Here is a 112,339-nt window from a genome sequence, read left to right as displayed (position 1 = left end):
ACTCTCCGGGCGGACGCTCTAACCACTACACCACGGAGGCGGTCAGTAGACTTGTGTACTATTACTTACTCAGTACAACGTACTTGAGCAGTGCCATTACATGACCAGTTGACTGGCATATCCACTACAATATGAAGACGCCCACCAGTAGCAAAGGCATTGCATAAACTGTTTCAAAGACAGTAGTCAAAACACAAAAAGTCGTATGTCCCCAGTTACAACATTTAATCATCATTAGGCACAATTCTCGTTTTACAAATACGTTTTAAATTCATCTTGTAAAGCAAACAAATGTTGCACAATTGCTAATAAAGGCATGTTCTCATTAAATGTAAAGATAATTATATTACAAATATATACAGGCATGTTCAAACTCCAAATAAGGAATTCTTCAGTAACCACATGACATTATCCAGTTTTTTTAGTCCATCTGGCGGAGTCTTCTTGAGTATCTGAGTGACTGTTGAGATACATTTTGACCTCTATTTATGTCCTTTGTTCTGAGTTCTTTGCCAGATGTGGCCTTGATCTTTCTGTCACCTTTGGTCTTCATCATACTATCTCCACAAGCAGACGGGGTGTTCCTGTTCTTCTGTGCAGGCTGGATCTTTGCCGGTACTCTGCTTTTGGTTTTTCCTGTATAGGGCCTTTGTGCCTTCTTCGGGTGGGCTGGAGGAGCGACGACTGGGAGACTGGCCTGTGCCTTCACTGGAGTTTGGCAGGTCAGAGATAGAGCCTGACGCCGGATGGATTTCAGCTGCTTGAGCTCTTGCTCCAGCTTCTTCTTCTGCTCTGCCTCCGCCTGTTTCTCATTCTCCCAGCTATTGGTGAGCTCCTCCAGCGTCTGTTTTAGTTCCTGCAGTTCGGCATGCTCCATTGTCAAACTGAGTTTGAAATTTAGATATTCTACTCTGAACTCGGCCCTCTCTTTTTCGGCTTTACGTCTCAGTTCCTGTTCACGTCGGAGCTCGCGGCTCTGTTGCTCATTCACCTGGCGCAGGTTCTCGTTTTCTTGGAGAAGATGATCAAGAAGGCTGTGGAGAAGACATAGAGTGTATCAAATTATCGTGGTTATAACTGAGTATATATTAACATCTCTCCTCAAAATGTCTTTCAAATGAATCCAAATGTAGATGTATACTTTTGCAATGTCTCCTAAGTATATTCTAAAAGTATATAGTCAAACACCTTTACAGCCGAGAACACATGGGGTACCAGATGTTTTTAGTTGTTCATATCACTGGAAAATATAGAGACGTCGTGTCATGGCTTCTGCTTACCTCTCTTCCATATCGCCTACTTGAGATTTCAAGTCCATGTATTGAGCTGAAAACAAAACACGAATCGTGTTAGTCATCTTAGAGTGAGTGAGTCAACTTGTACGTCACATCGTCAGTATTTCAGCCATGTCGTGACGACTAAACATCGGATTACAAGTCCCACATAGGCACGTAGACAAAGTGTACATTTAGCGTGTTGAGTGTTGAATACACATCCATTTACAAACAATAGTTATCAAATTAATTTGACTTGCAAAATCATTCCAATTTTCTTTTAACAGTGTCATTCGGAGTACACCTCAAATACTTGAAATGCAATAGAACCGTGACCTACCGAGTAAATGTTGGTGTAGTTCCGTGGATCTTGGGCTTGACATGTAAGACGTCTCGTTTTTCGCTTCGAGAATGGGAGAGAGAAGTTTGCGTTGCTTCAAACGACCTTCCGTGCACAAAGCCATCTGTTTGATAGATAAACATATTCTTGTTGAATTTCGGAATCATAAACAAAATACTTAAGTGATATCAGCGCTGTTCCCTTTCTACCAATTTATGAAAATATTCTTTTTAATCCATTAGAGGCGATGAACGAGGTTAAGGTATATTAAGCGAGGTGTTTTCATTTTGGAACTTCAAGATAAAACACCTGTAGTATTTTCAACACATTTGCTTACCTTATTAGCAAGTGATGAAGGTCACAGGTGTCAGTTATAAGCAATCCACAACAGTAACAGTCTGACAAGCAGCAAATGTACGTCTGAACACAAAGACAATGTGCCTAGAACTGAGGCTTGGACTAGGAACGTCGTCATGGAACCATTCTATGACGTCATATCTATTGTGACGTCACCAACACTGTTGGCTGACCATGGACATTGTAGCGATTCACGGTATACCTTACTACATGCATCCCCGTTTGAGCTGTCGCTCAATTAACCAAGACAGGGACGGGCGTGTGAAGTAATTTGTAATTTACACATTTTGAATATTGCACACTATATAAAAAAAATTCCTCGTAAAACATTGTTACTAATATTTTAGCTTGGGATATAACTACATTTGTAGCTTATGGTGCTCTCACTTCAGCAGTACATATTTACCACTCGATGACCAGCTGACTCTCTTCAGCAGTAGCTTTACATGATCAGCCAGAATCTATTATTTTCAGTCGCATATACACAGATGCAATATTCCAGAGAGATTTTGGAAAATACAACAAAAAGCGTACAATCGGTACTCCCACTTGAGCAGCACTACGTTTACCACTGCATGACCTTTAATCTCACGTCAGTAGTACATAGATGCATCAAAATATTGTTATTATAGCAGTAACGATAACTCCCTTCCAGAATGCATCTCCCAGTCATGCCAAATACCCAGGTATCGATTTCCCACATAGATACAGCGTGTCAAGTGCGTTTCTGATGTTAATCATGATGCTATTGCTGAATATTGCAAAAAACTACGCAATTCACTCACTCCAAACCTGTTACCAGGAGACAGAGACATGCTCTAACAGAGGGGTGGTGTAACAGATCAGTGAACCATGTCAACATCGGGTGTGTTACATGTGCTAGCATTACTGGCTAGCTCTGTTTCTATTGTAGGTGTTCGTCCACCTGAACCCCATACCCGTGAAGATCAGGGTTAAAATTGGTCTTCAGCAACCAATGCTTGTCGTAAGAGGCGATTAACGGGATCGGGTGGTCAGGCTCGCTGACTTGGTTGACACATATCATCGGTTCCCAATTGCGCACATCGATGCCCATGATGTTTGTCACTGGATTGTCTGGTCCAAGACTCGATTATTTACAGACCGCCGCCATATAGCTGGAATACTGCTGAGTGCGCCGTTAAACAATAACCAACCATCTGAACCCAGACGTGTTTGGAGAGACAATATTATGCTGTCTCACAAAGTCTGTTACAACACATGCAACATTATCCAAAACAACGTGAAGTAAAGCAAGTGTCGCTTCACATTTCCCGAGACACCTGTACCACAGACAAAACGCCTGGCACCTTAGCTTACTCAGCATTCTTGTTTGCAGCGTAACTCCGGACATATATATGTTGATATTCAGCAAACCGTGGCATGGCGTAAAAAGAGATTATTACACGTGTGTCTGTGAGATACCATTTAACTTTCAACGAATTGTTTCAAAACGTATCTAACAAGCGAGCAAATTTTATACGTTTTGAAACAACATGTTGTACGAAAAGATACATATTTTGTCATCGTATATTGGTACACTTATGCACAACACAATGTTCATGAATGAGTGACGTCACTTGGCTTACTAATAACGATTTATACCTTGAGTGTCCCTCCACGAAAAAGATTTCTGTCTCATTTGTGCAGTATCAAGGCGATAACGATAATGCAAACTAGATAAGATCAAGGAATGTTTATCAAACACTCTAACATAGCACCATATAGGACGTTACTTCACTCCAACGTATACAACTACATCAACATGTTCTTGAAAGTAAGTCCATGTGGTGAATATTTGGATACGTTTGTTGGTTTGCTTGTTTCTTTCTTGCTTGATGTTATTTGGTTTGTTGTTTAACGCCACACTCAGCAATATTCCAGCTTTATGACGGCGGTATATAAACAATCAAGTCTAAACCAGAAAATCCAGTGATCAAAATGAGCATCGATCTACACGATTGGGATACGATAAGGTCCAAGGTTTGTAATGGGTTGAACACCACAAGACCAAAGGTTCAAGGTTTGTAATGGGGTTGAACACCACCTAACCAGAGGTCCAAGGTTTGTAATAGGTTGAACACCACATGACCAGAGGTCCAAGTCTTGTATCAAGGTTGTACATCAAACTTGAAATAGGGTTATACACCACAAGTTTGAAAGCAAAAGGCTTGTAATGGAATTGGAAACCAAACGACTGATAGATAAAATATGAGGCTTGTATTGAGCATGCACACCAAAAGACTGAGGTCAAATATTTGGCTTGTACACCACAAGACCAAAGGTCTAAGGCTTGTACTAAGCTTGTACACCAAAAGCATGTATTGACTTTGTACACCAAAAGAGCAAAGATCAAAGTGTGTACTCAAACATTCAGCTTGTATACTGCTAAATTATTCAACGTTTGTGAAACCATAAAAAACAAGGGTTCTGATATTTTAACAATAAGAAGCACATTTATTTAGGAATGCTGATATTTACAAATGATTATAAACATATAAAACATACACTCTGATAGCACCAATACAGACATGTATTACAGTTGAACTGGACACTTCGTTAACCTATAGAGACAAGACACAGGCTATTCATACTAGACAACAAAACAAAGTTACAGACACGTCCAACTCAACTATATATAGTGCTTCAATACAAGCAGTCTTGTTCAAGTCTAACTCAGTCAGTCAGCACCTTATGTAACAAATACAAACGAACATTTAACAGCTGACTGTTGACTACTACAGTTCTGAATGTACTTGTCTATATGATTCCAAAGAAAAGTGTCTAACTGCAGATTATATGAAAAGTCATTTCTGTTTGAATCTTGCCAATATGTTGATTAGGCCAGACCAATTTTATTTCTTGTTTTATGTTTATTTCGTATTTTTTTCAAGAATAAGGAAAAAAATATAATCAATTTTCCCCGCTCAAAACATAAATCCTAATGTTATTATTGACCAATAATGTAAACATACAAGAAATGTTGCTTTTAGATTGTTTTTTGCCCCATAATATAAATAACATACTTTGAGTATTTAGAAGGAATATTACTTTTTGACTGGTGATTTTATTTTAAAAAATTCCCTCCTGCCCTTAGGTTTTCTGAGGACAAAAATCCGTAAAACAAGAAATAAAATTGGTCTGGCCTTATTGGGAGGATTTGAATGAATAATTTATTACCTTCAGAAACCTAATCATAATTCCCTCGCTGAATCGCTGAACTATAAAGAGTTGGAGGGTGTAATTTGTGACAATATACTTGTTCAGTTACTGGTACATCCACACCCATATCACACTACATGGTCATGCATACAGGTAAAGGTACTATCATCATTGGTAGTGCAGAAGACTACAACATTCCCCCATCCCACCAACTATAAGGTAAGGTAAGAAAATTAACATGTCAACAACCCACAACTCATGCAGGAATACTTCATCCCTACCGGACTTGGGAACATAGGATGTTGCTCGTAAATCACTGGTTTTTCCTGGCCTTGCAATCCCATGGTTCTTCACTGACCATTCATTCAGACATTATCATCAGAGCTCCTTGCTCTGTGTTGATTGATTCTGGACAAAGTGTGCCTTCATTGAGGACATCAGCATCCGAACCAGATGACACCACAATTTTGAGACAAAGCAAGATTCACTGTGAAAGTTGGTGATGGTCGGCTCCAACTGTTGGGCCAACCAATGTTACATGTATACCTGCATCAAGGCAAAGTGTAGGTTTGGGGAAGCAAGGATCGTGTTTTGAGGTGGTCTATCTGGTTCTGACTGTAACAGGCAGGAGTTACTTATTTAGATGATATCCTGCAATGTCAATCACATAATTGTATGTAATGTCTTTCCTCATCTGTCACAATGTTGAACATGACACTACCATGATGTGCCCAGACATCCTTGACCAGAGACATGATGCCCTGGCCATGCCCATCTATGATAATATACTCATGGAAACAAATAAAGGAACACATGAAAGTACACGTGTTCCTTTATTCTTTTCCAGGTTTCTTCACAATGTATGTATTGCTCTGCTGGTGAAATTTTGGCAATGAATAAAGGAACACTTGTACTTTCATGTGTTCCTTTATTCGTTTCCATGTGTATATCCACAGAACATTGCTTGCTTTGGAGCAGTCTCATAGACATATGGACTAGTCTGACTTTGATGGTTGTGACAGGTACCTTGATTCACTGAAACCTGGCTAGTATCAGTCAACAGGAACACATATGGACTTCATCTCTCTTAGGCCTATGCAATGATACATCATCTGGGGGACTGGATGTTGGCACAAGTAGTCTCCCTGGTTTAATTAATTCTTTTGTTTTTGAGTTTATACAGTTGGGCCACTAGAAAACTGATTATTTTGTTCACCAGATTTGTTTGCAACCTTGATTTGTTCTGCCAGATTCCTCCAATGGATGGCAAAGTCCTTCAGTCCTCATTCCATCCAGTTGGTGTATGCACCTCTGAGTCTGGATGGAGCTATGCTAGCCATGAATAAACATTCATAGCTGAAGGGTTTTTTCTTAACCTCTTGGAACTTGGTGAGGAGACTTTGCCTTAAAGTATCTATAAATGGCTTTTACAGCACATTCATGAATCTCTACTAAAAGAAAATGGTAGTAATGATTCTGACGTCATTATTTGACCAATACAGATTCACATACTAGATGTATGTAGCTAACGAACCAACATATAACAAATATATAGGTTACTGTATGTGAGCAGAACAATCACTGAACATATTTCTAAAATGTTAAAATACACCACATGACTTCACAGTTCCACAGGAACACTTGCACCTAGTATTTCAAACAACTTTTCAAAATGATTTCACGGATAAACCACTAGTCTGTTTGTAAACTGACATTTCAACTGAAAGAACAAGCTTGGGAGAACACATGCAAGCCTTGAGTTGTTGCTACCACAGACCCTTGGCCAGCTAATCAATGGCTGTGTTTTACTTAAGCAAACTTCCAAAAACACAAACTCTGCAAACAAGATAGCCACTGTTATCAGAATCACAAGTGTTGTCAGTTGTAACCAGCTGTTACTTTAAGATCATGTACATCGTGTACCCAACAATCACATTTCAAAATATACAATCTATCTTCCTAGACAAAAGAAGCAATATGTTAATGTCTAACAGTCATTAATGAATGTTTGGCAAGCACTAAATGGACATGAATCACATGAAATGATAAATCTATAAATATAGACTGTACATAAAATCTTTGGTAGATGTTGACTATAAACAATAAATGCATTCCCTTGGGGGAATTTGTAAGCACGAGAAACATGGCTCTCTTACGATCACACCCAGTAATTGTACACTGCATCCAGAACACGTTTCAAACATGGCCATTGTAACAGACTGTTCCCTGCGTACCCTACTAAGCATCACAAGTATAGGACTATGAGCTTATCTATCTTATTTCTTCTACTCCAGGTTTATGGAAGCTGGATATCTATCAACTACAGTCCGTTTGGCTCAAAAGCGGACCGATGAATTGCAAATTTTATCATTGTACAAAATTGCTACATAAATATAATTAGTACACATGTTTATCATTTACTAATACCCAACAGCTTTCTTATATTTGAAAATTTTCCGGACTCCACCCAAAAAGTTCTTTAAGAAACTATCATTAAAATTTTGACACAGTTCACTATTTGTTACGAGGGAGGAGTGCAGAGAAAGGGACAGCCAGGTGTGCGAGAAAGGAATGAGATGGCACAGCACAGGCTAATGAATCAATAGCTTGGTGGGCACTTGTGCACGTGCTTCTCTAACACCTGGCTGTCCCTTTCTCTGCACTCCTCCCTCGTAACAAATAGTGAACTGTGTCAAAATTTTAATGATAGTTTCTTAAGAACTTTTTTGGAGTCCGGAAAATTTTCAGATATAAGAAAGCTGTTGGGTATTAGTAAATGATAAACATGTGTACTATTTATATTTATGTGGCAATTTTGTACAATGAGAAAATTTGCAATTCATTGGTCCGTTTCTGACTCAAACGGACTGTATGTGTGACCACCAAATTTAACAAATTTAAGAAGCATGATATCACATGTTGCAACATTATAAATAATGTGTAATAATTTAAAATTTCGTTGCTTTGTGACAACCTGTTGACAAGTTTTTATTGAAATACAGAAGATGTTTTTATTTACCCATCATATATCCTAGCACATATAACGGAAAAGCAAGTTGCTTTTTCAAGACATGCCATGCATATAATTCTCAACAAACGCCTACATGTGATCACCGGTCTATCTCAGTCAAACTCTCCAGTTTCATTCAAATCAACAGGGGTGGATCCAGGATTTTGGAGAAAAGGGATGCACATTTTAAGACCTACCTGTCCAATAGAAGTGGATTGTAAACACACATGTGATATCTATGAACTCTGTTAGCGCTTTGAGCACACTTTGGTGTGGAGTTTAGCGCAATATAAGAATCCATATTATTAATGTTACATAAATCATGAGGTCCCTCCACCCCAAGCTCTGGATCCGACCCTGATCAGATTAGCTCCAGGCAAACTTAGTTCATCCAAAAGGATGTCAGCTTTCTAAAACGATTCGGTTTTACCACATCAGTTTAGATATTTCAATTTGGGTGAATGACAAAATCATATACATCATGCAGAGTATGTATGTACAGTATTCACAAGGACTTTGATATTGCCATGTTATTACACTAGTCTATGGTTCCGGTAGGAGTACACACCGCCAGTACACGTACCAGTGCTTGCATACATTCAGTCTCCATGCAGTAGTCTCTATCAAATAAGGAAACATCGGGACAATTCTACTTAATCTTGGACGAAGAGGTATTACTTGAGTCGTAAAATCTAACATTGCCATTATAATTAATCTTTTTCTGTTTGTTGAGAAACTGTAACAAAAAACTCCTAACTTTATTTTCTTGTTTCACAAGTTTTTATACCAAAATGCATAAATTAAAAACATGTTATGTGAAAACTAACATTGTTATAATAATTATTCTGCTTTTTCTGTTGGCTAAGAAGCTGTAACCTATAACTCAGAACCTTTTCCTTTCTTGTTTCACAAGTTTTTATACCAAAATGCATGAATTAAAACATGTTTTCAATGCTATTTCAAAATAGATTTATGAAAAAATATATAAAAAAACCTTTTTGAAAATGAGGTATTTAGAAATATGGTTACTTGTTACTTTTCTAATTCTTTGTCTAGCTTATCCATACAACAAGAAAATAATGGTCTGATCTTAACCGAAAAATCACAAAGTGCAATATGAAATCGTATTCCCTATTCAGTGTGTTGCTACAACATATGGAGTATTGTGCCCCAGACTGTCGTCCTATGGAGAAGTTGTTCTGGCAGGAGTTGGATCAGTGATCAACCGTTCACACTGCTCGACTGTGGTTCCTGTCTTCATGAGTGAGCAGACTTGCAGGAGGAACAGCAGATCTTGCGGTAGTAGGAGTATGTGCACAGTCGGGCTTGTAGGACCACGTGACAGCTGCGGTACTGGTCGCGACAAGTAGGGCCTGGAAACAGGTGTATGCATAAATTGCCGGTCTGGAAGCTGTTATCTGGCATATTGGGTGAACTCTGATACAAATTAACAATTTAATTTCTTACAGCTATTTGATATAAAATATAAGTTTAATATAAAAAAACAGCCATAATTTTGATGTGGTAATCTTTGGTGTTTTAGTACATTATGTTTTCAATGTACTGTATATTACCGTAGATAAGCCGATCTTATAGATAAGCCAAAGACCTAACGTAACCATTAAAAGCAGCATCAAAATGGTATGTTCCATACAGAAGCTAAACCACCAAAGTGATTATGAAGGTATGTTGTTATATGGGAACGATTGCTATGTTGTTATATGGGAACGATTGACAAAAGGGACCCAAAATGGAAAACGGACCCAAAACAGAAAAGTTCAAAGGATTGCAAAAAAGTCAAAAGTGCCGCAAACCCCTACAGATTTGGCAAGAAGAACCATTTGGACGTACTTGCTCTGGTAGCCTGGGGTAATCGGCAGTCTCTCATCTGACAGTTCTCTCTGGTCGCGGGTTTCTGGGAGCGGTCACATGACCTGGCCTTCCTCTGCTGTTGGTCAAGACACTTGACCTGCCGTGTCTTCATGCCCGTTCCACATGTCACAGAACACTGCCACAGAACACAGTTCACGAATTATATATACATTCTGTATAAACTGCAAAGCTCTGTGCAAAAATGGTGATTTACTGATGGGTGTAATCTGTGTGTCTGAACATCATACCTCACTCCATTGGTTGATCATACTTACATTTGCTGCATGTTTGCTCCACTATTTCATCATAACAGCTGCCTACATCACTTCAATGGTTGATCACAATTACTGTTTCCTTGCATAAACAGTTGATCATACTTTATCTGCTGCTTACCTCATAAATTTAGCAGATAACACCTATATTTGCTACTTATTTCACATATTTAGTTGATAACACCTATATTTGCTACTTATAGATCTCACATATTTAGTTGATAACACCTATATTTGCTACTTATAGATCTCACACATTTAGTAGATAACACCTATATTTGCTACTTACCTCACACATTTAGCAGAAAACACCTATATTTGCTACTTATCTCATACATTTAGTTGATAACACCTATATTTGCTACTTATCTCACACATTTAGCAGAAAACACCTATATTTGCTACTTATCTCATACATTTAGTTGATAACACCTATATTTGCTACTTATCTCACACATTTAGTAGATAACACCTATATTTGCTACTTATCTCATACATTTAGCAGATAACACCTATATTTGCTACTTATCTCACACATTTAGTTGATAACACCTATATTTGCTACTTATCTCACACATTTAGTAGATAACACCTATATTTGCTACTTATCTCACACATTTAGTAGATAACCCTATATTTGCTACTTATAAATCTCACACACTTAGTAGATAACACCTATATTTGCTGCTTATCTCAAACATTTAGTAGATAACCCCTATATTTGCTTTCTTATAGATCTCACACACTTAGTAGATAACCCCTATATTTGCTGCTTATCTCAAACATTTAGTAGATAACACCTATATTTGCTACTTACTTCACACATTTAGTAGATAACACCTATATTTGCTACATATCTTAAACATTTAGTAGATAACACCTATATTTGCTACTTACCTCACACATTTAGTAGATAACACCTATATTTGCTACATATCTCAAACATTTAGTAGATAACACCTATATTTGACACTTACCTCACACATTTAGTAGATAACATCTATAGTTGACACTTACCTCATCTCACTTTTGTAGATAACACCTACAGTATATTTGCTACATATCTCAAACATTTAGTATATAACACCTATATTTGACACTTACCTCACACACTTAGTAGATAACACCTATATTTGATACTTACCTCACACTTTTAGTAGATAACACCTATATTTGACACATGCCTCACACACTTAGTAGATAACACCCATATTTGCTACTTACTTCACACATTTAGTAGATAACACCTATATTTGCTTCTTAACTCACACATTTAGTAGATAACACCTTGTACAGCTTACCTCCTACAATTGACACACATATATGAGCCACCTACCTCGCTCCACTGGGACATGTACCACTCTGTTCCACAGGACTCGGTGCGACACTGCTCCTCTGCTACAGGCTTCTCCTCAGAGGCACAGTTCTCCTCCACAGTTATAGACATGGCGCTACCGACCACCTTCATGCACACAACATCACGTCGACGCTCTCCACGCCCACATTCAGCTGAACACTGCAGGTACAAAGTTATGTGGAACATTTACCAAGTGCCCAGAAAACAACATCAATAGTACACAGCACCATGCTGGGAGCAGTTACAGTTTATGGAACAACAAACATTCTTACATTCAGGTAAGCTACAGTGGCCGAGTGGGTTAGATGTGCTGACTTTGTGTGCTGGCGATTAGGGGCCAAACTCAAAGAATGTGGGTTTGATTCCCAGTTGGGACTCAACCTAACAAAATTACTAGAATCTGTAGTTAAGGCCAGACCAATTTTATTACTTGTTTTAAGGAACTGCCGTATTTTTTCAAGATTATTTTTTGCCCCATATACACTTCATAAATTACGAAAAGTAAAATACTTTTAGTTTTTAGAAGGAATATCAATTTGGTGATTTTTTGATTTTTTTTTTCCCTCCTGCCTTTATATTTTCTGAGGACAAAAATCTGTAAAACAAAAAATAAAATTTGTCTGGCCTAATGAAAAAGTTTAATCCCAAATATTTGTAACATTTGACCACTTTCTAAATGGCATTGAGCATTGAGTATTCCTACATTCCTACAATCAGTCAGTCATACTGCTAGACTACAGTAACTGACATGTAGCAGGACCATGTCTATCCTTGAGTATGTCATCATCATCATCATCATCATCATCATCATCATCATCATCATCATCATCATCATCATCATCATACATGTCCAGGACCTTCTGTAACAACTCCCCTTTGTGGATTCTGGTGTAGACTAGGTCCTTAGTTCCACGTGCTTGTCATATGACATAACTGGTGCTGCTTTGGTGAACGGGCAGATAATGTGTCATCACACACTTGCTATCACTTGCTATCACTTGCTATCAACCACTGGTTCATCTTGTCCAGACAGAAAATATATTGCTGACTGAAGCTCCATGAAAACTAACACTCTTTATTAAATATATATAATATCATTGCGAAATTGTACATCAGAAATTACCAGCTACAAAATGAATAATTACAACCAGCATCAGTGTCCCTTCATTTGACTGTAGTGGTTGAAGTGTTTGCTCGTCATGCTGAAGACCTGAGTTCAATTCCCTACATAGGTACAATATGTGAAGCCCATTTCAGGTGTCCCCTGCCATGATATTGCTGGAATATTGCTAAAAGCTGCATAAAATCCAACTAACTCACTCGTTCTGAGTGAATTCTTCACTCACTAGATGTGACAGTTTATCTAGTTTTGCCCACCTTTCCCCAGGGTCCACTGAACCACTTCCCTCCACAGGCTGACTGGCTCCGGCATGAGGTCCTGGTTTGAGGCTTCCTGAGGTCTTCACACACAGAGTCCTCCAGCTTCATACCGTTGGGGTTTCCACACATCACGTTCCTTGTCTTCACGCCTGACCCACAATCATTGGAACACTGCAATATCAAGTGTATACAGACTTACCCCTGAATCAAATAAAGGATGACAACCGGATGTTTTCTTCTTAAGGGAATGGTTGGGTTCACAATCTACACTGAACCCCCCCAAAACGTCACTCCCTTTTTGAAATTGGTAATCAGTTTAATTCAAACACATGTAAATTACATAATAGTTGTCGGAAAGATTTCAAAATTGACATGTTTGATAATCAATACTTAAAGAAGAATTTCAGACAATGGCAAGTAAAAATGACGACAGGCGGCGCGACAGTGTGATCCGAAAGTCAGTAACGTGTATTGCCTCGTTGAGCATTGACAACAGCGCCTGAGAGAGTTCAGCTGCAGTTGTTGGCCTTGGTCGCACATCATTGAGCCTCCTCTGAATCTCGTCCCACAAGTGTTCTATCGGGTTTAAGTCTGGACTGAGGGCAGGCCATTGAAGAGTTTGTATGCGGTGTTGACAGAGAAAGTCTCTAGTTGCTCTGGCAGTATGGGCACGCTCGTTGTCATGCTGGAAGACGTGGTTTCCATGACGACCAAAATGTGGCACGACGAAGGGTCTCAGCTCTTGATCAATGTAGCAGGCAGATGTTACACCATTTCTTCTACCAGGACCAATATTCTGGAACACCATAAGGCCTAGTTTGTGATTGAGAGCAATAGCACCCCACACCATTATGCTCGGACCTCCCCACGAGTCTCTTTCCAGGACACAATCATCTGCAAAACGCTCCCCGCGTCCTCGCCACACTCTCACTCTGCCATCAGCCGTCGAGACGCTTAATATCGGCTTCGTAGGGAGAAAACTACAGTTCGCCCACCCCGGTGACGCCAATTCCGATGATGTGTGGCCCACTGGAGACGAAAGCACGGCGATGTCGAACAGTGAGGATCGAACCCCCGTAAGGCCTGCGACATCTGACGTTTCTCTGCCTCAAATGCCTCCACACTGTGTCGGCGCTGATTGGTCTCTGGTGATTGCCAATGGTTATCTGTGCAGTTTCCGTAGCCCTAGCGAAACAATTTTGCAGGTGATGACGGACAATCTGCCGATTTTGCCTCAACGCTGTCACAGGCGGTCTTCCACTGCGAGGACGGTCGGATGTGCTTCCAGTGGCTTGGACTCATTGCTGCAGGCGGTATATTGTTCGAACATGAACAGAAAAATGATTTGCAACATGTCTTGCAGTCTGGCCAGCATTCAGTCTTCCTGACGCTTGGTCCCTCGATCTGTTCCCTTGATAATCGTGGCATGTCACTACTGTCGAACAGTGAATGATTCGGTGCATGTTCGGTGACTCTTCTTATAGGGATGACACCTCGGGGTGCACGTGCATTGTCATTTTCATGAAATACGCACAAAAACTTCGTCCCATCATTACTTGACGACATGTTTTTTGTATCAAATACAGCATCTGAAACCACATTTTCTTGAACATTGGCTACGAACCAGGTCTAGCTAAAATATAGTGAAAAATTAATTAACATTCAGATGAAACATATCTGGCAAAATTTTTGGTAGGGTGACGTTTCTTTTGCGGTTCAGTATATATACTTACAGTATCCTCAATCAAACACAGAGAGCAGGGCTTAATACTGACCCTTGTCTTTCAGAGTTACAAGAAAATATTACAAGATATAGAGTTGCTTCCCTTACACATGCCAGAATCTGAGGAGTTTCTCAGCACCATACCTGTGCTGTGCAATTTGTTTTTTTTCACTCCTTCACTCACTGACACATGAGGGGTTGTGGGGTAGCCTAGTGGTTAAAGCGTTTGTGCATCATGTCGAAGACCCGAGTTTGATTCCCAACATGGGTACAATGTGTGAAGCCCATTTCTGGTGTCCCCCACCATGGTATTGCTGGAATATTGCTAAAAGCGGCGTAAAACCAAACTCACTTGCTCACTCATGAACTGACCTGGTCTGACCACCTGGACGTCCACCACTGTTTCTGGCAGGTGCCCTGATTACACTTCTTGGCGGCAACTGGGGGTGTGTCCTCACAGAAGCGGTCAGGTATCTGGGTCGCCTGGTGGTCTACACATTTCACCTTCCTGCGCTGCTCCCCCACCCCACAGCTCACGGAACACTGGGGACAGGTGGGGCAACATGTCAAACAGGCACATGCAAAGTATCAGCCAGGAAATAAAGGTTCCTTCAAGGGTTAAAGTAAGACTAAAGTGTGCCTTTAAACAGGATTTACTTTTGGTCATAGAATGGTGTCTTTGAATTTAAATTATTTAAATTATAATTATCAATATAATCTTTTTTTACATGTTCAGGCATCTCGAGATAGGAAAATTACTGAAATATATCTAGTTGAAAGCAGAGATAATCTTTGTTGGCAGATTCATTGTCTACAACAGTTTATCACATCTTAATCATTTTTTAAAAGTTTTTGACAACCTCCTAGTAGTGTTTGGAATTGGTTGAAATCTCACAATTGATGATTGCTTCATTACCAACGAACAATCATCGAAAAAAATTGGTTAGCGTCATTTTTCAGATTTTCCTATCCAGGTTGTTATTGCAGATATGTATAACATGATGCAACTTGCTACTTTAAAGTGATGACTAATATATCATGAACATAAACTTCCTGGAGTCTTCAAGACATATTTAGTCATGCCTTTTCAGTTAGTGAAGTGAGTTTTCCAAGTTTTCAGGCCCTGACAACTTTAAAGATATGTTGCATCATCAAATGTTTCAAAGACTAAAACAGTAGTTCCATAATCATTTGTGTTCGATTATGAGAACATGTCATCGATTGCTTGGTCGTTTAGTCACTGCGACCAATCTTCGATTATTTCAATTAATCGGAACACCACTACTCCCTGATCACTAATGCTGATGCCATTCCCTGATGGTCTGAATCAAAGGCACAAAATACACCATAAATACAGTGGAACATAAGATATCATTTCACACATCAGCAATGTACTCTGAGAGAAGTGCAGCACTCCAAGGTTAATACAGACTCGTTCTTTGTAAGTAGTACAACCAGATCTTGGTAGGAATTCCTAGATTTTCATTAGTCTCAGGATCAAAATACAAATGGCAGAGTGTAACAACTGGATATTTCATTTGGCACCAACAATGTTAGCAGAACTTAGACTGTTGACACTAATATATATATCCAATAGTTTCCATGTTCATAGTTTGAGGTTAAGAGGTTGGACTACAGCATGTACATACCTTGCCCCACTTGCCGGTTCTCCACCTGGCACAGGGCCCCTTCTCACACTGCTGGGCCACCGCTGGCCTGCTGCCTGCGTCACACTTGCTGGCCGACACGCTCAGATGGGATGTGGGAGACATACGTTGTTTACACTCCACACGGCGGGTCTGTGTCCCTGAACCACAGGTTACACTACAGGCGCTCCACTCATCTGTCTCCCACCTACAACACATGACATAGTCCACTCATCTGTCTCCCACCTACAACACATGACATAGTCCACTCATCTGTCTCCCACCTACAACACATGACATAGTCCACTCATCTGTCTCCCACCTACAACACATGACATAGTCCACCTACAACACATGACATCTCATCTGTCTCCCACCTACAACACATGACATAGTCCACTCATCTGTCTCCCACCTACAACACATGACATAGTCCACTCATCTGTCTCCCACCTACAACACATGACATAGTCCACTCATCTGTCTCCCACCTACAACACATGACATAGTCCACTCATCTGTCTCCCACCTACAACACATGACATAGATCCATTCATCTGTCTCCCACCTATCTGTCTCCCTCCCACCTACAACACATGACATAGTCCACTCATCTGTCTCCCACCTACAACACATGACATAGTCCACTCATCTGTCTCCCACCTACAACACATGACACATGATATAGTCCACTTCATCTGTCCACTCATCCACCTACAACACATGACATAGTCCACTCATCTGTCTCCCACCTACAACACATGACATAGTCCACTCATCTGTCTCCCACCTACAACACATGACATAGTCCACTCATCTGTCTCCCACCTACAACACATGACATAGTCCACTCATCTGTCTCCCACCTACAACACATGACATAGTCCACTCATCTGTCTCCCACCTACAACACATGACATAGTCCATTCATATTTCTCCAAACAACAACAGCAATCTTGACCTGTGAAGATCCGGGTTAGAATTGATCTTCAGTAACCCATGATTGTCGTAACTACAACACATGAGAAACAACAACAGCAATCTTGACTTAAAGGGATCGGGTGGTCAGGCTCGCTGACTTGGTTACACATGTCATTGTATCCCAATTGAGTAGATCGATGGTCATGCTGTCGATCACTGGATTTGTCCGGTCCAGACCTCCACCATATAGCTGGAATATTGCTGAATGTGGCATAACACTAAAACTCACTCACTCACTCACTAAAAGCAATCTCCATGTTGAGTTGATGGTTCATGCCCCACACCGTGATTCAACAAACTAAGGAAGCCCTCATAAAATCTCCTGACTCACGCTGGTCCACAAGGGTTGGTGTTGCATGGTACACGCTGCTGCTGTGGCTTGATGGCGTTGTTGCAGTTGTCCTCCGTCACTATCACCTGAGTCTCAGAGCTCTTCAACACACAGACAATCTTGGTCTGCTGGTTACCTGAGGGTACATAACATATTTTGGCCTGAGTCACAGATGTAATTTAACAGACGCTCAGCTAGCTCTCAACAGTACTGGCTAGCTGCAACAACAATTACTAGCTGGCAAAGAAATGTGCTGTCACTGGGCCAATTTTGGTGTCATTGTTTTCCTATGATACACAACATTTTTTCCACACAAAACCAAATCTTTATGTTTAAATTCTTTAAACACAGGCCAGTTGTTAAAAAAAAAAAAGGACAATAAATAATAAGGCCGGTGAGAGAGAGGACTCTTTAACTTACTGGCATGTGATGTATAACACAAGACAGGTAGCCCTTTAGACACTTGTTCTCAATATGCTTGTGATGATCGATTTCACCCAAATCTCAGGGAATATTAATCATATTTGCTGTACTCAGCAGGTGCATGGTGTGGTACACACTGAAGGGACATGCTCTAAGCACATACAACATGATGGGCGCTATTACCCTGGATAACCCAAGCTGCTAACCCAACCCAGGTGCTAGAAGGTTAATAGTCAAATGACTTATCCCACCGGGTACCCATTTTCTGGTGGGTGAACACTCTTGCAAGCTGTTTTTGTGGGGTGGTATATATGCTTGTATGCTATACTGGAGGGTTATATGGTTTAGTATACCTTGTATGCTATACTGGAGGGTTATATGGTTTGGTATACCTTGTATGCTATACTGGAGGGTTATATGGTTTGGTATACCTTGTATGCTATACTGGAGGGTTATATGGTTTGGTATGCTATACTGGAGGGGTTATATGGTTTGGTATACCTTGTATGCTATACTGGAGGGTATATTGTATGGTACTTTTATATACCTTGGTAGTATATGGTTTGGTATACCTTGTATGCTATACTGGAGGGTTATATGGTTTGGTATACCTTGTATGCTATACTGGAGGGTTTATATGGTTTGGTATACCTATACTGGAGGGTTATACCTTGTATGCTATACTGGAGGGTTATATGGTTTGGTATACCTTGTATGCTATACTGGAGGGTTATATGGTTTGGTATACCTTGTATGCTATACTGGAGGTTATATGGTTTGGTATACCTTGTATGCTGTACTGGAGGGTTATATGGTTTGGTATACCTTGTATGCTGTACTGGAGGGTTATATGGTTTGGTATACCTTGTATGCTATACTGGAGGGTTATATGGTTTGGTATACCTTGTATGCTATACTGGAGGGTTATATGGTTTGGTATACCTTGTATGCTATACTGGAGGGTTATATGGTTATATGCTGAGTTTATGTATACCTTGTATGCTATACTGGAGGGAGTATATATGGTTTGGTATACCTTGTATGCTGTACTGGAGGGTTATATGGTTTGGTATACCTTGTATGCTGTACTGCTATACTGGAGCTGTACTGGTTATATGGTTTGGTATACTTGTATGCTGCTATACTGGAGGGTTATATGGTTTGGTATATCTTATGCTATACTGTTATGGTTTGGTATACCTTGTATGCTATACTGGAGGGTTATATGGTTTGGTATATCTTGTATGCTATACTCTAGGGGTATGTCACACCATATACTTGCAGGATTGTTATTTTAACAGCATACTTTCTTAATCAGTATGGCTACCAAACCATTTCTGAAACTTATTGATAGTTGACAGACAACACAAACACTTCCAGAATCATCATCAGAATCATTGTGCTTGCAAAATTGCATTTGACAGGCAATCCAGCTGGTTAGTGAAATTAATACCTTAGGAACTGTCATTTATTATGAGCAGGGGGAGTGGGAGTGGATCATATTTTACTGAATCACAAAATCAAATATAATATGATGCCTCACTATTTATTAGGTCCATAAAATTATTGGGATCTTAAAGGAAACAGGAATGCCTGTGAAATTATTAAGGACAAAACTAATTACTTCTGATTTTAAACAGTTCACAATATTAGATTTAACATGATATAATCACCCATGTGATACTCAAACACATCGACTGGGAGAAAAATGTGGCAAGGGAAACCAATAATATTTATATGTTCTAAGTATTCCAACTAAAAGGATCTTACTTGTAAAAACACACATTCATATTTCCATAAACTCAGAGACTTTTTAACAAAACCTCTAAAGGAAAGAAATAATGCCTTTTTTTGTAACCAAACCTCCTAGATGCCATCTCTATTCATTTATGAAATATTGAAATATATGACAACATATGTCTGATTGCATTTCACATACAGTTGGTGAGACTTGAATGAAACTCTGTCTCCTCTGTGTGCTGAGTGTCAGAGAAAAACTCATTCGATCACTTCCTTTCTTTATTTGCTGCCGGAAATCTACATTACTCAGCCGCCGTTGGAACCTGTTAATGCTAATCTAGACTTTTATCAGATTGCAACGTTAAAATACACTGGTCTCAAACCTTCCATTGTTAAGGCAGGAATCCACTGTGGAGTGAAAAATATGGGGTCTGCGAACTGATTTTAACTTGTTGAGAGTGTGTGGCATGTCAATCTTCAGCACTCTCTTACATGGCGAAGATACACAGTTCACTCATGTTTAACCGGATATACCCAATGATGCAAAACAATTATATATTGTTATAATGGAATCATTGAGAATATTCAAACAAATCACAAGGATGCATTTAGCCTACAGCTATTACTACTGCACCCAACAGGGCTAAAAGATATCCTGTTAGTTGCCTTATGACAAGTATGGTTTGTGTAACCTAGGGTAGGGGATCTAAACATCATTGGTTTGGTTGTTGTTTAACGCTGCACTCAGCAATATTCCAGCTATATGGTGGCAGTCTGTAAATAATCATGTCTGGACCAGACAATCCAGTGATCAACAGCATGAGCATCGATCTATGCAGTTGGGTTACGATGACATGTGTCAACCAAGTCAGCGAGCCTGACCACCTGAACCCGTTAGTTGGCTCTTAGGACAAGCATGGCTTGCTGAAGATCAATTCTAACCCGGATCTTCACGGGATATAAAAATGTCAAGATCACGACATAATGCATGTTCTAACTGCATAGATGAATATTTATAATGTCAATCATTTGATTGCATGGTCCAGATTACTTCATGATGGACACATGTCATACAGCAGGAATGTTGTTGAGTGTAGCATGTAAAAAGAAACAACATTATAAACAGAACCTGCTGGGATTCTTGGAAAATAGATCTTATGTATGAAATTCTTGTGAGAGCTAACTAAACCTGATATTACAATAGTTAATGTTGCTAGGTTACAGCTCATGCTATCGACCACATGCTTGGCCTGTTCTTTCTGAAAAGAAACAAACTGAATATAGCTTGAGTTTTCAAATATTCTATTTATCACCTTCAAATTTACAGGTAACACTATACAATTATACCTGAATACTTATATGCACTCTATCTATCTATTATTTGTTTTCACATGAACATATTTTGCTCATGAACCAGTATATGTTTTGCAGCACACCGATGTCATAAGGCAACAAGATATAAGTGGACACCCTGACAAGTATCAGTCTGAGTCCACATGTAAAATGGATTTTCATGGGTGCAGTAGATAATGTTACTCCTACACATAGGGAGATCTACAAGTCATATTCCTCAAAGCGATTGTAGCACTTTGACAATTGTTTCTGCTCCTGTAAGGAACCTGGCAGTTAGTATTCAATGGGGTATAGGATTTTATTCTAAGGAATGATATCTTTTTGGTCACTGCATATTAATGTCTCTGAAACGAGTGCCCAAAACTTATCATTTTCCCTATAAAAACAAATTTTCAGGTAAAACATGCCACAATATTTTGCCCAGTATTTTCATTACTTAAAGAAAATTCCATCCCCCTCTGCAAACAAACTATCAAATGATTGGTCCACAGGATGGCTAAGATCACTAAATTTGGAAAGGTGCACTACTGATATCTCACCTCCTCCGCATGTCGTGGAACAGTCCGTGAATCCAGATATTCTCCACATGTACTGACTATCGGAGCTGACCCTGTCCACAGCACCATGGTTCGGAACAGTCTGCTGTCCACTGTATCGAGTCCCGATCTCATTGTCCACACTTCTGGCTTGACCATCTCCTGGACCACGCACATACCTCCTGTCCGTCAGTGCCGCATTGAAATCAAGAGTGTCGTGGCCAGTGAAGCGGCCATTGCGGTCATATGGCGAAACATATCTTGGCCTTGGTGCCACTTGAATGGGAATTCCTGTTTGAGATGAAACTGTTTTTCTGTTTTGTTGCGTGTAACTTAATCCACGACCACCCAAAGTGTCGTACCCGTACCTACGAGGGGATGTGTCTCTTCGTGGACCAGGTTGATAGTTTCTCTGTGACCCTGACCTTGAACCTTGTTGAGCTGGGTATCTTCCATCACTTCCTCCAGCACGAAATTCTTCAGTGCGTCTGTAGTATTCCGATGAAGATGGCCCCTCTGATCTGCTGCTGTAACTCGGGTTATATTCTCCTTCGAAGTGGGGAGTTGAACGTGAACGGTGACGTCCTTGGCCCCGCCCTTGTGATCTGTGTCGATGCCGGTGATGGACTGTGTTTGGTGTTTGGGGAATGTATGTACCCTCAAAAGGTGTAAATGCAATGTAGTTTGGAAGCAGAAACTCATATGAAATGCCAGGGTTTTTGCTGTTGAACAACAACTGAAAAGGATCAAAGAAAAACATCAAAACACACATGCACCATAGAAACAAACAACAGGAAAAATATGAGTACAGAATTTCTAAAACAATTGTCAGTTTCTCAAATATGGATTAAAAAATGATTGATCTGAAAGCATGTATTGGCACAGGGTGCTAAATACGGCAAATATGGTGCATCTAATTATATGCTAAATAGATGCTAACAATCACTGTCGCCTATCTTCACATGGTGTTCTCAGGGCCAAGTGATAGCAATGTTTAAAGGTCTAGCCACATAATTACACAGATGGTCTTCATCACAGACACGTCAAAATTCTGGTTAGAATTGGTCTTCAGCAACCCATACTTGTCGTAAGAGGCAACAAACAGGGTTGAAAGGTCAGGCTCATTGTCTTGTTCACACATGTCATCATATCCTAATTGTTTAGATCGATGCTCGTGATGTTGATTACTGGATTGTGTAGAGCAGACTTGATTATTTACAGACCGCCGCCCTATAGACGGAATATTGCTGAGTGCAGCGTTAAACAACAACCAAACCAAACTTTCATCCCATATTTCCAAACTGCATCATGTCTTTTTATGTGGGTACAACATTGTACATAGGTAAAATATGTGAAGCCCATTTCTGGTGTCCCCCGCCATGATATTGTTGGAATATTGCAAAAAGAGGCATAAAACCATACTCACTCACTTTTTATGTGGACATGAAAATATATCTTTAGAACCTACAGACAATGATGCTTTTGATGAGTGCTGTGTGCAGAATGGTCAATTATTGAGGACAATTCACAAATTTTCAATCCAAACAGCAAATATCATTTATACCCCTGACAAGGATACAGCCAGTGACCACTAAACCTGTAAATCCAAATTCTAACCCTAAACCTTGACTATACCACTGCCAGTGTATGACTTGGCTAATTGCTAAAAGCAGTGTAAACTGTTCTTACGCACAGACAATTCCAATTACATACAGCTGTAGTATCTGTTTTCTACTTAAGGTATAAAAATGAGACCAGCAGCTTCCCCTTAATATAGACTTCTTCAACATCCGTTTGCACTCCTTCAGCTTAATTATAAATACACATAGTGTTTTTGCAATCTATTCCAATTAATCTATTTTTAGTAGAGACTCATGCTGGGCTCGCCCTATCATGGGGCACCTAATATCCTTACAGAGTGCAAGGAAAAACATTGTCACTTTTTAAAAGTTGTTTTCAAAAGGATCTGTGATAATGAGTCCAAAGAGAGGTTTCTGAGTTTGATTAAGTCAACAACAATCTAAACTAGTTGTTAAATGGGACTAAATGGGTCAGGTGGTCAGTTTCAGTGAATTGCCTGAGTGTTGCTGCCACCCCATTCCCCAGTGGTATGAGTCTTTGTACATAATATCAGTTGCCAGTTTGTGTTTTCAGGAGCATTATGTATTTGCCATTGTGATTTTTAACTGGAAGAATGCTGAGTGAAGCATTAGGTAAACATACAAATCTTAAACAATTTTTTTCTGAATTACTTTCCTGACGTCGTGTTCCATACAGCAGTTTACTGTGAAGTGCGGCGTGCCAGAAACCTATGACAGGGTTCGAGTCTTGGTCCACCCTCATTATGTTTCTAGGTTTGTCACCACCTTACCTGTGTGCTTGAGCATTTCACCACGGTGGTAAATATCTGCATCACTCACTCACTCATGATCACTCACTCACTTACACACTCACTCACTCACTCACCCACTCACTCACTCCCACTTACACCCCTCAATCACTCACTCACTCACCCATCCACCCACCCACTCAGTCACTCACTCACCCACTTACACACACTCACTCACCCACTCACTCCTCACCCACCCTCAAGCTCTCCCCACTCCCACTCTCTCACTCACCCACCCACCACCCCACTCACTCACTCACTCATCCACTCTCACCCACCCACTCTCACTCACCCATCCACTTATACCCACACACTCACTCACTCACTTTACACTCCTCACTCACTCACCCACCCACACTCACTCACCCACCCACTCTCTCACTCACCCAACACCCACCCACCCTCAATCACCCACCCAACTCCCACCCACTCACCCACTCCACCCACCCACCCACACTCAGTCACTCACTCACCCACCCACACACTCACTCACTTCACCCAATCACTCTTTCACTCACCAACTTACACACACTCACTCATTCACCCACTTATACACTCACTCACCCACCCACTCTCTCACTCACCCAACACCCACCCACTCACTCACTCACCCAACATCCACTCACTCACTCTGCTCACCCACCCACTCTTTCACTCACCCACTTACACACTCACTCACCCACCCACTCTCTCACTCACCCAACACCCACCCACCCACTCACTCCACCACCCACCACCCACTCACTCATCCTCACCCACTCTCCTCACCCACCACCCACCAACTCTCACTCACCAAACACCCACCCATCCACTCACTCACTCACCCAACACCCACTCACTCACTCACCCACTCACTCACTCACCCACCCACTCACCTGAACCACCACTGTTTCATTGAGCGACCCATCAGTAAAGATACACTGTCCAGGGCAGTGTGGCCCGCTCTGTTTAGCATATCGGAATATCGTCCCGGCACCGCCATACAGCCCTGTCGGCACAAGGGACCAGTAGCTGTTGAATATGCTCTTTGACCTTTTAGTTTTCACAGCTGAAATTAATGGAAAACATCACTTTATTGACAAAACATACATTTTCAAATTACAAAGCATGTCGACAGAATGAACAACTCAATTTCAAATAAGTTAAGAGGTTTGTGTGTTTACTTTTATGGGTTTTTAGTGTTTTGTGTGGTTTGGGAATTTTTAATAGCTTACTTTTTCTTTTATATCTCACTTGCTTTGATCATAAATCAACAGAATAAATATTTTCTAATCTGATTGACAACAAAAAGAACAAGTAAAAAAATCTGTTCAAAAACAAAACTAACCCAAGTCACACAGTCCTATCTGCAAATGTCAGCATTAAAGAATTTGTCAGTCTCCTACCTACAACCACCATCCCAACAATGCAATGTCCACGAGTCTCCCCAACATGTCTGCTATGAAACATACCTGCAATATCCACATTTATCACACCCTGACCCTCCAACAGTAATGAGCTGACATGTGGTAATTAATAAAGATAATAATTGCGACCACATGGAACTAAAAGCCTTCGAAGTGTTACGTAGCCTTGCAGCCAAACTATGTGTAGCCTTCTCATACTGCGCTTAAGGATGCACGCCAAGCCAACCAGTTTCCATTAATGTAATTGATATATGTTTACTATATGATCCCACTTGCAATACCATTCATCTTGTCCACTTTTTGTTCTGCATGAGGAATTGACTTCCTGACAATCTGACCATTGACACTATTTCAATAAAAGAGACTGTTACTGACATCTTTTTCTCATTCATTTTAGGGAATAATGAGACCTTTCCTCAAGACTCTTGTCTGTATACCTGCAAAAAAATGTTGCTGACTAATCAAAAATTGTATTTTCCTAGGTTGTCTAAGTCTTTCCACAGTAAATTTTAACAAACTGGAATATATTGTGAAATATATTCTCTATCATCTATCTAATATCTTCCATTTAATATGTAAGCTCTTGCAACTAAATTAACATCTTCCATTAATTTCTAGTATCTGTCTTCCATACTCTAGTGTCTAACCTTGTTTGTTTAGTACCTTTATTTTCTAGTCTAATATCCAGCATCTTGAATCTAGTTTTTAACCTCTTGTATCTGGCATTCAGCATCTAGCATTTTGTATGGAGTATCTAGTCAGCACAATTTAGCCTCTTGTATTTGATATCTAACGTTAGCAACTAGATGTTAGCCACTAATCAGTGGTGAGGAATATTGAACTCCCAGGAGCTGGAACACCTAGGTGGGCTGACAACATCCTCGAAACCTGGATGAACATAGGAAACAAGAACATACCCCCTGGGTCCAGGAACATGCTGAGTTTAGCAAAGAAGCATACTTTTTGTCATGTTCTGACATCTGTAACTTGGACAAAATTCCCTAAAGGACACACATTGTATTGATACATTTTTTTCAAATCAACAAATCAAATTGATATGCGTTTAACTTTGTGACCCTGTTATTTGATGTAAAGAGTTGCACATGCTGCAACAATCTATCAGAAGTTGTGCAACATCGTGAGACACGTCTTTGATGTGGATACAATGAACACATGCCGACGTGCTGTAGACATGGTCCTGAGGGATGCTGGGAGCTGCTCGTCTTGTTTCCTGGAGTCGACCCTTTACCATCATCTATTATGGGGAAACCTTTGATGGTGAACTACTCCCTTGCATGTAACAAAGACACGGAACAGGAAGTTTTCTTCTGCATGTGCAACTTTTTGTTTTGTCTTCAGCAGGGAAGTTCCAGGTCAAGAATCTGAAATACTTTACGAGGCAGTTTCATAGCAGCCCAGAAAAAGGATCTGGATAAGAAATCTGCATGTCCAGTGGTAATTCTTCATTGAAATATACAGGCAAGGTGTCAGGTTGCTCCAGGATCTAGTCAGGTTGCTGGGTTGAGTTTTCCACCAGGTTCTGGTCAGTGACCAGTGTGGCACAGGTGATCTCACCTTAGGCAAGTGAGATTGTTCAAAATTGCCTCTGTTCACCCAGCAGAAAATGGGTACCCAGTGGGATAAGTCATGTGACTATATCCCTCTAGCGCCTCACAGGCAGCTTGGGTTATCCGGGGTAATAATAAACTGTGAAACTCTGTTAGCGCTTTGAGCACACTCTATGTAATATTGTCTTAATTGACAGCTGCCTAGACAGTTCTATGCAATATTGTCTTGATACATACCTAAATAGTTCTATTCAATACTGTCTTGTCACCTACCTAGATACTTCTATTTGATATTGTGTTGACACCTACACAGAGAGTTCTATGTAAGATTGTCTTGACAGCTACCTAGACAGCTCTATGTAATATTGTCTTTTATCATCTAATGGAGGGTGTTCTCGGTGCAATAAAGCAATCTGATAAACTTGGTATCCAAATCTGATAACTATGCAAATTACGTCAATCCACAAACTACTTTCACAAAACTCCATACACGCCATGCGAATCCTAAAACGTTTAACATTTCATTGATGATGTCGTCGCGAGTTTACACTGTTTGTAAACAAACATGGCTGCCCCCATTCTCAAAATTGGTGATTCTGTAAGAATTGATGGAGTCGTTACTGCAGTAATTGACTTGAAACGGAGTATTTCATTCAAATTGAAGGTACGGATTATGAGGCACAACTGAAAGGCAATCGCCAAGAAAGGTACCAACCAAGGATTTCGATCTCTCGATCACAATACTGACGATGAATCGATTCCGTCAGGTATCAGAAACTGATATTGATGAGGTGATTACCTCGCAGTGAAAATAGAAACACTGCCAGGAAAACCCTGCCCAATTTTGTTGTTCTTTTTAGACAGAAAGATCTTATTTTAAGCATGAGTTATGTTTGCACTGTATTAGCGACTAGTCACAACCATATGCCGCCGTCATGAACGACCTTCACCTTGGTGTACCACTAAGTATTCTTACATGAATGCTCGATTCTCTTCATATAAATTCACGTACGATTTGCTTCTTTTTTGAGAGTGATTTTAAGAATGACATTATATGATAAAGAGATTATTAACCTTGTGTGCTTCCGTATCATAAACATCATATATTAGGAATAAAAATTATGTATTATGCTTGCCAAAGGCTCGCATAATAAATTTTTATTCCTAATATATGATATCAATGATACAGAAACACACGAGGTTAATAATCTCTATGTCACCTTCCTGAACAGTTCTATATAATATTGTCTTGACACCTACCTAGATAATCCTCTGTAATATTATCTTGGCTTATACCTAGATAGTTCAATGCAATATTGTCTTGATACCTACCTAGATAGTTTTATGCAATATTGTCTTGACACCTACCTAGACAGCCCTGTGTTATATTGTCTTGTCACCTACCTAGATAGTTCTATGTAATATTGTCTTGATACCTACCTAGATAGTTCTATGTAATATTGTCTTGACACCTACCTAGATAGTTCTATGTAATATTGTCTTGACACCTACCTAGATAGCTCTATGTAATATTGTCTTGACACCTACCTAGATAGTTCTTTGTAATATTGTCTTGAAACCTACCTAGATAGTTCTATGCAATATTGTCTTGACACCTACCTAGATAGTTCTATGTAATATTGTCTTGTCACCTACCTAGACAGCCCTGTGTTACATTGTCTTGACACCTACCTAGATAGTTCTATGCAATATTGACTTGACACCTACCTAGACAGCTCTGAGTTATATTGTCTTGTCACCTACCTAGATAGTTCTATGTAATATTGTCTTGACACCTACCTAGATAGCTCTATGTAATATTGTCTTGACACCTACCTAGATAGTTCTATGTAATATTGTCTTGTCACCTACCTAGACAGCCCTGTGTTATATTGTCTTGACACCTACCTAGATAGCTCTATGTAATATTGTCTTGACACCTCCCTAGACAGCCCTGAGTTATATTCTCTTGTCACCTACCTAGACAGCTCTGTGTTATATTGTCCTGTCACTTACCTAGACAGCCCTGTGTTATATTGTCTTGACACCTACCTAGACAGCCCTGTGTTATATTGTCTTGTCACCTACCTAGACAGCCCTGTGTTATTTTGTCTTGACACATACCTAGACAGCCCTGTGTTATATTGTCTTGACACATACTTAGATAGTTGTCTGTAATATGGCTTCACACTTTCTCGACACCTACCTAAGTAATTCTCAGAAAGCGCCAACTCTGTGATATTGATGCGACATGCTCCAGTTGGAATCTCCACCACTGGATTGTAGCTTCTCTTGGAAAGAACAGTCACCATGAAGATTCCAGCTATCTTCCGACAGGAACTGGGTTTGCGGTCACATGACAGGCAGGTGTCAGTCTGACCCAGCACAGAGGGCAGCACAGACTGGAACAAATATACAGATTTAATATATATATATTATAACAATTGCTAATGTTCACTTTTGCTGGGAATTTCTGTAAGTCATACATTAGTGTTTCACCCCAAGATAAAAGAATTATTAAGACATAATTATTTATTAAAAAAACCCTGAACTTATTTAGAAACGTAAAGAAGTAATTTGATATTAAATATTACATATATTTTGCTTTGAATAACAGCCAAGTAAGTCATGTGTTCATTCAAAAATCTGCAACATGTATTTAAAGCATAATAATTAACTACCAACTAATATACCACTGTTTTAGCTTAGTTGGATCAAATATGAACGCCACAGAACATAGCAATATTAGTAAACTTCTAAAAACAGCAAATTCAGCAATTCATCTGCAGAAAATGTCAACAGGAGGATTGTGAGAATTGAGCTGTATGAGGGAAACCTTCACTAGATTGATATTTAGCCCCAGAAATAAAGTTATCTTATTCAGAAATATATATCCACAAAACTACATCCAAAATGAGCCCCAAACAAATGTTAATTTCAGGTCTCAGGCATTCTAGACTTGCCCAATCTTTCTTGACTTGAGTGCTACTTCTTTATTTCATTCACCTGGGTCTGGAAGACAGGTGGCACGTGGAGGATGAGGTTAATGGTGCTGCTGGCTATCTGCCCACAGCTTTGACCACCAGCGCCAACATACAGGGACCACATGTCCACTTTATACTTATTGTATCAGAGTATATTGTCTTCACTGCACCTCCCATGTATCAGATCCTATGATTCATTCAATAATTCTAAAAGGGGCGCTAAGCCTGTGTAAAATGGCAGTACTGGCAAGTTTATCAAGTCCTAAAACACTTGTCTGAGTTTGTTATCACTTTTATGATGCAGGTCAATGTGTCGGTTACAGATTACCTAGTTACAGCGGAACCACTGCAGCGTCTCTGTGCTACACATCACACTAAGCACAATGTGCAAACAAGGGCACCACATTGTGGATCATCGCATCACTTAAAAGAAAACTCTTCTCAACATATCACCTAAATGCATGAATTGATAAACAATTCTAATCCTCAGCGTTCAACACATTATATAAGGGCTAAATGGTTGTAAGAAGTCATGAAGAGAACTTAATAATGTTTAAGCCTATATAACTCCCCCTTATCACGATTTGAATCATGAAACTATGTGCAGCAAAAGAATGAATATGGCAATGAAGAATATTTTCGTCTTTCATATGTTTATATTTTTCATTTTGAGGGAAAGAATGTCTCCAGATCAGTGATACATATAATCAAGTTTGCATTGTTTGGAGCCGAATGTTGAAAGTGCAGTCTGAAACAACTTTTAGACATCACTTTAAATGCATAATTTTTAAGGCCGATGCAATATATTTTCCTGTTTTATGAATGATTTTTTTTATGAAGTCTAGACTTTTCCATTCCATTTTTCCAGTTTCCCGTTTTTACCTTGTCTTGAGGTTTATCCTACTGTAACCCATTGTCTTGTAGTTTATCCTACTGTAACCCATTCTCTTGCAGTTTATCCTACTGTAACCCATTTTCTTGTAGTTTATCCTACTGTAATCCATCCTCTTGTAGTTTATCCTACTGTAACAGTTTATCCTACTGTAACCCATTTTATTGTAGTTTATCCGACTGTAACCCATTGTCTTGTAGTTTATCCTACTGTAATCCATCCTCTTGTAGTTTATCCTACTGTAACCCATTGTCTTGCAGTTTATTCTACTGTAACCACTGTATTGCAGTTTATCCTACTGTAACCCATTATCTTGCAGTTTATCGTACTGTAACCAATTTTCTTGTAGTTTATCCTACTGTAACTCACTGTCTTATAGTTTGTCCTACTGTAACCCATTGTCTTGTAGTTTATCCTACTGCAATCCATTGTCTTGTAGTTTATCCTAATGTAACTTATTGTCTCATAGTTTATCCCATTGTAACCCATTGTCTTGCAGTTTATCCTACTGTAACCCATTCTCTTGCAGTTGATCCTACTGTAACCCATTGTCTTGCAGTTTATCCTACTGTAACCCATTGTCTTGCAGTTTATCCTACTGTAACCCATTGTCTTGCAGTTTATCCTACTGTAACCCATTGTCTTGCAGTTTATCCTACTGTAACCCATTGTCTTGCAGTCTATCCTACTGTAACCCATTGTCTTGCAGTTTATCCTACTGTAACCCATTGTCTTGCAGTTTATCCTACTGTAACCCATTGTCTTGCAGTTTATCCTACTGTAACCCATTGTCTTGCAGTCTATCCTACTGTAACCCATTGTCTTGCAGTTTATCCTACTGTAACCCATTGTCTTGCAGTTTATCCTACTGTAACCCATTGTCTTGCAGTCTATCCTACTGTACTGTAACACATTGTCTTGCAGTCTATCCTACTGTAACCCATTGTCTTGCAGTTTATCCTACTGTAACCCATTGTCTTGCAGTCTATCCTACTGTAACACATTGTCTTGCAGTCTATCCTACTGTAACCCATTGTCTTGCAGTCTATCCTACTGTAACCCATTGTCTTGCAGTTTATCCTACTGTAACCCATTGTCTTGCAATCTATCCTACTGTAACCCATTGTCTTGCAGTTTATCCTACTGTAACCCATTGTCTTGCAGTCTATCCTACTGTAACCCCTTGTCTCGTAGTTTATTCCACACTATGTACAAATCCTGTATGGCACATTCAGTAGAATACATTTTCCAGTTGTTTTCAGTTTTACTTATTGTCAGGAAAATAGCACTAAACAATGAAATATACATGACTATCCTTGTGAGACAATCATAAGTGATGTACAAAAAGCTATTGTTAAGCAAACCTTTCACGAGTTGCAGTATTTTGGGGGTTGTGGCAAATATTATCATGAAATCAGAACTCCAGATTGTCAGAACTGTGATTCTCCAAAAGTCCTTCAGTTCAAAACAAACAAAACAATTTTCATCTCACATTTCAAACCCAACAACGACACCATTGTCAAGTCTACACTTACAAATCGTGTACAGCATGACATAGAGGCATACTTCAAAAACATGGCCAAGAACAACTTGTCTGGAATGTCGACATGGACATGAATGTGAATGTAGACTGAACACCCTAACATATCCCAGGACCACCCAGCAGATCGGCACACTTCATTCATAACTACACAAAGTAACATAAATATATAGATATCACATTCAAAACGTGTAGCAAACACTTTGCCGAGAGAGTTGGCAAGGCTTTGCATACTTCCTCTAGGTGTGGCAACAAGGTGTAATAATATAACGCCCTCCATGGTAGGGGAAGTTGTGTGTAGAAATGATGGTTCTGTACATGATGCAGAGTCAGGGCCCAACTGGTTGAGGGAAGGAAATGGAACATGTATTTGTAATCAAGGCGCAGCTATTATCATGAATCTGCAGTGGTGGTCGGATGATCCATCAAGTAAATGTTAACAATGCCATGAAGTGCACACAGTGTCAACGTTTCAGTGATGAATGGCTTCACTGATGACTGGATGACATGACAAACTGTGCAGATCGTGTGTACAAATCGTGTGTACAGATTTTGTGTACAGAGTTTATTTACAGACCTTGTGTATAGATAGTGTGTATACAGTGTGTAGCACGTGTACAGATCTTGTGCATAGAAAGTGTGTATATACAGTGTGTAGCATGTGTACAGATCTTGTGTACAGATAGTGTGTATACAGTGTGTAGCATGTGTACAGATCTTGTGTATAGATAGTGTGTATACAGTGTGTAGCACATGTACAGATCTTGTGTACAGATAGTGTGTATATAGTGTGTAGCACATGTACAGATCTTGTGTATAGATAGAGTGTGTATAGTGTGTAGCACATGTACAGATCTTGTGTACAGATAGTGTGTATACAGTGTGTAGCACATGTACAGATCTTGTGTATAGATAGTGTGTATACAGTGTGTAGCATGTGTACAGATCTTGTGTATAGATAGTGTCTTGTGTATAGATAGTGTGTAGCACAGTGTACAGATCTTGTCTTGTGTACAGATACAGATAGTACAGTGTGTATATATGTGTACAAGATCTTGTGTATAGTGTGTATAGCACATGTACAGATCTTGTGTATAGATAGTGTGTATACAGTGTGTAGCACTTGTGTATAGATACAGTGTGTATACAGTGTGTAGCACATGTACAGATCTTGTGTACATATAGTGTGTATACAGTGTGTAGCATGTGTACAGATCTTGTGTATAGATAGTGTGTATACAGTGTGTAGCACATGTACAGATCTTGTGTACAGATAGTGTGTATATAGTGTATAGCACATGTACAGATCTTGTGTATAGTGTGTATACAGTGTGTAGCATGTGAACAGATCTTGTGTACAGATAGTGTGTATACAGTGTGTAGCACGTGTACAGATCCCACATGTATGTTAGTGAGTGAGTGAGTATGGTTTACGCCGCTTTTAGCAATATCTCAGCAATATCACAGCTGGGGACACCAGAAATGGGCTTCACACACATTATACCCATGCTGAGAATCGAACCCGGGTCGTCAGCGTGACAAGCAAATGCTTTAACCACTTGGCTAACCCACCACCCTCATGTTTTAAATACCTGTACAGATCACCTGTACAGATCACCTGTACAGACCACCTGTACAGATTACATGTACAGATCACATGTACAGATCACATGTACAGATCACATGTACAGATGTGGCACAGAACAAGTTAGTGTGAGCATCAGTCCATCCACATCATGGTAAACAGTAAGTAAATATGTTCAGATCAACAAGTGATTGACTGCATGAGCACCAATCCTTGTAGGGTCATGATGACATACAAACAACCAAATGATCCATCCAATCCTCATTTATCAGCTCTTTTAATATTAATCTGATACACAGGACTGCAGTGGGAGTTTGAGTTCAGTTTGATGGAACAGTATTTTAGTTAATCACAACATTTAAGTTTCCCAATGGGGGACAGTCCATAATGATATGTCTGTTTCTTATTCAGATCTTCAGTCCAGGTACTCTAACTGGACCATCAGATCTTCAGTCCAGGTACTCTAACTGGACCATCAGATCTTCAGTCCAGGTACTCTAACTGGACCATCAGATCTTCAGTCCAGGTACTCTAACTGCACCATCAGATCTTCAGTCCAGGTACTCTAACTGGACCATCAGATCTTCAGTCAAGGTACTCTAACTGGACCATCAGATCTTCAGTCCAGGTACTCTAACTGGACCATCAGATCTTCAGTCAAGGTACTCTAACTGGACCATCAGATCTTCAGTCAAGGTACTCTAACTGGACCATCAGATCTTCAGTCAAGGTACTCTAACTGGACCATCAGATCTTCAGTCCAGGTACTCTAACTGGACCATCAGACGATGGAAGTAAGATGACCCCTTAGTCTGCTGCCAAGAAACTCAAACAGTATACTTGCTTATTATCAACCTGATTTATTGCAACATACTGAAATACTTTAAAAGATTCTTTAAAAAACATTTTTGCAATTGATTTTTTAAAGAAATTTCGTAATTAAAAAAAGATCTTCTGTTGTCACTGCAGGTACTGATGTAACTGATATTTCCTCCCTCTTAACCCACTACATCACCCAGCACAGCATTACTCAGTCACACAAGGTCTATCTGGTATACAATCTACTGATCTGCAAACCATATACAATTAAGGTTTAAAGCTGTTTCTGTGTTCGAGTTGGGACAAGCACTATAATATTTCACACAGAGATGTTTTCTCTCCATAACATCAGTCAAGATTAACTTGAAAAGACATGAAGAAATTTTTTCACACATTGTGAAAAAATTCTGAAGGTTTTGCTACTGAAGTGTCAGTTTGCCAAAAAGATCTCAACATGATATCATCTCCTAATAAAAACCATGGTAGGTTGTTTATGAACGACACCTGGTGGTATTTATCACTGTGTCATATCTTCCACTACCTGTAGCACCCTCTTTGTCAAAGTCTCTATCTAAATCAGTTGTTTCTTCCACTTGCATAAGCGAGCACTTAGGAACAAGAATTCCTCACAGATGAAATACTGCCTTATGAATAGTTTTTTAACTTATTTTGACGAGTATGCTTCCTGAGTCAGGGCTGAACAAACTATGTTTCAGTTCAAAAAAGGCTTAGACATTACTTGCCTACAGCAAATCTCTAATGGTACTGTCATATACAATAAACTATGTGTGTTTTTGGGCCCGGAGCAGATAAACCAGTGGCTTAGAGAGTGAGCATCATGGTGAAAGACTATTTGATGCTGTGTAGTGAGTGAGTGAGTTTAATTTTACGCCGCACTCAGCAATATTTCAGCTATATGGCATTGGTCTGTAAATAATCGAGTCTGGACCAGACAATCCAGTGATCAACAGCATGAGCATCGATCTGCGCAATTGGGAACTGATGACATGTGTCAACCAAGCTAGCAAGCCTGACCACCCGATCCTGTTAGTCACCTCTTACGTTCTGTTTATACTGTATACCTATAAGTCTATACAAGAAACTATGTGTGTGTTGGGCCCAGAGCAGAAAAAAACAGTGGTGAAGAGAGTGAGCTTCATGGTGCCAGACTATATGATGCTGTGTATACCTATAAGTCTATACAATAAACTATGTGTGTGTTTGGGCCTGGACCAGACAAACCAGTGATTAAAATTGTGAGTATATTCCAACTCCAAAAAATGCAAAAGCATTTTATAATTTATTACAAAATGTTTATTTTATACCTGATCCCCACAAATATGTTGATTATTTTTTTATGATCCTCCCTCAGAGAGACAGTCATATTTTGGGGGATACTCTAACTCGCTCTGATCTAGGATCTGAACACCCAATCATCAGATGCTCTAATGTGTAAGGGAGGCAACTCTGCATCGTGAATGAGGGCTGTGTTACTGGACCATCAACTCCCCCAATCAGTGTTCGACACTATATGGCTGAAATACTGCCAATGTGACATTAATTCTTAACTCACCCCCCTACCCAGTCAGTGTTCAGTAAATATTCACGACGAATGCTATGACAAAAAAGTACCTAACAAAAATTTGACTTTGAATTCTGTGTCTTCTTCTCTTCAGAAACCTTTCATGTCCTCTGTCGTTAAAAGAGGCTGAGGATATTCGTATGAACTTGTATCATCAATACCAGTTCAATGTGCTCAGTGATGGAACAACACTCACATGGACTGAATGGTGTTTGCAAAATGTATAATACCCATACCACTTCTGAAATAGTTCTTCACAAACTTCATGATAAACCGTCCAAGCTTGATAGCTATTATGCCATTGAAGCTCTATGCATGGAAGAAAAAATTATTAAGCTGTATGCTTCATCAATATTACAAATAATATTTTGAATCTGTAATATAACAAGATTGTTTATAATCCTCATAAATATACAATAAACTGAAACATGCAATCACTCACTTATTGTCTACATATAGGAAGGTAATATCTGCATAACTTTCATGAAAAACAATGTGCATGTGTGAAATATATTAGGTGGACAATCTAGCCATTGTTTGTTTTTGCTCGATTTTTTACTTATTTTTTCAATTTGTTTTAACATATTTGTGTATTATATGTTGGTATCTAAGTTAGATGAAAGACTCGACCTTGTTAAGCTTTGGATTTAGTGCACACTGAAAGAACACAAATTCCTCTCAGTTTGCTTTCCGACAGTTTTACAGTCCCACGCGCGAAGACTTTTAACCTCTACATAAAATCAGAAGCTGCAACAAACAGATAAATTACCATTCCATGCAGCTCACCAGTTATCTCCTTAACAACACAAGTCATTATTTTGTTTTTGTTTCATAAAATTAACTTCAAAGGAACAAGTCTGTGGATCTATTTTTCAATATCCTGATTCCTACTTTTGTAATATCCTCTTAGGGCCGTCTGCTGCAATCAAATGACACCATCACACAGGAAGTTATCACTTCACTTGAAGTTTTTCAAACCACCTCTGACATTTCAAACACACAGTCAAGTCTACATTTTCCACTAATTAATGCAATATTTCTTTCATCTCTTTTCCTATAACTTTTTGAAGATGAAACCAAGAAAACTGCCATACAGTTCTCATCTCAATATAAGCATGAACTGAATCATAGACTAAAAACAAGTTTCTACCATGAGATTATTAAATAATAACAATGAAACACTTTCAAACAATATCTTAAACATATTTTACAGTTGAAAACAAAGTGCTGTGTTTTTGCATAATGGAATGTTAATGTTAGATTAAAATCATTTCCTGTAAGAAGAAATCAAGCCAATATTGTGAAATTTGAGTTGGTGCATCCTGCTTTCAAATGTCAAGTTTGTTTCTTTTCAATTTTGTTCATATCTAAATTCCAAACTTTCTGATGTGTTCATGGAAAAGGAATTGCTGGTCTAGATAAGCCAACTAACTCAAGCGCCAGAGCATCAGATGTGTGGAAGTTTGTACAGACAGCTAGGACTTCCGCTATAAGAAATAATTGTTTTCTCCAGATGTCACTTGATATATCAGTTTTAAGATCAGCAAAGGAATGTATAAAATCTTTCAGCATATAACAAAGTAAAACACTCAAGTCATTGGAAACAAACCATGCATCTCAATGGTATGTGACGTAAACTAGACTTGCTTAAGCCAGATCAAAATTGTTTTTGCTAAAAATATTAACAATTAACATCATTTATTTTACATAATTTGAAGTAACATTGGATATTTATTAATTTAGTACAGACTTGGAAAAAGGCTAACAATTAGGTTTCAGATGAATGACATTTTGAGTTTTAGTTTTACGCCACTTTCAGCAATATTCCAGCAATATTCCAGCAATATCACGGCAGGGGACACCAGAAATGGACTTCAGGCACTGTACCCATGTGGGGAATCAAACATGGGTCTTCGGCATGACCAGCAAAAACTTTAACCACTAGGCTACCCCACGAATGACAGAAACTGATTACAAAGTTCTGTTCATCAATTGATGTGTCAAGACATAAAATCTGTTTTCTTCATTCATCATATACACCTTCAACTCTACCATCAATCATCCGTTGAAACACCCCTAGAGAAGCATCACTGGACCCACAGGGCAGTCTTTCTCATTACAAATCTATTTGAGTTCCTTGCCAATTCTTTCCTCAGATTTTGATAATGAATATATATTGCTTGGCTCATTACAAGTACTTGTTATCCCATCATGCATATAGAAGCTGCCGATGTTCTGTGTGTGTGTAAATGGAGCATGATACGAGGAAAAGCAATACCCTTTGTCGACAGGAGTTTTAGGTATTTTACTCAACACATGCTAATGAGCCTTGTGTTCTGCATCTTGTTATTAGGTTGTTACGTGTGTGTGTTCATATGAACCTTTGTATCAGTCCTTGGGTGGGGCGGTGGGGTAGCCTAATGGTTAAAGCGTTGGCTCGTCACGCCGAAGACCCAGGTTCGATTCCCCACATAGGTACAATGTGTGAAGCCCATTTCTGGTGTACGCCGCCATGATATTGCTGGAATATTGCTTAAACCATACTCACTCACTCACTCAGTCCTTGGACTGTCTTGGCCTCTGTAGGCTGTGTTGGCCCAAAGCCTCATGATGGGCCAAGTCTGTCTGATTGGGCCACGATGATACTGAGGTCTGACACAGTCTGCTGTAGTCATTATAACAGAACTGGGGTCTATATATGGTGGCCAAATAAATACAACCACATCATGACAGTTATGTCAACTGCTCTACAGAATGATTTTTAAATTGTTAAAAGAATCTGAGAAATGGAAATATGTAAGTATGTATATGTAAATATTCAGGGTGAAGATCATAACATGATGGACATCATTTCCTACAGATGATAACAACATGAGATCATACCATACAGATTATATCATTATGATAAAGATCATTCCCTAAAGATGATAAGAACATGAAGACAGAGACAATACCGGACAGATGATACCATTAAGATGAAGATCATTTCCTACAGATGATAACAACATGAGGATGAAGATCATACAATACTGAGGATGAAGATGGTACTGTACAGATGATATCATTATGATGAAGATCATTTCTTACAGATGATTTCATACAGAGGATATCATTATGATGAATATCATTTCCTACAGATGATATCATTATGATGAATATCATTTCCTACAGATGATAACAACATGAAAGATGAAGATCATACTTAACAGATGATATCATTATGATGAAGGTCATTTCCCACAGATGATAACAACATAAGTATGCAGATGATATCTAAATGACACCAAAAGGATGAAGATCATTGGTGCACATGATAACAATATCAGAATGTAGCATACTAACACTGTAATTAAAATCATATCGTATAGATGACAACAAGCTCAGGATGAAGATCATATCCAGCAGCAGGATGAACACCAACTTTTCCACTGACATATATCAACAAGTATATGATTGTTTTAAACTTGTTTAGAACTTGTCTGCAAAGTTAATTCCTATGTAAAACAATCCAAACTAACAAGGTTTAAATAATGAAAAACAACATTTCCTCATCTGCATTTATTAGAATAACACAAAACTGACATTTCAGTGAGGGCAACTGATGGGCAAACATCCAGCTATAATCCTTCATTGTAATGCGAGAAAATATGTTTCCTGCAGTGACAAAAATATCCAGTAAATAGCAGTGTATGCAGAAAACTGTGCACCAAGCTAGTAATGTCCTTTGTGTGCAAGGCACATGCAATCAGACTGCTGAAATCTTACTCTGCCATCTCTCTCCATTGTCAAAGGAACATAATAAGAAAATGGCTTTAAAATTCCGTGAATGTACGGCATGCGTCAACACCACCTCGGCCATTATAACCAGCAATTTGCATGATTTAGGATGGGGAGTTTTTCAAGCCAGGAGTGATGGGGACTCTCTGGACTGCATTAATGTCTTCAAGGTAAGCCTCTCCCCGAGGTTGTTATCCTGTAGCAGAGGGGGGCCTTATGATCCAGCATACAGACTCTAGCTTAGCAGTGGGAGGGGTGGGCAACCCTCTTATATATGCCCAAGCAGGAGCACAAGTACAGATATGAAATTGTTCAGCTCAATTTGACACCATCAGCTTATATTTTTTTCATTAAATTGTGGGATTATTTCGGTAAAATGATCAACACATTCTTGAACCTTGTTAATGTAGGTCAGTTATGCTGGAATGGACAGAGCTCTGGTCACACTGAAGAATTGGTTTTTGTCATCTGAGTGACATGTTCCTGAACTACATTAATGGTCAGGTCAGTTGTGAATGGAAATGTTTAGTAATTCTCTTCATGGTATTCACTGACAGCCATTAGTAAGGCAGAACTTGATCCTACTTTGATCACTTGAAGCAGCATTTCTACTGAATCATCATTCCAAGCATATACTGTATGATAAGGGATCATCAGTGTGCAAGCTACAACAGGTTTAGTGGATTTAGTTGTCATTTAAACCGTTTCCATGAAATCAGTACACAACTGAATGGCAACTGTTGTTTAGTGCTTCATCAGCAGTTTTACAGCTGTGGAATGGAAACACCATGATTTGGTGAATACTAACATGATGGATGTGAACACCATTGCTGGTTAAATGTGAACACAATCCTTATTGAATGTGAACACAATCCCATTATGAATGTCAACACTACTGCTTGCTGAATTTGAACAAGCTCACTTGGCAGATGTGAACACAATCACTTGGTGAAAATGAACACAATTGCTTGGTGAATATGAACACGGTTGCTTGGTGAACACAATCACTTGACCAATGAGAACACAATCACTTGGTGAATATGAACACAATTTGCTTGATCAGAGCATGAACACAATCACTTGACCAATGTGAATACAATCACTTGATCTATGTGAACACAATCAATTGGTGAATATGAACACAATTTGCTTGATGAGCATGAATACAATCACTTGATCAATGTGAATACAATCACTTGATCAATGAGAACACAATCACTTGGTGAATATGAACACATTTGCTTGATGAGCATGAACACAATCACTTGATCAATGTGAACACAATCACTTGATCAATGTGAACACAATCACTTGATCAATGCAAACACAATCACTTGATCAATGTGAATACAACCACTTGATCAATGTGAACACAATCACTTGATCAATGTGAACACAATCACTTGATCAATGTAAACACAATCACTCGATGAATGCAAACACAATCACTTGATCAATGTGAATACAACCACTTGATCAATGTGAATACAATCACTTGGTCAATGTGAATACAATCACTTGATCAATGTGAATACAACCACTTGATCAATGTGAATACAATCACTTGATCAATGTGAATACAATCACTTGATCAATGTGAATACAACCACATGATGAGTGTATGGATTAGGGGAGTAGTGAATAAAAACAAACTGAATTGTTATGAATTCTACATCAGATCCAAAACACATAAAAATTAACATGTTTTACGGTAGGGCTGTAGTGCTGATATCCCGTGTCTCACAAAAACTCCATGATCCTCTCCCCTAGGAAATTAAATGGTTGTTCCTGGTATTCTGCAACCTCTGAACATTATATTCTGGTACATGCAAACCAGCTACAGAAGGCACTGATCCAGTCTCAAGAAAATTACGCCAGAGACCATCTATTATATGGTCTCTGATTATACCTCAAACCACACAGTGTAACCATCCAATCCCCATTCTAGCTGGCAGCATCGACAAAAAGGGGTATTGGGGATTCTGTCCTGCTCCAGAACCTCAAGGATGACATGTCATGACAATATAGACCGAAGTCAGGGCCATCTTTGCCACAAGAAATCCTCGTTTTGTGCCAATAGCACAACAGAGGGGAGTATCCTGATTGCCTCCCTTTCATGATTACCCAGCTAAGTGATGTGCGTTATCTAAAGTAGGGGAGCAGGTTAGGAAGCTTTCTGGAGAGACTGTATACCCTTGAAGTAGGAGAATAATTCCTGCATGCGCAGTCGGAACTAATTATGGCCTCAACATGGCCAATTAGTACCGCAGTTATCACTGCATCACACTCCCAGCTCATTGCCCCAGTCATGTGATGAAAATATAAAGCTTGTGTGGGAGATTCTAATCAAACATACATATATATAGTTGCTTATCTTATATAGATACTTCTTCTCAAGCTAGTTATGCTTCATTGTAAGTATGTAGGTCATGGTGACCCAGTCTGAAGGACACAGGCTGGGATTTCCGGTACCACAATACTTAAAGGAATATAGCTAATAATACCCTTCCAGTGTTAACACATGGGTTCCCTCTGGTCCTAAATATTGTTGTGAGGGTAATGTGGCTATGGGACATGTAGCCATGCAGTACAGTCATATACTGAAGCCATGTGTTCTAATCATATGTTAAAGTAAATCTACTCAAATTTTACATTAGGCCAGACCAATTTTATTTCTTGTTTTACGGATTAATGTCCTCAGAAAACATTAAAGCAGGAGGGAAAAAAAATAAAAATAAAAATCACCTGTCAAAGAAATATTCTAAAAGTATTTTAATTTTGGCAATTTATGAAGTGTATATGGGGCCAAAAACAATCTAAAATCATTTTCTTGCACATTTACGTTTTTGGCCAATAAAAATATTAAAATTTTATTTTTTAAGTGGGAAAATTATTATTATTTTTTCCCCCTTATTCTTGAAAAAATACGACCGGCGGATCTGTAAAACAAGAAATAAAATTGGTCAGGCCTTATGACAATAACATAAATATGTTTACAGATATATTAACATACCAAAAAATGTATTTAAGTTATTTTTGGTATTTAGACATAAAATAATCAAACACAAAAATGTTGAACTAATTTGAATCTCATTCAAAGTGCTTCAAGATGTACTGCCAAGATCATTATTTTTAGTGAAAGTCGATGATTCATTTTAATGCTTATAAGTATACATATACCTGCTCATTACACATAACTTTAATACCAGTCATTTGTTGATGTCATTATAACCTGAATCAGATCTTACCCAGGCAAGGCAGTTAACTGGCTAGCTATTCTCGAAATGTTCATAGCCCTACGAACTTCTTCAGCCCATTCTTAACACACTGGCTACAATCATAGTTGAGAATTCTTAGGGCTACGAATATTTTGAGAATAAGGGCCCAGATCATTTAAGTCCAGAAGTCTGTCAAAATTGAGTCTGGAAGGTCAGACAATTCAGACAGTGATTGACAAAATGGCACCAATCCAAGCATATGGGTATGGTCACATGCAATTTACCAAGTAATGGCCAGAGCACATGATCCACTTGGTCTGTTGATCACAGTCACCAACAATGGGTTTCACACAGAGTGCCTATATGGGTGATTGATCTAGGTACTATTGTGAACATTCAGTTCTCCAGCCACCAATCCAACTCACTGCCTGTGGAATAATTGATTCATATGCCATAATGTATATGTTTGCTAATGTTACTTTACATACATGTTCAGTTCTATCTTCTGCTTAACAATTCTAATAAATGCATAGAGTTAAAAATCCCCATGATTCTCTGTCATTTGAAATGAACCAGTCAGTTGAACACTGCTTTATTGAGACATTTCCAAATTTGCTGAACCGCACAAGTACAACCCAGAAACATAATCCGGGTGAATCAGGATTTGAACCCATGATCATAAGTTCCTGGCATACCAAGGGGATGTAACTCTGCACATTTAAGAGGGAAATGTGTAATTACCATGGCAAACTTGAAAACATCCCAAATGGCAAATAACATAGCAAGTAGTTAGTTCTAAAGCGGACATAGATTCCATAAAGTGATCTCTTCTTTAGCCACCCCAACCTTGGCATGTTATTAACCAGGCAATTAGAGACCCAGCACTTTATCATGGATGGGAATATACAGATTGATTACCAAGGCTTGCAACATTCATGCCAGGTGCCCCCTCCTACACCAAAATAAACACCAACTCAAGTATGTTTAGCTGCGAATTGACACGCCAACGATGACAGATAAAAATACTTCAAGTCCACATTCAACAGCGTAATAATAGATTCTGACATAAGGTTTACACACCTGACAATGAAATCACACTTACAGCTGACACCAAGACTGTAATTTACAGCGTGAAATGTTTTCTTGGAGTTATGAGTTTTCTAGGGTAAATACAGAACATGGAACAGATCACATAGACACACATTATTGTTAATAGCAATTACTGGAGTTGTCGAGCTTTTTAATCATGAGTTTGAAATTCTTTACATATGGAGTTGTTGAGTAAATATTGTTATGAAATAGGATGAATAATTATAGATGCCAAGGTTGAGAGAGGAACTACTTAAATATGAATGTGAAACCAATATCCTGAGTTTGAATTGTACACAGTGGTTTGAACACAGAGACTGACTGACTGACTGAGTTTGGTTTTATGCCGCTTTTAGCAATATTCCAGCAACATCATGGCAAGGGACACCAGAAATGGGCTTCACCCATGTGGGGATTCAAACCCGGGTCTTCGGTGTGACGAGCCAATGCTTTAACCATTAGGCTACCCCACCGCCCCTTGAACACAGAGAACTGATACAGGTGGACCACATGGAGATGATAAACTGATACAGGTGGACCACATGGAGATGATAAACTGATGGAGGTGGACCACATTGAGATGATGGACTCATGGAGATGGTGAACTGATACAAGTGGACCACATGGAGATGTGAACTGATACAGGTGGACCACATGGAGATGGTGAACTGATACAAGTGGACCACATGGAGAAGGTGAACTGATACAAGTGGACCACATGGAGAAGGTGGACCACATGGAGATGATAAACTGATACAGGTGGACCACATGGAGATGGTGAACTGATGGAGGTGGACCACATGGAGATGTGAACTGATGGAGGTGGACCACATGGAGATGTGAACTGATGGAGGTGGACCACATGGAGATGATAAACTGATGGAGGTGGACCACATGGAGATGATAAACTGATGGAGGTGGACCACATGGAGATGATAAACTGATGGAGGTGGACCACATGGAGATGATAAACTGATGGAGGTGGACCACATGGAGATGATAAACTGATGGAGGTGGACCACATGGAGATGGTGACCTGATGGAGGTGGACCACATGGAGATGGTGACCTGATGGAGGTGGACCACATGGAGGTCACTTTGCAAAATGGGATCCGTCAAATTTGGGGTAAGCTTATAAGAAACATGTAAAAGATTGGAAAGATGTGGAAGATTTCCCCCAAACACATTAAGGCAAAAGGATATACATTCCAGGGAATTATATCTGCTTTTGATACACCTACAGAGGAAAAAATATTTATTATTTGACAAGTCTAATTATGCATTACATCCACTGGAAACATATTTTGCTCTAGACTGTTTGTTTTTTTCATTCCAAAGTTTACATCACATATTCTCTGTAAAGGAATTTCAGATTACTCAACAGAATCTCATAAATATCTTTGCTCAAATTTGCAATGGAATTTCAGAGATTTTTCAGTAGAATTCAAAATGCAGATTTTTGTTTTCTCTGTAATTATAACAAAGCTTGGTAGTACTGACAAACATAATCTTAAACTAACAGTTGTACAAAGCAAGTTACCATGTGAAATCTATTTACAAAGTACCGCTTAATTCTCATTAGCCAACAAATGCACCAGAATTTAAATCCTTTTGTTTTAATGTAGAGTAAAACAATGCATTTATTTGATGAGTGTGCACCTGACAGCAATTGACGTGCCTGTCATGTAGGAGCCTGTAAGTGTGGCAGCTAAAACAGGGATTAATGACATGACGAGGCCCAACAGGGACGTCAACAGCCACAGGTATTCACTAAATCAAAGTACTTCTCTAGAATGGGTCTAAATTCCACAAATTGTTCTGTTAATTGCTCACCCTGGCCCTTGTGAATGAAGTGCATCTTCACAGCATTGAAGTAAATATAGATATCACCAACAACCCCGAGCAGTTGGACCTGAATCTTTCCCAAGATAAAGATGAAGAATGTTAGCAAATACCAATTATTAAAAATAGATATTAATTAAGAATATCCCTTTAATTTGTAATGCTTTGCTTCATGCTATTGTATGCCTTCCCCGATTATTATATTGACTTTCATAGCATAAATAACACTTAAAGGCTCATTGTCTGAATACATGAGGTCACTGGTCAATTTTAAATAAAATTGAAAAATATTATTAAAGTTCACTTTACAGAAGAAAAAAAAGATATAATGCATGACAAGTTTAAACTTTCAAATTGAATAAAATTTATATTACCAGAATTGGTAGGTATTAATGTGACTATCCTGATGATTTTAAATTTACTAGTAAACAGGAAACCAAGAAATTATTTGTAATAAAACTTGCTCCCATCTAAGTTTTTATGAAACAAAAGTACTAAAAAAAATACATCTAATACATTTTCATTTTAAGAAAAACAGTATTGTTCATAAATATTTTGCCCCACATATCTTATATAGTAAAATTAATCAAATCATATGACTATCCAGATGACTACCAGGCTTCATGAAAAGAAACATTTTCAAAACTATTTGCAAAAGGAGTGGATTACAAAAACAGATACCCCTTCAAACCGACAAACTGTTGCGTAGACATCTCGTTCATTACCATTCACTCTTGAATGCTTGAAGCAGGAGGCAATCTAGAAGTTAAACTGCTATCAGTGAAGTTTCTTTTCAATTACCTTAGTAAATACATCTAGCGTTCTCCCCGATAGGTCCCTATTTATTCTTGACAGCACAAATCCCTTAAAGGTATTATGTATGCAAAGTGTATCCTCCGTGATCATTGTTGGTGGTTTCCCCTTCATAATGGCGTCTAAGTGAACGTAATTTTGCTAAACGTTAAGACGACACGTGAGCATTCTGTTGTGTCTGTGAATAGCTGAATATCCCTAGTTCATTTAGAAGTTAAACGTTAATCTTTTCATGAAACTTCAAACAAAAGGTAATCTACTGAAAAACTTCTAGCATTGCTGTCGGTCAATATGACGGACAACTTAGTGGGTACTTTGCTGACTCGCGAGTTACTTCTCATTACATCAATGTTTTAAAGTATACGCATTGCTGATGTGATAATTGGGCCATTTAAGGTCCAATCACTTGAAAAAACAGACAGCATGACGGAACAGTTTAGTTTTGTTATGTAAATTTTACAAGTTAAAGAACTAATTGTCACATTTGGAATGGGAAGGTGGTAAATGCTCTTCTCTTGGTGCTTGAATAAACCTTCTAACCTTCAGGATTTAATGGCAGTGTTTTCACGGAGTTGTCCATTTCAACAGTTGGTGTTGATGGGCCTGAAGTCGAGCCATATTTTCGAAACAATATTCTACCAAAGATTTAAATAGTATGTGTTTGATTCTCCAAAGTAATTGTAAGAGTTTAGATAGTGTGTTGTGTGCTGGTATTTGGTGTGTACAGTTCTCTATAAGGAACCTTCTGTGTAAATCAAATGCTGTAGCTCCAAGTTGTAAAATCAAAGATTTTGTCATATAGATATTTTTGTTGCCAATCCAAGTCTATGTCGGGTACAGTGACATGCAGTTTACCAAGCCTGGGCATTTGATTCTTTTAGACATTTGGTCACAGCCACCAAGGACGGACTCTACACAGTCACATGGGTGATTGAACTGGGTAATACAGTGAACATCAGCTCTCTAGCCACCAATCTAGTCAGTGTTGAACTGGGTAATACAGTGAACATCAGCTCTCTAGCCACCAATCTAGTCAGTGAACATCAGCTCTCTAGCCACCAATCTAGTCAGTGTTGAACTGGGTAATACAGTGAACATCAGCTCTCTAGCCACCAATCCAACTCAGTGTTGAACTTGGTAATACAGTGAACATCAGCTCTCTGGCCACCAATCTAGTCAGTGTTGAACTGGGTAATACAGTGAACATCAGCTCTCTAGCCACCAATCTAGTCAGTGTTGAACTGGGTAATACAGTGAACATCAGCTCTCTAGCCACCAATCTGGGTAATACAGTGAACATCAGCTCTCTAGCCACCAACCTAGTCAGTGTTGAACTGGGTAATACAGTGAACATCAGCTCTCTAGCCACCAACAACTGGGTAATACAGTGAACATCAGCTCTCTAGCCACCAATCCAACTCAGTGTTGAACTTGGTAATACAGTGAACATCAGCTCTCTAGCCACCAACACCTGGGAAATACAGTGAACATCAGCTCTCTAGCCACCAACAACTGGGTAATACAGTGAACATCAGCTCTCTAGCCACCAATCCAACTCAGGGTTGAACTGGGTAATACAGTGAACATCAGCTCTCTAGCCACCAATTCAACTCAGTGTTGAACTGGGTAATACAGTGAACATCAGCTCTCTAGCCACCAACAACTGGGTAATACAGTGAACATCAGCTCTCTAGCCACCAATCCAACTCAGTGTTGAACTGGGTAATACAGTGAACATCAGCTCTCTAGCCACCAATCCAACTCAGTGTTGAACTCAATGACCATGGAATAATTGATTCATATTCATAATGCATGTTTTTGCTAATATAACTTCTGTACATGTTAACCCTTGAAGATCCAGGTTAGAATTGATCTACAGTAACTCATGCTTGTTATAAGAGGCAACTAACGGGATCGGGTGGTCAGGCTCGCTGACTGGGTTGACACATGTCATCTGTTCCCAATTGCGCAGATCGATGTTCATGCTGTTGATCACTGGACTGTCTGATCCAGACTCGATTATTTACAGACCGATGCCATATAGTTGGAATACTGCTAAGTTCAGTGTTAAATTCCAAACAAACAAACAAAAGTTAGATTGTACAATCACCTCATGTGTTGATACTCATGTCTTTTGTAGTTTTTGACCATCAGAAAGAACACATGACATGAAAGGGTAAGACAACTCTACAAATGACATTCTCAAAAACAATACCGATTTCATCTTTATTGCTTTACAAAAACTTTTCTGAAATTCCAGACAAAATATTAACCAAAAATGATTTTGTTTGTTGATGTACGTGAAAGAACTGAGTGAGTGAGTATGGTTTTACGTCGCTTTTAGCAATATTTCAGCAATACCAGAAATGGGCATCACACATTCTACCCAAGTGGGGATTCAAACCCGGGTCTTTGGTGTGATGAGTGAAGGTTTTCACCGCCCTTACATAAGGGGAAGGCCATCTCAGTTATTTGGGTCGGTGAACTAATAGGAACCCCAACATTTATTTTTACACGTAATTGGCATCGTAGGAATTATCTCATTGCAGATACTGGTAGCGTGGTACATCTTGTATGTGGGGAATGTTCCCAGCAATGCCAGCAACCACTGCGGTGACACCTCTGTAGCAGTCTACATACCAAGTTTGATTCTAATCAGGACCATGACAACCTACAGTAGCCTGCCACCACTACATCTTCCTTGGCAATGTCAGCAGTGTGAAATGACTGAAAACAGGTCTAGTGATATACACTCAGCCTTAAAATCCTGAGTTATATCAGAAATCCCTGTATCCCTCCCTCCATCCCTTAGACCCTCTCTCCATCCATCCATCCATCCAAATTCTATAACTTTTGGGTTTGAGTTCCATCTGGTATTGGAACCATCACTCTCGGTGTAAGCACCAACTTGCAGCACACAATAGCAATCTGACCAACCCATCTGGATATGCTTGAGAAATTGTCACATCAAAGATTCTATGCCAACACTGTAATTGTGGTAGTCATGCTATGAAGACCTATAGGACATAATAATTATGTTTAAAGTAGCAAGTGTAGAGTCATATTCAAGATGACACTATGTGACCATATAACTACTGATAGCATTCATAATAGTGTTTCATTGAAATAAGACCAAATTTGAGGCATCAGTCATATATTGTGACGGAACAGTGGGGGTAGAATAGTGGTTAAAGCATTAGCTCCTCACGCAAAGACCAACATTCGATTCCCCACATGGGTACAATGTGTGAAGCCCATTTCTGGTGTCCCCCGTCGTGATATTGCTGGAATATTGCTAAAAGACTCATTCACTTACTCAAATTTGGTAAGGTACTGTGTTTACATATAGAGGAGAAGGCTGACTCACGTAAAGAGGCATAGAATTCATTATTTTAATCAGAAGTTACAATTCCCCCTGATCATATGTATTACTGATAAATACTACATACAAAAATAGATCTAAAGGTTATGAAATGTACTTATTTGACTAAGGTATTCTCTTTTCACCAAAGATTTGGGAGTAGTTTTGAATAAAGGACTTACGGTACATAAATTTCAGAGGCATGTTGGTCTATGTCAACCCCAAATTCCTCACAAAAAAGACATGTTGAGGCAGGTATAATGAATAGATGTGTGTTGAGTTCAGTTATGAATACAACAGACAGCTGGCCATCTTTCAGTCTCACGGCCATAGATCAGGATCTAGATGGATGTTTTGTTTAAAGCTGCAAGATATCTTTCACAATTTCTTTCATCTTTCATCTCAGAATTTTTTTCTAAAACATTACATTTATTATCTGCCATTGTGTGAAGATATTAGGTATAAAACCTGAAGGAATATCAAAACAGCTTGGCAAAAGAATTTGTGTGTACACACTGGAACCGTGAAGATCCGGGTTAGAATTGGTCTTCAGCAACCCATAATTGTCAGGAAGCTCACTCTCTTCACCACTGGTTTTTCTGCTCCGGGCTCAAACACACACATAGTTTCTTGTATAGACTTATAGGTTTACAGTATACACAGAACGTAAGAGGCGACTAACGGGATCGGGTGGTCAGGCTCGCTGACTTGGTTGACACATGTCATCGTATCCCAATTGCATAGATTGAAGCTCATGATGTTAATCACTGGATTGTCTGGTCCAGACATGTTTATGTACAGGCCACCACCATATAGCTGGAATATTGCTGAGTGTGACATAAACAACAAACAAACTGTACACACTGAAAATGTGACACAGAACAAATACCATCAGAAACCGTCTGAATGAGGGATGTGTTCATTGCAGTGAGGGACTCTTTGTGAAGGGGATGAGGCACATGCAGGGGGAACCTCTTCCACATAACACAGTGATGAATACACACAAATCAGTGATGAATGCACACAAATCAGTTATGAATACACACAAATCAGTGATGAATGCACACGAATCAGTGATGAATACACACAAATCAGTGATGGATACACACAAATCAGTGATGTGTACACAAGAATCTGTGATGAATACACACAAATCAGTGATGTGTACACAAGAATCTGTGACGGATACAACAGTTGGTGCTGTCAGAACTCATGATCTCATCAAGGAAGGAGAATTTGTGTAAGGCATAAAATTAAACACATACTTTGGTGTCAAAAAATAAACACATGTAAAAACAGACAATGACATAATGCTGACATTTGTTCGTGTGCTTGTAAGTGTTCCATCTGAGCTGTATGTGATTAATAACATTAGTGCTGCTGAAGGGGTCGTTGTTGGCACAGGTACTACAGATCTGTACTCCAGGTACATTTCTGTATGCAGATATGTTCCCTAAACAAAGTCAAAATACAGAAACGTACCTTTGTAACCTAAACAGGGAACGAGTCTTATTCCCCAACCCAAAAGCAAAACCGTATGTAGTTGTTCCTATTCAACTGATTGAGAGTTGTATTGTGCATCGCAAAATATTAGTCATAGAGTGTGCTCCTTTCATATATAATGCAATTAAATGCATCTAATACAACAGTATGACAGTTCCGATAAAGAAAACAGCACAATGCGGAATGGACTCATCCTATGGTAGGGCTTCATTAAGTTGGATAACTTGTACCCAATCCTTTTCTTCAATGAATAAAATATGCTTAAATAAAACTCATCCTAGGGTACATTTCTGTATTCTGATTTTGGGTAGGGTATGTTCTGTATACAGAATAGTACCTGGGGTACATATATGTAGTACCCATGCCGACGACCCCTTCAGCCATTAGTGCTGCTTATGAGTATAATGCTGGAATAATCACAAGTTCATTTCAGTGTGTCAAATCTTCATGGAATCAATATAATATATGTAAAATCCTCACATCTTGAGATTTCACAATCTCTGCATTAGTTCCTCCAGCAATTATCTAAAGCACTGATACTTTATTTAAACATTTCTCCACTGCTTGGCTACACATTTTTGAATTCTTTACATCTATATTTGCTTCATAAAGTTCCACACATTTGGAACAGTAAACATGTGCCTGTTCTAAAAAAGCTGAACAAAACCAGATTCATCAACTTACACTGATCTGAAGTGCTGCTAAACTCACATATTGCCAGCATACTCCAAAGATATACGGAAGCAATCAAGGTGCAGCACTTGCATACACACAATGCTTACCTCCACAAAACTCCGGGTGTATATTTTCCTACCCAAACTTTAATCTATGGGGATGTTATAAAAATCAACTAGCTTATATCAAGAGAAAATGCATGTGTGTATATGGCGCTGAGACGAAACATGTGGCTTTAATAAACATTCCACTGCCATCATGATGATGGAGACGTTTTTGCCAACAAGCGTATTATTGACGTTCAACATTTACACCGTCGTTAGTCAATACCCTTACAATCACCATCAAATATCAAACAATTCTCCAGATATTGTCTTCATTATGTTCAGAGAAGACAGTAATACTAGCACAAATAAACAAATGGAGTCTCGTTTGTCTTGATATTTGAATCACATACACAGAACCATGTCTTACATGCACTTATACATGAAGGAAAAATGTCAAACTGTGAAATTTATATTACATAAGTGATAACTAATACACAAAGAGCATTGTGTACACTGTATGAGGGAAACACTCAATGCTTCTTATTATTTTCATATTTCAGCTGAAATGAGGAGGGCTGAGAAAATGTCAAGACTGCCAAATTTAAATGGCGCAATTGATTATGCTGACATTGGTCACGTTAATGAATATTGGTCTCAAGGAATATCAATAATATCATCCTGTTTTCACAATCAAATATACACAGATCAAAGATAACAAACAGAGAGGAAAAGAAATTGTTTGGCATTTCAAATGATAAACAATGCATGTATGAACACATGGGAATAATTCAGTGATCAAGGCTTGCATTGAAATCAGTGTTTGATTAACTTACAATGAGTCGAGCGAACTGACGGAAACTGATACATACATAAAGGGGGAATTTTAACAAACTGTGTGAGAAAAACCTGAAAATATAAATATGATGTGGAAACAATCAAACAGTGAAAATGTCATACTATGTTTAGCACTGAGTTACTCAGGGTCATACAGTGAAACCTCAACAACTCAAACCTTGGTAATCCAGACACCCCACTTTGTCTGGACAACGCTTGTTGTTTCATTGAGAGCAACATTTAACCCATATCATGATGGTGAAGTGTGCATCAGTATACACAGTCAGCAGTGAGTTAGTGAGTGAATTGGGTTTTATGATGCTTTTAGCAATATTCCAGGGATATCACGGCAGGGGACACCAAAAATGGGCTGTTTCACACAATGTACCCATGTGGGGAATCGAACTCGGGTCTTCGGTGTGATGAGAGAATGCTTTAACCACTAAGCTACCCCACTGCCCCACACAGTTAGGATATGGTGACATGCATGACACAAGTCAGCAAGCCAGCCATCCCATAATTCACTTCAGTATGGGTTGATCAACCCACTGCGCCGTGATTCTGGACAATGACTGCTTGGAACAAACAGGTTATACAAGGGGACTTGACTAACTACGTACCCAAAACTTTATTATTGCAAATGTGTAGATTTAAGTGAATTTACTGGTGCTGTCTGGATTTAGGAGGGTTCTGTTTACTTCTTCTTTTATTGATCAGCAATGTCCTCGAACCAGAAGCTGTATTCAACATGAAGTGAGGGGAGGTGAGATAGTGTTTATTTGATTATTCCATCTGTGATGACATACATGCACATGTCAATCAACCTTCAACATTCATCCTTCTCTCCTTCATTGCTCTCCTTAATCATCTTCTCCAACATTCATCCCTCTCTCCTTAATCATCTTCTCCAACATTCCTCCCTCTCTCCTTCATTGCTCTCCTTAATCATCTTCTCCTTCATCCAACATTCTCCTCCTTCATTGCTCTCCTTAATCATCTTCTCCAACATTCCTCCATCTTCTCCAACATTCCTCCCTCTCTCCTTCATTGCTCTCCTTAATCATCTTCTCCAACATTCATCCTTCTCTCCTTCATTGCTCTCCTTAATCATCTTCTCCAACATTCATCCTTCTCTCCTTCATTGCTCTCCTTAATCATCTTCTCCAACATTCATCCCTCTCTCCTTCATTGCTCTCCTTAATCATCTTCTCCAACATTCATCCTTCTCTCCTTCATTGCTCTCCTTAATCATCTTCTCCAACATTCATCCTTCTCTCCTTCATTGCTCTCCTTAATCATCTTCTCCAACATTCCTCCCTCTCTCCTTCATTGCTCTCCTTAATCATCTTCTCCAACATTCATCCTTCTCTCCTTCATTGCTCTCCTTAATCATCTTCTCCAACATTCATCCCCTTCTCTCCTTCATTTGCTTCCTTGCATCTCCTACATCATCCCTTCTCCAACATTCATCCTCCAACATTCTCTCTCCTTCATTGCTCTCCTTAATCATCTTCTCCAACATTCATCCCTCTCTCCTTCATTGCTCTCCTTAATCATCTTCTCCAACATTCATCCTTCTCTCCTTCATTGCTCTCCTTAATCATCTTCTCCAACATTCCTCCTCTCTCTCCAACATTCATTGCTCTCCTCATCTTCATTCATCCCTCTCTCCTTCATTGCTCTCCTTAATCATCTTCTCCAACATTCATCCCTCTCTCCTTCATTGCTCCCTTAATCCTCTTCTCATTCCTCCAAATCATCTCTCCTTCATTGCTCTCCTTCTTCTCCATCTTCTCTCCATCATTCCTGCTTCATTGCTCTTTGCCTTAATCATCTTCTCCAACATTCATCCCTCTCTCCTTCATTGCTCTCCTTAATCATCTTCTCCAACATTCAGCCTTCTCTCCTTCATTGCTCTCCTCCTTCATCTTCTCCAACATTCATTGCTCTCCTTAATCATCTTTTCCACATTCCTCCTTTTCTCCTTCATTGCTCTCCTTAATCATCTTCTCCAACATTCATCCTTCTCTCCTTCATTGCTCTCCTTAATCATCTTCTCCAACATTCATCCTTCTTTCCTTCATTGCTCCCTCAATCACCCTTCTCCACTCCAATTCATAATGGTTCACCTTTGTATGGGGTAGATATGCAAGAAAGTCTTGACATCCAAAGAAATATATTTTCTTTCTAAATATTCCTCATGTTTTCCTAAGATAAGCTCACCTGCCACTTTTTCCTTACATGCCATAGCCTCAAAACCCAGCCCTTTCTCCTTACGTCCCAGTTTCCAATACAAGCATCAGCATCCTTATAAGTTATATCACTAAGTGACAATTCACATGAATTATCAGATTTTATTCATTTGGATTTAAACTGTGGTGCATGAGGTATCACATTCTTAGTATATTAGCTTCCAGTTGCTCTTGGTATCTGTAGACAGTAACTATTAAGGACATTATTTATTTAAGTGAATGTTTTTGGTAGCACAACATGAAAGATGAATTTCATCACATAGAAACCAGGAATGCACATAGCAACATTCTTCATCAGAAGGTACATACAACCAAATAGGCAGGTAGCACAACATGGAAGATGAATTTCATCACATAGAAACCAGGAATGCACATAGCAACATTCTTCATCAGAAGGTACATACAAAACCAAATGCACATAGCAACATTCTTCATAGGTACATACATGCACAAGATGAAGATGAATCATCACATAGAAACCAGGAATGCACATAGCAACATTCTTCATCAGAAGGTACATACAACCAAATAGGCAGGTAGCACAACATGGAAGATGAATTTCATCACATAGAAACCAGGAATGCACATAGCAACATTCTTCATCAGAAGGTACATACAACCAAATAGGCAGGTAGCACAACATGGAAGATGAATTTCATCACATAGAAACCAGGAATGCACATAGCAACATTCTTCATCAGAAGGTACATACAACCAAATAGGCAGGTAGCACAACATGGAAGATGAATTTCATCACATAGAAACCAGGAATGCACATAGCAACATTCTTCATCAGAAGGTACATACAACCAAATAGCGGCAGAACTTCTTTGTTTTGTACTTTTGTACCTATCTCTTTATTTTTTGTACTTTTGTACCTATCTTTACCTACTCATATGGGTAGAAGTTTTATTTTTGTGTTATGTGCAATTGAAGTATCACCTTCATATCCCTTTTAAAAGTGGGAGCAGTGTCATCTTAATTTGATAACCTTTTAAAATTTATGAACTCTATAAACTCATTCAAGCACAATATATTTATGTTAGCAGATACAGAGATAACTAAACCAGTGTCTGTCGAGATACCATTTATCTTCTGAGTCGTTTCAAAAGCGTATTTTACGACAGCCGGCGAGTTATATACGTTTTAGAAACAACTAGAGTAATAAGATAGTGGTATCTGACAGATATAATGCAATAATCTGTTTCTTACACACCATACAAAACTGACTCCTTAATTAATGAACTTAGACTCTCCCAGTGTGTTAACACAGTCTGAAATTTGACCAATCAGCACAGAACCACTCAAGCATGATTAGACAGATCGGCACTGTTCAAAATTTGGCCAGTTAGGCCGTAACCCTTTTCACTAGCCTCAAAATTCACTAAAATTCATAATAAAATTGTTTCCCGAATTTTATGCAAACTTTACAGTGAAATAAATTCAGTGAAACAGGTCTACAACCTCTCACACATGTTCTCTATAAAGACAAAGAAATCTAAAACTAATGTTCTTGATACAAACAAAACACTCTTAACATTACATTTAAATCCTAATTACCATCACCTCCCAACAATAAATATTCCATGTGATAATGACAGCCCTAACCTTGAATTTCTTCAACTCTACAAGGTTAAACAGTCCATTGCAGGAACCACTTTCGATGCATCACATACAGCCGAGGTAGGGGTCTCTTGTCGATGGTTAACATCATGGCAGAAAGAAAAGCTTTTACATGGTTTTAAAGGTCCTTTGCCAATCACAATATTATGGGCTTGCTGCCGCTCTTTAGAGTTGCATGCTGCGTGCACAACCAATGTGTTTATTATCAACAAAGCTGAGCTGTGATTTAGTCCACAAATAACACAGTGATGACTCCTGTGACAGGCTGGGCATCTGTGATGAACAAACGGACTTTTAATGTAATAGCTTTACAAATGGAAGCTGTCCCACTGCTTGTACTGGCAGTGTGTAGAGTAAGTAGTCAACGCTTGGTAAAATGTCAAGATAACTTGAGTGAGTGAGAGTTAGTTAGTGAGTGAGTGAGAGTGAGTTAGTGAGTTGAGTGAGTGAGTGAGAGTGAGTGAGTGAGTGAGAGTGAGAGTTAGTGAGTGAGGGAGTGAGTGAGTGAGAGTGAGAGTTAGTGAAAGAGTGGGTGAGAGTGAGAGTTAGTGAGTGAGAGTGAGAGTTAGTGAGTGAGAGTGAGAGTTAGTGAGTGAGGTGAGAGTTAGTGAGTGAGTGAGTGAAAGTGAGAGTTAGTGAGTGAGTGAGAGTGAGGTAGTGAGTGAGAGTGAGAGTTAGTGAGTGAGGAGAGTGAGAGTTAGTGAGTGAGAGGTGAGAGTGAGTGAATGAGTGAGTGAGTGAGTGAGAGTGAGAGTTAGTGAGTGAAGAGTTGAGTGGGTGTAAACTCATTCAAGCACAATATATTTGTGTTAGATATAGAGATTACTAAACAAGTGTCTGTCAGATACCATTTATCTTACGAGTCGTTTCAAAACGTATTTTACGAGCGAAAGCGAGTTAAATACGTTTTGAAACAACGAGTTGTAAGATAATTGGTATCTAGACATGAGTACAGTAATCTGTTTCTTACACACCATACAAGCTGACCCCTTAATTAATGAACTTAGACTCTCCCAGTGTGTTAACACAGTCTGAAATTTGACCAATCAGCACAGAACCACTCAAGCATGATTCGACAGATCGGCACTGTTCAAAATTTGACGGATTAGGCCGTAACCCTTTTCACTAGCCTCAAAAATTCACTAAAATTCATAATAAAATTGTTTCCCGAATTTTATGCAAACTTTGCAGTGAAATAAATTCAGTGAAACACGGTCTACAACCTCACACATGTTCTCTATAAAGACAAGAAATCTAAAACTAATGTTCTTGATACAAACAAAACACTCTTAACATTACATTTAAATCCTAATTACCATCACCTCCCAACAATAAATATTCCATGTGATAATGACGGCCCTAACCTTGAATTTCTTCAACTCTACAAGGTTAAACAGTCCATTGCAGGAACCACTCGATGCATCACATACAGCGAGGTAGGGGGTCTCTTGTCGATGGTTAACATCATGGCAGAAAGAAAAGCTTTTACATGGTTTTAAGGTCCTTTGCCAATCACAATATTATGGGCTTGCTGCCGCTCTTTAGAGTTGCATGCTGCGTGCACAGCCAATGTGTTTATTATCAGCAAAGCTGAGCTGTGATTTGGTCCACAAATAACACAGTGATGACTCCTGTGACAGGCTGGGCATCTGTGATAGACAAACGGACTGTTTAATGTAATGCTTTACAAATGGGCTGTCCCACTGCTTGTACTGGCAGTGTGTAGAGTAAGTAGTCAACGCTTGGTAAAATGTCAGATAATTTGAGTGAGTGAGAGTTAGTTAGTGAGTGAGTGAGAGTGAGAGTTAGTGAGTGAGTGAGTTAGTGAGTGAGTGAGTGAGTGAGAGTGAGGGAGTGAGAGTAGAGTGAGAGTGAGTTAGTGAGAGTGAGTGAGAGTGAGGTTAGTGAGTGAGAGTTAGTGAAAGGTGAGAGTGAGAGTTAGTGAGTGAGAGTGAGAGTTAGTGAGTGAGAGTGAGAGTTAGTGAGTGAGTGAGAGTTAGTGAGTGAGTGAGTGAGTGGTGAGTGAGAGTGAGTGAGTGAGTGAGTGAGTGAGTGAGTGAGAGTTAGTGAGTGAGTGAGAGAGTGAGAGTTAGTAGTGAGAGAGTGAGTGAGTGAGTGAGAGTGAGAGTTAGTGAGTGAGAGTGAGAGTGAGAGTTAGTGAGTGAGTGAGAGTGAGAGTTAGTGAATGAGTGGGTGAGAGTGAGAGTTAGTGAGTGAGAGTGAGTGTGTGAGAGTGAGAGTTAGTGAGTGAGTTTGGTGTTACAACCTTCAGCAGTATTCCAAAGGGCAACATTGTACCTATCAAACTTGGGTCCCCAACATCACACTGTAACAAATGCTATAACCACTAGGCTACCCTCATTGCTCACACCAAAGGTAATTAATGCCATTTTAGGTCAATTAGAAAGGTTGGTTGGTTTGTTGTTTAACGCTGCACTCAGCCATATTCCAGCTATATGGCAGCCATCTGTAAATAATCAAGTATGGACCAGGCAATCCAGTGATAAACATCATGAGCATCGTTCCATGCAATTGGAATACAATGACATGTGTCAACCACGTCAGCGAGCCTGACCACGAAATCTATTTAGTCGCCTCTTACGACAAGCGTGGGTTGCTGAAGACTAATTCTAATCCAGATGTTCACGGGTCAGTTAGAAAGGAGCTGCTTTTCCTTAGATGTATGAAAAAACAAGTACCTTCACTGACATAAAGTATGTGAGGTCTACACTATACAAACTAACAGGCAGCCATGTCAGACGAGCAGCACTTCAAGGCAGACAGACATTTTGGTCAATTTTTAACTCAAGCAATAAACAGGCCATGTTTTCTACATATGTAGAAGTCAATAGTTAATATAGGCGTCACTACTTCCTTCCATTACCACTGTTTTCAAACTAAACATTAAAGCAAACTTTTATTTTCAGCATTCCATTTTAATAGAAAACAGAAATAATATGAAAATTGAAAGTCAGGGTTTTTAACCTTTAATGCCATATCAAAGATTATACTGATGTGATATTAAACATTTTCTCTTTTAAGTCTCTCATGCACTTTGCACTCTACAGGACATGAGGTGCAGTGTCGGACAAGTGCCTTTGCCCAATTTCGCAGTTTACACGACAGAAAATAGTAATTACACCTCCTAAACAAGTAATTGGAGTCAATTTGGAGTCTCAATTGCCGTTTAAAAACAATGTACAAAATTTAGATCATCAGTTAACTGACAAGTTTAAAACAAAAATTACAGAAAATAAGATTACAAGTCAAATTTGTCAAACCACTGTACAATTCCTTTGATCTCAAAACATAAATGGCACGAGTTTTAGGACGGGAAATTACATGTTTTGACAGTTGTTACAGAAATAATTTCAACAAAATCTAAACCAACCCCACCTCCTGAATCAAGACAATTAAACTGAAAACCACTATCACAAACTGGATTAATGAAATGTCAGTCACTTTCTTCAATTCTTGCCAAACAGGGTCCATGAAGTGTGATATATTTTTTCGTAATTGCTCAGCTGTCAATCAAGAGCCTTGTATGAAGCCTTCATTGACAAGCTGGCTAGTTATGAATGACCCAGTTGACCCAGTTCTCCAACTATTGTCTCTACGGAAGCCAGCAAAGCAGTGCCATTATACATCATAAAGAAATCGACATACTTGAAATGTAGGACGAAATGGACATCAGAAATAACCATTCTGAAGTAGGATCAGTGTTTTTTTGTACATAACACTGAACTTAACCATGGCTGAGGTGAAAGAAATACAATCAACATTTTTCTGATGGTTGAGGAAATTGAAATGAGGTTGAGAGGAAATTGGCACAAAGCTGAAATATGGTGTTGATCAAACAGGGGGTGAAAATATCATTCCGGGCCTAGATTCTATACATTCTGTACTGTTAAATCAGGCCATATAATCCCAGCGGTCAGATATCTACTAAATGTTGTGAAAAATTCACATCTGAAGTTCATGTTTCCATTTTTTTGTTCAATTTGGTATTTCCAAGCCCCATTGTATTGTGCTGGAGAGTTAATGATGTAGAATGTCACTTTCAGTCTTAACAAAAATATACAAATTAACACCGAAATGTCACTCAGAAAGCCATGCTGGGATGCATTAGAACTGCTACAGCCAGCTATACCAAGCCTGATGGTCTAGGTGAAAATATCCTAAGCGACAGTAAAATTTCAATTTTTTAACATCGTTTTTCCATCTTGTAGCCTTTTCAGAAATATTTCTGATTATAAGACAAGTATATGGATCGCAAGAAGTAGCCCAGAAACATTGTGTTATACAATAAAGAAGAAGTTGCCTCTCAAGAATCTATTTCTGGTTAGGAAATCAGATACAGTACACCCATGATAATTCAAAGGGGAAGGTATCCACATTTGTTTCATTTCTTTTGAAATGATTTCAATTAATGATATCTTATCTTGCAGCAATCAGAGAGACAACCTGGGAGTTAGTGAGTTAGTTTTATGCCGCACTTAGCAAAATTCCAGCTATATGGTGTCATTCTGTAAATAATCAAGTCTGGACCAGACAATCAACAGCATGTGCACCGATCTACACAATTGGGATATGATGACATGTGTCAACCAAGTCAGCGAGCCTGACCACCCAATCCTGCTAGTCACCGTTTTACGACAAGCATGGGTTGCTGAAGATCAATTCTAACCCGACCATCATGGGTGGAAGATGCACAGTATCAAAGATGAAGATGCAAAGTGAACACAAACACATGACACGCAAGGTGTTTGAAAACTGAACACAGAGATGGAAGAAAATCAAATATTGAGTGAGTGAGTTTAGTTTTACACCTCACTCAGTAATATTCCAGCTATATGGCGGCGGTCAGTAAATAATCAAGTCTGGACCAGACAATCCAGGGATCAACAGCATGAGCATCGATCTACGCAATTGGGAACTGAGAACATGTGTCAACCAAGTCAGCGAGCCTGACCACCCGATCCCTTTAGTCGCCTCTAAATCAAATAGTAGCAAGTAGCTTATGGCGGCCTATAGGACTCAGGTATCATGAAGAACAGTACTACCAATACAGATGTTCCAGAATCACAGCAATGGAACCATGTTCTAAAGGACTACTTATATAGCACACGACTCAACAGAATGTGTGAATTTCAATGTCATTCTTCTTCAGCTCTTCAGGGCTTTTGCATTTCAACCTTTCGCATTACTATCATTATGTACTAGGGCTGTAACGATTCACTCACATATTCGGTGAATCCAACCATAGTCCTTCATGAATTCAATTCCTTATTCGTGGTCACCAGAACCGAATATTAACAAATATTTATGATCTTTTTAAGGGAGCATGTTTTACTTTTACTTCCAAAGTGAGATATGCAACAATGGCACATGTACTAGCATTGCAGTAGCGCAAGTCATGTTAGTTTGCCAAGGTCGCACATGGTACTGTCGATTATAACTATTACATATCAAATTTGAGTGTCATGAGATCACTGGTTATTGCTGTGACAAATCAAAACTGTCAACATGGGCGTTCCATATTGTACATCAATCACTTAACTACAAAACTGTATTCTTGAATAATTATTCATATTCGTTACCCAATATTCATGATACATATCATATTTGCCACATAGTATATTCGTTGCAGCACTACAATGTACCTATTTGGAACTGGAAAAGCAAGGGCCTTGTTTTCATGCCTGATATGACCCCACAAGTGATAAATTTCTCAGAAATGAACATAAATGGACAGTTCTGGATGGAGAATAATAAAGGCTGAGTCATATGTTGTGAATATTGTATACCTCGTGTCATTTCAGAGCAGAATGGTATCTACTCTGTGTGTTAACAAGGCACAATTTGTACTTTAGGTAAGTTTTCTATTGTTTAGACCAATATACCCAAAACAATAAGGTAAAGAAGAAATATAGAAATATATGTGTGAAGCCCATTTCTGGTGTCCCCTGCTGTGATATTGCTGGAATATTGCTAAAAGCGTTGTAAACTAAACTCCCTGATGGGACATCCAATGGTGGGTATTTCAGATCTGGACAAAGAGAGGTATGGAACTGGAATTAATGAGATTGTCTACACATGTAATATCTTCCTTATCCTAAACATAAGCTGCTTCTTGATTCCTCGATCTGCTGTGTGGACACGCGGCTTGTTCAGATGCTAATGATGCATGAACAAGGCAGACTGACAAGCAATGTTCCTTTACACAGCGCATTAACTTGTATTAGTGATTAATTCGCTTGACTCCATGCTCTCCACACCTAACCCACCAGACATCTTGGATCACTGACGCCATTGTTCCAACTTCTTGGTGATGATGTCAAAGTAAACACTGTGAATATCCCAGACCTTTTTCTTCATGATCAGGTTGGGAGGGAATAAAATGAAAATGACATGCGCTGCATGTATATTGCATGTAAAATGGCATGTTGACCTTTAAGTCATTGGTGAGGTGGAGGTTGGGTAAGTTCCGGTGAGATGAGGTGAGGTGAGGTGAGGTGTGGTGAGGTGAGGTGAGGTGAGGTTACTTCCAGTAAGGTGAGGTGAGATCAGGTTAGGTGAGTTCAGGTGAGATGAAGTTAAGTGAGTTCCAGTAAGGTGATGTTAGGTGAGTTCAGGTGAGGTGAGGTGAGGTGCGGATTATTCACATTCAAGATTACAACAGGTATGCAGCAACATACATGCATCTGCATGTTCGTATGTGTGTGTGTCTGTTTACATGTATATGTGTGTGTATGGGTGTGTTTAAGTGTATGTGTGTGTGGCTGCCCATACTATTCCTGACTAGTTTTACAGGTCTAGCACACAAAGTACCAAGACACATGGACTGTTACACCTCACTCATACCATTTCTGAGCCAACCAGTTTTATCCGTTGAATGTTGAGCACCAGGCATTGAAACAAAACAATGACATCTTTTAAAAATTTTGAGTGTGACCCAGCATGGGATCGAACCCCACTCTCAGCCCTCCAGGCTAACGCTCTATCCACTACACTGTAGATGACGACCCATTCGGGAAGTGAGAGAACTAGTTACAGTACATTATTGGCACATAAAAGTACTTCAGCATGAAAACAGTTCTTGGCTTTGTCTCATATTGTTTTTGGCACCATTTCCTTTATGTCCCAATAATGTACTGTCAGTCACCCTCTTGGCCCTACATACTGTCAAGACTGTCATCTTATGTTGTGGAGTTTGCTGTGCAGAGTTATCTCCCTTAGGTGTACCAGAAACATGTGATTATGAGGTTTGATTCTAAGATCCATAGTGAATATATGTCCAGGGCTTCCTTTCACAAAGCACTAAGGTTATCGTAAATCACCAAGGTAACCTTAGTGCAATGTTAAAGAATGGGAGTTAAGGTTAACCTTAGTAAAGGTTGCTTCATGAAAGGAGTCCCAGCCCCATGTCCAAAACATAAATTCTCAGATCCAATTCCCTTAAACACATTGTTCTTGTAACCAAATTTCACCATGTGATTCAATTCATTTCACATATATAATGTTTTTTCCTTAGTCCTCACATCCACCAACTCTAAATTTCACATATGTACACTAGACATAACATTATGAGGATATATTTTTAATGCCTCCTACGTCTGTTAATACATATATTTCACTAAAACATTAATAATTCTAGGTTGGTTGGTTGGTTGGTTGGTTGTTTAATGCCGCACTGAGCAATATTCCAGCTATATGGCAGCAGTCTGTAAATATTTAAGTCTGGACAAGACAATCCAGTGATCAACAGCATGAGCATCAATCTACACAACAGGGATACGATGATGTGGGTCAACCAAGTCAGCAAGTCTGACCACTCGGTCCCATCAGTCGCCTCTTACAACAAGCATGGGTTGCTGAAGATCAATTCTAACCCTGATCTTCACAGGTCTATTATCCAAGGCTGGAGCCCATAATGTCAATGATCTGTAATTGTTACTGTTTCTTACTGCTAATGATATGTTTAATTTGATAGCTGTTAAATTGGTCATGTATGTTTATAAACTACCTATAATTGTAAAGGATCACTTTATAAAACATTTTTGCCCCTTTTTTAAAAATTGACGACTGTTGAAAAAACAACTTCCATCAGCCAAGTAAGGCCTTAGGGACCTGTGAGAATCTGGGGAGTGAGTTTAGTTTTATGCCGCACTCAGCAATATTCCAGCTATATGGCGGCGGTCTGTAAATAATCAAGTCTGGACCAGACAATCCAGTGATCAACAGCATGAGCGTCGATCTGTGCAATTGGGAACCGATGACATGTGTCAACCAAGTCAGCGAGCCTGACCACCCGATCCCATTAGTCGCCTCTTACGACAAGCATAGTCGCCTTTTGTGGCAAGCATGGGTTGCTGAAGACCTATTCTACCCCGGATCTTCACGGGTCAGAGAATCTGGGGAGGGTGAGGAAACACTAACCAGTTAAGAAGGAGACAACATGAAGAGTCATGCATAGAAATAGACTATAAAGTGTTAAGAAATCTAAAGCATACTCCAGTACAAAAACAGTATTGACAAATTTCCACCTTAGAGGGTTCATGAATAAAGAAATTAGCAAATATGGAAACTAACAAAACCAAAAAAACAATGCACAAGAGTCTTTTACTGGGTAATCCTATCTCACCCATGCATTTATGATTTATCACAGGTCCCTTAGATCAATCTACATGGCCTACAGACATAGAATCTGCCAAGGTTTAATCGAATCCCTATTACTAGCAATGTTTACAAAACAAATCTCTTGTTATCTCCCTCAACAACTGAGTAGCACATGTCAAGGAGATCTGTTGTTGTCAATATCACCTCGCCCCCTCCACACACCCTCCGACTGCATGCACCCGCCTCCTATATTGCAAATCACAAGTGTGATTAAGGAACTAATTCTTGACTTGGAAAGATTACAACAAAAGAAATCTGAAAAAATATCACCGACACAATGCCCAAGGGATTTTCAATCTTTCTACACGTGTTTAGCTTCTTTCATATCAAGTATGGCCCTATAAAGCCATTGTTCTGACTTTCTAAGCATTGCGTAGGAGTTCACAAGAGGAAATCAATGAAGAAACAGGCTCCCTATTGTGTAACAATGGGGGACTCCGAGACTACATCAGATTTGAGGTTAGAATTCCGGCAAGACCTTCTGGTGACAAGACAAGAACAAATAGGTCATGTTCCCCAACCAGTCAATCATACATAAAAGAATTAGATAATAATTTCTACCTGCATGGTATACCTGTGTTAAAACTATACCCAATAACATCATGGAGTTGGAGATTACTGATATCAGTCAAAGGGGGTACAGGTATGTAAAAGAGAGTATTGTCTACCATGTTAACTTCCAGACTACAATCAGAAATTATATCAAGTTATCTGCAGCTCTAGATTTATCAACTCTACATATCAGATCGCAATCAGGAACATAATGTTCCATAATCTTAAATGATGTCTTATTATCTCGCTGTGAAAAAGGCTTAAAGGAAAGACAATCGTGTGATAGAAGACCATGCAAAAAGGAGAGCATATGTTATGTGAGAAGAGTGCATCCAAAGAGTGCATCAAAGGACTGACTGACTTTTGTTGAGACAGCCATCACGTCAACCAGAAGACACATTTTAACCCATGGGAGAAGGTATGGCATGGCATGGGAAGATCAAGTCTGTCATACAGACCCTTAACAAATATACACAATGCAGCTCACGCAGGTCTAGAATGGGTGGCAAGTCCAGATTAGAAGAGGTATAAGACATGACAAACGGAGAGAATTTTGATGAGAGGAGACCACAAATTTCCATGAAAAATGGGCATTGTGTAGAGAAGACACAGATTAGAAGAGGTGTCTGGGCTCCATTTATTTGTATGTTATTTAAATTTATAACCCTTTTTCTGCCAAATATGTTTATTTGATGAGAGAACAGATGTTAGTCTTTGGGAGGAGACCAAGTAAAAGGATGAGAGGAGACCATGTATGCATGTGAGAAGATCACGACAAATGGAGAGAATATTTGGTGAGAGAAGACCATGACAAATGGAGAGCTCAACCATGGTAAGACTGTTGGTAATATTGTAATAATTTAAACATGACTTGTGTTTAGGTCATGCTGGAAAAGTTACTTTCCTTGCTGGCCCTCTTCAAGTGAAAGGACAGGACTATCTATACTGCAAGGATATGCTGTAGATCACCAGGACATTTTAGTTCCAATTACTTTTCTAAAATATACTCCAGAACACTAGTCTGAAATGTGCTTGGAGTGTTGCCTTGCCAATTGGACGACATACTTCAGTACACCCTCCACTACACTTAACCAGGACCTGTTGTAAAGTGGAAACTACTCACAGCCTTCAGTACAGTGGAAACTACTCACAGCCTATTGTACAGTGGAAACTACCCACAGCCTACTGTACAGTGGAAACTACCCACAGCCTATTGTACAGTGGAAACTACCCACAGCCTACTGTACAGTGGAAACTACCCACAGCCTATTGTACAGTGGAAACTACCCACAGCCTATTGTACAGTGGAAACTACCCACAGCCTACTGTACAGTGGAACAGTACAGCCTAAGTGGAAACTACCCACAGCCTATTGTACAGTGGAAACTACACAGCCTACTGTACAGTGTGGACAGTTCAAGCTACCACACCTATTGTACAGTGGAACTACTGTACAGTGGAAACTACCCACAGCCTGTACAGTGGAAACTACCCACAGCCTACTGTACAGTGGAAACTACCCACAGCCTACTGTACAGTGGAAACTACCACAGCCTGCTGTACATTGGAAACTACTCACAGCCTACTGTACAGTGGAAGCTACCACACAGCCTACTGTACAGTGGGAAGCTACCCACAGCCTACTGTACAGTGGAAGCTACACAGCATACACAGTTCAGCCTGTGTACAGTTCAGAAGCTACTCACAGCCTTACAAGCTACTCTCAGCCTGCTGTTCAGTTCAAGCTACCCACAGCCTACTGTACAGTTCAAGCTACCACAGCCTACTGTACAGTACCTGCTGTACAGTTCACAGCTACTACAGCCTGCTGTACAGTTCAAGCTACCCACAGCCTACTGTACAGTTCAAGCTACCCACAGCCTACTGTACAGTTCAAAGCTACCACAGCCTACTGTACAGTTCAAGCTACTAAACCACAGAACAGCCTACTGTACAGTTCACTCACTGTACAGTTCAACAGCTACTACCACAGCCTGTACAGTTCAAGCTACCACAGCCTACTGTACAGTTCAAGCTACCACAGCCTACTGTACAGTTCAAGCTACTACCCACAGCCTACTGTACAGTACTGTACAGTTCAAGACAGCCTACTGTACAGTTCACTACCACAGCCTACTGTACAGTTCAAGCTACCACAGCCTACTGTACTGTACAAGCTGCTGCAGTTCAAAGCCACTCACTGCCTGCTGTACTTCAGGCTACCCACAGCCTGCTGTACAGTTCAAGCTACTCACAGCCTACTGTACAGCAGAAATTAACCACAGCCTGCTGTACAGTTCAGGCTACCCACAGCCTGCTGTACAGTTCAAGCTACCCACCGCCTACTGTACAGTGGAAACTACCCACAGCCTACTGTACAGTTGAAGTGTACAGTTTAAGCTACTCACAGCCTACAGTACAATGGAAACTCACCACAGCCTACTGTATAGTGAAACTTCCCACCCTACAGCCTAAAGTGAAAGCTACCCACAGCCTACTGTACTGTACTTGCTGCCTACGTTACAGAGGAAAATATCCACAGCCCACTATACAGTGGAAGCCAACCTACAACTGTTTCTATAGCCAAAACAACTTTTGCTTCCAGTATTATAATTATTAATTACACAATGAAATAAATCCCAATTCTAAAAATCTCTGTCCTCTTTACCTAAAACAATTCTCCAAGAAGTTCCCTTACCAATAATCACCGTTGCACCATCCCTTGCTACAATCAAACATCACCTCCTTTCATCTCTGCATCAAACATCACCGACTATTTCATTCATTCAATTTCCCTCCACTTAATCACATAATTAAACCATTCCCATTCATTCACAACCTCCATTTCATTCACTCTGCCAAGGACGCATTTGTACAAGCAGCTTAATGATTTGATACATACGTCACAAATTTATTCATTCATTCCTCTGTCCACTGTATAAACTCTGATGCACATTCCACACAGACCTGGCAAATCTGTCTCTCATTCATTTCCCCTCCAACCTTTCATTCACACACCTATACGTTTATTTATCCATTCATCCCTCCACAGGACCACAAAATCAAAATTTGTTTATTCAAATCCTCTCCCTACTAATGATAATGTACACATATCAGCTCCCACACTTGGCTATTCCCATCTCGCAGCTAGGAGATTCTCGACCGGTAGTAATTTCCCTGTTTCATTTTTCTGTACTAAGTTGCCTCTATGCCGAGCACTGATGACACATGTTCAGCTTTATCTATGTATACATGTATACACACGTGTATGTCATCCTTGTTCCACTGCCGTACGATCAGCTGATGTTATGTAATACTACCATAGGTTCTCTTCCTCTACAGCTGAAAGGCTGAGAAAAGAAGGAATCACCTTCAATCTACTCCAGAGACTTACCTGGTGAAACCCACACCAGCTGAGGTACTTAATGATTTGCCTTTGATAGATATATTTGTCAATATGACTTTTGATTGATCCACATTTACACAGTATTACAGTATAAATAAAATATACCTGAAAATATCAGATACTGATCAAGTTCAATCATCACATCACTATATCCCACTGGCTAATATTTTAAAATATTTCACAAACCCCTAACAATTATTTTCTAATTTTATGGTTTTAATTTTTACACAGATTTTAATTTTCTTTCTTTGGAAATTGGTTTAGTTTGGTTTTATAAAAATTGAAAGTAGACCCTGGAAAGAAACGTGTATATCAAAGTCAAGTTGACAATTGAATTCAGCATAAAGTATTACTTACCTGCAGGAACAAAAGGCCGGTGACAGCTATTACAGTACTCCTCATGTTTAACACAGCACGATCAACAGCTCTGAGAAATTTCACAGTACAACAAAAATCCAATTTCAATTGACACAAATCTCCAATCAGCTGACTGCCAACTTTGTGCTGCTATCCAGCTTAGGACAAAGCAGCCAATACTATCACAGCTATCGTGACTCTAGCATGTATTATAAACCAGAGTATGACAAGCAGTGAGTCGGATAACACGCTTTCGCCTCTGCAGTGTCAAGAGTCCCTTTACTATAGCGTATTGGGCTCCCTCTCTACGCTGGGTGTCAGCAGAGAGTATCGTAAAGGCCTATTAGGTAGAGTTAGGCAGAGAGTCGGTGGCTTGTGTTCAGCCTCCGTTTCACTGAAGGGAGAGGGGACGTTGGTCCGACTTATATAACACCATGTTCAGAGGAAGGGTTCTGCAGCTAATGGAACGTCAGAGGTAAACTTACACAGGATATGGCTCATGAATTAAATCACAGCTTGGTTTTTTTATAGATTGTACATACATTCCTTACAACCTGAATGGAATTCACAGATTTGACAGTAATTTTGTTTCAGATTTGTTTTCATTATTTAGATTTCATTGAGATAAAGACATTTTTAGTTCTAATCACTAATTAAAGTTCTTTTTCATTTTAAAGATATTTCTAATTTTCTGGGGCTGAAATAGAAATAATTATCTCTCTGTTGCAGTTTAAGTATATTACATCAAACAATATTTTTTTATAATTCTTTCTTTTACTGTTAAACATATAAATATATTGAGAGTTACAGTACTTAAACCTTCTTAAATATATTTTAATAATTGAAAATTCATAACTTTTGTTTTTTCTTTCCAAACCAGTCTTGTCTGAAGTTTGATTCACTGATGACTTCTAAAACTGTATGAATGAGTGTTCGGTTAAGAATGGAGGAAGCTAAAACAGGGCATTTCCCAGTGACTCACACCACAAGGAGCCGTTCCCCACAATCAGACATATGTCCAACAATAAAAATCCCATGAGCATTACCATAACATCAATTTATCACCCCTAACACTATGAGCGAGAGTGGGAGGGTGGAGAGGAAACGAGAGGGAGAGAAGATCCTGGAGAGAGAGGGAGTGAAAAAGATTTTAAGCTGCATTTAACCCTGATTTTCATCTGCCTAATTATCACGGCAAGGGACCCTACGAAGAAACTTGACAAATTTGACAAAGCGGGAATAAAACAACGCTCTTCAATGCAGCAACTGAACAGTATATCACCTCGGGGAGCCATTATCTGTTTATTATTTTAATCTGTAATCTGCTGACCCACAAATGTGAAAAAAATAAATTCTACGTTTATACTTTATATTTTTCATCAACATGTCATGGATAAGTATTTTGTCATTCTTAATGGTTTCTCAAAATCAATCAGTTCTTATTTCACATGGAATATATCTACATCTATGTTCCCTGTCCTTGACCTTCCACAAACAAAATCCCTTAGTCTCCTGAGAAAAGATCTGAACATGACTTCTGTGAAAAAATCCTTGATTCAACAAACAAAGAACTAATGGCTTGAGCTATCCAATCACACCACAGAGTGTTAGCGATGCACTCACAGTCAACTCACACGTACACATTTTGTTCATGTCCATACAGCCGAGAACTTGTAGTTTGGTATCTCACTAGCTCATGAACAAACAATATTGGCCACTTCTTCCTCTCCCAACAAAGAGATACCATCTGATGTCGATGATGTTGGAACACAGCGCCTTCCATGAGAATGTCACAATACTGCCACCACAACCACATTGTCAGGAGACTTTTTGTGTGGTTCTCATTTTGTATCTCCTTAAACAGTCGTCTTATCAGTCACTCAAAAGTCTCTATCTCACTGGGATATCAGGAGGAGACCGTGTTTTCTGGGAACCTCATGATTTTGTTACATGCAGGTTGATGAGCTGCACATTGAAATATGAGGGCAATGTTTATGTCCACCCATTGCAAACTGCCACCTCCCAAACGACACTGTGCACGTAATTTGACTGATACTGACCAGAGGCAACAAAAGATCTAAAACCAAAACCATCCATTCCATGAAATGGCACCTTCCAGTGACACACTTCTCTAAAAACATCTAAGTGGGTGTGACCACAAACATCAAAGTTGGTGTGACCACAAAACATCAAAGTGGGTGTGACCACAAAACATCTGAGTGGGTGTGACCACAAAACATCCAAGTGGGCGTGACCACAAAACATCCAAGTGGGTGTGACCACAAAACATCTAAGTGGGTGTGACCACAAAACATCTGAGTGGGTGTGACCACAAAACATATAAGTGGGTGTGACCACAGAACATCTAAGTGGGTGTGAGCACAGAACATCTAAGTGGGTGTGACCACAGAACATCTAAGTGGGTGTGACCACAGAACATCTATGTGGGTGTGAGCACAGAACATCTATGTGGGTGTGACCACAGAACATATAAGTCGGTTTGACCACAGAACATCTAAGTGGGTGTGACCACAGAACATCTACGTGGGTGTGACCACAGAACATCTAAGTGGGTGTGACCACAGAACATCTAAGTCGGTGTGACCACAAAACATCTAAGTCAGTGTGACCACAAAACATCTAAGTCGGTGTGACCACAAAACATCTAATTCGGTGTGACCACAAAACATCTCACTGAATGTGACCACAAAACATCTCATTTCAAATATGACAACAACCAACCTTTCTCCTGTAGCTGATCATCATAACAAGAGCTGGGACTGGTCGCTGCCAACCACTACTCATGATCACTCTACTTGTACAGACTGCTGTAGAGATGTGGCTTTGAGAAAGCTGAAAGCAGTATTTGAAACTCACGTTGTATGGTCTGGTACAGTGTATTTGCAATACTGCTATGCTAATATCTAAGAATCACCTACCGACTATTCCCTGTTGCTGTGAAATGTAATTGGAAAGTGTCAAAGTTAAAATATTGGATTAAAAATTAAGATATTTGTTGAAATACATTAAATAAAAGTTGAATACATCAAGTGGACTCTAATTAGGCTTTCATCCCTGATTCAGCCATAACTGAAATACCATTCAAAGAGGCATGAAAGTCACTCACTCACTCAGCAAAGATACCGGAACTAAGTGATTATTACCCAAAACAGATCAGTATCTGTAACCTCAAAAGACAGCAGGAGGAACAAAGATTTCAGGCCAGGTGATAATTACCCACAAAGTCAACACCTGAGCCTTTGAGACCTACCCTCGCATGTTTACCAACATTTAGGTAATGTGTCAACAAGACTGCCTGGGTGTACTACCCTAGCGACTTGGATGCGAGTGTGTCAAGTTGTTGGGATATCTGACATATTTTACTCCTACCTGGCTAATCCCTGCCCTGGACCCCTAGGGAGCTATGTAAACGCTCAACAGAGGACCCACAAAGTGGACCGGGGGGGTGGTTCTATATCTCTATCCCATGTGTCACGCTTATATACCCGTCTAATGCCAGCAGCAACGTCGTACTGGTGTAAAATATCTTATTTTTACTATGACATATTTTATGATTTCTAATAGCTTGTCTGTAATTATTTCAACATCTACATCTACAATGAATTTGTCCCTCAACACAACTCCATTGAAAATATACCTGAGTTAGGTTATAAAATATTTCAATCCTGCAAAATCACAACTTGTTTTATCTTTCTGATTTGAGTGAGTGAGTGAGTTTAGTTTTACGCCGCACTCAGCAATATTCCAGCTATATGGCGGCGGTCTGTAAATAATCGAGTCTGGACCAGACAATCCAGTGATCAACAGCATGAGCATCAATCTACACAATTGGGAACTGATGACGTGTCAACCAAGCGAGCGAGCCTGACCACCCGATCCCGTTGGTCGCCTCTTATGACAAGCATGGGTTACTGAATGTTCATTCTAACCCGGACCTTCACGGGTTAAAGCAGATAATATATATATAGGCCTGTATATATACAGAGGGAAGGTTTCACTTCCTAAGACCATAAACTATTAACAACTCATCAAGGCCTAGTCTTAATAAACTATTAACAACTCATCAAGGCCTAGTCCTAATAAACTATTAACAACTCATCAAGGCCTAGTCCTAATAAACTATTAACAACTCATCAAGGCCTAGTCCTAATAAACTATTAACAACTCATCAAGAATAAACTAAAAGGCTAGTCTTAATAAACTAATATCAAGGCCTTCCTTAAACTAAATGGATTATTAACAACTATCAAGGCCTAGTCCTAATAAACTATTAACAACTCATCAAGGCCTAGTCTTAATAAACTATTAACAACTCATCAAGGCCTAGTCCTAATAAACTATTAACAACTCATCAAGGCCTAGTCTTAATAAACTATTAACAACTCATCAAGGCCTAGTCCTAATAAACTCTCATTAGTCCTAATAAACTATTAACATGTATTAACAACTATCAAGGCCTAGTCCTAATAAACTATTAACAACTCATCAAGGCATCCTAATAAACTATTAACTCATCAAGGCCTAGTCCTAATAAACTATTAACAACTCATCAAGGGCTAGTCCTAATAAACTATTAACAACTCATCAAGGCCTAGTCCTAATAAACACAGAGACAAAAGGCTGACATATATATATATGTTTTTTAAATGGATTTGTAGCAGCTGAAATATCAATAAAAACATAAATCATCTTACAGTTTTCAACTTAAAGTTGTTCTTTCAAAGTGACATTTATGTACAGTAGCTATTTCTGGTAGCAAAAGATGTACCACTAAAATAGCATGAATATAAAGAACTTGAAATTCATGAGTCACCACTCACTCACTCACTCACTCACTGTCGTCATTGACTTGAAATTGACACCAAACAAATCAATGACCTTTAACAAGGTCAATAAGGAAAAATATGTGAATGAAATCATTGCAGCAGGCTAATGGATTTTCTTTATTCAAAAGTCAGCATTATTATAGCTATGTAAAGCAATATAAAGCAGCCCAACAATACCCTAGACAAGTGGTTGATAGAAAGTATCCATGATGACCAATCAATCCACATTAAGTTGGCTCTTATCACAAGCATGGGTTATTTCATCTTCTCCCCTTGGAATCCTATCACTTCATCCATGTCTGATCCAGAGCGTCCCCTCCGTGGTGTAGTGGTTAGAGCGTCCGCCCGGAGAAGGGAAGGTCGTGGGTTCGATCCCCGACCGCGTCATACCAAAAGACGTTAAAATATGGTACTTGTTGGTCCCTGCCTGGCGCTCGGCATTAATGGGTGCAACAAGGACTGGTCGGCTCGGAGTCAGTATAATGTGTCTGAGTGGGGTATTCATGCTTCACTGCGGCATGGTATCTCAGTGGGCTAGCACTATAAAACCAGCTTAAGTCTGGGCTAGTACAAGCAGCCGCACATACACATACACACTCATGTACGTTGTCATATGAGCGAAATATTCTCAAGTACGACGTAAAACCCAATTTCACCTCACCTCACCTCCAGAGCGTCCAGATTTGAAATCCCAGGAATAGTGTATGCAATCCTTACAATTTGATGGATTCTCCCACTTCAGTATGCCTGTTGAAGTATAGTACCAGCACTAAAAGGCAAACTAAAGCCTCTCCCTACTGGCACATACAGACCCTGAAGTAATAAATTCAAAAAGGTTTAGAATACTCTAGTAAGCCAAGATTTCTTCTTGGACCTGTTTAAGCAAAGCTTCAAGTATACTTATGATCAAATACCGTTCAATAACAATGATTCCTTTCAATGATTTCTCCAAATGAACTTGAAAAACAGGAAACAAGTGAGACCAACTCATGTTTGTCTACAACTAGGTCTATGCATTTAGATTCAGTGTGACAACGACCTCTCAGCAGAGCTGCATGACAAAAGGGATGATTTCAACTTTCCAAATGTCAACTTTATCTTCATGTCAAGCAATATTCCAACAGCTCTAGCATTTGGTGTTTAAAAATCACAACTTTTGAGGTACAACTGTCCATGCTCTTTTTACCATAATTTCTGACATTAAACCAAAATTTAACAAAAAGTTCCTAAAATATTTTCATGTCAGAGACTAAATGCAAGATTAATCTCGCCTCTTTGACACAGAAACCCACTTCACCTTACCTGTTCCCCCAGTTTAAATCAACACATAAGCAGCCTGTCTGGTTACCCCATCCTGACCAGACCGATGGATACCCTTGAAGTGCCCCTCCTCCAGACTGTAAGTAGCCTATCAGGGAGATAGCCATCTTGTACAAATGGACACAGTGGTCAGGCCGCTGTAATCTGTTTGTATAACGCCCTACCAAAGATAGGATCAAGTCATCATGGGCAGAGTGTTGTCCCACCTTAACGTTCTGGATACACTGTCCCAGGAACCTCAATGGAACCTGGTTGGTTATTCTGATAAAATGTTGTTTTAACTCTCTAAGGACATATTCAGAAATCATTTCCAATCTGCCTTGCACTTTGTAACAGCGGAATTATTATGCCAATTGGCGGTGAGAAGATAAATCATGACAAACCTTTCACAAACCTGTGCAAGCTGGAAGGTTATATATCAGTGAGTGAGTGAGTGAGTGGAGTGAGGAGTGAGTGAGTGAGTGAGTTTTATGCTGCTTTTAGCAATATTCCAGCAATATCGCGGGGGGTACACCAGAAATATACCCATATGGGGAACTGAACTCAGGTCATCCACTTGGCGAGCAAACACTTCAACCACTACGCTACCCCACCACCCCTGGTAAAAACCTGAAGTGATACTGAACCCAATTCAACTTTCAATGCAAGTGCTTAAAAAACAAGTCATCTTTTGATGGAAATGCTGAAGCTTATGGACCAATACATTATGACTGATTAGTCAAAAACCTGTTTGAAAAGCATTTTATTACAGCAGTTAGTGCCACAAATAGTCCTGGATCATGTGCTTCTTTGCAAGGCATCATTATCCTGACATGAGATTCATGAGAACTCTGTTGAGAGTTTTACAGCATCTCATGCTATAAAGCACTGCTACGACGATAAAGGCTATCCACCAAGCATGTAAGGAGGTACAATGGCAATAAGAAAACCATCAAAAGTAAATCGCCTCAATGAGTCTTATGTACACAGCCAGGTACAGCATCATCCACATTTCATGAAGATTAGATCCGCTTCCATTGCTACTCCAAGCTTATATTACATGCCTTGCAAAATAAACACAGTTTTTTGTTAAGTAAAGTTTATTTTCTGTATCAAAATTTACTTTTCCGTAAGTTTATCTTCTAATTGGATAAATTAAACTGCTGTCTCTATGGTTTTGTAATTGGATAATTTTTGTTGTGATTTGGTCTCTGAATTATTTCTGTCTGCAGTTACTGAAAGAAAGGAATTATTGTTAACAGACAACTTGCAGTGTTCTGAGAGGATCTCTTACCCCACTGAAGTGAGTGAGTGAGTGAGTGAGTGAGTGAGTGAGTGAGTGAGTGAGTGAGTCAGTGAGTGAGTGAGTGAGTGAGTGAGTGAGTGAGTGAGTGAGTGAGTGAGTGAGTGAGTGGGTAACACTGTACCTATGTGGGGAATCAAACTTGGGTCCCCAACATGACACTGTAACAAACACCATAACCACTACCCTACCCCCAATGCTCAGACCACAGATAATCAATGCTATTTTTTTATGTCAATTTGAAAGGTTGGTTGGTTTGTTGTTTAACGCTGCACTCAGCAATATTCCAGCTATATGGCAGCCATCTGTCAGTGAGTGAGTTTGATATATACCTCACCGGATCACAGTAATATCTCACCTATATCACAGTACTATAACATATGTTATATTTGGGATTACACTTTCTCAGTAAAGTACAGATTCTAGTACTTTTGTTGGGTTGAGTCCCATCTGGAATTCAAACCCACACCCTCAGTGTCAGGCACCTAATCGCCAGCACACAACCCACTCAGCCACCACGCCTTCCACAATCCACAATCATCTTGCATCACACAGTTGTTACTGTTTGTTTCTAAACGAGTAATCTTTTGTTTGCAAATGAAAATCGTACATATGCAAATTTCATGTCACACACCAATCATCTTTCAAGAGCAATTACTCTAAAAACAACTATGGTCATACGGAAGTACAAGTGGTGATGCACTCTCAAAACATTCATTATTATCATATCAACACTGATTGACAGTTAAAATTATACCGAAATGGACTGTAGGCAGAATGAACTGTAGGCACATTGGTATAAAACCTCTGATATATCTCTCAATTTTTTCAATCATAAATTAAAAATGAAATTCCCCTACGTTTTTTAAGAGTATATTTCACCTATATCACACTAATACTTCACCAATGACATACTTATATCTCACATATATGTTTCAGACAGTCCTGCTTTTATACAAAGAAACGCAACTGAAAAAGACAGTGAAACAAAACTTCCTTCCATTGTTGGTACGGGTCTCTCTCAGTTCATCTCAAATCTAAAATAGACAAACTTGTTAACACTGCAAGTAAAATCACTGGAGTCAGATTTGAATGTTTATCATCAATATATGAACGGCAAATCATGAATCAAGCTGTCAAAATCATATCTGACCATACTCACTACTTAAATTCGGAATACAACCTCCTCCCTTCAGGCCGCGCTACAAAGTTCCAATTGTGAAAACTAAGAGAGCCTGTACTTCCTTTATTCCAAGTACCATATTTCTCTTAAACAAATGTGAAGATACCTAAATCAATGAATTTATGTAAATATGTTTTGTATCTCTCTGATGTGTCAGTAACTCTGCTGATGTAACACAAATTCCTGAAAAGGCATTAAAGTATTATTCTATTCTAAACAACCATCATTGCCATAATTATTACAGCCTTCTCGTTCAAAAAATCTGGCCAGCCATTACACAGATGAAGGCCATTATAATGTACAGCTTCAGTTTATGCTCCATCATGTAAGATATGGACTCATACTGCAACACTTCCCCGGAAGTGCTGTCACTTCAAACCCCTGCTTCAGCAGCTAATGGCGGACTTGTGTGATGGAAGATACCCACCACAGAGGGAGATGTATGTTCATATCTCACACCTGATAGCATTCATACCAGCTCTTCTTTCCCTCTAATTGGAGCCATGATTGCCAAATTATCCCCTGAGTTACGATCCCTGACTTAATTGTGCCTTATGTGACACAACAAAGACCCACAGAACACCAGCAGATTTGTGGAATGGGAGTTTGTCATTTACATCATCATCCAATAGCATTACGTCAATTGGCTCAAAACAAAAACAACTTCAACGAGGGCAATGACTTCACCAGTATATTTACTATTCATGACATCTATAAAAACACAAGATCATCTTTGGATTTCAAGTTCCCGATAGTCCATCTGAATTCCATTAATCCTGAGACCAGCCTATGGAATTAACTATTGGGAACGTCTGTATACAGCTATGGGTATATGTTCATTCACCTTGAAATCTGTTAACATGATGAATGTATTGAAAGTGTTATCATCCTGATAAGGCTTTGGTCAAATGGGTGTATTTTGTTCCTACAAATGTCTACATCCCGACAGAGTACTCCAACCAACTCACTTTATACAAAAGAACTGCTTGAGCTGTCAGTATCTCAAGATTTGCACAATGGCAAGGCCATAAGTGGAACTTAAACGGATTGACGCCAGCGATGTTTCAAGAAACCATTCCTTTTATGTATGTGGCCAAGATAGGACTGAAGTATTTGGTGGCATGTTAAGCTATTACTTAAAGGGTATACAGAAACACTTCTGAGGACATGCTTCACGTCTCACTTTGTTTCTTGGAACTGTACTTGGGTGTGTCCTGATCAGTTGACTGTCTCTCCTTCTCTCAACAGGAGATGGATGGATGGATGGATGGATGATGATGAACATGGATGGATGCAGATGGAAGATGGAGAGGATGGATGGAGAATGGATGGATGAATGAGATGGATTGATGGATGGGTGGATGGATGGGTGGATCAACAGGCAGATGGATGGATGGATGGATGGGTGGATCAACAGGCAGATGGATGGAAGATGGACTGGCAGATGGATGGAGGGTGGATCAACAGGCAGGATGGATGGCAGATGGATGGGTGGATCAACAGGAGATGGATGGATGGATGGGTGGATGGGTGATTGGATGGATGGGTGGATGAAGGATGGATGGGGATGGGATGGACAGGATGGATGGGTGGGTGGATGGGCAGATGGCAGATGGATGGGTGGATCAAGAGGCAGACGGATGGATGACAACAGGTAGATGGATGGATGGGTTAAGGAATGGATGGATGGGTGAGATGTTGGATGAATGAAGAGATGAATGGTGGGTGGGTGGGTGGATGGATGGATGGATGATGGATGGATGGATGATCAGGCATATGGATGGATGGACAGACAGATGGATAGATGGATGGATGGATCTAAAGACAAGTGTGGAAAAAATTGACCATGATTATACATTTTAATATCATTCTTAATCACTAAATAAACTGATCATATCTATACTGATGCTCAAACTTTACACTCTGTATTTGGAATTAGCATAGCAGCCCAACACAAACTGCACTTTGCAATCTGACACTTCTACAGATTGATTTTTTTTTAACACACACATATCATCCGGGTGACAAGAAAAGAGGATGGCAAAAAAGTGATATGGTAAAATTTAACTCGTTATCAACTGAGCTGAACTAAAGTTCAGACACTAATCTGGATAATAGATATCTTTACATAATGCAGTGTTTCGTAACACCGGGGAAAATGATGCATGTACAATCGGGCTATTGTGAATCCGTCAGCCTCATTGATGATACACAGTTTCTTGTGATCAGTCTCACGGACAGCTAATAATAAATGGATATAAAACCAGGATGTCTGTGGCAGCTTGTCACAATATGATCTTTGTTTCATATGATTCAGTCAGGTCTAAATGCGAACGGTTTGACACTGTTGTCGTTCCATCCTCAGCTAACACCAAACATGGAACGGTTAGTCATGACATCAGACACGATTCCCGACAATTACGCATCTAATAACAGCCCGACAGGAAATGCCCTCTTCTGCTGCTACTATAGGACATCAGGCGTGAATGAAACACGCAAGATAGTGACGACTGCCGCAATTTGGCTACTTTACACGTCTTCCGGTAAAATGTGACACTAAGGTGACCCTGACCTCAGGCTCGAAACAAGAATCAAGTATTATCCACCTATCATAAGAACTGCGTTGTACATTATGGACATATTAGCTTGTGTCACATATTGTTGTGTCGCATATTGTCGTCATGAAAAATTTGTTTCAAATTTTGTTCAATTTTGTACCTTTCAGTTTCAGTTATTGGGTATACATAGATAGAGATTTCTGTAACACACATACCAACAGATAAATCAATGTTGTTATTTAACATTTGAAAGAAAACAGATTATGAGAAGGAAAAGTTTTTAAAAATATTATTTTACATGTTATTAACACATTTTGCAATGGAAAACAAATTTTGCCAAAATTGTTTAACAGCTTTGACATTTGGCTTAACTTGACCTTAATTTGACTTTAAACGCCTTATGTCAGGGAGACTGATAAAATGGTGTCATTCTATCATCGACATAGAAATTTACGGTTTATTATAGTTTGCATTTCAGATAATGGACATATATGTATATATTATGTTATGGGTTATGTAGTGTGACATGACTCACAATATACTATCTGTTTTCCTAATATAGGATATTTACCTCCCAAAATACACTCTCATGGTCATGTCTATACATTTGCAAATGTCAGTGACAAGCTCAATTTTCCATTAATGTGATGTATACTCATCAAAATAAGTTAGGGATCATGAATATTTGGGGAAGGTTATTATTGTTATTATTATTTTATTTTTATTGTAGTGGAGACATGATACATGATGATAACTCCCTGTTGGGATTTTTGGTCAGGGCAAAACAGTGGGGTATAGCCTAGTGGTTAAAGCATTAGCTCATCATGCCTAAGATCTGGGTTCGATTCCTACAATGTGTGAAGCCCATTTCTGGTGTTCTCCATTGTGATACTGCTGGAAAATCATTAAAAGTGACCTAAAACCTTACTCACTCACTTTTCTTAGCTTGTCATTTAAAGTTTGGTGATCGGGTGGCCAGGTTCTGTGACCGCTGATTTAATGTCTTTGTATCCTGGTCGTTTTGCTCATGCTGTCAGTCACTAGGTTATCTTGTACATGACTGTAGATAAGCCACATTTCGAGAACCTGAAAAAAACCCATTCAGTAGAAAGGTGTTGGCTTATGTTAAGGTTACAATTTTGTCAGAAGAATTTCTCATACTATATAATAGTGAGTTTAGTTTTATACAGCCTCTTTACAATCAGATTGATGGGCTTCATGTGAACAAACAAAGAAGCTTTAACCACTAGTCGGATTGATGCTTTGTTTGTCAGTGAAGATGTGACTTTTTGAATTAACACCACTAGAAATGATGATTTACCAATCCAGTTGTATTTGTGTGTGTGTGTGCTAGGCATTTGTATAATATGCAGGGATTAAGATTGTATTTGTCTCGTAAACTGAACTGGGAATAGCAATCAGCTGAGCACATGTTTCTATCAATCTACTAGTGATTCAGTTAAAACACACCCAATAATAGAACAGAAATGAATGTTGATACAAAAAAGCGTAAAAATAGTATCTGAAATAATATATGCAGTGAGTGAGTGAGTTGAGTTTTATGCCGCTTTTAGCAATGTTCCAGCAATATCACGGTGGGGGACACCAAAAATGGGCTTCACACATTGTACCCCATCCTTCTATAATCTCCAGGGTATACGTTACGATCACTCTCCACTATACCCTGGATGCATCCACGGCTTGGCCCAATGATTTTATTACCTCCCTTTGCTGGCTTTATATCCAATCAGGTGTCTACGCTGGGAAGTTGAGCGAACCAATCACAACTCACTTTCGCTTCTTAAATTATCTAACCGTTTAAACTTGGCAACACAATTGATGCAGAGGTACTCTGAAAGAGGTAGAAGGAGTTCTTTCATATATTTTTTTACAGTTTCAGATCTGTCAATTTGTCTGTATGATTTCTCCAAAAATATGAGTGGCACTGCGAACAAACCTTCGTGACTGCGACCGCTATCTCTGTTGAAACTGGCAAGCTCGGATGTAACGGCGGCTTAGCTGATTGGCTACTGTGAGAATGCGGAGACAGCAAAGGGAGGTAATATAATTATCGGGCCAAGCCGTGAATGCATCCAGGGTATAGTGGAGAGTGATCGTAACGCATACCCTGGAGATTATGGAGGATGATTGTACCCATGTGGGGAATCGAATCCGGGTCTTCGGCGTGACGAGCGAATGCCACTAGACTACCCCACTGCCCCATAAATGCAGTGAACATGTTTCATTACGAGACAGTGTAACATTAGGATTACCGGTAACTTGCATAATTGAATATGGATTTGTTGATGAAGATCTATCTGATTAAAAAGGGTGCCATTGTACAAAACAGCCTTCAATTTTCACTCACTCACTCAAAATTGCTACATACATTAATTCAACCATATTTCATTGACAGTATATGTATTACATCACAATTCACCCAATAAAAACATATTACAGCTGTATGCAAAATACATTAATTTACACATGTCTCATTGTGAGCGTGTTCCCCTTACAAGATCTCTATCATAATTTAAACATGTCAGCTGCAAACACTAACACATAATTACTGCAAGATAACGTGTAAATAAAGCAAATTACACAAATACTTCGCCAAATCAAGAATAGAGTATCCAGGCATATTTTCAGCTAACAATAAACTTAAATGATATAGATCAAAATTCAATTAGTAAAACAATTAAAGCACTTGACAAGCACACATTAATAACAACTCCTAGGTAGCCTGGAGGAAAACGCTCTCCATCGGGTCACATTATCACCACAACTGTGGGGGTGTGTTTTCACTCACACATTTTAACCCTTGCTGTGACGAGGATCCAACATTGTTAACATTTTGATTATATACTGAGAGAAACAAATAAAGGATTGCAGGAAAATTCAAGAGTTTCTTTATTATTTTCCAGTTTTCATCACCACAGCGCTGTTCAAAGCTGGTGATGAAAGCTGGAAAATATAAAAGGAATACTTGATTCTTCCGGTGATCCTTTATTTGTTTCTCTCAGTATATATGCAGTGAGTGGGTGAATTAGGAGATAAACATACTGTGTTGGAAAATCAGAGGCATATAACAAAAGTAAAATAGCTCTAAATTTGATTCAAAACTGAACGCGTATAACTTTAATTAACCAATCACAATCCAGTAGGACTTTCCTTAACCGGCATATTATTCAAAGGCAAGTGTTTCCATACCACTTGATTTGATAATGAAGCAAGTCTTCTTGAATTTGCATTTGTATAGAACCAAAAATATAATAGGCGATGGTTACTGCTTTCTGGTTTGAGTTGCATTATATTGCAGTGGACAATGTACTGATGTTCTGCTTATGGGTGGGTATTGCAGAGAATTTTCATATTGCGATATATTGCGATGCGAAAGCATATATTGCGATATGTAGTGCAATATATTGCAAGGAGGTTTAATTTATAAGCGAGTTAATGTTTGATTTATAAAGCAAAAACACAACAAAATCACCATGCTTGATTAGGCTTTAATAAAAACTTTAATCATGACAAATTTAAAATGTAAATAATATTTGGCACAAATGAAACAAGGAAAGGAACAATTTAAAAAAACGGAAATATCGAAGATTTCCAAGTGTTTTCAGAATAAATGTCAAAATACCGGTTTTCAATCAGCGTATCGCAATACGTATAGTTTTCATGTCTGAACCGGTAAATACCGGTAAACCGGTTATATTGCGCAGCCCTAGTTCTGCTGCTGTTTAAAGTCTCTAGTTGTCATTGATTAATTAAGCAGTCTAAGATGTCAATATTGCCAACATACTTACTCCTGACAATTGACTTTCATATTCTTTAGTAGTGTTTCCCCAAGGATTAAAAAAAAGAGCATGCAATGACACATTCCCAAGTATTATGTTAACTTATTCATGCATATGACTCTTAAAGGCTCAAACAGCACAGTTATTTCACTTAACTTCAACATGAAATATAAACAACCAAGTGTTAATATCAATTATGGTATCACCAAATAAAAATTGCATAGGGGAAACGCAATTTAGCTGTCTGTAAACAGTGAATATTTTGCATAAACCCTCTGTGGTATGATGATTTCCAGAGTTGGCACCCAACTCTTTACCATTTTATATCCATTGATGAAAAAAGATCATATTTATGCCAAGGAATATAACTATATAACTAATCAAGCCAAGGAACCCTTGTGGTGTTGGTATGAACAACATCCATGTCATTGACTTATGATGAAATACAAACAGCTAGGGCACATTGTCCTACAGCGATCTTTGTGCTAAGGTGATCAGTAACTCCCTTACTTTGACACTGGTCAACAATCATCAGAGCAGTAAGATGGAATGGGGTCAAGGTCACTCATTGTGTTTTGTTTGATTCTTTGTGTGTTGTTAAACACCACACTCAGCAATATTCCAGCTATAGGGCGGTCTGTAAATAATCAGGTCTGGACCAGACAATCCAGTGATCAACAGCAGGAGCATCAATCTAATGAATTGGGGTACTATGACATGTGTGAACCAAGTCAGAGAACCTGATCACCCGATCCCATTAGATCCAACCTCTTATAAACAAGCATGGTTTGCTGAAGATCAGTTACAACCCTGATCATTACAGGCCCACTCTGGAATTGGTCTTCAGGAACCCACTTACAACATCAGGTGGTGAGGCACGCTGACTTGGTTGACACATGTCATTGTATCCCAGTTGATTGATGCTCATGCTGTTGATCACTGTATTGTCTGGTCCAGACTCGACTATTTGCAGACCTCCACCATATAGCTGGAATATTGCTGTCAGTGCTGCGCTAAACAAAAAAAAAAAAAAACCCAACAGGTCCATTCATTGTAACTACCTAACACATGTAGTCAACTATATCTTATGACAAGGGGTATGTAGGAACTAACTACATGTCACCTAAATACCTTTGGAGTTATATATAGAGAGAGAAGAGGATGCAGTTAAGAGTCTTTGGGCCTTTAATACGGATCTTACCGGTAGGTTGGGGACTGACCAGGGTCAGGGAAGTTTAGTAAACTGTCCCTTGTAATACAGTGAAACCTGTCTAAACCGTACATTGCCGTACTTGTAAACAGCACCTCAGACTGTTGGAAAAAGACGAAAAAAATTCAAAGAAGTTTTTGCTCCAACTTTTAATTTAAAAATATCTGGTTTTGCTTCTGTGGCTGAAAAAACATCTACTCTCTAAACAAACAGCCCCCTCTGGAATATCAGATGATCGGTTCCTTACTTGGTTTACCGATATGAAGAATTTTAAAAATGTGGGATACTATTTTTTATCATTTTTTTTATTCCAGTCAAATCTGTTATAAATGTCAGGAATACTAAAAACTGCAAAGGTACATTAAGTGGTGGGAGACTTTGACCTCTCAGTGACAGAAACATTCCAACTATTTACACTTGGCAGAGAGGTACACAAACTACATGATCTAGGCTACTAGTAGTCAGACATCCATGTTACTGGACATACTAGTGGGTTAGATCACAGATTTGGTGTACTGGTGATTAGTTGGGTCTGAATCCTTCTGTGGGTTTGGATGGGACTCTTTAACTGAGAATGTGTAATCCCAAATATAGCATATGTTATACATTGCCACAATGTGTTCCTACTTCAGTCTATGACCAACCACTGGAAATAGAAGCATGGCTCAATTTTCGGCATCATGCTTAAATCCCATCCATTACATATCATGATTTACAATAACATATATAAAAAAATTCAGACTGGTTGATTTCAGCATGTAATTGCTTCTGAAATGCATGACAGGCTCCATTGTACCTTGACATCATGAAGCATCAGTCCAGAGAGAGGCTCTCGCATAACTCAGAGTGCTGCCAAAAACTTATATTAATCTTTATATTGAAGAACTGATTTCGATATTTGTTTAGGTTATGGAGGTATTATAATACATTGTGCAAACTACAAATCCACAAAGCATAGACGATTTATGCTCAAGTGTGCACACCAGTTTTATGTTTAGAGCTCCATGAAGATCATAATAAAGCCAGTTCTTGCATGTCAGCACATACAAAACTGTAGACAACTGTACAAAATCAGTGACACCAGTAATTTACTGAATGCACCTCCCATTCCATACTCAACCAATCACGAAACAACAGTTTGTTTGTAGGATTAGCCAACATGTTTTTAGTTTTGCAGTGAAAATATTGTTTGGTTAGGAAATCAAATGCAACAGAATCAATGCAATTTCAGTTTGAAAAGCATGGAGTACCCAGTAACTCCTGTACATCAGAAACTCTTCACGTTTATTTCCTAATTTGTATGCAGCAGCCATTGTGACCAGACAATTCACATTCAAACTGATTCTAATAAAAATGACTTGCTTCCTAATTTAGGATATCAACTACAACACCTGGTTATGGTCACAGTAAAGTCTGGACATTTTGTTATTACATTATTTCTATCCTTGACCATATAACATCAGAATAATTTCAAAACACTACAGGTGAGGCGAGGTGAAATTGGGTTTAACGTCATACTTGAGAATATTTCGCTCATATGACGACGTGCATGCGTGTGTATGTGTATGAGCGGCTGCTTGTACTAGCCCAGACTTAAGCTGGTTTTATAGTGCTAGCCCACTGAGATAAAATGCCGCAGTGAAGCATGAATACCCCATTCAGACACATTATACTGACTCCGAGCCGACATGTCCTTGTTGTACCCATTAATGCCGAGCGCCAGGCAGGGACCAACAAGTACCATATTTTAACGTCTTTTGGTAAGACGCAGTCGGGGGTCGAACCCGCGACCTTCCACAACACTACAGCATAAAGAAGGCAATGTTACCACTGACAATGTTTGTAGGTTGTTTAACACTGCACACAGCAATATGCTCTGTCTCAGCAGGCTGTAAATAACGAAGTCTGAACAACACAAACCAGTGGTTGATGTTATGAGCAATAACCAATGCTGTCAGGACTGATGACACAATATTTACAAGGAAAAGGTTGCTCACTCTCCTACCCAGAGTTCCATGCGGCCAGCCAGCATAGTACCTCTGCCACAGGCCAGAAAAATGTGACGATTCGTCACATCTTGCACCGTCCATTCAATATAATGTACATGTTTCTGAACTCTTTTATTTTTGACGAGTCTATACATCTAATTAAACATCTTTGATAGAATGGTTTAGTTTCACTGAGAAAATATCCTAAAACATGTAACATTATTTTGATTTGCGTAGCGATCCTTTGGTTACATAGGTTGTACGGCTTCACGTGCTATCATCGAAGCCGACGGAGAGCAAACGATGCAATCAGTTTTATATCTAAATATGTACTGTCATCAACCTTACTGTCGCAGTTGTGGAAGAATATATATGTATCAATGTAAAACATTATGAAGAACGGGCCGAAAAGCTTGTGTAAGGCCAGTCTCTTCTTATTATGAATATGCGCGTTTGTTTACAAACAAGAGAAAAGTCCGGTCACGTGATATGCAAATTAGCCTGTGGCAGTGATGTTATGCTAAGTCATCACTGCGCCGGAGTGTGAAGGTTGCTAGGAACCAAATGTAAACTGGAACCAGCACAATATATTGGTTCACTGTGATTTTTTTTATATAAGTGGTGAGGCTGTGAGGTGAAATTGGGTTTAACACCGATACCCTACTCAGATACAGTATACCAACTTCAAGCCAACTAGTCTTTGTTTCATGCACTTTTTGCTTTACTTTTGGATAACAAACAAGCTCCATTTAACAGTTTTGGGGCTTAATGCTCTATAAAGTACATTTATATAAGTCATTGGAAAGGAAGCGTGACCATATTACTTACACATCATAACACTGCACAACATAATGTGAAGTTCAATTAAATATATTTATTATCCTATTGCGTACAAACAACAGAAACTCAGTCAAAAACGTCAAACACTTTATATTTAAACTCTAGCGGAAATGAACAGGAAGTGCAACACTTGCAGCAACGTATCCTGTGTGTGAGTGTCAAGGATTACTAATTTCATTGGACACTACAAACAATTAGGTCAAGTCAACCAATCCCATGATGCTCTGTTCCAAAAGGTCATTTATCACCTGGATGAGAGGGTGAAGATGGGATACAGGACTGGGGTGGTCAGCATGGGAGAATAATTAAATAAATTTTGAGAGAGTATTTTAGTCCTTGATTTTATGTTAGATATTTTACTAAATGCTTGGCTCAAAATGTAATGTAGGTGTTAGGTAAATAGATATAAAAAATGTGCGGACCTGCCAGGTAATTGCTATACAGTGTTGACCCTTAATATTGTCAAAAGTAAGTGAAGTGATTGTATATTGGTCAGTTTTGCAAACAAACTAAAATGATTAAAAGGCATAATTTAAAACAAAGAGTGGAGAAATATCTCTGGCCCAATAATTCTCATCTACAAATCAGCAGCCTTTGATATTCTAGGTAACAAAACCATATTTGATTGAATATTTGATTGACTGAGTGAGGTTTTACACTGCTTTTAGCAATATTCCAGCAACATCACATCGGGGGACACCAGAAGTTGGCTTCATACAGTGTACCCATGCGGAGAATCGAACCGGGACTTGAGCGTGATGAGCAGACGCTTTAACCATAATGCTACCCCACCAGCCCGATTGAATGTTTGTGTTATAAGCTATGACATACACTATTCTAGGAAATGGCAAAAATAAATCAGGCAATGTTTCCACACGGAACACCCAATACAGGAATTTAGGTTTGAATTTACCACTTGGCTACCCCTATTATCTGATAACATGTGAAAAATATATTAACAAAATATTTAAAATGCCATTGAAATACAAAAAAATACAGAAGACAATGTTAACACCATTTGCCAGTCATTACTTTGCAACATAAATGCATCTACAATCTATTTTGGAAGCAAACCGTGACATCGGTGCAGCGAGTCAGACGACAACATGCAGTACCGTCTACACCAGGACAGTTTCATGACACAACATCACCAGCACTCCATGTACATACATGCACTGCAGTCATTTCTTTAGTTTATCCACAGAGAAATAATTGTTGGTTTATTTCCTAGTGCACCATGCAGAACGTCAGGTCAAACTTCTGATAACATGCAATTGTATAGGACGTCTACTTCATCATCTACGTGAACATGCTCTGACATATCCCATCTTCACTTAACATTTATATACATCAGAAATGAGACAATTCACATGGTTTTTAACCAGGTTGGTCTGCCTGTGTTAACTATTTCAGAACCAACGTAACAGCTTTACTACGATTAACTATAGAGTGAAATTAACATTATATGTTGTCTACAGGTTTAGAGACTGACATGGGTTGATGTTCCATCTATTGAAGTTCATGTTCCCCAAGCACTGTGACATGAATCTAACTGCATATGTACTTAAATTTCAGGTCTGTCGTCTGCAAGCATGTTTTAGTCCAAATTAGTTAAGCTTTATCTATTTTGTTCATTTTCACATTCATTGAAGCAGCAGACGACAAAAATCAAACTCAGAGTTATTCCCCCTTCATCTGTTTCATTTAGGAATAAACAAGATATACCAAGAATGCCTCTTATATTATTAATTCAGGATATAAAGTTGTAGTTGGTATGATGCAAGTGTCATACCAAAACAGTTCAGTAATTTCAACAATATACCTTTAATGTCAGCAGGATACATTGATACTACATTGATGACACGCGATGTGTTGCATCACAGCAAACATTGTAAGTACTCAGCTGATGGCATGTCCTTTTGTTAAAGTTGTCTTTTATAAGTTATTCCGATGTTTTGCTGTTCGTGTGATTATTAGAGAAAATCCTCGAATGCTTCTAAAGCATCTGAAAACCATAATACGAGGAGATGTATAGCAAAACCTTTTTTAATTTCGATCCGCACTGAATTTCGCTAGTTGACAACACGATTAACCTTTCAACACATAAAAACTGCACTATTTCTGATGACGTGAAGATGTGTGATCACTGGGCAAGGTTTACCCAGTGGTTTAACCAAATCCACGTTATCACGAAGTGAGTTATTGCAAGGTATCACTGTACATGTCACAGAAATCGTTCAGCCAATCAGAATCTGACATTCAAGTGTGAGGCGAGATAATTATCTTTCTTGAATGTTGTCCATGCAGGTAATATGTACAAGTATATTTCATCATTTTAAATAAAATAAAGTTAATATATCACACTTAAATCCCAATGTACCACATTATATTTCATAAGTCTCAAGAGAAAATTTGGTTCGACATGAATGACAGTCATATATTATTCACACTTTGCTAAGGATCAAATCATGGATTCAACAGAAAACTGGGGTCAAATTTGGTTTAAATACCTAAGCTTATTGTAAGCATGGATGCTAGGTTTCAGTATGTCATTGCATCTTGTGGATCCCATACCTGCTTTTGACATCAAAATGGTTGATTGGTGCCATGAAAACCATGTTTATGGTTACTCATGTATCAAGTGCACAAGGTTAGGTTAAAGTGGCTGTCTGCCTAAATAGGGGTTACCACATTATTATTCATCCAGTTTTATGGACACAACGTTAAATTATAAATCTATGTTTAAGTAAAGTTCTGAATTTTTGTGATCCTTAGCAAAGTGGATCCTGGATGCTGCTTAAATGAATCAGTGCTGTGAAGCAGGGATTTCAATCCATGACAAGAAACTTCTGACTTCTTTGAAGAACTTACATCATAGATAAATGTAAAGTCCATGGTTGTATAGGCCAGCATAGTTGTATGAAGCAGGTTTAGATAGGTGTACAGTACATAACATTCATATTCTAGGAAATAGTGTTTAAAAATGATTGTCTTCAAAACTTGTGAAAGGCTAACATAAACACTGTGCTCTAGACGACGAGAACATCTATCTATCCAAAAGTTGAAGCTAAGACACGTATTACTTGTCAGTGATAGAAACATTAACAGGCAATGACAAGCAGACGAAAAGAGCTAAAATTGCTAAACTGGTCTCAATCCCAGTGAAATAGTCTGAATTTACAAATTCAATGTAATGTCACTTTTGTATGCATCCAATTATGCATCACTCATCCAAAATATAACATTCAATGCCATAGACGTATATTGTATACCTGGGAACAACGAAGTCATTACATGTTGGGAATTGAACCTGGTCTGCAGGCATAGTGAATGAACGCTTCAACCACAAATCTACCCACCACCCTGATCATCCAGGATCAACCAGGATCAACAGACTTAACTCTATAAAACAATTTCATACAAACCTTTACTCAATGCCGTACAAAAAGTATTATGGAAACACCTCTAAACACAAAAGCAAGAGGGTTAACAATGAATGGAGGTGACTGACAAGCCAATACTTAAGATCTGATAAATCTAGCTAGTGTAATAATAGCCGTAATATCCTCCTCTTCCTTCAAAGCCCACAGACAAACACGCTGGAAGGAAGCTGACTCAAGGGATGTTTGTCCAAGGAAAGCCTATATATATGAACAATGTATACTTTCAGATACTACAAAACAGAAGTCATTAACATGTTCTAATCGTCCTTCCTGATGAAACTGTTTGGTTTGTAATCAGTGATGCTTGGTTGTGCAACACAGTATTCTATTTCTTCAAAATTAGAATTATGACTTCCAATGTCATAGCAAATTAAGTCAAGGCATACACTGGTTGAAGTTTGGTAATTATTGTAATTACCCAGAGTTTCTATGGAATACTATGCAATGTTCTGAGTGAGTTGTCTCATTTTCGACAAAACAAACTAATGTATGTACATAAAATAAGGCAACAATAAATTTAAACAGTTTAAGAGGTAGGAACTAGGCACTTGGCAAGCTAGGAAGTATGAAGTCTTTGGCAGCACCATCCTTAAGTCTTCATTACAAGTACCTGCAGTTTATCGTTGCTACACAGTTCCAAGCAAGCCATAACAATACATATTATGTCATTAATTTCTATAGCACACTTTCCAGTTTAAAGCTGCTAAAATGTGTTTTGACCATGGGTGATCTTATCATTACCCTGATCACTAGATAATGTGCACTCAATTTTCTTTATCAACTCCCTGGGAAGTATACAACCCAAGCAGCCTGTGAGGCACTAGGAGGTTAACAGTCACACACCGGGTACCCATTCACTGCTAGGTGAAGAGAGGCATGTTTAAAAAAACTACATCACTTGTCCACGGAGACACAACACTTGCAGGACAGAACTGAAGCCCTAGAAGATTTCAGGAGTCAAGTTGCTGAACCAGAACGCCATCCGTGTGTTCTGCTGAGCTAACGCTGCATAGCTTCATCTGATTTGTGACCTGTGGACACCCAGCCTGGTTTGTCACTGAGGAGGAACCTTTAATCACTGAACAAGCAAACCAACCTGTGTCCACAAGAGTTTCAGAAGAAATGTGAATAAAGGCAAAAAGATATAATGGAAAGTTAGCAGATATAAAAGACAAAACTTCTGTGACATTAACACATACAAATACTTAGAGAGGCTCAAGACTAGACTAACAACTAGTCTCTGAAATGAACATATTTTACAGGAAAAAAAGTTCATAGTAAAAACAACAAAATACAATGAAAAGGAGCCCTGAGACTTTCTTCATTTTCAGAAGCTGTGGAAATCTAGACTTGCCACATTTTCTAGACTCAATGCGTTGGCTTTCTTGGATATATTTGCTTCAGGTTCTGTATAACAGACTAGCTCAAGACTTCTGTCCTGGGAGACCAAGGCCAAGGGACAGTCTTTGTAACTTTGATTCCGGTCATTCCACACTATAGCTGTCAACCAATTAATAATCCTTTAAACCAATCTCTTCCTACAGTTTCACAAAATATTGTCATTGGCACTGGCATTGGCACAGGGCACTTACAGCAGTTGTCAAGACCCGATCTGTGATATGTTGCCTGACCATAGGTCACTGTTTCCCTTCTATGAAACCCATGAAGGTCCAGGTTAGAATATTGATCTTCAGTAACCCATGCTTGTCGTAAGAGGCGACTAAAGGGATCAGGTGGTCAGGTTCACTGACTTGGTTAGCACATGTCATTGGTTCCCAATTGCGTAGATTGCTGCTCATGCTGTTGATCACTTGATTGTCTGATCCAGACTTGATTATTTACAGACCGCCACCATATAGCTGGAATATTGCTGAGTGCGGCGTAAAACAAAACTCACTCACTCACTGCCTTCTATGAACTGTCCCAAACAAAGGTGTCCAGAAAGATGTCCTTGGCATGATATTTTCAAACATTTGACAAGAAGTCAACCAAACTGACAAGGGAAGGCACAAGAAAAGTAACTTGCTGTGAATGAGAACGTCATTTTTCCACCCTAACATATGAAGTGATCACAATGTCAAGAATGCTTTTCTGCACATGTCAGGATGGGTGTTGTGTGTTTGTAGCACAACGTCAGTACATCACATAAATGATAGCTTCTGGTGAACCCCTTCTTGCTTCTGAAGTGAGCTGAAACTGAATATGAAGAAGCTGTTGCCTACAAACAAGATGTTTTATTTACAAAATAATCAGTAGAAATAACAAACATGACATCTTGAAGTGGCCTCGAGTGTTTTATCTAATTACTACTTGTACCCCTACTTGTAGGTTTGTATCCTGCATTTGACAGCTTCACATAAACCATTATAATTACTCACTGTGACACTATGTCAGCTGAAGGCTACGATAGCCTAATACTGCCACTTTTGCAGCATAAATATGTTTTTAATCAATGGTTGAATATTGATGTATCTCTACGCACATGTCCTGTTTGTAAATGCGGTATAGAGGATGAATTCCATTTTCTTCTAGTATGCAAATATTATTCTGAAGAAAGATTATCTTATTTTCCACATGTTTACAACTGCATTCCAAATATATTTCATATTCAAAACCCTGTTAACTTCTGCTTCAAATGAAGCATTATTAAATTTATGCAAATTCATATATACTGCTTATAAAAAGAGACAGACGTTGTTAAACTCTTAATGGTTTTACATCATGTTTCCAATATATTTTGATTGTATATATGTTATATGTATTTGTATATGGGCTGGAGGCCTTCATGCATAATAAAGATCTTTGACTTTGACTTTGACTTTGAAAATCAATGTTTCTCATGGCTACTATTATTTTTCTTTGTTACTTCAAATATTTGGTTGTTATTCAAAGTTTCTTAGAAACTGTTAAAATTTCAAATAACAATATTCGAAGCAGTGAGAAAATTTAAAAAATAAAGTTGTGGAAAGAAACTTGAAGTAACAATAAAATAACTGAAGCAACAATACAATAATCGAAGCAACGAGAAAACAGTTGAAATCCCAAGAAAATGATGGAATAAATGGTAACATAATCAAAGCAATGAGAAATTATAAAATATGATATATGCTACAAAAGTGGCAACAAGAGGTTTTCATAGGATGCTACTTGGACTGAGAGGGAAGGCTGAAATCTCCCAATCTCTGTCAAGGTCACTGAAGTGTGTAGGGTAACATTAGAGGTCATAGAGACTTGACCATGTTACTACTGCTCCCAATTGCCTGACTACAGGTTACACCAAATGTTTTCCCATAGACTTCTATAGTAACCTTTTATTTATTTTTTAAATTATCCAGGCTATCAACAACCGTTCCAGGTACACATGGGTACAGTCAGGCCTTTAAACTACAATAAAACACAATTTCTGGCCAAATTGTCCTGCTCATTTTCCGAGCACAGGAAGCAGAACACATCAACCCCAGTACAGCACCAAATGTCACCTACTGGAAAATATCTGTACACACAATAAGCATAAGTGATGGTGATAAAAATGACAGCACTAATTACTTAAAATTGTGGTCAGTTTTAATTACTGGATGGATGTGCTTTTAAAAAGCGGAAACATCTCACACTATTTCATCCAATGACAGCTGTCACATGTCTCTGTCTCTTCAGTTGTTTACATACGGTGCTCGCTCAGGGAGCATGTGATTCTGATTTAGTGTAGTGGACCCTATAGTGTAAGAGAGCAGCCTTCGATAACCTGCTGGATAATAGTCTACACAGAATCCTCTTTTCAATTCAACTCCAACTTCCAAAAGCCTCTCACAGAAGTTGGAAGATGCTTTACAAACTCACTGAAATAGGTTTCCACATGTTGAAAACAAAGATGATCAAGATACATTCTATACTCTTAAGCATAAGTATCAAAATAATTTGAATAATGCAATATTACCTGAAGAATATATATTTTTCACATCTTATCTTCCTCAGCATTCCAGCTAATTTGAATGGAAATCAAGGTCCCAATACTGATTGGCAAAAGTATCCTATTTTCAAATTAACTTCAAAATAATTCAAATTTGAAACAAACACATTCCTCATAACGGTTCATAACTTTTTTTATTTTTGTTTCTTCTAACATATCACACTGAACTGATGCATCACACAAGGCAAAGCTAAAACAGAATCCAGCCACCTCTCCATCATCTAAGGTGGAACGTATTTTGGATTACAAGGGCAGAGATTTCAATGTGACTCCAAGCCCAACCTGAAGGTCGCCTAGACTGGCTGAATGTGTCAAATAACTGGTGCATGTATGAGGGGCAGGCAGCTACTCCCTAGCTGACCAGTCATCTGACCAGTCATCTGACCAGTCTCGAAGGTTCTACATCTGTAGCTAGGCTGACCCTTTACAAGGACAAGGTAACTAAGGAACATTAATACATAAAAAAATGATCCTTATTTCTATTAAGTGAATGAGTGAGTATGGTTTTACGCTGCAGTTTACAACATTCCAGCAATATCATGGCAGGGAACAATAGAAACGGGCTTCATACATTGTACCCACGTGGGGAATCGAACCCCTTCCAGCAATATCATGGCAGGGAACAATAGAAACGGGCTTCATACATTGTACCCACGTGGGGAATCGAACCCATTCCAGCAATATCATGGCAGGGAACAATAGAAACGGGCTTCACACTTTGTACCCACGTGGGGAATCGAACCCATTCCAGCAATATCATGGCAGGGAACAATAGAAACGGGCTTCATACATCATACCCACGTGGGGAATCGAACCCATTCCAGCAATATCATGGCAGGGAACAATAGAAACGGGCTTCACACTTTGTACCCACATGGGGAATCAAACCCAGATCTTCAGCATGTCAAGCAGACGCTTTAACCACTAAGCTAACCCATTGCCCCTTATTTCTATTAAGGAAGAAAATACAATTTGTCTTTCACGAAACTGTAAGTTCAAGTGACACTCAGACAATGCAAACCAAACAGAAGTAAAAAATCCAGTGGTTGATATTGTGAGCACCGATTACACCATCGTGGAATGTCGATGTCCACCAAGTCGCCCAATCCAGTAGTTACCTCATACAACCAGCGCAGGTCACTGGGAGCTAATCTTCCCTGGAAACCCAAACGTTACTTCGACTATAAAATTCAAAATGTTTATTCAACATTATTCAACAAACAAACAAATGGGTGGGTAGCAAGCCAGACGGAAGAACAAACAGATGAGTTGGCAAGAGCAATGATGGAGAATAGGTTACTTCGTGACCATTTCAGTTGAAAGACATTTCAGGGGCAGATACAGCTTTTTGAGAAAGGAGGGGTGCACAGCTCATTTTCACCTCAGACCAAATAGATTTGCCATTGATTTAATGAACTTTCAGGACAAAAAAAGGGGGGGGGGGGGGACTCTGAATCCACCTATGCAGTTAAATTGGAAGAACGCATTGTCATGGTACATTCAAGTATGTAAGGAAAAGCAGATTCCCAAATGAAGCACTTTTCAGCAATGGTTCTAGATACTAGATACATTTACAGTCTTTGCACCTCATCAAGTAATCCAATCAAGGACTCTAGCTCCACGAGTGTTCTCCATCTGTATAGAGAAGACTACAAGAAACATACACACATACTGGAGAGTTGCTCTGCTCCTGACGTTCATGCAGTAGTGTTATGTACAGGATATAAACATTATTTCACCAAGCACCCCCTCCATTTCTAACACTTCCCCGTAGACTTGCCGCCAAATCTAGAAAATCAAACAAATTAGTGGGCGATAAAAAGCTTGTACGCAAACAGACATATCTTTGTATTTTTAGCTGAAGCAGATCAGCTCTCGGCCATCTTGTGCCTCATGAATTGGATTCCGACATTAATTGTTTTCTTCTTTCTTAGAAAACTACAAGATTGAGATCTTACAGGTGGATGAGACTGTGCCAGATGCCAAAGGTTCTCGTAATATCTCACATTCCTGAAATTCACATATTTTTGAGTATCCTCAAGAATCTTGGGAGGTGCATGTATTTTATGTAGAAATGTTGACTGTAATGGCACAGGTTTAGGATGATGTTACGCCATAATTTGTAAAGACTTTTTATTTGTAATATTTTTTTCTCAAAGGTGTGACTGGTAAATTATCATAGGTGGGATGACCAAAGTGGCTAGTGAATCATTACAGGTGGAATGACACACTTGTCAGGTATTACAGGTAAGGTGATTCACTGAATTATGGATTGTCAAATATTACAGGTGAGATGATATACTGAGTTAGGGACTGGTCATGTATTACAGGTGAGATGATATACTGAGTTGGGGACTGGTCAAGTATTACAGGTGAGATGATATACTGAGTTGGGGTCTGGTCAAGTATTACAGGTGAGATGATATACTGAGTTGGGGCTGGTCAAGTCTTACAGGTGAGATGATATACTGAGTTGGGGTCTGGTCAAGTATTACAGGTGAGATGATATACTGAGTTGGGGACTGGTCAAATATTACAGGTGAGATGATATACTGAGTTGGGGTCTGGTCAAGTATTACAGGTGAGGTGATATACTGAGTTGGGGCTGGTCAAGTCTTACAGGTGAGATGATATACTGAGTTGGGGTCTGGTCAAGTATTACAGGTGAGGTGATATACTGAGTTGGGGTCTGGTCAAGTATTACAGGTGAGATGATATACTGAGTTGGGGTCTGGTCAAGTATTACAGGTGAGATGATATACTGAGTTGGGGACTGGTCAAATATTACAGGTGAGGTGATATACTGAGTTGGGGACTGGTCAAATATTACAGGTGAGGTGATAGATATGCTGAGTTAGGGACTGGTCAAGTATTACAGGTGAGATGATATAACGGGACTGGTTGTACATTTATAACACTATAAATAACATAGCTCTACACTAAAAATACTGTACAGGTAACATAGCCCTACACTGAAAACACTGTATAAGTAACATATCTCTACACTAAAAACACCATACAGGTGACATAGCTCTACACTGAAAACACTGTACAGGTAACATATCTCTACACTAAAAACACCATACAGGTAACATAGCTCTACACTGAAAACACCATACAGGTAACACAGCTCTACACTGAAAACACCATATAGGTAACATAGCTCTACACTGAAAACACCATACAGGTAACTTAGCTCTACACTGAAAACACCATACAGGTAACTTAGCTCTACACTGAAAACACTGTACAGGTAACATATCTCTACACTAAAAACACCATACAGGTAACATAGCTCTACACTGAAAACACCATACAGGTAACATATCTCTACACTGAAAACACTGTACAGGTAACATAACTCTACACTGAAAACACCATACAGGTAACATAGCTCTACACTGAAAACACTGTACAGGTAACATAGCTCTACACTGAAAACACCATACAGGTAACATAGCTCTACACTGAAAACACTGTACAGGTAACACAGCTCTACACTAAAATACCATACAGTTAACACAGCTCTACACTGAAAACACTGCACAGGTAACATAGCCCTACACTGAAAACACCATACAGGTAACATAGAGCTATACTGAAAACACCATACAGGTAACATAGCTCTACACTGAAAACACTGTACAGGTAACATAACTCTACACTGAAAACACCATACAGGTAACATAGAGCTATACTGAAAACACCATACAGGTAACATAGCTCTACACTGAAAACACCATACAGGTAACTTAGCTCTACACTGAAAACACCATACAGGTAACATAGCTCTACACTAAAAAACCATACAGGTAACATAGCTCTACACTAAAAACACCATACAGGTAACATAGCTCTACACTAAAAACACCATACAGGTAACATAGCTCTACACTGAAAACACTGTACAGGTAACATAGCTCTACACTAAAAAACCATACAGGTAACATAGCTCTACTACACCATACAGGTAACATAACACTAAAACACCATACAGGTAACATAACTCTACACTAAAAACACCATACAGGTAACATAACACTACGCTGAAAACACCATACAGGTAACACAGCTCTACACTGAAAACACTGTACAGGTAACATAACTCTACACTGAAAACACCATACAGGTAACATAGCTCTACACTGAAAACACTGTACAGGTAACATAACTCTACACTGAAAACACCATACAGGTAACATAGAGCTATACTGAAAACACCATACAGGTAACATAGCTCTACACTGAAAACACCATACAGGTAACATAGCCCTACACTAACAACACCATACAGGTAACACAGCTCGATATGAAAACACTGTACAGGTAACATAGCTCCAGACTCACAGAAAACACTCTTCAAGTATTTTGCATTTTGCTCATCCTTCAAATTCACTTTGAACCAGAATAATTCGAAATAAATACTCTGGTTATAAAGTGCCTTTGACAAGCCTTAATCTTGCTATTGAATTTGTCTGTGGCTTCGTATGTATAGAATGAATTGAAAAAATGTATGTTTTTGATGTAACTGAGTGTATTCTTTAATTGTTTTCAAGAAATTTGATATACATGATTGCCGCAAAATGTTTATATATTATGTCAAACACAGGATTGACATATAAACAAACAGAGAATAGACATGAGTAACATAAGCATATCTTCTTACTTCATTAAAATATTCATGGGTTAGTTTGTTTCAGTAACAAACAAAATGTCTTATATAAACTTTATTCCCAAATTTCATTTTTTTACCGAAAATTTAAATCAAACACATTCTGATGTATTATGAAATCTTTACACAAAATAAGACATATGCTATATATCAAGACAGGAAAACACTAGACAATGTTTGGAATTTGACATAATCCCTTTAAAAACATTAAAATGAATGAAGTAAGCAAAACTGTTTTGGTAAACTATTTTTGCTGTTGATCTACGTTGATAAAAACATGTTACTTTGTTATCACCCCCCAGATTTCCAATGATGCACAATGAAAAGCGAGATAGAACGGATGTCAGAACGACCCAGGGACGAGGCTGACGGGCCGGCATGGTGGCCTCCTCCACACATGGGGTACAGCTGGTGTTGCTCCAAGAGGAGGGGCAACTACGCAGTTATTCCATTCAGTAGGTAAAGTGTGGGGAGAGGGGTAGGGGAGTGGAGACAGGAGACGGTGTTGGGGTGGAGGAACCCGTCATAATGGCACCTTTAACATGGAGGGAGAAACTTGATGTAGCTAAAGTGTGGGAGAGGGGTAGGGGAGTGGAGACAGGAGACGGTGTTGGGCTGGAGGAACCAGTAATAATGGCACCTTTAACATGGAGGGAGAAACTTGATGTAGCTAAAGTGTGGGGAGAGGGGTAGGGGAGTGGAGACAGGAGACGGTGTTGGGCTGGAGGAACCAGTAATAATGGCACCTTTAACACGGAGGGAGGAACTTGATGTAGCTAAAGTGTGGGGAGAGGGGTAGGGGAGTGGAGACAGGAGACGGTGTTGGGCTGGAGGAACCAGTAATAATGGCACCTTTAACATGGAGGGAGGAACTTGGGCGATGTAGCTAAAGTGTGGGGGGAGAGGGGTAGGGGAGTGGAGACAGGAGACGGTGTTGGACTGGAGGAACCAGTAATAATGGCACCTTTAACATGGAGGGAGAAACTTGATGTAGCTAAAGTGTGGGGAGAGGGGTAGGGGAGCTGGAGACAGGAGACGGTGTTGGGCTGGAGGAACCAGTAATAATGGCACCTTTAACACGGAGGGAGAAACTTGATGTAGCTAAAGTGTGGGGAGAGGGGTAGGGGAGTGGAGACAGGAGACGGTGTTGGACTGGAGGAACCAGTAATAATGGCACCTTTAACACGGAGGTTGAAACTTGATGTAGCTAAAGTGTGGGGAGAGGGGTAGGGGAGGGAGACAGGAGAGCGGTGTTGGACTAGGAGGAACCAGTAATAATGGCACCTTTAACACGGAGGGAGAAAGAGGGGTAGGGGAGTGGGGACAGGGAGGACGGTGCTTGTCGTGTGGAGGAACCATGTAATAATGGCACCTTTTAACACGGAGGGACAAACGGACGTAGCCAGTGGAAGCCAGGAGTGGAGGACGGAGGACGGAGACCACGGAGGAAGGGAAAATGGAGGGAGACGGAACGGACCGAGGAAAACGGAACACGGAGGAACGGAACGGATGGAAATGGAGGAGACAACGGAGGAACGGAGGAACGGAACGGAACGGAAAACGGAACTGCCGGAGCCGGAGGAGGAAGGATGGAACGGAACGGAGGCCGGAAACCCGGAGCGGAGGATGGAGAGGAGGACGGAGACCCGAGGAATACCGGAATGGAGGGAGGAAACGGACGGATGGAAGGAGGGGACAGGAGGACCGGAGGAACGGAACAACGGACCCGGAGGAAGCCGACCATAAAGAACACGGAAGGAGATGGAGGAACGGATGGAGGAGGAAGGAAAAACGATGTGGACAGTGGACAAGGACCGGAGGAAGACCAACGGAGGTGGAGGACAGGAGGAAGGACGGATGAAAGGCATGAAGGAAGGGTGGAGGACGGACAGAGGAAGGAGGACCCGAGGACACGCACCGAAGGACACCCGAGGAGGGCATGGAATGGAGGAGGAAGGCATGATGGAGGACAGGGCATGAAGGAAGGAGAGGCACACGGAACAGGACAGGCATGGAATGGACAGGACAGGTGGAAGGAATGGTGGACAGGAGGAGGAGGGTGGAGGATGGACAGGAGGATGGAAGGATGGACAGGTGGAGGCATGAAGGAGGACAGGAGTGGAGGAAGGAGGACAGGTGAGAGGAAGGTGGATGAAAGGAGGACAGGAGGGAGGAGGTCAAGGAAGGAGGTGGAGGACAGATAGGGAGGAAATGGAAGGGTGGATGGAAGGAGAGAGGAAAAGGAAGGGTGGACAGGTGGCAGGAATGAGGGTATGGACAATGGATGGTGGAGTGGTGGACAGGAGAGGGTATGGAAGGAAAGATGGAGGAGAGGAGGAAAGGAAGGAAGGAGGAGGACAGGAAGGAAGGAGGAGGAGGACAGGAGGGGTATGGAAGGAGGACATGGAGAGGGAGAGGAAGGGTGGAGGATGGACAGGAAGTGGAAGGAAGAAGGTGTGGACAGGTGGAGAGGAATGAGTGGTGGAGGACAGGGTAGGAAGGTGGAATGGAGGAAAGGAGGACAGGACCCAGGAGGGTATGGAAGGAGGTGGACAGAGGAGTGGAATGGGGAAGGTGGAGTGGACAGGAGGAAGGAAGGAGTGGACAGTGGAAGGAAGGACAGGTGGAGGAAGGAGGAAGGAAGGAAGGGTGGAGGACAGGAGGATGGAAGGACAGGAGGAGGGTATGAAGGAAGGAGGAAGGACAGGAAGGGTGAAGGAGTGGACAGATGGAGGGTGGAGGAGGACAGTGGAAGGGTATGAAGGAGTGGACGGAACAGCCAGGAAGGAGGAAGAAGAAAGGAGGACAGGTAAGAGGGCATGAATGGAATGAAGAAGGAAGGACAGGAGTGGAGGAGACAGGCATGTGGAAGGAAGGACCAATGGACAGGAGGAGAAGGAAGGAGTGGACAGGAGGATGAAGGACAGGAGGGAGGCATGAAGGACAAGGAAGGACAGGAGAGAGGGAAGGAGGAGGAATGGACAAGAGAGTGGAGGAGGGTGGAGGAAGAAGGAAGAAGATAGAGGAAGGAGGACAGAGGAGGGTGGACAGGTGGAGGAGTGACAGGTGGAAGGAAGGAGTGAATGGACAGGACAGGGAAGGAAGGAGGAAAGGACAGAGTGGGTATGGAAGGTGGAGGACAGATAGGAGAGGGTATGGATGAAAGGAGTGGAGGAGGAGGAGGGTATGGAAGGTGGATGGAGGACAGATAGGAAGGGTGGATGGAAGGACAGAGGGTAGAGGGTGGAAGGAGGACAGACAGGAGGAAGGAAGGGTGGAGGGACAGGGTAGGGAAGGAAGGGAAGGAAGGACAGGAAGGACAAGAGGGAAGGAAGGTGGACAGGAGGGTAGGTGGTGGAATGGGTGGAGGGAGAGGAAGGAGGAGGAGAGTGGGAGGGGTGGAAGAGGACAGATAGAGGGTATGGAAGGAGGAAAAGGAAGGAGAGGGTATGAAGAAGGGTGGTGGATGGACAGGGTATGGAAGGGTGGAGGACAGTGGAAGGAAGGTGGAGGAAGGATGGGTGAAGAAGGGCCGGAGGACAGGGAGAGGGAAGGAAGGAGTGGACAGGAAGAGGAGGGTGGAGGTGGACAGGTGGAAGGGGAAGGAGGACAGATGGAAGGGAGGGAGATGGAGTGGAGGATGGAGAGAGGGAAGGAAGGTGGACAGGAGGAAGATGGAGGGAAGGAAGGTGGTGGAGGACAGGAAGAGGTGAAGAAGGACAGGAGGACAGGAAGAGAAGGAAATGGAAGGACAGATGGAGATGGAATGGTGGTGGAGGACAGGTGGAGGGTGAAGGAAGGGTGGAGGAGGATGGACCCAGGACAGAGGGCATGGAGGAGGATAATGGTGGAGGACAGATGGAAAGAGGGAAGAAGGGGTGGAGGAGAGGGGTGTGAAGGGTGGGGGTGGTGGAGGACAGGTAGGGAGAGAGGGATTATGGAGAAGGAGGTGTGGGTGGTTGAGTGACAGGTAGGGGAGAGAGGGTATGAAGGGTGGTGATGGTGGGAGTGAGAGGTAGGGGAGAGAGGGTATGAAGGGATGGTGATGGTGGAGTGAGAGGTAGGGGAGAGAGGGTATGAAGGGTGGTGATGGTGGAGTGGCAGGTAGGGAGAGAGGGTATGAAGGGTGGTGATGGTGGAGTGAGAGGTAGGGAGAGAGGGAATGGTGCTATACAGAGACTGTCTACATACAATACAACTCCGAGGAACAAACAGTAGTCATTATATTATCAGCATATGTTCTTTTCGGTTATGATTACACATATATAAAACACACATACAGAATCAACCTACTATGGTATGCAACATATTTGATAATAATTGTTGTGAGATAATTCCTTCCTTTAAACTGAATGGGTCATGGAAGTCTATGCATAATAAACTATGTGTTTGTCGTGTATAGAATGGCCTTGAGAGAAATCATTTGATGTACAATATGTATGAAGTCATACTGACTCCCTGCTGCTGATCCTAAACAGTCTGATCCAAACAAGCAATTTGGTGGTGGGACTTGTTTCATAAGGTCTCAAAAACTCTCCTGATGTCTTAAACAGCAGTATCGTGCTCACAATATGGTCCAGGAAATATCCCTGTAAATGTGCAGATTGTTGGTCTAATATTAAATTACTCACTATATATCCTGTAAACACAAGCATGTTGGTCATATATCCCTGTATCATGAAGGCAATATATAAATAGATCCAGGTGTTGGTCTATATATCCCTGTAATTACATGCAGGCATTGGTCTATATATCCCTGTAAACTACACATGCAGTTACATTGGGGACTATATATCCCTGTAAATACATGCAGGTGTTGGTCTATATATCCCTGTAATTACATGTAATTACATGCAGGTGTGGGTCTACATATCCCTGTAAATACAAGCAGGTGTGGGTCTATATATCCCTGTAAATACATGCAGGTGTTGGTCTATATATCCCTGTAATCACATGCAGGTGTTGGTCTATATATCCCTGTAAATACATGCAGGTGTGGATCTATATATCCCTGTAAATACATACAGGTGTTGGTCTATATATCCCTGTAAATACATGCAGGTGTTGGTCTATATATCCCTGTAAATACATGCAGGTGTTGGTCTATATATCCCTGTAATTACATGCAGGTGTTGGTCTATATATCCCTGTAAATACATGCAGGTGTTGGCCTATATATCCCTGTAAATACATGCAGGTGTTGGTCTATATATCCCTGTAAATACATGCAGGTGTGGGTTTATATATCCCTGTAAATACATGCAGGTGTGGGTCTATATATCCCTGTAATTACATGCAGGTGTTGGGCTATATATCCCTGTAAATATATGCAGGTGTTGGTCTATATATCCCTGTAATTACATGCAGGTGTGGGTCTATATATCCCTGTAAATACAAGCAGGTGTTGGTCTATATATCCCTGTAAATATATGCAGGTGTTGGTCTATATATCCCTGTAATTACATGCAGGTGTGGGTCTACATATCCCTGTAAATACAAGCAGGTGTGGGTCTATATATCCCTGTAAATATATGCAGGTGTTGGTCTATATATCCCTGTAAATACATGCAGGTGTTGGTCTATATATCCCTGTAATTACATGCAGGTGTTGGTCTATATATCCCTGTAAATACATGCAGGTGTGGATCTATATATCCCTGTAAATACATACAGGTGTTGGTCTATATATCCCTGTAAATACATGCAGGTGTTGGTCTATATATCCCTGTAAATACATGCAGGTGTTGGTCTATATATCCCTGTAATTACATGCAGGTGTTGGTCTATATATCCCTGTAAATACATGCAGGTGTTGGTCTATATATCCCTGTAAATACATGCAGGTGTTGGTCTATATATCCCTGTAAATACATGCAGGTGTTGGTCTATATATCCCTGTAAATACATGCAGGTGTGGGGCTTTATATATCCCTGTAGGTGTTGGTCTTATATATCCCTGTAATATACATGCAGGTGTTGGTCTATATATCCCAAGCAGGTGTAATATATATATGCAGGTGTTGGTCTATATATCCCTGTAAATACATGCAGGTACAGTTGGTCTATCTATATCCCTGTAATTACATGCAGGTGTTGGTCTATATATCCCTGTAATTACATGCAGGTGTCTATATCCCTATAATTACATGCAGGTGCGGGTCTATATATCCATGCAGGTGTTGGGTCTATATATCCCTGTAAATATATGCAGGTGTGGATCTATATATCCCTGTAAATACATACAGGTGTGGGTCTATATATCCCTGTAAATACATGCAGCATGCAGGTGTTGGTCTATATATCCCTGTAAATACATGCAGGTGTTGGTCTATATATCCCTGTAAATACATGCAGGTGTTGGTCTATATATCCCTGTAAATACATGCAGGTGTTGGTCTATATATCCCTGTAAATACATGCAGGTATACATTAAAGCAGCTACCTGAAACACCAATACATCCCTGCTGTGTACAGTACATGTGACTTTGACACAGCCACAGAGCAGACAATCACAGTAGTTGTAATTCATTGGTATCCCATAGCACTGCTTTTGTTCAGAATATATGTCAAAGCAAAGCTTGAAAACTGATTCAGAACTGATTTCACTATTTTTTTTCAACGATTTGAAAAGTGAATTTCAAGAATCATGTCCTTCTTAATTGTTCTGAATAAATGCTTAAAAACTCAAGTATCATTAGGTGACAATATAACACAACATCTAGATTCTTGATGTTTCAAGAAGAAACCATTAGAAAAAGACAACTAAATAGAGATACACATTACAAAGCTTGCAAGTGGAGGTGTTAGGAAGCTCAAATAGCTGATTATCCTGCCTTAAAGTTTACCACAAAAGCCTTGTATAAAATTGATTAAAATACACTACCCTATTGCAAATGAATTCTCCTCTAAATATTTAATGAGAAAACAGAGGTTTATTATCACAATCAAAACAAAAGTCTACCACAAAAGCCTTGTATAAAATGTATCACAATACAATAACCAATTGCAAATGAATTGTCCTCTACTAAATTAAAAACAAAAAGTATATTTATTAAAATAATTTCTGAAACTGACCTACAAATATTATTGTCATAAAGATGCAATTAAGAAAGCTGAACTGTCTCAAGAGAACCTCCACCTCAATGTCACTGGAAGATTCCAGTTGCTGTAAAACATCCACCACTTGTACTGCCACCAACGGAAACACATTGCAATGATTCAGAGGAAATGAAGTGTTGTTTTTTTCATCACTGTGCAAGACACAATGTGGAACATGATAGCCTTGCCGCGACAAGTCAGGTGTAACTCTACACACACATAGGAGTGGTTCTCTGATAATTGAAATCTCCACACTTGTGAATAGAGATAGCTAAAGAAAGTATAGAAATTATAACAAAAACAATATTTCTGATGGTGGCAACAGAGTATTTCCTGAAAGAAAATATGTTGTTAGAGATCATATCATCTATTTTCTGATTATCTTCCTCAAAGTTGGCAAAAATGGAGGTATGGAATTAAACTGCAGTTGTAAGGTTTCTGAGAGAAATAAACATGCCCAGTTTATGAAGTTAATAATTCAGGAATCAGATAATTAGTTTCCAATGGAATGATTTAATTCAAAGCTAAAAATGCTTTTGAACAAACTCCTAGACTATTCTTTGTATAATTAAAGGCTCAAAAGCTTACAGTAAACTGCAGAGTGGTTCAAACTGGCATACTCTACCAAAGCAATACCATGGAACCAAAGCAATACCATAGAATTGGAGTTCTGGTTTATGTATTTGTATCTCAAGTTCTTTTTTTTTCGCCAAGATACAAGGTAGTGCATCTCACAAAATAATTGAAAGTCTGTCAAGACTTAAAGCACCAGTTTAGTATTTGGCCACTGTGTGCAAGTACCGAAGTAAACCGGTAATTTGGGATACATGTTCTGGAGAAAAACCTTCCTTGTGAACTGAGTCAGAGTTACATTCTTTCGCTGTGAAAATGGAAAAACAAATTCTTAAAATCTTTAAATAGCAAAAGACCAGTTGAAAATCTTGTCATTGGGCCTGCAAATTGTCATATCAGAATACATAGCATGTAGTTTCAGAGATATGGTACAGAAAATAATTATATTAGACCTATGGACCGGACAATTGGGTGGACAGGAGGGCAGGCAGGCATGCGTTGACACATGGATAGACAGACAGGCTGACTACTATCTCCACCATATTGCATACAGGAGAATAAATATATTAAGTGTAGAGGTCTAAGTAAGTTTAGAATTGATGTCTTGTTGTAATGCCAGTTAAAACTTTCTGGCAAGTGCCACATTTTCAGTGCCAATGACCTGATGACAATCATCATATCCTTTGTTAAAGTATGTTCTCCATGTCTTACGTGCAGATATCAAAAATCACAGCAGTTGACTAAATACATCATAGTGATGCTTATTATATGAAGATATTATAAATAAACACAATACAAAACACATGGACACTAGGGTTGGATATTGCCAAAATTTTCTTATTGCGATATATTTGTGAAATGTATTGCAATATATTGTTAAGGTAATGAAATTACTGTTTCCTTTTTTTTGAAGAAATGTCACTGGCCACTGTCAGGACTCAGATGTAATTGTACAAGAGATCAATTGAAAATGTTTCCAAATTGAAGATTTCGCTCTAAAGTTTGGAACTCGAGAAAAAGCTTCTGCAGCAGCATCTGCCATTTTGGTTTGTTTATCCTTACAACGAGTGCGATGCCAATCTATTGTTTTTTATTTATATGGTTCAAAAGTCACGCATAAATGCAATTATATGACCAATAAACATTCTCTAAACTATTAATGTATGATAATATAAAGGAAATACAAATGTTATCAGTAGTTTTGACTACATCACGAAAATTACCGATCGTTTAAGGTGAACCGGTTCGCGAAAAGTGTACCACAATATATTGTATTGTGAAGTTTAAATTGAAGTATACCGGTTAACCTGTATTATCGCCCGCCAACCCCTAATGGACATGAGTGAGTGAGTGAGTGAGTGAGTGAGTGAGTGAGTGAGTGAGTGAGTGAGTGAGTGAGTGAGTGAGTGAGTGAGTGAGTGAGTTAGCAATATTACAGCAATATCAATGGTGGGGGACACCAAATATGGGCTTCACATTGCACCCATGTGGGAAATCGAACCAGGTCTTCAAAGCATGATGGCCGGGCAGCTTTAACCATTAGGCTACCCCACCGGCCCGGACATGGATGAACATGGGAACAGAAGTTTAAGTATCTAACCTGTATATTTTCTCAAAAACAAACTGACAAATAATTCTAAATATAACACATGCTTCACCAAAATAGTATTCTACTTTTGTCAAAGAGTAGTTTGGATATACATAATGTTTATAATGAAATGATAATGTATATATCAAACCTATATACTCCAGCTACATGTACATGAGCTGATTTCCCCACAGACTCAAGCGTATAGAAGCCTATGTTATTATAAGTTTAAAAAACAATTTCTTATATTTGTCTGCTCTAGGTGGTGTGGTAAAGATAAAATACTGGAATAATTTGAATAATGAAGCATGCTCTTCCCAGAGATGAGACAAACATTCTAAAATGGAAAGGTTTCAGAAAAGTTAATCCTACAGGAAATTCTTGTTATAAATCAAGCAGCAGATATTTTTCATCTGATGAAGAGGAAAAGGTCTGAATCCATATGCTTCGAATATTTGTGAAATGTTTGCACACTGTTAGCTTTGATAAAAGATTGAACATGAGGAGAGATGTTGTACTCAGTGACTTGAGGGGGAATCACAGGAACGACTGTAGGTGCTGCAGGAAGATGTGATGTATCCGCCACTTGTATGGTGTAACAGTAGTTGCTGTTGTTGCTGAAGATGGACATAATGTACTCTGTCACTTGTATCGTGTAACAGTGGTTGCTGTTGCTGAAGAAAGACATAATGTATTCTGTCACTTGTATGGTGTAACAGTGGTTGCTGTTGTTGCTGAAGAAAGACACAATGTACTCTGCCACTTGTATGGTGTAACAGTAGTTGCTGTTGTTGCTGAAGAGAGACATAATGTACTCTGCCACTTGTATGGTGTAACAGTAGTTGCTGTTGTTGCTGAAGAGAGACACAATGTACTGTGTCACTTGTATGGTGTAACAGTAGTTGCTGTTGTTGCTGAAGAGAGACATAATGTACTGTGTCACTTGTACGGTGTAACAGTAGTTGCTGTTGTTGCTGAACAGAGACATAAAGTACTGTGTCACTTGTATGGTGTAATAGTAGTTGCTGTTGCTGAAGAGAGACATAATGTACTCTCTGACTTGCATGGTGTAACAGCAATTGCTGTTGTTGAAGATGGACATACCGTACTGTGTCACTTGTATGGTGTAACAGTAGTTGCTGTTGTTGCTGAAGAGAGACATAATGTATTCTGTCACTTGTATGGTGTAACAGAAATTGCTGTTGTTGAAGAAAGACATAATGTACTGTGTCACTTGTATGGTGTAACAGTAGTTGCTGTTGTTGCTGAAGAGAGACATAATGTACTGTGTCACTTGTATGGTGTAACAGTAGTTGCTGTTGTTGCTGAAATGAGATGTGATCTGCTTCGTGAATTGTTGTGAGGTACAGTTGTTGTTGCTGCTGCTGCTACTGCTGAAGAG

The 112,339-nt window shown here is 39.4% G+C and overlaps 4 protein-coding genes across 4 annotated transcripts; 2 read left to right on the top strand and 2 right to left on the bottom strand.

Moving 5' to 3' along the window:
* Nucleotides 1-218: 218 nt before the first annotated feature.
* On the bottom strand, nt 219-2,040 carry LOC124282484 (TRAF2 and NCK-interacting protein kinase-like). The gene is made up of 4 exons (XM_046718491.1): nt 1,952-2,040; nt 1,615-1,738; nt 1,281-1,326; nt 219-1,034 (listed from the first exon to the last, which is right to left on the bottom strand). Exons 2-4 carry the CDS (start codon nt 1,736-1,738, stop codon nt 422-424), a joined length of 783 nt encoding a protein of 260 aa, XP_046574447.1. The 5' UTR covers nt 1,952-2,040; the 3' UTR covers nt 219-421.
* Nucleotides 2,041-8,958: 6,918 nt separating this feature from the next.
* LOC124282483 (thrombospondin type-1 domain-containing protein 4-like) lies at nt 8,959-70,956 on the bottom strand. Its single transcript, XM_046718490.1, has 11 exons — nt 70,569-70,956; nt 29,345-29,540; nt 25,040-25,212; nt 21,779-22,511; nt 17,724-17,859; nt 16,415-16,619; nt 15,138-15,308; nt 13,040-13,213; nt 11,642-11,821; nt 10,013-10,169; nt 8,959-9,534 (listed from the first exon to the last, which is right to left on the bottom strand). The coding sequence occupies exons 1-11, from the start codon at nt 70,611-70,613 to the stop codon at nt 9,419-9,421; spliced, it is 2,286 nt and encodes a 761-aa protein (XP_046574446.1). The 5' UTR covers nt 70,614-70,956; the 3' UTR covers nt 8,959-9,418.
* Nucleotides 70,957-101,997: 31,041 nt separating this feature from the next.
* On the top strand, nt 101,998-103,882 carry LOC124282525 (glycine-rich cell wall structural protein 1.0-like). The gene is made up of 2 exons (XM_046718539.1): nt 101,998-102,133; nt 103,065-103,882. The coding sequence occupies exons 1-2, from the start codon at nt 101,998-102,000 to the stop codon at nt 103,880-103,882; spliced, it is 954 nt and encodes a 317-aa protein (XP_046574495.1).
* A 186-nt stretch (nt 103,883-104,068) lies between these two features.
* LOC124282524 (dehydrin Rab18-like) lies at nt 104,069-104,440 on the top strand. The gene has a single exon (XM_046718538.1). It carries the CDS (start codon nt 104,069-104,071, stop codon nt 104,438-104,440), a length of 372 nt encoding a protein of 123 aa, XP_046574494.1.
* Nucleotides 104,441-112,339: the final 7,899 nt, after the last annotated feature.

Source organism: Haliotis rubra, unplaced genomic scaffold, assembly GCF_003918875.1.
Source record: "Haliotis rubra isolate DU_JTF1 unplaced genomic scaffold, ASM391887v1 Scf3, whole genome shotgun sequence".
Lineage (NCBI taxonomy): Eukaryota > Metazoa > Mollusca > Gastropoda > Lepetellida > Haliotidae > Haliotis > Haliotis rubra.
This window is presented reverse-complemented; position numbering and strand designations above follow the sequence as displayed.

What these genes read in the sequence shown, in the direction of transcription:
- LOC124282484 (XM_046718491.1), bottom strand. Translation starts at nt 1,738, where the DNA reads ATGGCTTTGTGCACGGAAGGTCGTTTGAAGCAACGCAAACTTCTCTCT. An exon ending in ACTACACCAACATTTACTCG is followed by an intron (nt 1,327 to 1,614) that starts GTAGGTCACGGT and finishes TTTTGTTTTCAG; the next exon opens with CTCAATACATGGACTTGAAA. An exon ending in GTAGGCGATATGGAAGAGAG is followed by an intron (nt 1,035 to 1,280) that starts GTAAGCAGAAGC and finishes TCTTCTCCACAG; the next exon opens with CCTTCTTGATCATCTTCTCC.
- LOC124282483 (XM_046718490.1), bottom strand. Translation starts at nt 70,613, where the DNA reads ATGAGGAGTACTGTAATAGCTGTCACCGGCCTTTTGTTCCTGCAG. An exon ending in GCTTTCTGAGAATTACTTAG is followed by an intron (nt 25,213 to 29,344) that starts GTAGGTGTCGAG and finishes CATTAATTTCAG; the next exon opens with CTGTGAAAACTAAAAGGTCA. An exon ending in GAACCGGCAAGTGGGGCAAG is followed by an intron (nt 15,309 to 16,414) that starts GTATGTACATGC and finishes ACCTGTCCCCAG; the next exon opens with TGTTCCGTGAGCTGTGGGGT.
- LOC124282525 (XM_046718539.1), top strand. Translation starts at nt 101,998, where the DNA reads ATGAAAAGCGAGATAGAACGGATGTCAGAACGACCCAGGGACGAGGCT. An exon ending in CTACGCAGTTATTCCATTCA is followed by an intron (nt 102,134 to 103,064) that starts GTAGGTAAAGTG and finishes TTTAACACGGAG; the next exon opens with GGACAAACGGACGTAGCCAG.
- LOC124282524 (XM_046718538.1), top strand. Translation starts at nt 104,069, where the DNA reads ATGGAAGGAGGACATGGAGAGGGAGAGGAAGGGTGGAGGATGGACAGG.